The 139,572-nt window shown below is 53.2% G+C and overlaps 4 protein-coding genes and 3 long non-coding RNA genes across 9 annotated transcripts in view; 2 read left to right on the forward strand and 5 right to left on the reverse strand.

Annotated features, from left to right (window-relative positions):
- The window catches only part of LOC101004625, a 4,384-nt gene extending 3,014 nt beyond the window's left edge, over positions 1 to 1,370 (reverse strand). The window contains exons 1-2 of the long non-coding RNA XR_004178037.1: positions 1,163 to 1,370; positions 945 to 1,017 (exon numbers count right to left, since the gene is read on the reverse strand). This is a non-coding gene — a long non-coding RNA (uncharacterized LOC101004625). The remainder of the gene's footprint in view (positions 1 to 944; positions 1,018 to 1,162) is intronic.
- A 4,141-nt stretch (positions 1,371 to 5,511) lies between these two features.
- LOC108582251 lies at positions 5,512 to 6,697 on the reverse strand. The gene is made up of 2 exons (XR_001895493.3): positions 6,380 to 6,697; positions 5,512 to 5,695 (listed from the first exon to the last, which is right to left on the reverse strand). It is a non-coding gene; the product is annotated as an uncharacterized LOC108582251 (long non-coding RNA).
- Positions 6,698 to 9,601: 2,904 nt separating this feature from the next.
- Positions 9,602 to 14,839, reverse strand: LCN1 (lipocalin 1). The gene is made up of 7 exons (XM_021927072.2): positions 14,602 to 14,839; positions 14,007 to 14,137; positions 12,543 to 12,613; positions 11,869 to 11,979; positions 10,916 to 11,017; positions 10,687 to 10,713; positions 9,602 to 9,788 (listed from the first exon to the last, which is right to left on the reverse strand). Exons 1-6 carry the CDS (start codon positions 14,689 to 14,691, stop codon positions 10,688 to 10,690), a joined length of 531 nt encoding a protein of 176 aa, XP_021782764.2. The 5' UTR covers positions 14,692 to 14,839; the 3' UTR covers positions 9,602 to 9,788; position 10,687.
- Positions 14,840 to 32,559: 17,720 nt separating this feature from the next.
- Positions 32,560 to 36,303, reverse strand: MRPS2 (mitochondrial ribosomal protein S2). The gene is made up of 4 exons (XM_031654690.1): positions 36,181 to 36,303; positions 35,816 to 35,968; positions 35,231 to 35,360; positions 32,560 to 33,670 (listed from the first exon to the last, which is right to left on the reverse strand). Exons 1-4 carry the CDS (start codon positions 36,221 to 36,223, stop codon positions 33,079 to 33,081), a joined length of 918 nt encoding a protein of 305 aa, XP_031510550.1. The 5' UTR covers positions 36,224 to 36,303; the 3' UTR covers positions 32,560 to 33,078.
- A 101-nt stretch (positions 36,304 to 36,404) lies between these two features.
- C13H9orf116 (chromosome 13 C9orf116 homolog) lies at positions 36,405 to 42,386 on the forward strand. 2 transcript variants are annotated; one of them, XM_003911105.5, is made up of 3 exons: positions 36,405 to 37,222; positions 38,575 to 38,653; positions 41,949 to 42,386. In XM_003911105.5, exons 1-3 carry the CDS (start codon positions 37,080 to 37,082, stop codon positions 42,135 to 42,137), a joined length of 411 nt encoding a protein of 136 aa, XP_003911154.1. In that variant the 5' UTR covers positions 36,405 to 37,079; the 3' UTR covers positions 42,138 to 42,386. The 2 variants fall into 2 exon arrangements, with proteins under 2 accessions (XP_003911154.1, XP_003911156.1); XM_003911107.5 differs by having other exon boundaries at positions 41,995 to 42,386.
- Positions 42,387 to 49,305: 6,919 nt separating this feature from the next.
- On the reverse strand, positions 49,306 to 58,413 carry PPP1R26 (protein phosphatase 1 regulatory subunit 26). Of its 2 annotated transcripts, none has more exons than XM_031654691.1 (4): positions 58,315 to 58,413; positions 55,386 to 55,527; positions 54,139 to 54,271; positions 49,306 to 53,761 (listed from the first exon to the last, which is right to left on the reverse strand). In XM_031654691.1, the coding sequence occupies exon 4, from the start codon at positions 53,697 to 53,699 to the stop codon at positions 50,067 to 50,069; it is 3,633 nt and encodes a 1,210-aa protein (XP_031510551.1). In that variant the 5' UTR covers positions 53,700 to 53,761; positions 54,139 to 54,271; positions 55,386 to 55,527; positions 58,315 to 58,413; the 3' UTR covers positions 49,306 to 50,066. The 2 variants fall into 2 exon arrangements, with proteins under 2 accessions (XP_031510551.1, XP_003911158.2); XM_003911109.5 differs by lacking the exon at positions 58,315 to 58,413 and adding an exon at positions 58,042 to 58,088.
- Positions 57,198 to 105,931, forward strand: LOC103878068. Its single transcript, XR_638050.4, has 4 exons — positions 57,198 to 57,385; positions 83,248 to 83,328; positions 99,504 to 100,068; positions 105,237 to 105,931. It is a non-coding gene; the product is annotated as an uncharacterized LOC103878068 (long non-coding RNA).
- Positions 105,932 to 139,572: the final 33,641 nt, after the last annotated feature.

Here is a 139,572-nt window from a genome sequence, read left to right on the forward strand (position 1 = left end):
TGTTACAACATGGAAGAACCTTGAAAACATGCTAAGTGAAAGGAGCCAGTCACAAACAGTCACACGTTGTATGATTGTGTTGATAGGAAATGTCCAGAACAGGTAAATCCTTAGGGAAAGACAGTGGGGGGCGAATGCTGCTGGAGACGAGGCTTCCTTTGGGGGCGACGGGAATGTTTTGGAACTATGAAGAGGTCATGGATATGCACTGGGGTGTGTGGACTCATTGCTACACAATTGTACACTTCAAAACGGTTATTTTACACTCTGTGAATTTCACCTCGGTGAAGTTTTAAGAAATTAAAAGGGAATAAAGAACCAGATGGAAATCCTAGACATGGAAAGCAAGGAATTTGACGTGATGAGTATACTGGTGGGTTCACTGCAGATGGACCAAAGGAAGCAGGGCGGGCTTGGGGCCCAGCAGCAGAGCGACCCACAATGAAGCCACAAGAAAAAGTCCGAAGGGGACGAAAGGGATGGGGGTCAGGGACCACGGGACAACCTCAAGGGGTCTGACCTACACAGGGCCCCAGCAGGGAAGAGAGAATGGGCTCTCTTTTTCTCCGATGGCCCCTCTCTCCACTCTCAGGCTGGCCTGGTGCCCTTCCTTTGCCAGATTTCCCACCCAGCTGTGAGCTTAAGCTTGAGACCCTCTGTTCCCCTGGAGCGCCCTGGCAAGGTGGTGTCTCAGGTCTCCAAATTCTTCCACTGCTGAAGCCCCTCCTGCCTGGATCTGCCCTTGACCCAGCCTGGTCCACTTCCTGACTGTGCAACCGCGAGCAAAATCCTTAATCCCAGGGCTCTGTTTCTGCATAGAAATGAGAACAGTGCCCACGCCACTGGGTTCTTCCAGCAGTAAGCGACATAGGCATGAAAAACTGGTGTCACAGTGCCCGGAGCAGAGCTCAGTCGATGGCAGCAGCTTGCACGCTTGGACTCACCTTGATCTCCCTGTTGGGATCAGGACCCTCAGGAGTGAGGTTGCCTGGGAGAGGCCCGGAAGCTGCCATGTTGCTGAAATAACATTGGAAGAGGTCATTTTCAGCACGAGTGACGGAGGCTGAGCTCAGGGACCAGATGGGAGAGAGTGTTGGGGTGGAAAAGAGCTGGGAAGGGAGCTGGGCTGGGGGCGCAAGCTGAGGAGCATCCGGAACGCCACCTTGTTGAGATGGTTTGTGACAAACGTGAACGGAGGCAGCGGGCGGGTCCACGTCTCTGCAGGGATGGGCTTTTCCTGCCCAACGCTTTATGTGCGAGTTTCCTAAAAGCTGGTGGATCTATGAGCAGGGCTGAGGGGCTCCGGGGTGGGCCAGGAAAAGAAGGACTGAGCCAGGAAGCAGCAAGGGAGGCAGCGGCGTGGGGGCGGGGCCGGGAGGCGGAGCGGGAGGCAGCGGCGTGGGGGCGGGGCCGGGAGGCAGCGGCGTGGGGGCGGGGCCGGGAGGCGGAGTGGGAGGCAGCGGCGTGGGGGCGGGGCCGGGAGGCAGAGGCGTGGGGGCGGGGCCAGGAGGCGGAGTGGGAGGTGGAGGCGTGGGGGCGGGGCCGGGAGGCAGAGTGGGAGGTAGAGGAGTGGCGTGGGCGTAGTGACAGTGTCTGGTTTGGTGAGGCCCAAAGGACCAGGTCAAGCCTTTATGTTGGGGGGTTGAGATAGGAGGTTGGCCGGGCCGGAGTGGACAGAGCTCAGGCGCTGACCCGTCAAGGTCGGGGACATGCCCTTGCACCGAGTGCTGCTTCTGATGACCACAGTCCTGGATACTGGGGGGTGACCAGCCCGCAGGTGACCAGCACTGCCCCTTCCCAAGACATTTAAGAGGTCCTGAACACAAACAGACCAGCCCCAGCCTCTGGGCCAGCTCCCACCTCGTTCCTGGCCCCTCAAGGATCCACACAACTTGACCTCATTCATCTCCTGTGTCCAGGATTGGGGGGCCCAGGGCCTCAGGGCTGTGAGTACCACCTGGGACTGGCGGGCCCCAGAGCCTTTGTGTGGGGGAAGCGGGAGGATGCCGACCAGGGGTTGGTGAGGAAAGGGCAGAGGGGAGCTCTGTCTTCAGGCCTAGGTGGACCAGAGCACGACCAGCCCTGACGGGGGAAAGGCGGACGTGGGGTCACAGTGGGTGGGGAGGGGGCAGGTGCCCTGGAGCAGGATGGAACAGCTTGGGAGCTGGATACGTCACTACAGGGAGCCAGGAGTACCTGGACCACCAGCCTCGACCTTGGGCACATATTTGGGGCCAGGTCATTTTCGCTTCTGGGATGAGGACGCAAAGCTAAGGGAAGCCTCAGCCGGGCCCCTTTAATTGTTGGTTCCGGGCCCGGACCTGACCCTTCCCAGGGCTTTACATTTCGTCAAAAAGTAAACCATGAGCTTTTGAAAGTCTGACGTTACTGGCAAACACGTGATTTTAATGTGGCCTTTCATTGCAAAGTGAAAAATTCCGAGTGGAATTCTATCTGATGCACGGGAGAAGCCTGAAGGAGATCAGCCTCTTGAAACCCACAGGCTGGCAGGTGAGGGAAGGTGTCTCGGGCAGGGACACTCCACCCACCTCCCTAAGCTGCCCAGGCACCCCCCGTGAGGAGTGGCACCCCCTCCTCTGCTGGACGGAAGTCACCAAAGACATGAGAGGTGGGCTGTGGCCGAGGTCCCCTGGGGGCTCCCAACAGCACTGAGACTCGAAGCCCGTCCAGGTGCCCAACCTGGGAAATGTGCGTCCCTCCAGAACTCTCAGGAGGCTGAGGCAGGAGGATTGCTTGAGGCCAGGAAGTCGAGGCTGTAGTGACCCGAGATCCACTGCTGCATTCCAGCCTCCTGGGTGTCCCGATGACCCTGTCTCAAGTAAAAGTAACAATTAAGTAAAAAGACGTTGCGCGTCCCCCATGTTGGGGGCTCTCTCCTCGCCATCCACCATCCAACATTCATCTATCCATTCATCCATCCAACCATCCCCCCATCTGTCACCCATCCATATAACCATCCATCCACCATCTATCACCCATTATCCATCCACCATCCAATATTCATCTATCCATTCATCCATCCATTCATGCATCCACCCATCCACCCATCCGCCATCCATTCATCTACCCATCTATCAACCATCCATCATCATCAATCTACCATCTAACATTAATCTATCTATCCATCCATCCATCCATCTATTCATCTGCCCGTCCGCCATCCACCATCCATTCATTAACCCGTCTATCCTCCACTCATTCATTCATCCATTTATTAGATTGAGTAACATGAGATAGAAACCATTATGATTGTGTGGCTGAACCCGTGTTTTCCCTGACACCATTGATAGCACCAGGTCCTGTAACCACTGCTATTACCAAATGCTTTCCCTGATAACAAGTGAAGCTTCCTCCTAAGGACATGTATACATGACAGTGTATTGCAATCCCTGGGGCTTGGAACTGACCAAACACCAGGATCTGGCTTTCCAGCAACAGCTTCTGCCTCATCTCTTGGCCCCCTGGGATTCACTCTCTCTGACCTCAGGGTCTCCCATGCCAAAGATGAAGAACCCCTGGGCCCAGAGCCTGAGGATGACTCTCAGAATTGAATGGGCCTTGTCCCTTCACGGGTAGGGAAGAGAGAGAACCTAGATAGGGGTGTTTTTCAGGGAAAAGGCAAAGAGAGGGAGCCCAGGTCCTCTGGCCTTGTGGATGCTGGTATGGCTGGAAGGTGATCAACACTCAGAGATGGAAAGGAGGGTGTGGAGGTACAGGAGGGTGTGATGGCCCCTGGGAGGTTAGCGGCCAGGGACTGGGTGTCATTGAGGCATTTGCAGATGTTAATCATAGTTCCAAGAGTACCGTGGATTTTCAAAGTTTATAAGGTGTTTAGAAATAATGTGTTTGATTTTTAATATTGGCTCTAATGTGGTAATCTTGCAAAATACAAATATATTATAGCGATACCTGACCTCACGTTTTTAGAGGGGCTTAAGATAGGCGAAGTTTTTTCCAAACAATGACTTTGACCTCTGAGGGAACTAAGGTTTGAGAAAGGCAGCACGATTGGCCCACCGTTTCGCCATGAGTCAGGGATTGGGGGATGCTGGGAGGGACCCGTGGTCACTAGGTTCAGGGATTTGCTCTGGAGTGCTGAGTGTCCTGGGTGAGATGGAGGAGGCGGCTGCACCAACTGCCCCTGAACTGCTCACTTTAAAACATTGATCTTATGTGAATTTTCATTCAATAAATGATTAAGAAAGAAATTCATCTGGTAAGATTTGAGAGGTGAAAGAACTATTTGCCGATGAACTGATGGAGAATTTTCCAGCAGGGAAAAAAGACATCAGCCTTCAGGGGAAGCCTAAGGAATGCTGCCACTGCTGCTGAGGGCAGGTCAGGTTGCTGGACCAGCTCCCTGAGGACAATCAGAAGCATCTGGGGGCAGAGAAGGCGGGAGGACGCACTGAGCTGGGATGCAGGCAGGGCGGAGGCGGGAGGAGCTGACCTCTAAGAGAGGCTCGGTCATTGCTCTGGTGACTCCGGCCTCCCTCTCTGCCTGACCTCAGGCCTTCCAGCATCTTCCCGCTGTCACCCTGTCACGTGCAGGCACAGTGAGAGGCACAGACGCCAGAGGCTGGACTTAGTGGTTGGCTCAAAAGGGCGCCCTGTTGACCTGAGCCCCAACTGTTCTCTGAGCCAGGGGTTCTTGGGTTCTTTCCTGGGACTGGGGGAGCTCCTGAGCTTGAAGCATCTGTCCTATGACCCAGAGCTGACCCCAGCAGGAGGTCAGGGCTGCAGGTGATGCCAGGCTCACAATGGCACCCTTGTGTTTCCCAGGCCCGGGCACCGCCTTCCCCGCCCACTCCCAATTGCCCCGGGTGGCGGCACCATAGGTGTCAGCCCAACCCAGTCATTTCCTGCAGGGAGGGCTGCTGGGTGGTGTCCTGCCGTCCCCAGGGTGGAGAGAGGCAGGGCCACTGCCCTTTCGGGCCAGAGACAAATGGGCAGGTCCCAGCCCCCAGGGGCCACAGAGAAAGGCTCTGGTGTTCCCTAACCCTGCTGACCTTCTGCCAGTGACAGGCAGGATTCCCGCCCACTACCAGATCTCAGAGAGGGAAAGGTGTTCCTCCAGGCCCTTTGACCATCCGGCCCCTGAATGAGACTCCATGGCTGGCCGCTTCTCAGCAGGAGCCTGGACACTCAGGGACACCTGCGGGGCCCGAGAGGCAGTGTCTGTCCACAGCCCAGCAGGCTCTGTGGGAGGAAACGTGCGGATGGAGGCTGGCAGGCCAGGAAGGGGATGCGGGCAGCAGCCACACGGGCTGCTAAGAAATCGTTTTCTCCACATGTGTGTGTATAGGGGTGTGAGCATGTGTGTTGGAAAGGGCTGTACACACACGCGATGGAACAGGATAGAACATTCAGAAACAGCCACACGGGCTGCTAAGAAATCGTTTTCTCTGCATGTGTGTATAGGGGGTGTGAGCATGTGTGTTGGAAAGGGCTGTACACACACACGATGGAACGGGATAGAACATTCAGAAATAGCCACACAGACAGGGCTCATGTATTAATGGAACCCGTGGCTCAGTTCTATTGAGAAAGGACGATCTTTTCACCCACTGGGTTTGGAACAGCTGCTGGTCCACAGGCAGATCGATGGTCCTTGACATGAGCGACAGGCCTGCCTCACACAAAGCCAGCTCCCAGGTCTCCATGTAACGCAAGTCTACAACACATTCAGAAGAAAACAAAGGAGAGACCGTCACGACCTGGGGTTAGGCAGAGAATTCTCAGCTACAGCACCAGAAGGGTGACTCATTCAAGGAGAAGGAATGGGTTGGACGTCATCAACATTAAAGAGAAACACATTTCCGTTTATTATAAGCCACCCAGATGATGGCATTTGGTTATAGCAGCCTAAATGGAGCGAGTCTCCAAAGTAACATTTAAATAGGCCCTTATCTCCTTCAGCCAGAAAGTAGGCAGAGCGGAAAACCAGGAACCAATTGAAGAAGCGGCAGAATTTCGGAGAAGGCTAAATTTGTAGCCTGAGCACATCTCCTATGCCAGTTAGAACCCCGAGCTGGGAGGAGTGAGGCCCTGCGGCTGGGGACTGGGGTATCCAGGTAGATGCTTTTGAGAACCTTGGAGCCACATCCCCCGGAACTCCCAGGGAAGGGGCCCCCACACCTGTTAGAATAGAACACCCCCACCACCCTTGAAGACCACACAGAGGTCAAAGCTTGGCGGGAAGATGCTTGCCCAAGTTAAGGTCACTGTGCCAATGGCCGACTGTGACCAGCCTGTGGTGCTCCATCTGGGGGTACGCTGTCCCGTGCAGAGGGGCTCCCCTGAAGCAGCTGCAGGATGGGGCTGACACACACTACAGGACCCAGGAGCACACACCAACCTAATAAAAGCCATTCTTCAGGCTGAGGGATGCGATCAGCAGGGAAACAGGACACTCAGGATCAAACAGCATTCAGCGAGGAAGGTCTGCGGGTAAAGAGAAAACACCCTCTCCGTTCCTTTATCACACGTGGGACGGCTTCAGGCAAGCTCTGCAGTGCTGCGTCACGGTGTCTCCAGCATATGTAGATGCGTTGCGCATCAGCAATGACATGAGGGAAAGCACCTGTGCCGTCACAGGGTCTATGACACGAGGCAGAGTGGGGAGGATGCGCCTGTGCGGTCATAGGGTCTATGACATGAGGCAGACCAGGGAGGACACACCTGTGCGGTCACAGGGTCTATGACATGAGGCAGACTGGGGAAGATGCACCTGTGCCGTCACAAGGTCTGTGACATGAGGCAGAGCAGGGAAGATGCACTTGTGCCATCACAAGGTCTATGACATGAGGGAGAGTGGGGAGGACGCACCTGTGATGTCACAAGGTCTGTGACATGAGGCAGACCGGGGAGGACACACCTGTGCCAGGTCTATGACATGAGGGAGAGCGGGGAGGACTCACCTGTGAGGTTACAATATCTGTGACATGAGGCAGAGCGGGGAGGACGTACCTGTGGGGTCACAAGGTCTTCATGTTTTAAGTAAAGGACACAGTGCTCGCTCCAAGTCCACTGTGAATTAAGAATGTCATTGTCGCCCCTAGAGCAGACACTTTTAAAATAATGCAGAGGGATAATGAAAAAGCTGACACATGAATTGGGGTGAAATTGGGAAGAACGGAGCCGTTAGGGCTGATGGGACACCCTCTGACCTTCCATAACATCTTCCAAGGGGCCCTCGGTCCTCTTTCTTCACCACTTTCTTCACAGCTCGCTTTCTTCCCCACCAGTCCTCCAGGGACATCTCCTCTCCCGATGGCCCCTCCGCACCAGACCCTGCGCCTCCCTAAGAGGTGGATTCCAGTCCAGCGCCTTCCAAACTCCCTTTCCAGCTCTCACGCAGTCATGCTCTGGTCCACATGAGAGTTCTCCTTATCGCCACACGTAGCGAAGGGTTCTCTCTTCTGGGGTGCACCCAGGTTGGGTGCCTGTCTTCTGTCACTGCTGCCCCATCATCCTCTCCTCTCTGCACAGTTGTCCAGACTGTCCCTGGGCCTGGGCTCTGGCACTGGCCCTGCGGGAGAGGGGGGTTCTGGCTTCCCCGTGGAGGTCGTGTGGGGCACGGGGCACTTTCTGAGCTACAGGTGCTCGCACGGGCTCCTTGCACTCATCTGCGTGGTGTCTGAAGACTGGTGCAGAGACTTACACACCTGAGATGGGTGTGCCGGCCAGCGTGGCCACGTCCGCCTGCTGCAGGTGACACCCGCTGCAGCCACGTCACCCCTGGAGCCTGGCAGATGGGAGATGGAGCTGGGCATGGGTGGCATCTGCTGTGGGTGAGAACCTCAGATGCCTCGTAAGAACCGAGATTCATCTTGAGATGCAGAAAGTGGAGTCCAAGTGGAATCGGGTTTCTTTTATTTTTTATCTTATTTTTTGAGACAGGGTCTTGCTCTGTCACCCAGCCTGGAATGCAGTGACATGATCATAGCTCATTGCAGCCTCGACCTCCTGGGCTCAAGCAATTCTCCCACCTCAGCCTCCCGAGTAGGGGGACTACAGGTGTGCACCACCAAGCCTGGCTAATTTTTTTTTCTTTTGGTAGAGATGGGATCTCACTATGTTGCCCAGGCTGGTCTCCAACTCCTGGCTTCAAGTGATTCTCTCACCTCGGCCTCCCAAAGTGCTGGGAACACAGGCATGAACCACCATGCCTGGCCAGAATCGAGTTTTTAAAATTCAGTCTTGCCGGGCGCGGTGGCTCACGCCTGTAATCCCAGCACTTTGGGAGGCCGAGACGGGCGGATCACGAGGTCAGGAGATCGAGACCATCTGGCTAACTTGATGAAACCCGTCTCTATTAAGAAATAAAAAACTAGCGAGGCTGAGTGTAGCGGCGCCTAATAGTCCAACTGAAGGAGGCTGAAATGGCGTGAACCAGGCCGGAGCTTTACAGTGAGTTGAGATCCGGCCACTGCACTCCAGCCAGACGAAGCCGAGACTCCGTCTCAAAAATAAATAAATAAATAAATAAATAAATAAATAAATAAATAAATAAAATAAAATAAAATAAAAATAAAATTCGATCTTGACCTATCACGGAGGCCCTGGTTAGGGGCCGGCCCCTTCCTGAGCAGCTGATTGGTCCACACAGCCACCCTGCCCTATTCAGATGGCCTCACTCGGGGGCCACTCCCCACCAGCCCTCATTGCCCCAAGGCCAGGTACCAGACAATCAGGGACAGCCCCTATGCCCTGCAGCCGAGAAATGACTCATGTTAGCTGGCCACAGGCAGCCGGGTCACCCGCTACCCTTTCCGCTCCCTCCCCTGAGCTCCGCGGGCTGTTGTCCTGTCCCGGGCGCAAGCCACCCCGTGTGGTGCTGCCCGGCAGCCGCCCTCTCCTGGGGAGAAGCAGGTCACTAAGAGTCTGCCTCTCCTCGCTCCCAGCGCCACTGCGAGGTTGCGCCATCGAAAGAAACTTTAAATTCTACAAACTGCCAGGGTCAGGAAAGGCGCCTGCGCGAGGTGGGACCTCCGGTGGCTGCCCCCAAGCTGGGAACTTCCTGTCCCAAACCTACCCAGGCACAGAGAGGGACAGCGTGGAGCCAGGCCCTGGCGGCAGTGCTGGTGTGGTTTCCCGGAGGACAGGACTGGCTTCCCCGGTGAGCTCAAGCCTGAGCCACACCCTGCCTTGAGCTGCTGTCCCCTCTCCCCACGTCCAGCCTCACGGACTCAGCGTCACTGCTGAGGGCCCTGGTGGCCCTGCCCAGTCCCCCTCTGGGGTGGCAGCTACGCTTGGTCCCAGGCCTTCTGGTCTTACTTGTGCAGGATCGAGGAGCAGAGCCCTGCCCCCACCCACCCCTAGAGCCTGAGCTCCGTGGGCAGCTGACCTGCAGGAAGCAGCCCCCCCGAACCTTCAGGCCGAGTCGCCAGCACACACCCCCCTGCCAGACCCCTCCAGGCCCCTCGCACTGTTGGCCTGTGGCACCCACCATGGAGAACTGGGCCTAGGCTGGTCCCCTGTCCTTCCTCCCGCTTCCCACCCCCTCCCTGCACCCAAAGGAGCACCCAGCCAGCACCCCCCACCCCGAGGAACCCCACAGACAGGCGGAGTCACCGGGAACTGCTGAAGCTCTTTATGGAGAACCAGGAGAGGAGGCGCAGGGCGGGGGGAAGGTGGGGGGTGGTAGGAAGGGGTGCGGCTGGCCGGGTTCTGCAGGGGTGGGGAGATTTTCTGTGTCCCTGTGAACGACGGAGGTGCTGGGTGGTGCTGCCCTTGGGCTGCTGAGGAGCCAAGGTGCCCCTGCCCTAGAAACAAGGGGGAGGGTGAGTGAGGCCACGACAGGGAGAGGGTGGGACGGGGATGTGATGTGGGGGCACATGTGGGCTCTTGGGTGCTGCAGTGTGGGGGCACATGTGGGCACTCAGGGGCATGGTGTGGGGGCACATGTGGGCTCTCGGGGACTACGCTGGGGGCACACACTGGGCTCTTGAGGGCTATGGTGGAAGGCACATGCAGGCTCTCGGGGGCGATGGTGTGGGGGGCACGTGCTGGATCTCAGGGGCACACACGGGCTCTTGGGGGCTGCAGGTGGGGGCTCCAGCCTCCAGATTGCAGCAGATGGAGCAGGGACCACCCCCGCAGGCTGCTGACAGAACTCCCTGCTGAGTGCAGAGGCATCAGGGTGACTGCAGGCCAAGGGGAGGGTGTGGGAAGGACAGTGATGCTGTCTGGAATTCTGGCTCTGCCCACACCTTGGGCGAGTCTCCGAACTCTGGTCCCCTCGTGCAGCCAGCAAGGGGTCAACCTGACACAGCGAGCACAGGCACGCCTGCCGCTTTGCTGAATCTTTGAGCAACTCATCAGGTAAGCGAGGTCACAAGGACGGCTGAGGAGGAACCTGAATCTCCTGCCTGCTCCCGCCCACAGGGTCGGGGGGTAGACACCGTCTCCACCAGCAGCCAGCAAAGGCGGGCTCAGTGCTGTGGGCTTCTCAGCTTCCCGGGAGTCACTCCCAGGGCAAGAGCGGAGGCTGGTGCCCGAGTGCGGGCAGCTCAGGAGAAGATCTCCCACCTGCCTGGCCTAGGTGGGGCGTCTCCCACCCAGGTAGGAGTGTGGTAGGTGGGAGAGACCCCAGGGCCTCTCGAAGTGCCACTGAGCCCAAGGCTGGATTTTCTCAAATGTCCTCTAAAGCTGTTCACTCACCCTAATCGCTCCCTGGAGAGCAGGTTTCTGCAGGAAAAGGAAGCACAGGCGAGTCAGGAGACCCCAGGAATGCAGTCAGGACCGGGGCCCCTCCTCAGCCACCAGCTCCACCACCCCAGGAAGGACAAAGCCAGAATTAGACGCAGCACAGTTACACGCCCATGCAACGCGGCTCTGCTGACGTCCCCACGCGGGGACACGGGGGGCTCTGCAGGGCCGTGCCTCCTACCGCTCTGCCTGGGGATGAGGATACTCTCCGTGCTGAGTCCGCGGGCTCCTGTGGCCTTCTCAAAGTCCTCCAAGGCTTCCAGGTTGTTCTCGGGGTCTCTGCCTGTGGGTGCCAGGGCGAGATGTGGGTGGTTGAGGCAGAACTGGGCAGTCGCCGGCACCCCGTCCTGGCCTGGAGGCCTCAGCTGGGCTGGGGAGGGGGACCTTGCCCACCACAGGGGCACTTGAACCCAGAGGCCCTCGGGCTGGCAAAGCGGGACCAGGGTGTCGTACACGGCTGAGAAGGCTCCCGCGGCAGCAGAACTGGGAGAACAGGAAGGGCTCTCCGTCCATCCCCAGGCATCTCCCAGAGTGAGGATGGACGGCAGGACAGGCCCGCCCTGGAGGAAGCGCCTCTCCCCTCGGGGGCACCAGGGCACTGCCTGTCCCATTCCTCTGTCATTCGCACACCCCTGCATCCAGGGAGGACTCAGGAGCCTTCACGGGCCTCGTCCTCAGACAGGGATGGCACTGACACGTCACTGTCTGTGGGAGCCATCGCATCCGGAATTCAACCCTGGGAGCTGGAACATCCTTTCCACACAGACTCCTGCTCGCATCCCGGTTCCTCCCCCCTGCTGGACACCCTGCAGGAATGCGCTCAAGGATGACGCTGCAGGGAGCTGCCCCGGGGGAGGGCCTGGCCTGCCGTGGGACACGTGCGACCTCTGAGCCCCTGTGCCGACAGCCGCGGCTCCTTCCTGCCTTCACTGCAGAGACCTAGGCCGGGGCATCCGAAATCCTGAACTCCAGGGGTGGGAATTGGGGCCTTTATCAGGAAAACTCATCCTAAGGAAACTGCAGTGGGTTCCTGGGTCCCAGTGGCTTCTCCCATGGGGAAGAGGGTGCAGGAGGCCGTGGGAGGAGGGAGGGCGGGTGGATTCTTGGGTTGCAGGGTGGGGGTGTGGGACCCACCCACGAGCTTCACCCCTCGGATCGGCTTCCCGTGCAGCTCGCCCTCACAGTAGAAGATGTAGTGGTCCTTCACGTGTGACCTGATGATGTATGTCACGTGCTTGCCGCCGTCTGCAGAAGGACAGCAGCACAGTCCTGAATTAGCCACCAGGGCCTTCAGAGAGGATCCTGGGACAGCGTGTGGCACCCGGCCCAGCAAGCCCCACAGCTCCTGCACCCTCCCAGCCTCCCAGAGCTCTCCGACCCAGGGTCCCCACCAGGCCTGAGCCCCAGGCCATGGGACCCCCACTTCCCAGGAACCTGATGCACCCGAGAGGCGGCCACATCCCAAACCAGTGAGTCACCAGGGGTTCCTCGGGGTATGAGGTCTGCAGAGGTGGGAGTTGGGGTGCAGCACCCCGCAGCCAGATACGACTCTGCTCCTGGCCCTGCCAGAGCCACAGCCGGGCTACAGGGAAAGCCCTGAGGGTCCGCCCCGGAATAAACCCGTCACACCTGGTGTTTGGGGTCAGGTGTTCAAGTCTCTAACGCAAATTGACCAGTGGGAGAGGAGAGTGGGCTTTTAGTGGAGTCAGGGGCAGCAGGCCAAAAGGCCACCCCAAAAAGGCACTGGCTGCCCCCCCAATTCCAGCGTGTGTTCGAGTTCGGGCTCTGGCTCAGGCTGCAGGACTCACTGGCCGTGTATTTTCCCGGCTCGTCAGTTTTCTCCAGGATGACCTTCACCTCCTGGCACTGGCCGCTTATCCTGGAAAACAGAAGCTCCCTGGCAAAGTGGCCCTGGCCTGTGCCTCCCCTGGCCCTGGAGCAGCCACACTGCAATGCCCTGCAAAGGTGGCCCCGAGTCTGCCACAGGCCCATAGAGGAGGGTGCTTCTCTGCATCTCAGACCCAAGCACCAGCGGCCCCTCCGGGTCACACATCACAGTTCCCGGGGTCTCCTGAGGTGGCCAGGAGCTCTGCACCACTCCTCCTGGTGGCTGCCTTCCCAACCCCTCCACCCCCAACACATTTCCTGCCAGAGGGACCCGGGCTGCCTGGTTTGCAGGCAGTGTCTGCGGCGTGGGCCTGAGCCTCATCCCGCCAGCTGCATTCTCCCTTTTGGAGACATTCAGGGACAAGCCCCACATCCATCATCATCTGGCCCAGAGAGGGAAAGGTTCAGTTAGGGGCTTTTGGAAAAAAAAATCAGGGTCATTGCCAGGGTTAATGACTTCCTAAGGGTTAGCCCCCAGGACCGGAGCACAGGCACTGCATGCCACTCAGGAGGGAGGCACTCAGGAGGGAGCCACTCAGGAGGGAACCACTGAGGAGGGAGCCATGCAGGAGGGAGCCACGCGGGAGGGAGCCACATGGGAGGGAGCCACTCAGGAGGGAGCCACTCAGGAGGGAGCCACGCAGGAGGGAGCCACGCAGGAGGGAGCCACGCAGGAGGGAGCCACACAGGAGGGAGCTACGCAGGAGGGAGACACTCAGGAGGGAGACACTCAGGAGGGAGCCACAGGGGTTAAACCACACAGTTGTGCAGGTGGGAGCCACGTGGGTGAATCACACAGGTGGAAAGTCAAAGATGTGAGCCATGTGGGTGGAAGCAGCACAGGTGAGAGCTGCACAGGTGAGCTCTATGCAGGGACTTCAAGGGAGTCTTCTCCGTGGCGTCCTTTGCCCCCTCTTGGTCATTCTGCAAGCCCCATCCCTGCCTTCATCTCTGGGGTCTGAGTCCACGGCTGCCTGACAGGTTGCTTGCTGGGGCTGGGAGAGGCTGTGCCACTCCTCCCACAGAAATGTACTGCCAGGACTGTGAGGCTAGTCTGCGGGCCCTGCCTGCTGTCTCTGACTCTGGTTGGGGGTAAACACCTTTTCCCAAAGAGACCTGCACATCACCAGACATTCCCTAGTCGGAGGAGGAGGTGGGTGGTACCACTGGTAGCCCACAAGGTCTGATCCGGGGCCTCTGTCCCCTCAGGCCCCCTCCAGCCAAGGTACCTCAGTGGCACAGTTTGCCCTCAAACATTGCAGGAGGGGCTGAGAGAGGCCTCCCAGCAGGTCTGCCCACCTCCTCAGCACCAGAGCTCTCCTGGGTGGGGAAGGGGAAGGCCCCAGACCAGGTTGCAGGCTGCCCGGCGGCTGGCAGACACTCACAGCATGGTGGCCTTGGCTTCCAGGTTGCCCCCTTCCAGGATCGTGAGAGTCATGGGTGTCACCGATTCCAGATTCATCTCAGGGAGCTCCCTGTCCACTGTCATGGCCTTCAGGTACCACGTCCCTGACACCTGGAGAAAGTTCCTCTCTATCAGGCTCAGGCCGACCGCTCCAGAGCCTCCCCTACTCTTCCCTGGCCTGCAGCCTCCAGACTCTACCGCACCCCGAGGGCTGGAGACAGAGAGCATTCCCCAGTCTAACCCACCCAGGAAACACCCAGCACCCTTGCCAGGCCCACCTGAAGGTGGCTCCAGCCCCTACAAGTTGACCAGGACCACAGGAGCCCTCACCCCCCAGGGGAGAAGTGAAGTCAGCCAGACCCCCACCCTCCCAGTCCTGCCCCCTCTGTGCCCCTGCACTCCCTCCCCCACCAGCCCAGACCCCTGCTGCCCCATCTCATCATTCCCTCGGGGCAGGACTTTAACGCCCAACCCAAAAATGAGGGTCTCCTTGGATGGGGGAGGTAGGGGGTCTCCATCCAGTCTCAACCTCGCCCCATGCCCCCTCCAGCCCACCCTTCCCATCCGGGCCTCACATCCTGAATCTCGTCGTCTGAGGCCAGGAGGTGGTGGGCCTGCAGGGCAGCAATGAGGCTGAGGCTGACGGCCAGGAGCAGGGCCTTCATCTCTGGGGTCTGAGTCCACGGCTGCCTGACAGGTCGTTTGCTGGGGCTGAGAGAGGCTGTGTCACTCCTCCCACAGCCGCCCTTTATACTGCTGGGCTCAGGGTCCCCCAGGGACCTGGCACAGGTGACTGACCAATCCCTTCCTGGATGCAAACCACGGCCAGTTCTGCAATGGAGCAGATAACGTGCCATTGTTGTTGGAGGCTGTTGAATAACAGCTTATTAATCCCAGAGGATCATCCGGACACAGAACCAGGAGCAGGTCCAGAGGAGCGGGTTTGCAGATTTCACCTGGAAGGAAACTGAAGGGAGTGAAGGGCGTGCAGGCCTCCTGGGGGGGACGTGTGCGGCAGTAACAGGCATCCTCCAGCCATCCCACACGTGCTGACGTGCACATTGCTAAAGGGATTGCGGATTGGAGTCTGAGGGCCATGGGCTTGGGTCTCGGCTGAAATTCCTGCATCTCTAGGCAGGTTACTTGGCCTCAGATTCATCATGGAAAAAGTGGGACCCTCCTGTGTGAACACAGTACCGTGTGCATTTAAAGAGAGTGTCCACACTCCTGAGCACGATGTGCAATAAGGAACCGCTCTGCCCCACACACAGAGCAGCAATAGGTCAGACAGAAGACCAAGACAGGTGTGTGTGTGTGTATGCATGTGTGCACATATATACATGCACACACACACATACACTCACTCACATAAAACCAGGAATGGAGGAGAAGCACAGTCTGGTGATGGGGCAGAGGCAGGGGCCTGTCAGCCCCAAGTCTCAAGGCAGGCAGAAAGGGCCTGGGTCCAGCTCCTGGGAGTGATGGGAGCAGCTTCCCTGACTCCAGAAAGGAGGCTGAGAAACCCTTCCTGACACATCCCAGGGCTGTTACTTCTTATAACTTAGTGGAGCACTGTGGGCATAGGAAGGCAAGAGGACATCGACACAGCCTTGAGAGAAGCTGAGACAAGCCATCGTTGGAAGGGGTGACTTTATCTGTGACATCCTCCGCATCACTGCAGGGCAGAAGCCTGGGACCCAGGGCAGAGGCTACGAAACACTGTTAGACAGAGGACAATGACAACGAGATAGTGGAGAAAGGCAGAAATGCAGAGACACAATATCCTCACCTTGAAATGAGCAAGGCCAGGTTCCAAATTACCCAAGAAAACCCACACTAAGAAAGGCAGGCTAAAAATGAGCAATTGGTACAGGAACTTACACCAGCCAAGGAAACTCTGACACACACTTTAAAACTGCAAGAGTATGATCAAGATGCCTAGCAATTAAAAAATATGTAAAGTAAAAGATGCCTAGCAATTAAAAAATATGTAAAGTATAAAATTAGAACTGGCCAGAATATAAAAAAGAAGGAGATGAAATAGAAATAATTACAAATCTTGAAGATGAATAATAAAGTGAATAAAAAACTCAATAGACAGGTTAAATTCCAGACTTGACGTAATAGAAAAGAGACTTAGTGTCATGGAAGATAGTACTAACAATATCAACGAAGACAGAAACATTTGAAGGAGACATTGAGGTGTTACAGATAGATTCAGTCTCCAGTCTGGAGCTAGGAATCAAATGAGTGGAGGAAACCAATCAGAGTGCAGCAGCTCTGAAAACACAACACACACAGACACACACACACACAGACACACACACATATACACACACACACATGCATACACACATACATGTACACACACACGTACACACACACATATGCATGCACATGCACTCCCACACATGCACACACATATATGTGCGCACATACAAATGCACACCCACACCCACACATATGCACACATACATGCACACACGTGCAGGCATAAACATGTGCACACACACCATGCATACATACATGCACACATGCACACGTACACACATACACACATGACCACACATGCACAAAGTTAACACACATGGAGAATAGATCAAGAGGCTTCAATATAAACAGAATAGGAGTTCTGAAAGAAAAACATTTTCTGAAATGGCAACAAAGCAATGTAATAGATCAGATTTCTTCAGAATTGAAAAGACATGAGATCCCAGATCTAAATTACAAACCAAGAGAAATCCACTCCTAGAATATTACAGTGAAGTGCAGATCATCCAGGAGAGGAGAAAAAAGTCCAAATGACCAGAAAGAAGAGCCACAGTACCTACCAAAAATGCAGATGTCAGCTGACAGCAGACTTCTCAGCAGCAACGCTACCTTCCAGAAGACAGTGGAGTAACGTGTTTAACAGACCCAGGGGAAATCACATTTACCTTTGAATATTATTCTCAGCACAACTTTCATAAAATATTGAAGGCAAAATAAGGACATCTTGGACATTAAAAAGCAACTGAGGCCCAGCGAGGTGGCTCATGCCTGTAATACCAACACTTTGGGAGGCCAAGGTGAGGTCAGGAGTTCGAGACCAGGCTGACCAACATGGTAAAACTCCATTTTGACTAAAAATACAAAATTAGCCGGGCATGGTGGCATGCACCCGTAATCCCAGCTACTCAGGAGGCTAAGGCAGGAGAATCACTTGACCCCGGGAGGCGGAGGTTGCAGTGAGCTGAGATCATGCCATTGTGCTCCAGCCTGGGCAACAGAGCAAGACTCCATCTTGAAAAAAATAATAATAAAAATTAAACAACAACAACAACAGCAACTGAGAGCGTCTACCACTCACTGGCTTCTATCAAAGAAATTTTGAAAGGGAGAATTTTAGCAAGTCTATAGCAGACCAAGGTCAGGGGGTTAAATGATGTCAGCAAAGCAAACTAGCTGCTGGCTGTACAAACACGAATGGTGCAGACTTTGATGCGGGGAGGAAGGTTCTGTTTTACTGGATATTTAAAGCGAGCTAAATGCACACAAAACACACTTGTGCCCACATGCATGGGTTCATACGAACCAAAAGATGCATGTTAAGCACAGGAGAATAGTGATGTATGGAGAGAGGGAAGTGGAAAGGGGTGGGCAGGGATAATAAATGTTCAAAATACATAAAGAAGCTTGTTAGACAAAAGCATGATTTATTTTTTCTCAGTATAGATGAAAAGGGGGCCAACATGAAAACAAAAGCACAATCACAAGAAGATGACTATTCATGAATTTGAAGGCATACTGCATCAAAACGCAAGAAGCCAAAACAGACTGAAGAACAAAGGGGTCAAATCCAGTTGGAACGGGAGACGCCAGCACTTCTCCATTAGAAACAGAGGCCGAGGGTTTTAAAAAGTTCACACCAATGTCGAAGATTTGGAACCAAAATTGGAAAGTATACAAAGACACTGCCTCAACAGCTAAGCAATTATATTGTTATAATTGTTACAGTGAACAATTCTTAATTGTTAATTCTTCTTAAGGACACATAGAATAGTTTTGTTTTGTTTTGTTTTGTTTTGTTTGTTTTTGTTTTTGTTTTTTTGAGACGGAGTCTCTCTCTGTCGCCCGGGCTGGAGTGCATTGGCTGGATCTCGGCACACTGCAAGCTCCACCTCCTGGGTTTACGCCATTCTCCTGCCTCAGCCTCCGGAGTAGCTGGGACTACAGGCACCCGCCACCTCGCCCGGCTAGCTTTTTTTTTTTTGTATTTTTTAGAGACGGGGTTTCACCGTGTTAGCCAGGATGGTCTCGATCTCCTGACCTCATGATCCACCCGTCTCGGCCTCCCAAAGTGCTGGGATTACAGGCTTGAGCCACCGAGAATAGTTTTAAAGTAGGCCACATACCAGGCAACTTGGGGAATTTCACAGAACCAACACAGTAGAGCCTGCCCTTTGTAGCTACAAGGCAATAAACTAGAATCAACAATGAACAGAGTGTTACATAAAGAGAAATATAAACTTCAAGTCTACAGCCTTAAACGCATCTATTATACAATAAAGACGTCAGGACAGAATTCCTCTCTGCGTGAAAAGTTCTCAGTCAGGAACACGCACGAATGCCCCAGCCAGCTCTGTGCTCCTTTGGTGGCCACCTCGCAAAGGAGAATTATCAGAGCCGCTGCTTACGGGGCAGAGGCCCGTGGCAGCATCACCACACACACATCCATGACGGTGGCCACGTGTGTCATGCAGCCCCCAACCAATGATGAGAAACGAATCTGAACCTCACATCAAAGGGAAGGCTGAGTTATCTTTCTATTCTATTTATAGGAGAACTTTTTTTTTTTTTTTTTTTTTTTTTTTTTGAGTCTGAGTCTCACTCTGTCGCCCAGGCTGGAGTGCAGTGGCGTGATCTCGGCTCACTGCAAGCTCTGCCTCCCAGGTTCATGCCATTGTCCTGCCTCAACCTCCTGAGTAGCTGGGACTACAGGCGCCCGCCACCATGCCCGGCTAATTTTTTTGTATTTTTAGTAGAGACAGGGTTGCACCGTGTTAGCCAGGATGGTCTCGATCTCCTGACCTCGTGATCCACCCGTCTCGGCCTCCCAAAGTGCTGGGATTACAGGCGTGAGCCACCGCACCCGGCCAGGAAATCATTTTCATAGGAAGCAATAATCAAGGGGTAGCAGCCAAGAGATACAGAAAAAGTAAGTTTGATAGAGGGATGCCAGGGAGTCACTAATCAAATCTTGTTTGTTTCTTCCATTTGATGATGTTTATTGCACCTATCAGCTTTTTCATGTGTGAGCTTTGTGATTTTTTATCACTTCAAATAAATATTTTATTTTCCTATCTAATTTGGATTCATATTGCTGTTATTATTTAAAGTAATCCCTAAATTTTACATATATTTTAAGCCCCACAAAATCTATCTACTCCTGGCTATATCTGTGAGTTTAATTTCCTTTTAAAATAATCTGAATATGGCTGGGTGCGGTGGCTCAAGCCTGTAATCCCAGCACTTTGGGAGGCCGAGACGGGTGGATCATGAGGTCAGGAGATCGAGACCACCCTGGCTAACACGGTGAAACCCCATCTCTACTAAAAATAATAATAATAATAATAATAATAATAATAATAATAATCTGAATATATACCAAGGAGATTTTCTAATGCCGGGCATGGGCGATGGGTGTTTTTATTCTCGGCTTGTTTCTGGGCGCTGAAATAGTCAGGATTAGGACAGCGCACCACGGAGAAAGTGCCCGGGTGTGCTGGTACCTGCAAATCATGAGAAAGGGAGGCAGCGTGAATTGTGTGTTCTTTTATCTGGATTCTTGCTACTCCCACGTTACTGTCAATATTTTTTTCCTGGAGTTTGAAAAGCAAATGCCCCAAGGCAAGCACACAGGGTGCAGGGGTTGTGGTGTCCCGAGGGTGGGGCTGTGGGCAGGGCCTGGACCCCCAGCACTGCGGCTCCTCCTCTGTCCCTGGGCTCCGTCCTCCTCAGTGGCCTGCAGGGCCTCTGTCCACTGCTGGGCCACTGACTAGGCTACAGAGAGACGGTGACGGTCAGGCTGATCGGATCCCCTGGGCTAGAGGAACACGGGAGCCTTTCAGCCACCCCGTTGACCACCCATGAGACAAAGGCAGAGCAGCCGCCTGGTCACGGAGGATGAGCAGCCGCTTGCCCCGTCTCCTGGAGGCTGGCGCTCAAACCAGTAAAACCAGGGAATCCTGGGATTCTTCCTGCCCAGACACAACGCCCTCGTGGGGTCGCTTCCTGACACACGTTTAAAGGACGCACACATGTTATAAATCTTAGAAAGCTGGAAGAGGGGAGAAAATCACTTCCAATCCCACCTCCCCAGTGACTCACTCGCGAGTTGGAACCGTTTCCTTCCTGTCTTTTATCTAACAGTGTCTTGCGTGGATGCGGTGACAGATGTGTCACCTGTAGCAGGACGAGCCGCAGACAAAACTCCTCAGACACCGGATTAAAGAAGGAAGAGGCTTTTTATTCGGCTGGGAGCATTGGCAGACTCGCGTCTAAAGAGCAGAGCTCCCCGAAAAAGAAATTCTTGGCCTTTTTAAAGGCTTACAACTTTAAGGGGTCCACGTGAAAGGGTCGTGATAATTCGAGCAAGCGTGGGAAATGTGACTGGGGGCTACATGCATCAGCTAAGAGAACAAAAAGTTTTACATACATGCATTTTTTCATACAGTGTCTGGAATTTACAGATGACACAAGTAGTTTAGGTTAGGGGTTGATGTTGTTGTTATTACTTTTTTTAACTCCTGGGGCCAGGTGGTGGTGCCAAGGTTGTCTGGCTATTTATCTTACTTTTGTTTCTTTCTCTCTTTCCTCCTGTCTTGTGAACTAGGCAAGGGAGGGCAGCAGGAGTAGTAGTGGTCTCCTTCCTTACACCCACCTGGGACCGAAGGAAGCCACAGGAAGGACACCCAAGGGCCTTGTGGCATCTCTCCTGCACCCTGCACTTCCCCAGGACCAAAACCAAGGGCAAGGCCAGCCGTGATGGGCAGCAGCCCCTTTGCTGGACATGCCACCTCCTGCCCCAAGCCTGGGGCTCCAAACTCTGCCCCCCACTGAGCATCCGATTTCCTGAGTCTCCCTCCAAGGGCTCCGGGACTTGACCTCGAAGTTCCTGCCTGCCTGAGTCTGTGTGTTTTAGGCCTGCGTGGCCTTCCCTGTCCGTGCCCTGCATCCACCTGGCCGCTGCCATCCTTCAAAACCCAGCCCAGTCCCACCTCCTCCGGGAAGAAGGGGCCCTGCCCGCCTGGCCTCCAGGGTGTCTTGGGCCAAGGCAGCCGCAGCGGTCCCTGCACATCCTCGTCCCAGGTGGGTGCCTGTCCTGAAGGAGCCCAGTCATCCCGAGAGGCCTCAGCCCTCTCTGGCCACCCGGGCTCCCTCGCCCTTCCGGGCTGGGCTCAGCAGAGGCTCTTGGGACTCAGCAGAGGCTCTTGGGGCTCAACTGGGCTGAGCAGAGTCGCGGGTGGTGGAAGAGAGGGGCACTTGGCCATGGGGGCCCAGGACGTGGCAGGGGGCCCAGGACGCATTCGTGGAGGGGCTCCTTCCCGGGAAAGGTCGCGCTGTGTTTGTGTTCCGGCTCTTTCTTCTGCCTGAGTTCCTCCGAGGCCCTGGCTTATCTGAACACAGGACCCTGTGTGCCACAGCATGCACCATGTCACGGTGAATGTCACACAAACAAGAACGTGCCTGGAGGCCACCTGGACCTGTCCTCCTGCCCGTCAGCTGCCAAGGTGATGCTGTGGACACGGCCGTCCCCACCTGCTTCCCCACTCCTCACGGGCTCAACATCCCCCTTCCAGAAGGCTGGTCCCTGGAGGGGAGTGGCAGGCATTGCGGCCAGCATGGGGTCCATGAGCCGGGGGTGGAAGAGGCCCCGTGACACGGGGAACACACTAAGCTCCTAGCCCAGCTCTTCTCCTGGAGGACCGGACGCCCTCACTGCATCTGGGGAAGGGGTACACAGAGGGCTTGAGGCTAGTGCAGGAACTGCCCCCTCAAATCTTACTCCGGGATCAGCACTTTCCTGGAAGACCCCAGGAGTAAGGAGAAGGAAGAGCAGTGGGGAGGGAGGGAGCGAGTCCCCAGCCAGGTGCCATAGAGAGGGGGCGGCGTTACTCTGTCCAAGTCATTTCCTGGGAAACTGAGGCCCAGCCAGGCAGAATCAGGTCTCCTGGCCCCAGATACCACCTGCCACTCAGGCAGCTGCCACCTGGGAGGCTGGAGATGTCTGAGGTGGGGCCTTCAGATCACGAGCCACGTGGAGGGAGGCCACGTTCCCCGTCCTCCCACCTGCACACACACCCTCCCCCAGGTGAGCTCCAGGAAGCCCTCTCTGGGGTGGGGGTGGATGCTAATGTTCTGTGCAGCTCTTTGGTTCAGTGAGTCCTTTTTGGTGAAAGGGCTCAGAGATGCAGCTAAAGCCTGTACCAGCCTTGCACTTCCACGAGGCAGGTGTTACCCTCGTGCCCCTTTCGCAGGAGAGGAAGGTGAGGCTGGAAATGGTGAGTAAGGGGCCGAGCTCGCTCAGAGGCTGCACGACCCCGGCTCACACCCGCCAGCAATGTTAAGAGGCACTGGGAGGTGAGAAGGGCTGAGGGCGCCACGCCGGGGATGGACCGGGTCCGACCTGCCCCCTCCTCTGAGGCTCTCTCCTTCCTTCCTGTGTTGGCCTTTGGAGCCCATGGTTTAAGCATCTGTCACGGACCCCACCGCATACCCAAGCGCTGCTGAGGACTTTAACTCCGGCTTTTGAATTTTCAGTGCTTTCTGATTATTTGTAGTCTCAACATCAGAAGAGGCTATTTGCCCTAAACAGAACACGGTATATTTGCATTTCAGATAATTATACATTTGTAAGAAAAAATGCAATTTGTCTACAGTGACCCCCCTCCATAAAAAGAAAAGAAACCTCCCTAGAGATTGTGACTGGGCTGCCATCAGGTGTGTAACTGATTTGGGGATAATTCCTCCATCCCTTTGCTTTCCACTACTCTGTGGCTCCTGCGTCCTTCAGGGCAGGTGGCCTTTGCCTTGTGAGCATCATATATTTTGGGGGCGTTTCCTGGGCATCTGGTAGACCCATAGGTAAGAATGGCCCCAGTGGTCCTGGGCAGATGTGTGCACTGGGACGATGTTCGTGCAGGAAGTCAGGGCTCCGTCGGGCCTGTTGGTGGCCCACCCAGTATCCATTCCCCTCCCTGCATTCCCTCAACACGCCGCCATCCTCATGGATGGTGACCACGCTCCCCGCTCCAGGGCGCATCTGATGGATCTAACGGGGCCCAGTCCCTCTGGTCTGTGATTGCTCTGAAATAGGCCAGGGAGCCCAGAGAAGAAACACGCTAAGGGCATCTGAGAACCACAGCAGGCGCCCCAGTTGGGATGAGCCAGCCCTGGGGACCTTGAGGAGAGAGGCAGGAAGCGCCCAGTCCTTGACACCATCACGGAAGCCTGCCCCACGCCTGTACCCCAGCCACGTGGGCCATGCAGGGCCAGGCGGGCTCAGCAGTGTGAGGCGAAGCATGGTGCCTGGCGTGGATGCCACGTGTGTTGAGCTAGCTGTGCTGTGGACAGGGCACTGTGGACAGGGCATAGCGGACAGGCAGGGGATGTGGGCACCGGGAGGGGGAGTGATGACTGGTGTGAGCGCCTCTGGAGAGGGGGGTGATGGACAGCGAGAGGTCAGGGAGGCGTGGGGGCTTGGGACGGCCACCGGCCACGTCAGAGCAGCATGGCTGCTGATTCCCAGCAACACGGAACGAGGCCTCTTGGCAAAGCAACAGTACGTATCTTTGAAACGGCAGCAGCTGACCTTTAAAACAGTGGCAAGTCATGCCTATCTCAAAACGTTTAAATCCTCGCCTCAAACCATTATGCGGCTCATTGCACCCGTGGAAAGCCAACATCAATACCAGCGTGCATGCTGGTCTCCCTGGCTTGGCTGTTTTATGGGGAAATGGGTCTCAGTCATGCAGCTCACTGCACCCCTGCAAAGCCAATGTCAATACCTGCATGCACACTGGCCTCCCTGGCGTGGCCGTTCTTTGAGGTCACTGGCTCGAAGTCCCCAGCACTGCCGGACGGGGAACCTGGCAAACCCAGGGACTCCAAGGCTCAGCTCAACAGCCACACCCTTCCGTAGGCCAAAGGAAGCAAGAGCTTTCTCTCTTTCTCACTGTTCTCAGGGATTCATTGTCTTTGTTTCTGTTTTTTTGTTTTGTTCTGTGTTTTGGGAAGGGGGCCATGTCACAGGTTACTATAGAAACAAGCCCCGAACTAGACAGGTGACGAAGCTGTTACTTCTCCCGGAGGCTCTTCGGTCAACTTGAACCAATTGTGGAGCCGTTCTTTAGAAAACAGGCGTTTTTGCTCTGGGAACACTTTTAAGTTCTTTCTTCTTCCTTTGTCTCAGTTGGAGGCAGCATCGCTTCTGGATCACCTCTGATCACTTCCTTTTAACAGCTTTGTTGACATATAGTGTACACGTCGTAATGCTCATCCACTGTACGATTCAACCACTCTTAGTACATCTACAGGCCTGAGCAGCCACCAACACCATCTGGCTTTAGAATGTTCCCACTACCCCAGAAAGGTCTCCCATGCCCCTGAGAAATCAATTTCCAGTCCCTTCTCCAGACCCTGGACACACGAATCCACTTGCTATCTCTAGAGGCTTCTCTATTCTGAACATTTCACGTAAGTGGGATCATACATATGTGACCTTTTGTGTCTGTTTTTTTTTTTCTTTCCCTGAGTATACTGTCTTTTTTTTGTTTGTTAGTCTGAGACAGAGTGTCACTTTGTTGCCTAGGCTGGAGTGCAATGGCACCATCTCAGCTTACTGCAACCTCCACCTCCCAGTGCAAGTGATTTTCCTGCCCCAGCCTCCCAAGTAGCTGGGACTACAGGCATGCACCACCACATCTGGCTAATTTTTGTATTTTTCGTAGAGACAGGGTTTTGCCATGTTGGCTGGGTTGGTCTCGAACTCCTGACCTCAGGTGATGCCCCCGGCCTTGGCCTCTCAAAGTGCTGGGATTACAGACATGAGCCATCGTGCCAGGCTGAGTATACTGTCTTCAGGTTCATCCGTGTTGCAGCGTGTGTCAGACCTTCATTCCTTTTCATGGGTGAACAGTGTTCCATTGTATGGATGCAACACATTTTGTTTATCCATTCACCAGTTGATAGATATTTTGGCTTTTTCTACTTTTTGGTTGTTATGAGGAATGCTGCTGTGAGCATTCAGATACAGGACATATGTTCTCCATTATCTTGGGTATATGACTAGTCGTTGAACTGGGGGTCATCAGCCACACTATGCTTAACCATTTAGAGAAATGCTGGATTGTTTTCCACGATGGCCGCACCATTTCACACTCCCACCAGCAATGTGTGAGGGTGTCAGTTTCTCCATATGGATGACAATACTTGTTATTGTCCTTTTTTTTGGACTAATGCCATTCTACGCGGTGTGAAGTGGTGTCTCATTGTGGTTTTGATCTGCGTTTCCTGAATGACTCATGATGCTGAGTGGCTTCATGTGCTTACTGGTCACTCATCCTTCTTCCTAAGTGAAAAGCAAATTCAGGGTGAATATGCTTCTTGGGTGAAAAGCATATTCAATTACATTTTACTTTTTTTTTTTTTAGTTTGAGTTGTTCGTCTTCCTGTTATTAGTTGTGAGAGTTCTATCAGACATATAATTTACAAATATTTTCTTCCAGTCTATGCCTTCTCTTTCATAATGGGTATTTCTTGAATCACAAAAGTTTTAAACTTTGATGAAATACATTTTTTTATGGATTATGATTTTGATGATATATCTAAAAATTCTGGCTGAAGTCCTGAAGATGTTCTATGTTTTCTTCTAGATGTTTTATACTTTTGGCTCTAGCATCTAGATTTATGATCCATTTTGAGTTAATTTTTTAGTATGAGGTACAGGCCTAAATAAATCTCTTTCATGAGGATATCCAATTATCCCAGCATCATTTGTTGAAATTCTACTGTTTCCCTATAGAACTGCCTTGGCACCTTTTCAAAATCAACAAACCATAAATGTCAGCGTTTATTACTGGACTCCAACTTTAGTCCATTGATCTTTGTGCCCATCTTTATGCCAGGATGACACTGTTCTGATTGACGTCACTCTAGGAAGCTTTGAAGAGAGAAATGTAAGTCCTCTAACTTTATTCTTCTTTTGAAATAATGTTTTGGTGTCTCATATACATTTTAAGATCAACTTGTCAATGTTTGGAAACAAGCAAATCCAACTGGGATTTTCTTAGTGATCAAGTTGAATCTATACATCAGTTTGGGGATATCTGCCACCTTGACAATACCAAGTCTTCTAATACCATAGAGTATCTCTCCATTCATTTACAATATCCTTAATTTCTCTCAGCAGTGTTTTATATTCTATAGTTTTCAGTATGCAAGTCTTCTTCTTTTGCTAAATTTGTTCTTCCTTAAAAAAAAGTATGTTGTTCTTTTCAGGGATATTGTGATTGGAATTGTTTTCTTGGTTTAATTTATGGATTGCTTACTACTAGGATAGAGAAACACAGTTGATATTTGCATATTGATCTGGAATCTTGTGATCCTGCAGTACTCATTTATTACAGTTCATTGGTGATTCCTTAGGATGTTTGACACACGGGATTGTTTTCTGTTAATAAAGGTCATTGTACTTCTTCTTTTCTAATTTTGAACTTTAATCTCTTCTTTAATTCTTTTTTTGTTTGTTTGTTTCTGGTTTTGGTGCTGTTGCTTGTTTGTTTTTGTTTTTTTGCCATATCATACTGGCTATAATTTTCATATACTCAGAGGGCTGTGCTGTTAAATACATAGACATTTATAATTATTTTATCTTCCTGAATAGGTCTCTTCATTATGAAATTCCCCTCTTTATCTCTAGCTAACACTTTGTCTTAAAGTCTATTTTGTCTGATATTAATATAACTCCTCCTGGCCGGGCCTGGTGGCTCATGCCTGTAATTCCAGCACTTTAGGAGGCTGAGGCAGGCGGATCACCTGAGGTCAGGAATTTGAGACCAGCCTGGTCAACATGGTGAAATGTTGTCTCTACTAAAAAAAATACAAAAATTAGCTGGGCCTGGTGGCACACGCCTGTAATCCCAGCTACTCAGGAGGCTGAGGCAGGAGAATCACTTGAACCTGGGAGGCGGAGGTTGCAGTGAGCCAAGATTGTGACATTGCACCCCAGCCTGGGCAACACAAGTGAAACTCTGTCTCAAAACAAAACAAACAAAAAATATTGATATATGTATAAAACAACTCCAGATCTCGTGGTTATGTTTTGCATGGTGTTTGTTTTCCCAACATTTTGCTTTCAACCTTTTTTGTGTTATGAATATGAAATGTTTCTTCTCTAGGCTCTAGATAGCATAAAGTTGGATCTTGTTTCTCATCCACAGTGTCAATGTCTGCCTTTTGATTGAAGTGTTTAATTCATTTACATTTAATTTGATTACCGCTATGGTTGGATTTATCTCTGCCATTTGGCTATCTGCTTCCGGTATGTCTCATGTCTTTTCTCCTTTCCTGCTTCCTTTTGTATCAAGTAGATACTTCTTTGAATAATTTTTCTGTCCCTTCTCTTTCTCCTCTCCTTGAACTCTGATTATGTGAATATTAATATGTTGATTGTTTCCCACAGGTTCAAGGCACTGTTCATTTCTCTTCCTTTATTATTAACTTTTGCTGTTAGTCTTCAAACTGGATCATTTTTACTGATCTACCTTCAGAGTTCCCTGATTCTTTCCTCAGATCTGCTGTCAATCCCTTCTAGTGAATTTTCATTTCGATTGTTAAACTTTTCAGCTCCAGAATATCTATTCAGTTTTTTAATTAATGAGTATCTCCTTATGTATTTTCTCTAATGAGTCATTTTCATCATACTTTAATTCTTAACATGGCTTACTTTAATACTTTTTATTTTGAATTCTGGCTTCCTAAGTGTTTGTTGTTCCTGGGTCACCATATCTTAGTGATCAGCTATTACCTGGTCAGAGGTGGTGCCAAAATGCCTTGAGCCAGTGGGTCTGTGTGTGGGGTGGGGAATGCATTTGAGGTTCTAGCAGTTTACCAGTCTGCCCTGGATATTCTTTTCTTCTAAGCCTTCTCCTGTCTCCTCTGCACATGTGTAAGTCCTCATATTTAGTCAAGAATGAATAGATAGCTAGGACCCTCTCTGGTCTTTCCTGAGTGGACAAAGCCCTGCACATGCGCAGAATCTTCTAGACCACAAGAGGCATGTGGCAGCTTATCAAGGCCCTCTCTGGTCTTTCATGAGTGGAAACAGCCCTGCACATGAGCAGAATCTTCTAGATCACCAGAGGCATGTGGCAGCTGATCAAGGTTCATGTGTCTGTCTTGTTGTTTCCTGATTCTCACTCAAGATTCTGGCTGGTATGCCTTGGATCTGGGAGACCTGGGGTGGCTGTGCTGCTGCTGACCCACCCATGTCTCCTCAGCCCACCCAGGTCCACCTGCAGCTGGGGGAGCTGGTCTCCAGCAGGCCATGGCATCCCCTGAAACACCTGCATGTGTCCTTCCTGAGGACTCTCTCAAGCACCATGGGGGCTTCCTCTCCTACACACTGCACCAGCCAACAGAACAAAGGCATTAATATTCCAGGGATAACCTTCCACCCATGGGGACACAGCCCATCCAGGTGGGACCTGGACTTCCTGTAAGGCTGAGTGGGGTCCCCACTGTAGGATTTGCTCAAGGTCACTCGCCAGCTTCTCACCTCCAGGTCCACCTTCCCAGGTGATCCCTCAGGCTTCCTGGGATCATCTGCAGCAAACAACGTGTCCCCAAATCACTGTCTGCTTTCAGAGACCCAAACTCTGCCAAGGTTCCACACTGGCTGTGACCAGAGCAGGTGTCTCCACCTTCTGGACACGAGTGTCCTCATCTGTAAGATTTTTCGTTGTGCTAAATCATGGAAATAGTCAAGAAAATCATGGCTTTAAACACCTTCGATAGAACAAAAGCCATCCTGAACATTTGCCTCTGTGCCTCTCCACATTCTGTTCCTTATTTCCACACTGTTAAATCGGTGCGTACACACAGTCATGGGTTCACGGAGGTCCAGGAGGGCAGCTTCATGTTTGTTGAATGAATGAGGCCCAACCAGCTCCTTCTCAGGTACCTGAATGGCCCTTGGGCTCTTCAGCCCTCCCCAGAGGGTCCTGCTTTGCTATACCCAGGATGGGAACCTCCCACATGGAACCTGGAATGTTCTCTACAGGTGGGAAAACTGCTTTGCACTTACAAGTGAGGCCTGGGGCAGAGAGTTTCCTCATGGAGGGGAGAGGAAAATCATAAATAAGAACATCACAGCCCGGGTAGCCTGTTCCCCAGAGCCAGGCGTGAGCAGAGTGCTTTCCATGGCCCGTCCCACCCAGGCTTGACAGCAGCCTCACCAGGTCCTCTTAGCTCCCAATTCTCACACAGACCAACCGAGGCTCATAGGGGCGAATTGGCATGGCCAAGACCCACAGTCGGTGGGTATGCGAGCAAGGAGCCCCTGTGCAGTGGAGTGGGACATGCTCGCCTGTGGAACAGCAGGTCCAGCGTCTGTGGGGTGGGGGCAAACCTTCCACACCTGCCCAGGAAAGCAGGAACGAGGAACGGTTGCTGCTCTGCCCCCAGGTGACGCTCTAGCTTCTCCGTGGAGCTTGTGTGGGGACTCCCACCCTGCAGGTCTCATCCAGGAACAGGGCTGACTCATTTTCATTCTGGAGTGGGCCAAAGGGAGGATGGCCCAACGTGAACAGGAACAAAACGCAGTTGCTCATCGCCATAATATGAATTGGAGAAGTCTAGGAAGACTTTCTTGGCTATTCCTATAGAAATATGAAAAGTCACTTTGCACCTGGCCAAGTCGGGGCCAGATGGTGGTGAGGTGAGGGCAGGAGGAGGCCTAGGGTGCTGGGATTGGGACTGTGGGCCGCTGGAGAGGCAGAGTCCTGGGAGAACCCTGGGAGCCACCTGGGGGCATCTGGGCAGGAGGCCTTCCCAGCCACTCAGGGGCCCAGGCTGTGGAGACCTCCTCAGGACACTTGCACCCCCAGCCAGCGCTGGCCCTTGTTGGTGTCAAGGAGCCCCTGTCCCTCACTTGGGGAGAGAGTGGGGGTCCCCCCTTGGCCAGTGTTCTGTGTGGAGCTATGCAGAGACAGCGACCTAGGAACATCAGAGCCGGGCCCTGCCCTTGTCACTTCTGCCCACCTGACCTTCCACTCCCCGAATCAGCCACAGAGCCGTGTCCGCGCAGACCTCCAGCCAGGATGACGTGAGATCCATCTCAAGGGCTGGGGCCCACATCAGCAGAGGGCATTGGCTGGCCCAATTGGCCTCGATCCTCATGGGCCCCTAGGCTCCTGCCCCAGAACCCTGCTCTTGCCCAGGGCAGGCCCTCCCCTCCTATCCCCTCCCCCCACACACCCAGGGAGGGGTGCAGAGGATCACAGTGGAAGCCTGGCCTGTGCTGATGGAGGGGGCTGCCCTGAGCTCCTCCAGGCAAATGGGGATCCTCCGGGCCTCAGGGGTGGGAGTGGCCCAGCCTCGGCAGGGATGGAAAGGCTCCTTGGCCCTACCCACCCCACCCTGCCCTGAGCCGGCTCTGCCAGGCCTGTCCTCTGGTGGCTGCCTCTGGTCTTCCCCACCGTCTGGAACACCAGCTGGTCCAGGCACAGTCCTGCCACAGTCCAGAGAAGGCCACCTCTAATGAGGTCTGCAGGCATCGTGGCCAAGGGAGGAAATGGCTGGGGGGCCCCTCTCCCCAGTACTGAGGCAACTCCCTTGCCCTTCCCCAGCCTCAGGCACTCTCACCGTCTCCTTTGGCCTCTTCTGAGGGCTCTTGGGGTTCATCTCCAGGGTGGAAAACTTGGAGGGCCCCTCCGGGCAGAGTCAAGGATGGGGTCAGCGAGACCACATCCCCTTAGCCCTCAACCCTTGTTTCACCCAGAGTCCCTCAGAATCCTGGGAAGTGGCTCTTTCCACTTCCGGAAGGGGCCCTTAGGCCCACCCTGGTTGTCCCAGCATGGCCCCCACGGCCTCTGCGCTGCACCCTTCCCGTCCCTCCCTGCTCCTCATGGTCACCGGTGCCTGCTTATCCACTGGGTCATCCCTTCGGCCAGGGCCCCTCCCGCCCTGGAAGCCCAGCAAGCGCCCACTCGTGGCTCTTTAGTGGGTCCTCGCCAGCCTGTGCCGGGTGCAGGGGCCAGTGGGAGGAGGACAGCAGGAGCCAGGAGCCAGGCAGGTCATCAGCACAAGGTAAGGGGGACCGGTCGGGACCCAGGGAGCCTGCCCGGGGCCTGCCAGCCCCCATCATTCTTACAAGGTTTCTTGGGTTAGCCACAGCACTGCCTGGGCTGCTCCCCTCCACCTGGCCTCAAAATTAATGGCCAGAAGAGACCGCCCCATCCCTCCTGTGTTTGCACCCCACTGTGTCTCCTGCCGTCCCAACCCTGGGGCTGCCTGCAATGCCCTCCCCCGCCGCCAGTGGCTTAGCAGGGAAGGGCCTGGCCTGGACCCAAGCTACAAAGGACTCTTCCGGGGGAGGCCCAGTCGCAGCTAGAGGGGCACCTCCTGGAAGCCCCCAATCAGTGCCCAGTGTTTGATACTGCTGCCTCATCGCCGGGGTCCTGGCTCCCCACAGCTGGCCTCCCCAGCACGGTGGGACAGGAGACCCAGCTCAGGGTATCTCACCTGCACACCCTGAGAGGGATTCTGGGGGGAAGCCCTGGAGGGGCCCTCACTTCACCTGCCTTTATACACCTGCATCTTCAGACTTCGACTTTGCAAATGAAAGCCATGCTGGCCAGAGACCAACGTGAAGCTCAGCTCCCTGTCCTGCCCACATCACAAACCCGTGACACCCCCGGGGACCCCTACCATGAACCCCTCGCCAGCCTAACCCTGAAGGGACAGGGATGGACGCTGGACTCCGGCCTCCCATCACCCTGTGCTGCTCTTGCAGGGCAGACCTTGCCCTACCCGGGGCACCAGGCTCCATACAGCCTTGCTGCCCAGACTCTGCCGAGATGGCTCCTTGGGTGGTCAGGTGCATGGGGGAGGGGGGCCTAGGTCCTAAGCAGCTCGGGATGGGGCAGAGAGGAGGTTGCAGCTTGTCCCAGGAACACGGCTGTGTTCCCACAGGTGAGGGGTGTTAAGCGTCCCTGTCAGCACGTGCCCATCTTTCCTGAAACTGGGAACACACCGAGCCTGTTCTGATGAATGAGGCTGGCCGGGCTGTGGGCTTGTCAGGAGCTCCACTGCTGAAGACGGTGCCCTCTAGTGGCAGCTGGCACCTCTGCTGACCTCATTCATGCCCCTCACACACACAGTGCCTGTCCCATCTCCCATCACTGGGGCCCCAGTGCGTGCCTGAGAAAAAAAAAAAGCCACACCACATGGACGAAAGCAAATGCACTCGAGGCAGAACCCCAAACTCCAAGTCTCATTTTGCCCAAATCTGAGTTTTATTTTTGCTGGAATCACCAACCCGGCTGGCAGTCTCCGAGCAGCTTGCCTGCAGCATCTCATTACAAAACAGCCCCCTGGAACCAGGCAGCCAAGGAAGCAGCCCACCTGAAAGGCATTTAGATTGAGAAGAAAAACTGTACCTTCCTGACAAAGGTCAGGGGTCAGGGTGAAGGGAGGGCTGCTCGGATCACAGGGACAGCGGCGTCTTCCAGCAGCTCGGCCACACCAGCCATTGAGGTCCTAACTGCAGCCAAGGGGCCGTTCTGCGCACATCACTCACCCTCTGTGCTCTGTTTCCCACAGCGCAAATGCAGAGGCAACGTCGGTCTGCTCAGCCACTGGTTCTGAGGCGGAACAGCGGATATCTGCACTGTGACGTCAGCTAAGTAAGTAACAAGGACTGAGGATGCTGCTGACCCAGGGCTGGGGAAGGGGACTCCCAGCTCAGACAGGCTTGGCTGTGCTTTGCTTTGGGAAGAGTTGAGTGAACATCACAGGGAACGGCTCATGTCGGCCCCAGGAGGGTGGGCTGGCCCCTGGGCCCCAGGGTCCTTCTGGGCCTGCAGGCGATACAGAGCCTCAACCTGCCGCCGCTTCTCCTTGGCCCGGGTGATGGTCGTCTGGAAGAGCCTGCAGTAGAGGTGCACGGCCGGCGGGGAGTCGTCGTTGCCGGGTATGGGGTAGGTGATGAGGCAGGGGTTGCAGTTGGTGTCCACGATACCCACCGTGGGGATGTTCATCTTGGCTGCGTCTCTCACGGCCACGTGCGGCTCAAAGATGGTGTTGAGCGTGTGCAGGAAGATGATGAGGTCCGGCAGGCGGACTGTGGGGCCAAAGAGGAGGGGTGCGTTGGTCAGCAGGCCGCCCTTGAAGTAGCGAGTGTGGGCGTACTCGCCACAGTGGCGGGCCGTGTTCTCAATCAGGTACGAGAACTGCCGGTTGCGGCTTATAAACAAGATGATGCCCTTGCGGTAGGCCACATGGGCGGTGAAGTTCAAGGCCAGCTGGAGGTGCGCGGCTGTCTGTTCCAGGTCGATGATGTCCTGGTCCAGGCGGTTCCCAAAGATGTATGGCTCCATAAACCTGCCAGAGACCCCACCAGGGCAAGGGGGATGAGAGTTCACCGGGCCAACTCCACTGGCCCCTTGCAGGACACAGACGCCCACCAGGGACTCCCAAACTCCTCTTCAAGGGTACTATGGGCTAGGAAGCACAGTTTGCAACGCTCCCCGTGTGGACAGACAGCAGTGCAGACCTGTCCAGGCCACCCCTCTGCACGCCTCGTCTCATGGCTTAACCCCTGCGACCCTCTACCTCTTCCCGAGGGAATCCTAGTAGAACTGACCCCATATGGACGTGTGGACATCCAACATGACACCAGAAGGACATTCAGCCCTGTGCGGCTCACGGGGCAGCCCCCTCCATCACTCTCCTCTTCCCGAGGCTTTGAGGACAAGGTCCCGCTGGGGTTGGACTTAGGGGGTGCTCTGGGCCAAAAGCATTAAGGAATCAGGGCAGGAGTGGCCAAGCCTGGGAGGAGAACCCTGATCCAGGGCACTGGACTGCTGCCAGCCTGGGCTGAGGAAGAGCGGCGCATGGGAGACACCCCGCCTCTCGATGCATGGCAGGCAAGTCATCCACGTTTGCGGTTCCCAGGTCCTCACCTCCAGTCTACTCCCACTGGGTACTGTCCCTTCCTCTCAAGCAACCCTGCCCATCAAGACACTGGCGACCTCCATCTTGCCAAGGTCACACCCTTGAATTCACTTCTCAGCAGCATCAACAGACAACCACATCCCTCCACCCCCGGCCGTCCCTCTTCACTGACTCCAAACACTGGAGTGCCCAGGGCTCCACCTCCGACCTCCTTTTCCGATGCTCTGGAAACACAAGTCCCCGATGCTGATGGCTCCCTGGGAGCCCATCCCTCCTGGTACCCGTGTGACCTCTCCACTGGGGCAGCTAAGAGTTCACACCTCATAGGAACCAAGCTTGTGATGGCCCCCAGGTCCCCCCTGGTTTTCACCATCAGTAACCAGCACCAGGCTCCAGGCAAGGAGCAGGTGTTTGATCCCTTTGGCCCCAGCCACCTCCGACCCCAGCCCAAGGCCCACTGGCTCTACCCTGCTGCCTCATGTCCACCTGCTGCTCTAGCTCTTCTGCTACTGCGATTTAAGCCCCACCACCCTCGCCCTGGACACCCACACCAACTTCCTCCCTGGCCTCCCACCTGCCCCTCCCATCCCCTCTCCCTGCAACAGTCAAAATAACCATATGAGAATACAGGACCAGTCACTCCTTCTCCCCACAGCCCAGAAAGCCCCGCCCAATCCAGGGGGGGCCAGACTCACAGGCTCTGCCCTCAGCCTTTCCATTTCTGAACCCGTGAAGTTCTGCATCCCCCAGCAGGCCTGCCCTACTAAGGGCTGTGAGCACCACCCCAAGGCACACAAGAGCCCCCGCCAAGCTGGGGAGTGAACTGCTGCTTCTGTGTGGGGCTCCGTGTTCCCATGTGGAGGAGGAAGAGCTGTAATCACCTAAAACTGACAGGGGCCAGTTCAAAAGTGGCCCTAGAACCAGGGCAGGTCCCAGGTCCCAAGCACTCCTGGGAACCGCTACAGCTCAGATGGGGGTGTCACCTACCTGTGCCGACAGCCAGCTTTGTGTCCCAGATGCACTCGGGCATCAAAGAGGCTTCTCACGGAAAACAGTTCCTTGACATTGAAGAAGTCAGAGTGCTTGAGGGGCTCATTCAGAATCTTGTCGTTGAAATCTACGGCAGGGAGGAGAAGCGACGCTGTGTCTCCCATCGGTGGCAGCAGAGACAGGCAGAGCGCAGTTCCCGCCCACCCCTGCTCCCAAGTGCCTTCTGTGACACCGCGGTGGGCAGCCGGGAGCCCCCCAGCCCCAGGAAAGACCTGGAAGCACAGGGACCTTTTCAGGAAACAGAGAGCTGGAGCCAGGTTCTGATCCCGACCTTGCTCCTGTGTGAGCCTGGTCGAACCTGGTCAACCCCGTCCCTTGGTCTTACTTGGAAAACAGAAGAGAAAAAGAGAGGGGCCCAGCGGGTTTCTCAGGTCTTTCTGGCACCTCCCCACCTTGTGGTCTCAGGTGGCCAGTAGGGGAGTGGGAGGAGCCCGGCCGGGCGCGCAGTTTCGACCACGTGCAGCGCCCAGGCCCCTGCAGGGTTCGCATCTCCCGCGGCTGCCGGCCTCTCCTCGTTCCTACCTGACTCGGCTGCGCGCCCAGTGTCACCGGTGCCGTCCTCGGACTCGCGGATCACAGGGGTCGCAGCGCTTCCAAGCGTCCTGCGGCTCGACCGAGCAGGTCCGGAGGTCGCCTTCCCGAGGAACCTCAGCCAGCGCGACGGGGCCCGGGCACCTGGGGGGAAGCAGACAGAGGTCCTGGCGCCGCGTCCCGGATGCACCACGCCCGCCCCCACCGCAGCCCCAACGGATCCCCTCTGCGTCCCCGCGCCCTCCTCGAGTCCCCTCCGCGCTCGCCCCGGGTCCCCTCCGCGTCCCCGCCGCTCCCTCGGGTCCCCGCGCCCCCTCTGCATCCTCCTCCCCAGGGACCCGCAAGCGCGCGCTCACCCGCGCCGAGCATTCGGGGCAGCGCGGCCGCGGCGGTCGCCATGGCCGGGACGCGGGGCGGAGCGAGGCCTCCCTCCGAGCCGGGCCGAGCGGCCTCCCCTCCCGCCGCCGTCCGCGCGGGGCCGCAGTGCCACCTACAGGCCCGGAGGAGCCACAGCGCCGTCCCCGGGCGGCTGGGACCTCCCTGCGGGGGCGGGGCAGACCAGGGGGCAGGGCCCGGGGTCCCGGGCTTGAGAGTCTCGGGCCGGGAGTGGGGCCACCGTCCTCGCCTTGCAGCTCGCCCCGCCTCGCTAATGGGCCCCACCAGCCCGGGAGGCCCCTGACCTTTGGGGGAGCCCGCTGGACGATGGGGACCCTCGCCTCCCGCCACGTGAGCTGTGAACCACGTCCCGCGCAGCCTCTCGCGCTCCAAAACTGTTTTTAATATTTAAACGATATTTGACTTAGGAGAATTTCATAAAGTTAGCAAGATCTCGGGTCTCAATTTAGACTCGGGGTGCTGAGGGGCATATCATCCCTGGAGTACACTGGACAGCAAGCGTCCAATCGTTGTCTGCCGAGTGGACCTGCAGTGCTTAAACCCCATCACCCGGCTGGCGGGGTCCCAGGCCCTGGGGTTCCTTTCGCCCGGGAGTCCACGCCCCCATGCTGGGGTGACCCGGTCCCCTCGCGGGTGGCTGGGGGCCAGGGGCTGCCCCATACGACGGTCCCAGCAGGGAATCTCTCGCCGTCCCGACCTTCCCGGTCCTTGGGGACTCGCTCGGCAGGTTCCCGACCAGCCCGCGGAGGAACACCGCCAACGCGCGGCGCCTTTAAGGCCCCTCCGCTCCGCCCCCAGTCACGTGACCTGACCGTCGCTTGGCAACAGGACGCCACCGAGTCCCGCTTTTCGAGGCGCAATGGCGGAGGAAAGCCCCAGAGCGTGCGCGGAGCCTGTGGAGCCCAACGCCACGGCCCCGCCTGAGAGGACCAGCGACTACTACCGCGTAAGCGCGGACCTGCCGGGCAGGTTCAACAACCCAGGGTGGTTCCGGGGCTACAGGTGAGGAAGCTGGGGCGCGCCTGGTCCTGGCGTCCAGTGCTCGATAGCCCCGTGTGTGAGAGACCCCGCAAGACCCCCAAGGTCCTAGCTGCAGAAATCAAGAGGATCGAGTGGTCATCCGGGGCCCGCGCTGTCATCGCCCACTAGTGAGCAACGAAAGTGCTCCCCAAGGCCGGGCGCGGTGGCTCAAGCCTGTAATCCCAGCACTTTGGGAGGCCGAGGCGGGCGGATCACGAGGTCAGGAGATCGAGACCATCCTGGCTAACATGGTGAAACCCCGTCTCTACTAAAAATACAAAAAAACTAGCCGGGCGTGGTGGCGGGCGCCTGTAGTCCCAGCTACTCGGAGGCTGAGGCAGGAGAATGGCCTGAACCTGGGAGGCGGAGCTTGCAGTGAGCCGAGATCGCGCCACTGCACTCCAGCCTGGGTGACACAGCACGAGACTCCGTCTCAAAAAAAAAAAAAAAAAAAAAAAAAAAGAAAGTGCTCCCCAGAGCCTCATACAAGGAAGTGGGAATAGGGTCAGTGAGGGGCAGGCCCGTAGTGGGGAGAAAACCCAGTTGTGGTCTCAGCTCCACTGTTTTGTGTCGGGTGAGTCTCCTCTCTACCCTGAAACCCCGCTGCGGGGCGTGAGCACAGCAGCACCTGCAGCAAGTCTACTCAGCCAGCTGTGAGCTGCCACAGGGCATTGCAGGCTAAGAAGCAGTAAGAAAATTCCTGTAGGCAGGTGCAAGCATCTTGCTGTGCTCACACATTTGGTCCCTCAACAGTCCTCTAGGGCAGGGTCTGTTAGTATCCTCGTTCTCCCATTGAGACGACTGGAATGTAGAAAGAACAACTTGGCCAAGATCTGGGAGTATAAAGTAGAGCTAAGGTGTGGGCCTGCAGCCTCTCAGTAGCCTGTCCTACTGACAGGTAGGGGCAGTGGTACGGAGAGAAGCATCACCTCAGCGAGGGTGGGGGCTAAAGGCAGAGGGACCCTCTGGGTGGCAGGGTCTGGAGGCCAAGCCTCCACTCCTGACAGGCTAAGTTACCCAGAAATTGCAGCATGTGCCAAGGTCCTTCTAGGGCTGGGGGTCAGCACTTGCTGGCTGCCTGCTCTTTAGGGCTTTGGCCTGCCTCGGAAGAGCAGGGACAGTGGTGAGCAGAGGGGGCAGGGGAGGCCGGGCCATTCAGAACGGTCATCAGCCAGGTACTCCCAGAGGCTGCCTTTGAGGCTGCATCACCAGCCCAGGCACATTGCTCTTTCTTTGGGGGCATTTCCAGTGGAGTGCTGTCAACCAAATACAAGGCTGTGGCTTGTGCAGAATTAGATTAAATGAACGAAAAGAGAGTGTTTCTCATCTACCAGGACCCAGAAGGCTATCTCGGTGTACACGACCAGTAACCAGGCTTACGGGAGCAGAGCCCCCACCGTGCATGAGATGCCCGTAAGTGGGATGCAAGACCGGGCATGGGAAGGGGCAGGGGGTGGGCAGCCTCAAAGAAGAGGCTAAAAACCTGGGGTTCTCAATAAGTCAACAATGAGACGGGGAGGGGTGCACCCAGAGAAGAGGCCAAAGTTCCAACATCACAAATGGGGAGGAGGGAGGTTCCCCAAATCGTTTTGGGAGAGGGTAGGATGGAACTAAATGAGTGAATGAATTTGGGAGCGGAGCGTTTTAAAAGAGGAGGATATAGACTTGCTGGCATCACCCTGTCCCCACACCCCCAAGCACACGCACAGCAGTCACACACACACACACACACACAACCATCTCCTGCAACTTACAGTGCTCAGTTCTGAGGCAGATAAATGAAGGGCTACTTTTTTTCTGGAATTACACTTTATGAGATGTTAACGTGTGACCTTAAGAGGGCAGTACTGGCTGACAGCACAGCTTGTGGGTGGGCAAGGTGTATTGTGGGCACAGGAGCCTGTGGGCCACTGGGGAAGCCAAACCCTTTTTGAAGTTGACCTCGGACTCCAGGATAGCCCTCCTAGAACCTCCTCACACCAAACCCCATGAAGGTCCAGGTGAATGGACAGAGGGGCTAGTGCGGTGTCTCCTGCACACCTGGGACACTGGGCCAGCCATTTTGGGGTGAGAATATTGTGGGCGTTTTTTCTTTGTCAAAGCATTCATCATTGAAAAGGTCTGCTGAGTGCTTATTTAGTTGTGTTGTGTGAGTGACTGAGCTCTGGTGAGAAGATTACTTACCTGAAAATGCTGGAGCACTCTCCCATAATCAAACGACCCTGAGTTTTCCCTGGGGATCAGGTATTTCTATGACAACGACCAGACACAGCTGGGCGCGGTGGCTCACGCCTGTAATCCCAGCACTTTGGGAGGCTGAGGTGAGAGGATCACTTGAGGCTAGGAGTTCAAAACTAGCTAGGGCAACGTAGTAAGACCCCATCCCTACAAAAATAAAATAAAATAATTAGCTGGGTGTGGTGGCATGCACCTGTAGTCCCAGCTATTCAGGAGGCTGAGGTAGGAGGATTGCTTGAACCCAGGAGGTTGAGGCAGCAGTGAGCCATGATCGTGCCATTGCACTCCACCCTGGGTGACAGAGCCAGACCCTGTCACCAAAACAAACAAACAAAAAACCCAGCAAACTCACTAACATGGGTCCAGATGTTTTAGGTTTTATAAAAGGCCATGAAAAAACGCTCCTATTGTAAATGGTAGGAGCCTTCAGGTCACTGATGTGAGCAGGCAGTGGGATCGGGGGCATGAGGTACTCTTGACAAGTTTCCAAGGAGGTTTTCCTGCTTCTTATCCACCTGCTCCATCTGGAGTCTCTTTTCCAGTTTCGTGACCAAGGGTGGATGCCGGAGAAGCTGTTTACCTCCCATGTGAGAACAGGAGATAAATGCTTTGCATTAAAAAGTGCACTGGGCCGGGCGCGGTGGCTCAAGCCTGTAATCCCAGCACTTTGGGAGGCCGAGACAGGTGGATCACAAGGTCAGGAGATCGAGACCGTCCTGGCTAACACGGTGAAACCCCGTCTCTACTAAAAAATGCAAAAAAACTAGCCGGGCGGGTTGGCGGGCGCCTGTAGTCCCAGCTACTCGGGAGGCTGAGGTAGGAGAATGGCGTAAACCTGGGAGGCGGAGCTTGCAGTGAGCTGAGATCCGGCCACTGCACCCCAGCCTGGGCGACAGAGCAAGACTCCGTCTCAAAAAAAAAAAAAAAAGTGCACTGAAGGGCTGGGCGTGGCGGCTCACACCTGTAATCCCAGCACTTTGGGAGGCCGAGGCCGGCAGATCACCTGAGGTCAGGAGTTTGAGACCAGCCTGGCCAACATGGCAAAACCCCGTCTCTACTAAAAATACAAAAATTAGCCGGGCTTAGTTGTGGGCGCCTATAATTCCAGCTATTCGGGAGGCTGAGACAGGAGAATGGCTTGAACCCAGAGGCGGAGGTTGCAGTGAGCTGAGATGGCGCCATTGCACTCCAGCTTGGGCGACAAGAGCAAAAACTCCATCTCAAAAAAAAAAAAAAAAAAGTGCTCTGAAGGGAATTCCTCTCCATGATACTGCAAGGGTGGGTCCCTGTCATGATACATTTGTCCCACCTGTAGAATGTGGACTTTAGTTACTAATAAAGTATCAACACTGGCTTCACTGTAACAAATGGGCCACACCAGTGCAACATGCTGAGGACAGGGGACACTGTGTGTTGAGGGAGGTAATTTGGGAACTCTCTGTACTTTCTATTCAATTTTTCTATAGATCTAAAACTTCTCAAAAACAAAAAGAAGTTTTCTCTTTGCACTTGTTTCTTGCCAAGGAGATGACACATGACACAGGATCCTCTACGGACGACAGGTCACCCGCATAGGGCAAAATATTTGGCAGAGGTCCAGGCCACTAGCTTCAGGCTTCAGGAATGTCACAGTCACCTAATGATGCTGTCTTGCTAGAATAACTCCTACCGCTGGGTGCCCGCCCACACGAGTGGCCTCAGTACACCCCTTCTCAACCTCCATAGGGCAGCCCCTGCCCAGACCACTGGGCTGGTGAGGTGTGGGCATTGGTGTCGTTAAAGCTTTACAGATGATTCAGATGATTCAAATTTCCAGTGAAGGTTATCATCTTTTTTTTTTTTTTTTTTTTTTTGAGATGGAGTTTTGCTCTCGTTGTCCAGGCAGGAGTGCAATGGCACGATCTCGGCTCACTGCAGCCTCTGCCTCCCGGGTTCAAGTAATTCTCCTGCCTCGGCCTTCTGAGTAGCTGGGATTACAGGTGTCTGCCACCACGCCTGGCTAATATTTTTGTATTTTTAGTAGAGATAGAGTTTCACTATGTTGGCCAGGCTGGTCTCAAACTCCTGACCTCGTGATCCACCTGCCTCGGCCTCCCAGAGTGCTGCGATTACAGGCGTGAGCCACCATGCCCGGCCCCAGTTAAGATTGAAACCCACTGATGTGAATATAATTTCTATTCCATAGAAGAGAAAATGAAGTTCAGAGAGGGCTGGCAGCTTTCCCAGAGTAGCACAGTGAGGAAAAGCAGACTTGGGGGTGACTCCAGGCCTGACTCCCAAGGCGATGCTCACAGCCACATCCCGAGGTAGAGATGGCACACAGGTGGCCCCGCAGCCCACCCTTCTATCCCTCGAACAGTGCAAGGGGCAGTGTTAACAGCAAGTGCCAGGCATCGGGCATGGGTTAGGATGGTCTGGGGTGAGCCCATTCATCCATGTTCATTCATCCATGTTCCTTCATCTCTTCTAGAAAGTATTTTATCCAAATTCGAATAAATTTTCCCAACAACTTGCAGCGGGCGGAATGTTCCGGAACAACACTCTCAATGTTTACCTGGAGAAAAGCGTCGTGACTGGCCCTGATAACTACATCACCTCCTGTGACCGGCTCAACTTCCACCCCAGTTACAACATCAACAGGCCATCCATCTGTGATTGAGGGGCTGGAAACCCCCTCTAGGAGTCCTCTGACCCCAGGGGCCTCCTGGGAAATCATTGTCCCTCATCCCCCACAGTCGCCCGATAGCGACGGCACACACTGTGCCCCCTTCCCTGAAAATATTATACCGTCTGCGGAGTAGGAAAATGTGCAAACAGGGCTGTGAAGTCCTGCTATTTAACGTCTAATAAGTACATGGGAAAGATGCTCATGGTTGACTTTGCATTAAAAAACGTTGTCACATCCTGAGCTTCCATCTCGTCTGACATTTGTCATGGTGCAGTGGGGCTGTGGCTCCCGGGGCCCAAGTCCTGGCCTGAGCATCAGGAGTGCTGGCGGCTAACTCTGCTCGTGTCTTTATTTGGGAGCCATGTTACCCACAAGACCAGTTAGGGAGCAGATCTCCCGTCCTAAAAGCACCCAGCACCCTGGTTGAGATCTGCACCAACCCTGCAGGGTTCCCACAAGGGCATGGGATGCCCCACTGGGGTGTGGGCGAGGGCCAGGAGGAGGAGCAGATGCCGCGTCAGCCAAGTCGAGGCTGAACAGGCAGGAGGGTCATTACTACCTGAGATTACTCGAGGAGCACGGGTTGCAGGTGAACCTCCTCTGCCGTGTTTGTGTGCTTCATGCTCCAGCAAGGGGCAGGGGCAGAGACAAGACTGGTGACTGCCCTTCATTGTGGAAGGGGGTGATGCAGACATGGGCATTCTCTATGTTTATTTTAAAATTTCCATAAAAAGTAAAAAAAGCAGGCACGGGATTACTTGTATTTTGCTAAGGTGGGGTAATAACTACATTAAGTGGATTTTCATCTCTGTGTAGTCATAAATCCATGTTTACTATGAGTTACAGGATCTTCAATTAAAAAAAAATTCTATCTATGACATGGATTTTTTTCCCTCTATGAGAGCACGATGTGTTCATTATAGGAAATTTAGAAAGTGCTGAAACTGGAAAAAATAAACTCCTCTTATATACCATCAATAATATCTTGTGTATAGATTCTTATCTGCAGGGATTCTACTCACGAATCAGGGAAGAAGTTAAACATCACGATGGGTTATTTCTTCATATATACTATTATTAATACACAAAAGTAAACATTTTGGCAACAGTCTTAATGTCCAATTTGGGATGGAAATGCTTCCCGGAGAAAATTAATACATTTAAGGAAATTAAAAGAAATAAGGCCCGGGGCCACGGTGGCTCCAAAAGCCTGTAATCCCAAGCACTTTTGGGAGGCCGAGGCAGGGGCCCGGGGATCCACGAGGAGTCAGGGAGATGGAGACCATCTGGCTAGCGGGTGAAACCCGTCTCTACTAAAAATACAAAAAACTAGCGGGGTGAGGTGGTGGTAGCCTGTAGTCCCAGCCTGCAGGGAGGCTGAGGCAGGAGAATGGTAAACCCGGGAGGCGGGCTTGCAGTGAGCTGGGGTCCGGCCACTGCACTCCAGCCGAGGCGACAGAAATGAACTCCGTCTCAACAACAACAAAAACAAACAAAGCAAAAATAAAATTGTTATCAAGCCAGGATCTATGTAATACCTTTCTTCTGAGAGCTATAAAGTAGCAAGAACTCCAGGCATCAAATTGAAAATGTTTTTGCAGTCATTCCTTAAAAATACCAGAATACCAGTAATCCCTCTGTGTTTAGCGTCTATTGAAATAAAAAAAAATAATAATAACATGCTTTATCAATCAGGTTTCTCAACATGCTGAAAAGAATGCATTCCTGGCCGAGCGTGGTGGGTGGTTCACGCCTGTAATCTCAGCACTTTGGGAGGCTGAGGCAGGCAGATCACTTGAGGTCAGGAGTTCGAGACCATCCTGACCAACATGGCAAAACCCCGTTTCTACTAAAAATACAAAAATTAGCCAGGGGTGTTGTGGTGCGTGCCTGTAATTCCAGCTATTCGGGAGGCTGAGGCAGGATAATTGCTTGAACCTGGGAGACGGAGGTTGCAGTGAGCCGAGATCACGCCACTGCACTCCAGCTTAGGCGACAGAGCAAGATTCTGTCTCAAAAAAAAAAAAAAAAGCATTCCTTCCTCCACAGATGATTTTGAAAAGCAGGTTAGCAACCCCAGGGTAAGATGAAGCCATCAGGCCAAATGACTGGGGTTCTTTCCCCATCAGCCTAGAACTGTTGAACACCTGCACTGCTGCAGCATACCGCTTCATGCAGGCAAAACCTGCAGGCAAAGTCACACCTGCGGGCAAAGTCACACCTGCAGGCAAAGTCACACCTGATGAAACCACTTTACTTGGATAACACCCCCAATTCTAGCTGAGGCGCTATAGTGGCCCAGGCTGGGAGTATCAACCAACAGCAACAGGTGCCTCCCTCCCACGGGCTTCACGGGCTCGATTCCGGCATCTCAGTTGGGCACCGAGTGCTTTAGTGGGTTGTGTCTAATAAAACGTTATTTCTGTACAGCCGCTAATGAGCTGATGGAAAGTTGGACTCCATTTGTTTATTCTAAATAGAGTAAGCATCTGGAAAGATGAAAAACTCCAATACCTCTGAATTGTGAGCGTGCCCGTCTCCCATGCCCGGGCCCGGGCGTGTGCCCGCCAATCCGTTTCTCGGCATTTCGTAGTATTGTAAGGGCTTTGGCATTGTCACCTGGCCCGAGCCTCACACCTAGGGCAGGTCTCATCACTGTGCCTCCCTCTCAGATGAGAAAGAGCCTCAAGGAAGTGCTGTGAGCAGGCCTCGCCGGAGCCCGCCTTGGGGACGTCCTGGAGGCGCGAGGCCATCGGCACCAGATCTGCAGATTCAGTCCTAACCTACTATGCATTTGCGAGTCATACGGAACTCCAGGGATCACAAATGTGGAGACGGAACTCCAGGGCTCACAAATGTGGACCTTCATCTTTGGAACAGATTTCCAAACTGAAATCTTGACATGCTGAGAAAAATCAAGTCCACTGATCTAAGTGAATGCTAAACGGGTGTGTTTTCTGTTTGGGATTAAAGTGTTCAGAACGGAGGGTTGCAAAATGAAAAGAAAATAGCACCCATCTGTATTGTGTTCTTTCAAAATCTTAGAATTACAGGAAAGGCGACGGAAACACAGGGTAACGTCAGTTTGCAGAGATATTTGAAGGAAAAAAAAAAGGACACAGTCATTTCTGAAACCCTCTCTATTCACTCCACAGAGCAGTCTTCACTTTGTTTAGCCTTTTTATTCCACTCAGAAATTAAAAGCTAAGGCTGGTGATGGCTTATGCCCATAATCCCAGCACTTTTGGAGGCTGAGGTGGGCGGATCACCTGAGGTCAGAAGTTTGAGACCAGTCTGGCCAACATGGTGAAACCCTGTGTCTACTAAAAATACAAAAATTAGCCAGGAATGGTGGTGCACACCTGTAATCCCAGCTACTTGGGAGGTTGAGGCAGGAGAATTGCTTGAACCCAGGAGGCGGAGGCTGCAGTGAGCCAAGATTGCACCACTGCACTCCAGCCTGGGTGACAGAGTGAGACCCTGCCTCCAAAAAATAAATAAATAAATAAAAGAAAAATAAGTTTCATGTCGCTTACTAATCACTGAATTTTGCTGCTGAGTTGGTTTAAAACCAGCCACTCCCTTTTTTTTTTTTTTGGTGAGACTGAGATTTACTCTTGTTGCCCAGGCTGGAGTGCAATGGCACAATCTTGGCTCACCACATCCTCTGCCTCCCAGGTTCAGAAAAGTTCTGCCTCAGCCTTCCAAGTAGCTGGGATTACAGGCATGTGCCACCATGCCCACTAATTTTGTATTTTAGTAGAAGCGGGGTTTTCACCCGTGTTGCCCAGGCTGATCTGGAACTCCTGACCTCCAGGTGATCCATTTCGCCTCAGCATCCCAAAGTGCTGGGATTACAGGTGTCGCGCCATGCCAGCGATAAAACCAGCCACTTCTTCAACGTACATTTTCATTTATATTTCTGTATTTTTCATCAGTAACCTTTATCTTTTCATTATAGTCAATATTAGAATGGTTTCCACTACATAGTAAAATATCTTGACATTGAAAAAAAAAAATCTCTTACATTTAGTACACAAAATACCAGAAGCCTCAAAGATTTTGCAAATAATGTGATCTGTCCCCCACCATCCCCAACAGCCACGCCTGGGAATAAACCTGGTTGTGATTTGCAGATGTGGACTGTGGGTTTTGTGTTGTTCCCCACACCCCTTTAAACAGTTCCTTTCATTCATTTTGAGAGAGGGGGGATCCAGAGGACAATGTGTTTTCATGTTTATATGAGCAGACAAGGTGCTAATAATTAAATGTACTGCTTGATTTTCCAAAGCAAATGTATCTCAAGCTGGGAGAACCTGCTGTCTGACCCTTCAGATTTTGAGCGACAGATAAAATAAGGGGGACTCTTCCCTAAAGGAAGCTTCTCCCCCTATATGGGGACGTGCGTGGAGAATATCAGACAAGATCCACCAGAACTATTTCCCTTTCCCATCGCCGTTCCCCGACATCAGGCTGACCCATCCCAGAGGACCTGACGTCTCCCGATTCTTCGTATTGGATGAAATGGACGCTGGCTCTACTCCCTGGGAAGAGAGAGGGGCTCTTGGGACGTGACTCACATCTAGGTCTTAATAATTACAGACTTGCAAAGAGCTTGACTTACTGACACCCCGTCCACCGGAGACTCCTACAGGGCGGGCACACATCTACTTATTCCCAAAGCGGCTCCGGGCCTGTATTTATGGGATGAGGCCGCGTTGTCACACCCGAATCTGCGGAGGTGCTGGGAGACAGACTGCCAACACAGGGGCGGGCATCCCTCCTGGACAGCTCCTGGCTGTCCCGACTGCAGCCCCCTCCCATACAGGAAAACCCACTGGCAGGTACGGAGGAACCTTGGATCTTGGCCTCTTCTCTAAAACACACAGGGCAGTGTAGGGGTGAAGCAGCAACACTTTCAGGTCACATGGCCCACGGACAATACCAGGGAATTCCAGTTTGTGAAAAGAAAGTAGACACCAACGGACTCATCTCCAGCTGAGTCTTAAGGCACCAGTGACTCCTGAAAGCAGGACAAGAGGAGCTCCAAAGACAGCCATGATCAGCAGAACAAAGATCGGAGGAAGCCCCAGGGAAGACTCCCATGAATCGCCTGTTTTAACCCCATCAGGCGGGCCGTTTGGTCGGTGCTTGAGCAAGCCACTGTTTGTCACAGCAAAGCCTGACCCCAAGGCCCTCGGTAAGGAGCTCTGAACTGGGGACATCTTGTGCAGTTTTGAGTCCACCCCACCGGGGTGACCCCAGCGATGACACAGCACCTCTTTACAAAAACTGAAAATGGACCAAAATGTTCCATAAAGAAATGCAGGTTCCCGGAACATTCTTAGTGTGTAATTAACCCACGGTGACTGTCAGCCAAGTGGTAGCTGCTCCGCATGTGGATAGCGGATGCCGTACCCACAAGGACGGGCAGAACACGCTAACTAGGGCCGGTGACCGTGTGCTACAAACGCCATGTCCCTGAACCTTGGGAGGTCTTCTCTCTGGGGCAGCGGTAGCTCTGACCTGCACTGCTGTGTGGAGCGTTGGCAGAGGACATGAGAACGTCATGGAAGGTGTAAAGGGTCCGGGGTTTGGGGAAGACATAAGACAAGCAACCCTGGGGTGGGCATGGGGGCAGGAGTGGGAGAGGCTCAGCGCTATGTGCACTGTGGTTGGCAACGCCTCCCCTAGCAGGCCCAGGACGGTTTCCAGCCAACACCCCCACAGGCATTATCTAGAAATATAAATAAGGCAGGGCGGGGTGTCTCAGACCTGTCATCCCAGCACTTTGGGAGGCCAAGGCAGGCGGATCACCTGAGGTCAGGAGTTTGAGACCAGCCTGGCCAACATGGTTAAACTCATCTCTACTAAAAATCCAAAACTTAGCTGGGTGACAAACGCCTGTAGTCCCAGCTACTTGGGAGGCTGAGGCACGAGAATTGCTTGAACCTGGGAAGCAGAGGTTGCATGAGCCAAGACTGTGCCCCCATTGCACTCTAGCCTGGGCAACAGAGTGAGACACTGTCTCGGGGGGGGGGGGGGGGGGGAAGCAATATAAATAGAAGAGCACGGATTACATGAAACTGTTTCTCCTGAAAGCACTTAAGTGAAGCAATATGCCACAATGAAGATATCAAACACAAAAGACAGGGCTGGACAGGAACAGCAACCACAGGGACCCTCGTCCCAGCTTCTGACCCAGCAGATGTTATAACTGTGGATGGCAGGCGGCACATGCCTGCATCTGGATACAAGAGTGAATTCTTGCTAAAACCCAGGGGTGCACAGTGTGTAGACAAGTCACTCGCATGTTAGAATACCAACAAGATTCAGCTCCAAAGTAAACCCTGCGTGGCAGCTGAGCCACGAGGCTGACCTGGGAGCCTCCAGTGACTCATGAAAGTCTGCTGAACAATTACAATGTACATGTCATGGCCCATCAGTGCCCAGCACTGCTTCCGTCTCTGCAGTAGCCACAGGCACTGCGGCAGCCTCAGAGCGGAAGGCACAGAATACCAGAGCAGCATCACAGGGCGCCAACACCGAGGACCTGAGGCTGCTGCCTTTAACCGCAGTGAAGAGGGTCCTGTGCATCCTGCCCTGGGAGGCACCCACAGAAAACCACCCAAAGGGCTGGCCGTGGTGTTCGGGCACACCTCTGATGGGGCTCCTGTTTCTGGAGGGCAGGTATGGAGAACGCTTATCCCCAGGACTGGGCTTTGCACATCGTCTCTGCCCTAGGTGTCTGGGGAAGAAAGTTCTAAGCAGTGATTATTGGTGTGGGCAAGAAAAGAATTCGTTTTTTGAGATAAGAGTTTCACTCTCGTCACCCAGGCTGGAGTGCAATGGCACGATCTCAGCTCACTGCCACCTCCGCCTCCTGGGTTCAAGCGATTCTCTTGCCTTAGCCTCCCGAGTAGCTGGGATTACAGGCATCCGCCACCACGCCTGGCTAATTTTTGTATTTTTGGTAGAGATGGGGTTTCACCACGTCGGCCAGGTTGGTCTCGAACTCCTGACCTCAGGTGATGCACCCGCCTCAGCCTCCCAAAGTGCTGGGATTACAGGCGTGAGCCACCACGCCCAGCCAAGGAAAAGGAAATTTTAAATGCACGTGTGTTATCTTTAAGAACCATGATTAAAAAAGAACAGTAACTCCATATAAAAAGAGGTTTATTTCGATGTTAGAATCATCTAGTGATTGAACAAGATTGGACATGAACCCACCCAGGCCCAGGGCTGGGCTGCACAGCAGCTGCTGCTGACATCTGTGTGGATTTGACATGCAACAGGGAGCAGTCACGTGCTCGCTGGCCATTGTGCTTCGAAAGGTTTCTCCAACGGACGGCGGTAATTGCAGTTTTCAGGTGTGCTCTGGCCTCCAAGGACTGTGGGGCCGAGGGGGTGTCCTCTGTATAAAAAGTGCTGTCCTGGGAGCTTCCCAACGGACATCTCGGGGGCATCTGAGTGATTCCCAGGGAGGGCAGCTCGGCCTTCCTCAGGCTACCACTGCAGTCACCGCCGGCATTCTCACCAATAACCAACTAAAAAGCATCAGAGTCTCTGTGAACCTGGCTGCGATGATAAGAACCAAATGTTTTCTAATCGAAGACTTGTATGCATAACACAGAGACTGCAGTTAGGAACACCCTACAAAATCGAACAACAGTATTTTCCAAAAATAGTTTTTACATCACTTTAAATAATTTACAAAAAGCTACAAAAATCATATTTACCAGGACACGTCTGTTAAATAAAAGTTTCATGTTGGTGTACATATATACAGGGTTATGTATAACAGACCGTTTCCCCTCCCTGCAACCACAGAACCATCACACGCACGCACGGCTACACACACGGCTACGCCGCTTTCCACGAATGCACGGAACCCGGGACACGAACCCATAGCTCGAGGGTTTAGACCTTCACTACTGAGCTGCCGCCACTGTCCTCCGCGGAGGTGTCGCTGAAGTCACTGGCGTCACTGCCCAAGGCGTCCTGGTCCTGGTCATCTCTGTTGATGACCCTTCGTCGATACCTCAGGTCTAAAATGCTTTCCTCCGACCCCGAGCTCCTCCTGTCGTGCAAACTCAGCCCTGTCTGTGCCTTCCTGCTTGGCCAGGGGCTGCCGTCCTTCTTTGCCAGCAAGTGTGGGCTTCCAAAGACAGGGCTGGGTCCGGCCTGGGCCTCCCTGAAGGCCGAGAAGGAGGGGCCCTGCAGAGGCAGCCCCAGGTGGGGGCTGAAGAGGCCGGCCTGCCTGCCCCCCCAGGAGACACCCTTTCCGAAGTGGAAGAGCTGGGTGGACAGCAGCGGGGAGAAACCCGCAAGGGGCAGGCTGGGCAGGCCCCGGCCGGGTCCCTCAGACCCCTTGTCTCTCTCACTCCCGATGCCCCCTCTCCATGCCGCATCTCTGCCTTCGGAGCGCAGCACCCACGGGCTGGGCAGCCGACTCTGGTGGGCGAAGTCACTCCAGGGCAGGGCACGGTCGGCCTGGGCTCCAGTGTCCCTCTCAGCTCCCGGGCTGGGGGTCAGGAAGCTCGGGCTCCCGCAGCCCATGTGAAAGGTTCCTCTGGCACCTCCTGCCTCGGTGCCCACGGTGGCACAGCTGGGCAGCTGACCAAAAGCACTTTTGGCAGCAGGCTCGGCCCCTCGTGGGCTCTGGTCTTTGTGAACGTAAACGTTTCTCCTGCTCACGGAGAGCCCCTTGGCGGAGACACTGCCACTGGTGCTCCTGGGTGGCACCGGATCCCCTCGGGCCGGAGCAGCAGGGAGCCCCTTCCCGCCCTGGCTGAACAGACCAGCTGCGCCCTGTGCTCCCGCGCTCTCTGTGCCTCGAAGCCCGTCGGCCAGATGTGGGACCCCCCTGGCCCTCTGGCTCCGTGTGCACACGCCAGGCAGTGGGGCCGGCTCCCTTCTGCACAGCACCTCTGGCCTGGCTGGGCCCCCTGTCCCGAGAGCAGTGGGGCCCTCTGCCTGAACTTCTGAACTGCTCACTGACTCTTTGGCCTTTTCCGCCAAAAACTTTCTAATCTCCAGTTCGATGCTATCGTCGCTGTCCACTGAACTGCTATCATCAGACAGGGAGCTGGGGCTGGGAGCTGGGTCCTGGGACTCCCTGGGGAATGGAATCCCTTCGGAGGCGGACGTGGAGGCAGAGGCGGAGGCAGAGGCGGGTCTCCTGACCTGGAAGGCCAGGGCCGTGTCCTGGCTCCCGGGGCCCTCCTGCTTTGTCCTCTCTGCCGTGCTGCCAAAGACGCTGGGGGGTTTCTTCCAGGGGCCCTCGCCACTGTCTCTCTTGGACTTGGAGAGGCAGCTCTTCAGCACCGGCGGGCCCCTGTCTTTCCAGTCTCTCCGGAGCCCGCCCAGCTGCTCCAGGAAGTGCGTCTGGGCGGTGCTGAACCTGACCTTCTTCCTGCACGCAGCCCTGGGCTCCCTGCACCTCTTCTTGAGCTTTCGCTTGGACCTTAACAAGTCCTTGATGGCTGTGTCCAGGTCCTCGTCACTGTCCAGGGAGCTGCTTTTGTCTTCGGAGCTTTCCTTCTCTTCTAGGCGCCTCACCTCGTCTGTCTTACCCTGGCCCTGTGACACGCGAGTGTCGCCGGGTCCCCTGGCGGCGCCCTCCCCTCCCGGGGCCTCGCTGGCTTTGCCCTGGACAGGCAGGTCCCGCCCCTCATGGCCAGGCTCGGCTCTCCCCTGGCTATGGTTGGCATCCTGGCCACTGTCTTTCACCACCTCCCGCGTTTTCTTGGGCGTGGATGGCCTCACATGGCCACCGCCTCTACGCTTCCTTTTGCAGCCCAGCAGTGGGTCTCGTGTTTTAGAAAGAGGGGCCTTGGGGCCACTGGTCTGGCTGCTGAGGCCAGGCGGCAAAGGTGGAACCTGGGCAGCCTGAGGGCAGCTCTCACCACTGGCCAGCAAACTCCCCGACTGCGCCTTGAGGGCCAAAAACGTCCGGATTTCCTGCTCAATGCTGTCATCACTGTCCACAGAGCTACTGTCGCCGTCAGAGCGGGAAGGCACGTTCGGGGAGTAGAAGACGGGGCTTGCAGACAGGGACCGGTCACTGCCCTCCACAGGGGCCGGCAGGATGGTCTTGGAAATGTCCAGGATTGCTTCTGCGCACATCAGCTCAGCAGATGTGTCTGCCCGGCATGAGGACCGTTCCACAAACTCGCTCCTGGAGGCCGGGCTCGCTGGAGGTGGAGCTTTGGTTTCCTTCAGGAGCTTGGGGGAATGGTCAGCGTCCCCCGGACCAGGGTCCGTGGTCTTGGCGGCCACTGGCTTCTTCTTGCTGAGTGTTTTCCTGTGGGTCTCGGGCAAGGCACTTTTTGGGGCGCTGCTTGTGTTGTGTGTGGAAGGATCAGGTGCTCTCTCCTCTCGGAGCTGGGCCGTCTGGGGCAGGTCCCCTTCGGTCTCCTTGCGTGTTTTCTGCAGCTGGTACAGCTGGATGGCCTCCTCGATGCCGTCGTCGCTGCTAGAGTCAGACGCCTCGGGTGCCTGTGCCAGGCTCGTGACTCGCTTTCCCCTCCTTGCTGCGCTGGTGCCCCTTTTGGTCCCACTTTTATTCTGTGCTGCTTCTGAAGGGCGGCAGGAGGTTGCTGGCTTCGTGCTGCCCTCGTTCTCCTGCGTGGTCGTGACCTTGGACCTGAGGCTTCTGGGCTGCACGTTCGTCTTCACTAACCGGGGAGGTTTGCGGAAGGCGAACTCCTTCTGGACGCCCATCGGGCCCTGCCGAGGCACCGCCTTTGTAGCCGGCTCTTGGTGGGATTTCGAGAGTGACTTGGCCGAATGTTCATTTGTGTCTGGTTTCTTCTCCACGGACCCATCGCATTTCTGGGTCTCATGCTGTCTCTTTTCATTCAGAAACTGTTCTATTTCCGCCCTGATGCTCTGCTCAAAGGAATCATCGCTGCTTACACTGACCGGGGAGGCGGAGCCCTGGTCCTCGCTGGATCCCACCTGGCTGCCGGGGCCACCACCTGATCCAGGTACAAGTTTTGGTGGACACAGGGCAGTCGGGGCCGGTTCCGGCTTACATCTACTGCCTCCGCCTGCGGCCCTGGAAGGCTGGGCTGTGCCTGGCTGAGCCCCACCGGCCCCGGGCTGTGTGGCTCCACTCTTTGCCTTCAGGTACTCCTGGATGGCCTCCTCAATGTCCCGGTCCACGGAATCGTCACTGTCTGAATCTAGCACCAACGGGCCAAAGTCTGCAGTTTCCTCCTCCCCCATGGGGTCAAAGTCAGCAACGAGACCACAGGCAGCCAGCGTGGGCGGCTCCTTGTGCACGGTGGGCTTGGCGGCCGGCCTGGCGTCGTGGCATCCCTCCGCCCTGTGACCCCTCTGCGCAGCACGCTCATCGCTGGTGCCCCGAGCAGCCCCGTCACGCTGCAGCGTGCTGATGAGCATCTGCACCCGGGCGCTCACCGACGCGCTCTCCACGCCCTCGTCAGCCTCCGAGAAGCACCCGGGGAACCTACAGCTCCCTGGCGGGCCAAAGGCCTCCCATTTGGACTGGAGAGCAACCACTGGAGGAGCGTTCATGAGAAACATTCTAGCAGACGGGGAGGGACGCGCAGAGGGGCAGCGCTTTATTTCTCTGCCGGCTTCACATCCTGGGCGGAAAGAAAGCACACGGGCGTGATGTAGCTAAGAACAGCGATAGCAGCCAGTACCAAGTGAGGCCCCAGAGGAACAGCATGTCGGGCTCACAGAGTTGAGAGAGTCGGGTGGAGCCCGATGTCCACCCGACGTCCAGCTGGCTGGGTGTCCTTGTGTGACTTACTCATGCTCCTGGGGCCTCGGATTCCTCGGCTGGGAAAGGAACAGTTTATCTGCTCCAGCCCAGGGCCGCTGGGAAGATTCAGTAAGAAAATGTTTCCAGCCACCCTCCACGGTGCCACACGGGGCACGCACGCACATCACCTCCCCACTCTTCCCTTCTCACTCCGGGCTTCCACCTTCTCTGTAAGAGGGGAGAGGTTTTATTTACCTCCAAAGGTTGGCAAGCGGTACCCATGAGACAACGTCTTCAAATGCTTCTTTGCAGGTTAAAAAGGACGACTATAAACCCAGGATCAGCACGACGTCATGCGTAGGTTTATCTTGACCCAACCAACAAGCTCCTGGAATGGAAAGTTGTATGATGTGAGCCACTCAAAAATTATTTCCCCAAACATCTTGAAGGGCTGCTTTTACTAAACCCTCTCTGTGTTAAATGTCAAATGTAAATTTGCCAGGTGGTCTCATGGGACTAACTGTTATTCTTAGCTAACTAGCACATAAGTCACCCTGAACACAGTGATGTCCCCCTTCTCATCCTGTGCTTCCAGATTTCAGACCAAAGGTGGCTGCCTCAGCACAAGTGCTGGGCTGAGCTTGGGACACTTTGAAGACCTGCTCATGAAAGGCCTGGGGATTGCCACTGTAGGGAGGAAGCCCAGATGGACGGCAGTCACTTAGAACAATACCAGGGATACTGCACAGCTATTCATTCTTAACATGTTGCTCTGATCCCCGCCTGCCTACACCAGAATTGGAGGGCAAAGCGGTTCCTATGCAAGCAAGCCCCCAAGGCTTATGGACACTGAACTCCCCTTGACTCAGAGGCCGTGGCTGCCCTCAGGACCTCAGCAGTGGGTGAAAACCGGCCCGTATGTTTTGCCTCTGTTGTGGATTCTTCTCTACCACGAGCTTTCTCTGTTTAACCAAGCACTTTCTTCCTGGCAAGCACATAATCGGGTATTTACATGCCACCATCTTTTCTCAAAAACATGAGGCTGCGGCCAGATGCGGTGGCTCACCCCCGCAATCCAGCACTTTGGAAGGCCAAGGCGGGTGGATCACCTGAGGTCAGGAGTTCGAGATCACCCTGACCAATATAGTGAAACTCCACCTCTACTAAAAAAATACAAAAATTAGCCGGGCGTGGTGGTGCATGCCTGTCATCCTAGCCACTTGGGAGGCTGAGGCAGGAGAACTGCTTGAACCCGGGAGGCAGAGTTTGCAGTGAGCTGAGATAGCGCCACTGCACTCCAGCCTGGGCGACAGAGTGAGACTCCATTTCAAAAAGAAAAAACGAAAAGAGAAAGAAAAAAAAAGGTGAGGCTGGCCACCTACACACAGGTGAGCCCAAAAGGGGTAACTAGCCATTAACCAGGGGGTGAGACAGATTCAGAAGTAAGTCATTTGCTAGTACCAATTTGTGCTCTAAAAGGGAAACTAAAATACAAGAATTACTTGAAATTCCTTGAAATTCTCTGAGTCCAGGTTGACTGTGATCCAACGGCAACCAGTGTTCCCAAACGGCCCGGGATCAGGTCCTCATCACTCCCCTTACACGCCGAGGCATCCTCTCCCTGCTTTTTCAATAGACGTTTGACTACCAGAATCAAAGACAATCAGAGGCATCTAGTTACAGGCTGAAGCTACAGTTCATCAGTTTTTTTTTTTTTTGGAAAGAAATACCATTAACTTAAGGGCTCAAAATTAACTTTTGAAGGAACTTACTCTAAGATATTTAACCACAAGTACAAAGACATTTAACTTAACGTATTAAGACAAATACATTTAACCACAAGTCATGTCTAGCTATCCTGGACAACAGATCTGATGCTAGCTGAAGTGACGGTGATGGGGCACATATGTGACATTATCCACTAGTTCTCAAATTCTGGCCACCCACTGTGGCCCATGACATCTCCCGTAAAGTCCCCTTCTGGAGAGATTCCCCACTGACACAGAGCACTGAGGACCAACAATGCGGTAGGGGCTCTCTCATTGGCTAGCGGACCCATGCCTGCCTTACTGTAGGTGTTATTCAAATTGCCTCTGCAAAATGACATCAATGATAAAACATTTGCATTAGCCTTGGGCTGAGGAGAGTCTAAATTAAGACTATTAGCTCCTTAAACAGTACTACTACCTTCAGAAAACGGGCCCAAGTCAGTGTCTTTCCACTAGATGACAAGGTGGGGGAGGGGAGTTTTCCTGGAGAAATATTCTGTTCTCCACCAGCCACGTTTACAGCTTCTGACTGATTGCAGAGAGGGCCTGGACACCTAGTGAATAGTTTTCTAAGCTGTCAAATCACCTAGTCCAAGAATGGTATTAAAAAATCTGGCCAGGTGCAGTGGCTGACGCCTGTAATCCCAGCCCTTTGGGAGGCTGAGGCAGGTGGATCAGCTGAGGTCAGGAGTTTGAGACCGGCCTGGCCAATATGGTGAAACCCTTCCTCTGCTAAAAATACAAAAATTAGCTGGGCGTGGTGGTGTGTGCCTCCCAACTACTGGGGAGGCTGAGACAGGAGAATTGCTTGAACCCGGGAGGCAGAGGTTGCAGTGAGCTGAGATGGCGCCACTGCACTCCAGCCTGGGAGACAGAAGGAGACTCCATCTCAAAACAAACGAAAACAAAAACAAAATCGAGGGGGGGCATCTCCCCGGGACAGCTTGAGGCTTTAAAATATTATGCAAGATGAATCATTCTTGAAAAGCCCCCTGGTTGGGGGATGGTGACTCACGCCTGTAATCCCAGCACTTTGGGAGGTGGAGGTGGGTGGATCACTTGAGGCCAGGAGTTCGAGACCAGCCTGGCTAACAGGGCGAAACCCCATCTCTACTAAAAATACATAAATTAGCTGGGTGTGGTAGCCCACCATCTGTAGTTCCAGCTACTCCGGGGGCTGAGGCATGAGAATCGCTTGAACCTGGGAGGCCGAGGTTGCAGTGGGGCAGGCTTTGTCAAACTGCTGCCCCAGGATACGGTCTTGAGGGTGGCTGTGGGGATACCCAGCACCTGCACCCCAAAGCCACACGGTGTCAGATTTTAGGAAGCGGTGGAGAACACTCGGTCCCTTCTCGGTCCAGACATCAATATTCCGGAGAGAACCAAAGCACCCACACTGGGCCCTCGCCATCCTAACAGTCTGCCCACCTGTGAGAAACGCCCCCAAATACTCTACATGTCTTGGTTGGCCGAAAAGCAGCTCAGCGAGCAGTCTTACCTCCCAGGTGGGGTTTTCCCCCAGGGTAAGGAGGCCAGGGTCTGCAGGCCAGGGAGAGGAGCCCCGGTGCAGGAGCGGGCGGGGCAGCAGGAGGGCCCGCTCCAGCCACCCAGAAGTGGGCGTGGGCTAGAATTCCGCTCCCAGCCTTCCAGAAGCTGCAATTTTACAACCTCACAACAAGCGTCCCCTAGCAAAGCTGCACCGCCATTTCCTGTGCTTGGGAACTAGAGGCAAGGTGAGCCCCTCCCGGCTGCCCCCGCCCGACCTCCCCCGACTCCCGAGCTCGGGCTCGGGCTACTCACGGCCTGCGGGCTGGGCAGTGTCCCCCACGGGAGCTCCCCTCCCCGAGGGCGCGCTCACCCCAGCCGCTTGGATCGGCGACCTAGTCCTTGGCCCGGGGGGGGGCGAACGCCTCCCAGGGAAGAGGCCGGGCCTCCAAGCAGGTCTGCACCCCCGGAGTTATGTTTCTGGGATCCGAGGACTCGCGAGCTTGGGGCCCGGGAGAGCGGCCACCCTCCCGGAAGCTCCGCCTGGAGCAGGGCGTGAACCTCAGTCTCCAGGCCGGCCGGGCCGCGGCCATTCTCGGAGGGCAGCGGGCGCCCCGGGCCGGGCCAAGGCTCCCCACCGCGGGCCCTCACCTGCGCCTCACCTGGGGCTCCAGGAGCGCGGGGCGCGCGGACCGACAGTCGCACGGAGGCCAGAGCCAGGACCCCGGCCCGGGGTACGGAGCAGCCCCGGCGCCGATCCCCGTCTGCCTGCCCCGGGGAGCCCCCGCCGCCCGCCCGCCGCGGCCTGCACGGCGCGCCGGCCCCGGCCTGGCCGGCCCTCCTGTCCCCGGCCCCCCAGCTTCCCAGCCCCCGAAACCCCCGGCCCGGCGCTGCACCCGCTCACCTCGGCCAGTTCCCCGCCGCCCGCCGCGCGGACCCCGCGCCTGCGCCACGTCCCGTCCGGGGAGGCGGCGGGCCGAGGCAGGCCGGAGGCTGCGGGGCCAGCGCTCGCCCTCGGCCGGGCGGGAGGGCGCAGGGGGCGTCCGGCCGAGCCCCGCCTCCCCCGCCTCGCGCGCCGCCACCCGCCGCCCGCGCCGGGCCGCGCCGTGGGGAGGCGCGGGAGGGAGGGGCAGAGGCGGGGCGGGCGACCCCAGGCCGCCCCCTCCCCGCGACCTACCGGGCGGTGGCGGCGGCGGCCAGCGTCCCGGAAGCCGTGCCCGTGGCTGGGCATCATGGGAATGGCACGGCCGAGTTCCGGGGGAGGCGCGCGGCCCGGCCGGACCCCCGCCCGCGAGAGCGCGCCCACCTGCCGCAGCGCCGGCGCCCCGGGGACACCCCCGCCCCGCCCTGCCGGGTTCGGACGCGGCCCCTCCACTTGGGGGTGCAGGCGAAACCGCTTAGGTCAGACCGAGCTCATGCTGCCCGGCTCCGTGCGGCCGCCTCGAGGCGCGCAGGGGCGCAGATCGCCGGGAAGTTCTGGGCGCGGGGGGCGTGGCCGTGGGAAAGCGCTCGGTGCCGCGGGGAGGGAGCGTGCGGGGCCCCGGCCGCCAGCTGAGTTCCTCCCCGAAGTTCACGGGCGTGCTCCGGGCGGAGCCGGGCCTGCCCGCCCCTCTAGCCCCACGGCCTTGGTCTGGGGTCGGGGGCGGCCCCCGCGTGTCCCCGTGGCTGCCCCACCCGAGCTTGCGGCGGGGAGTGGGTGCACGGCCTGCCCGGGGCGGCGGCTCCTGGAGCACACCTGCCGCCAGGTTCGGGGGAGGGAACAGTTTCTAGGAACTGCCCTGGACCTTGAGGCCGCTGCTGTTTCTGCTTCTGCTGCGCACTGACCATGTGACCTTGAGTCGTTCCCGTTTTGTTTTATAAAAGGTCCAGGGTGTGTGCCCGAGGATGGCGGTGGCCGGTGGTCCGGGTGTGCTCAGCATCCCCGGGCGGCGGGGAACGGGCAGACCCGACTGGATCCTCCCTCAGCGCCCACTCGTGGAAGGGGCAGATGGTGCGCAGGGCACCGCGCTGCTTCTCTAAGCCCCCTGGGCCCTGATCCACACGTGTCTGGGAGATGAATTTGTGGGTTCGGTTCCTGTCTAGAAAGTGTCAGAAATTTGATAGGATCAAAATCAGAGACTTGCCTTGGAGAGGTGCTTCCAGTCATTCCAGCCTGGGAAGCTGGAGGGCCAATTTTGGGGTCAGGAAACCCATTAAAGCATTGTTTTAATGCTTTCGTGAATTTTTTCAAAAAACCATTTTTTTTTCTCATAAAATAATACTCTTTCAATACCCAACTTTGGGGGAGATGATCTAATGAATAAGATGACTTTCCAGAGACAGGGACTGTTAAGGTTTTGGCGTGCTGCTTCACAGGTTTTAAAACAGTGCTGTGGTGAACAGCTTTCATGATGCGTCCTTAGAGCAGCTCTAAGCGTTTCCTGCGGGCAAATCCCTAGAAGAGGCTGGCGGACCAAAGACTGTGCTGCATTTTGCCAAAATGCCCTCCAGAAACGCGGGACCAGCCTGCCGTCCACTCACTGGTGAGCGGGCATGCCCGCTTGCCTGTCCTTTTGCCAGCCCTGAGATGCTGTCATTGCATTATGTCTTTGGCAGTCTGGTAGGCGAAACAGCCCTTTTCATCACTGGAATCCTAATTTCTTTGACTGCTGGTGATGTTGAACATCTTTTCATTTTATTATTGGCCATTTGGAAAATTGCCTGTCTATGTTCTTTGCCCATTTTTTGTTTTTCTGTTGGGCTATGTGTCTTTTTCTTAGGGATTCTAAGAGCTTGTTACTGTAAGGAATTTAGCCCTTCTCTGTGCCATATGCTACTCTGTACAAGAGTGTAAATGCAATGTGTGGACGGGCGCGGTGGCTCACGCCTGTAATCCCAGCACTTTGGGAGGCCAAGGTGGGCAGATCACCTGAAGTCAGGAGTTTGAGACCAGCCTGGCTAACATGATGAAACCTCGTCTCTACTAAAAATACAAAAATTAACTGGGTGTGGTGGCGGGTGCCTGTAACCCCAGATACTCAGGAGGCTGAGGCAGGAGAATTGCTTGAACCCAGGAGGTGGAGGTTTCAGTGAGCCGACACCGTGCCACTACAGTCCAGCCTGGGCGACAGAGCGAGACTCTGTCTCAAACAACAACAACAACAACAAAAAACTGTATTGTACAACAGTACAATAACACAGAGTATTGTACAGTAGTACAGTATACTCTTGTACATTGCAGTTAGTTTTCTGTCATTTTTCTTTTGACTTTGGATTTTGTTTTTTTAACTTTTTTTTTTTTTTTTGAGACAGGGCTTACTCTGTGTACACTCAGGCTGGAGTGTACTGGCGTGATCACAGCTCACTGCAGCCTCAACCTCCCCAGGCTCAGGTGATCCTCCCACCTCAGCCTCCCCAGTAGCTGGGACTACAGGTGCACGCCACCACGCCTGGCTAGTTTTTGTTTTTGTTTTTGTAGAAATGGGGTTTTGCCATGTTCCCCAGGCTGGCCTTGAACTCCTGGGCTTGAGTGATCCACCCTCCTTGGCTTCCCAAAGTGCTGGGATTACAGATGTGGACTACTGTGTCTGGCCTTTTTATTTTTTTACTACGTAGAGGTTTAAAGTTCTTCTGTAGCTAAATCTATCAAGTTTTCTTTTGTGGTTTCTGGCTTTGGGGTAAGGCCTGGGATAGCTTTTACCACTCTAAGATTTCATAATCATTCACCAATTTAATCCCTGAATTCCAAAGTAAGAGAGCAGCGTAGGGCATGGAGGAGTGTGACCTAGGGCTTTCGGGAGATTCCTGGGCCAGAGTGTATGGCACGTAATAAACAGTTTCTCAAAACAGCAAGCACTTGTACTCCTTTTTGAAGCTACCGACGTTCAGAGATTGGTTGTTTGGTGCTTTTTATTTTTTTATCAAATTCTTAGGAGGCCTCAACAGTGCCTTGTGAGGCCTTCATTGGAGGAACAAGGAGGGGGCGTCTGTCATTGTCAGACTCTCCTGTTGTGAGAGGCGCTGGCCTTGGCCTTGGGACCCCCTAGTCAGGCTCCTCGCTGTGCAGTCGGTGCCTCCGGGGGTCAGCACACAGGGTTACCTTCATCATCCGCCATGGAGGAAGTGAGGACTCCTGGCATCTTTCCACCTAGCCCAGGGCTCTGCTGTCCACAGTGGATGGGCGGTGGCAGCAGGGACAGGTGAAGAGGGCTTCACGTCTCACCTGAGGAGCTCTGGTGGGCTCTTGGGCCCCTGTGTGGCTGTTGCTCCCCTCTGGGCCTCCGCTTGGCCTTCTGTGAAGGGCACAAAGAGTCCAGTGGGGCCACGTCAAGGTCACTCTCCATGTGGAGTGGAGAGACCACCTGGGAGAGATGGCTGAGGGCCTGCTGGGGACCAAAATATGAGCTCATGAGAAAAGCCAGCAGTCAGTCCCTCTGTGGCTATTTTCCTTTACAGAATTAGTGACATTGTCATAATTAAAGAAAACTCAGGGGCTGGGCTCGGTGGCTCACGCCTCTAAACCCAGCACTTTGGGAGGCCGAGGAGGGCGGATCGCCTGATACCAGGAGTTGGAGACCAGCCTGGCCAGGAAGCCGAGTCCCTGTTTCTTTTAAAAAAAAAAAAAAAAATTAGCTGGGTCTGGTGGTGCACGCCTGTAATCCCAGCTCTCAGGAGGCTGAGGCAGGAGAATCGCTTGAACCTGGGATGGGAGACTCCATCTCAAAACAAAAACAAAGAAACTCAAATGAAAGAAGGCAGCATTTCCCCACCACACAAGGAAGCTCCACAGTCCCCTGGGAGGACTCAAGGATGAAGGCACCCCAGACCCTGCTGGCACGAGGACACAGTGTCTGTTGGGAGGTCATCCTGCTGTGTCTGTTAACTATAAAGTGCAGGTCACATTTGAGTGTTGCTTAGCCCTTCGTCCTAAAGTTACGTGCACACAGTTTGTCCAGGCACGCACTGACAAGGACTGCTCCAACCTTGTCTAAGCGGAGCCCCCTAAGTGACCAGATGGGGACAGCGAAATGAACCCTGGTACCTCCTGTACCGCTGGGCCTCTGCTGGAAGGGAGGTGGGTCCATGTGCCCCAGTGTGGAAGGAGTCCAGGGAGCATAAGAAAATGGAAAAAGCTTGCAGCAGAATGATGTGAAGTGTCACCCCAATACGCTTTCAGAAGCAGAGTGGGCTGGCGCGCCACCCGGCAGAACACGCACGAAGATGTCGGGACCCAGGTGAGCGGCCTGAGTGGAAGGCCAGCAAGGGGGAGGGGACGTTTTGGTGTTGTCTTTTGGTGTTGTCTTCTTTTATACCATTTAAAATTTCAAAACAGTGAGCATACCGGTCTCACGCCTGTAATTCCAGCACTTCGGGAGGTGGAGGTGGGTGGATCACTTGAGGTCAGGAGTTTGAGACTAGCCTGGCCAACGTGGTGAAAACCCGTTTCTACTAAAAATATATATAAAAAAAAAAGTTAGCCAGACGTGGTGGTGGGTGCCTGTAATCCCAGCTACTTTGGAGGCTGAGGCAGGAGAATTGCTTGAGCCCCGTAGGTGGAGGTTGCAGTGAGCCGAGGTTGCACCATTGCACTCCAGCCTGGGTAGCAAGAGCAAAACTCCGTCTCAAAATAAATAAATAATAAATAAAATAAAAAATAGAACGGTGAGCTCTCCTCTCCTTTGTACATAAACCGACTCATATAGGCTGTTTAACAGAAGGACATGAATATTCATGACCATGAGCACAGCCCTGCAAACGTTTACCTGTCCATGGAGACCTGCCACCAGGTGAGGCAGCTGACGCTCTCCATCCCGGCCCAAGTCACATGAAGGGGGGCCCAGTCCTTCCCACCCGGGTCCAAGGAGCCCACTTGATTCAGTCTTTAGAAATTCTATTTCTGGCGAGGCAGCAGTGGCTCAAGCCTGTAATCCCAGCACTTTGGGAGGCAGGCAGGCGGATCACAGGAGTCAGGAGATGAGACCATCCTGGCTAACCCAGTGAAAACCCCGTCTCTACTAAAAATACAAAACTAGCCGGGCGAGGTGGCAGAGCGCCTGTAGTCCCAGCTACTCGGGAGACTGAGGCAGGAGAATGAGGCGTGAACCGGGGAGGCGGAGCTTGCAGTGAGCTGAGATCCGGCCACTGCACTCCAGCCTGAAGGCGACAGGCGGAACTCCGTCTAAAAAGAAATTCTATTTCTGCAGCGAAGAATTTTAAACGTTTACCCAGAAATGACTCTGAATGGCTTTATGTGGATTCATTTCTTGATCGTTATGTTCTTAGAATTTTCCTGGCGTGAATTTTACCCAGTTTATTACTTATAAGGTCAGGAGACAACGTGATTTGATGATGATCTGTTTATGAGGGAGCATTTTAAACTGGAAGCCGACCAAGCCCCAAGACAGGAGAATTATTCAGGAGGCCCCGCGTGCATCGTCATTGGGAAACGAGGACACGTCACCTTGGATTTATTCAAGAGCAGGATGCCTCCAATTCAGGATCTGGGAGAAAAATGACTTTCTTGCTCTGATTCTGTAGAAATACGTCTAGGCGAGGCCCTTATTCTTCTGAACACTCTGTGTTTGCTCCTCTCCTCAAACAGGAGGGCCTGGAGGGGCCAGCAGGAGTGTGGTGGGACAGGTGGCCCCCTCCTCAAAGGCAGGAAAACCTTGCAGAGAAAAGGCAAAGGTGACGAAGGCCAGAGGAAGTGAGCATCTCTGACCCAGACCACCTCTTGGACAGGAGCCTGCCCAGGGCAGGGGAGCTGCATGGACTTGAGAAGGTCATGTGTGAGGGTTTGACCGGGGCACCCCCCAGGAGCCCAGAGGATGGGGCAGGAGGTGGCGAGGAAGTCCACATGGCCCACAATGGAGGCTTCAGCCCCAGTTCTCAGGGAGTTCTGGGCGTGGCAACCCCTCAGATGGCCCCTGTTGAGGAAACTGGCCGGGCCTTTACGCCTCTAAACCCCCTGCGTGGCCACTGGACGTGGGCTGCCCCTGGGGACCTCAGCCTGGGAGTGTCATTTGGGCTGGGCAGCCGGGGACCATGGAGTGCTCCTGCCCTGAAGGGGGCCGAGGCAGCTGCCCTGTGTCACCCCAACTTCCCCAGGACCCTCCTTCCTTGGGAAGCAGCCATTGGAATCTCTTACTTCAGAAACTCTGCTAGGAGCTTACGTTCTCCATCTCTTAGGCAAAGAGGTAGTTCACTTGTTAAGTCTCTCTAAGAAATGTTATCTCAACCATGTTCATTGGAGAGGCTGGTGAAGCTGTATCAGGAATGATAAGCTGATAAGACTTAGCTTTACAACTCTGAAATAGGATGTTAGCAGTCAAGGTTAAAGTGATGGCCAACGTAATGAGGGAAGCAGATTCTTCCTCTCACGAGGAAGTTTCCACACTCTTGTTATATGAAGGTGGTGCAGAGTAAAAACGAGAAAGGTCACAGTTTTCTTGCGTCTCAAAAATTTCCCCTAGATCCATGGAAATGATTCTATTTCAGTTTCCCTTTGGCAGAAAGAAGAGGGACTCTACTGCACGTTCTCGTAGTTTTGGAAAGGCAATACAGAACATTTGATGTTTTTGTATAAAAACCTACTCATGATGTCCTGAATCACTTTATTCTGAGGTAGAGGAGGGTAAGGAGCCTCTGCAAGTCTTGATACAGATTTGTAGTTTCTGGCCGGGCACAGTGGCTCACGCGTGTCATCTCAGCACTTTGGAAGGCTGAGGCAGGCGGATCGCTTGAGCCCAGAAGTTTGAGACCAGCCTGGGCAACATAGCAAGACTCTGTCTCTAAAATAAAAGAAAAAAATATGTATATATATATTTATACCTACATCTGTGGACCCAGCTACTCAGGAGGCTGAGGTGGGAGGATCGCTTGAGCCCAGGAAATTGAGGCTGCAGTGAGCTCTGATCGTGCCACTGCACTGCAGCCTGGGCAACAGAGCAAGACCCTCTCTGAAATATGTATCTATAGATTTTTTTTTTTTGTATGTAGCAGTTAGTTTGGCGCTGTAGAGAAAAGTAGGGCTGCATGGAAGCTGTACCTTGCACCAGCCCAGGACCATCCAAGGCCAGAAGGCATTGAGGGCTGAGCATCGGGAAGAGGCAGGTGTCCCAAGCCTCTCTATGCCCCAGAAGACACTGCCTAGCTTCAACCTAAGGTAACCTTCAAAGCCACTCCTGCAGCAGTATTTCCCGGGGAGAAACATCTGCCCACTTTTCTCTCAGCCTGGTAGTCATGAAGGGAAATGGTGAGGTCTACTTTGATGGATCATGACACCCCGAGCTCATGTTAGAAAGGGAAGCGAGATGGCATGAATCTACTTGTGGCCGCACACAAAGCTGGACCTTAGGGTGGGCTCCCTTTGCCACCTGTGGGCTTCAGAAGGTCCCATCTGTGATGGTGGGTTCAGTGAGGAGGGAGACCCCTTTCCAAGGGTCTTCCTTGCAGAGATGGCTGGGAACCAAGGGTGCGCACAAATTGGGGCCGGCAGATCCTGAGGAGGGCAGCTGCTTTCGTTTTTTTTCGTCCCTTGAATCAGAAGTTCAGATGTAGCATTTCCCTGGGAGTCTGGACTTTTGATTTTTCTCTTTTCCTTTTTGAGTTTTTGATCAGCAGTGTTTTGTTTCACTGCCCCAAGTGGGGCCGATGAGTGGGGTGCTACTGTGTGGTTGCCCCCACATCTGACTCACCTCAGTGCCCAGGATGGGAGCAAAGTACAGGTGAGCTGCCCCGCCAGGCCCCTGCGGAGGTGGTGCATGCATGGAGACAGCTGTGGGTGCGGAGGTGAAGCGCTCCCATTCCAAGCCCATTGCCCAGAGGGGAGAGGTGGAGGACAGAGGCGAAAGCACTCCCAGACCAAGCCTGTTGCCCGGAGACCCCTTCTTGTTTCTGTGGCAGCAGCTGCGGACCTTTCCACCTGCGTTCTGAAACCAGCGTCTCCGGTTACAGTCTAAGAGGTTCCTCAGTCACACTCCTGAAAGGCAAAAGGAGGTTCGCCAGTAAGAAAGATGTAAACCCTAGACATAGTTCTTAGCGTGGAAGTCGCTGGAGAACTTCCAGTGTGGTCCACGGGGATCGCCGAGGCTTTTATGCAGGTAGCTGAGCTGGGTGACCAGCTGCCTGGTTAACAGTTGGGCAGAGGCGAGCTATTGTTGTGCTCTGTGCCGTCTACCTACAGCTTGTGCACATCAACACAGTATGAACTGTGACGTTTTGCTCGGAATCAAGCGAAGGCGTTCAGGAGTAAGTTTCACAGCAGAAGATGGGCTCAGAAGCAGACCATCTGAGTCGGGGGAGAGAGGTGACAACTAGTCAGGCTCCCTCGAATCCCAGGCTGTGATTATCTGCAGCCTCTGTCACCCAGGATGAAAGGGGATGGAAAAGCCGTGCATACCCTTGGTGAAAACGCCACTCCTGCTCTTAAAGGATGGAGCAGGACATCTGACATAACCCCAGGTCTCCACGGAGGCAGGGGCATGGCCGGCAGCTGTAGACCACAGCCTCTGGGCTCTGGTGTGGAGGAAGAGAAGGAAACCAGCACAGAATTATTATTATTATTATTATTTGAGATGGAGTCTTGCTCTGTCCCCAGGCTGGAGTGCAGTGGTGCGATCTCGGCTCACTGCAACCCCTACCTCCAGGATTCAAGCGATTCTCCTATGTCAGCCTCCCGAGTAGCTGGGATTACAGGTGCTGGCCACCACGCCAAGCTAATTTTTGTATTTTTAGTAGAGGCGGGGTTTCCCCGTGTTGGCCAGGCTGGTCTCCTGACCTCAGACGATCCTCCCGCCTCGGCCTCCCAAAGTGCTGGGATTACAGGCGTGAGCCACCGCGCCCGGCCCAGCTTTGTGAAAATTCTGAAGAATCAAGAGCAGACTGGGAAAGTGGGTCCTTGGTCTTTAAGGCTCAGCTTAGGGAGGTGACAGCTGTCTGCAGCCGTGTCCAGGAAGCCGAGTAGCTGGGACTACAGGCGCGTGCCACCATGCCTGGCTAATTTCTGCAGCCGTGCCCAGGAAGTGGTCCATGGTCAAGGGAGAACCCTGGAATCTGAGCGTGGAGGAAGGTATTGTACGGTCCCCAGACACCCCGAAACATTTCTTCAGAGCCATCTGAGAAGCAGCGCTGTCTGGGTCATTGCGATAGAGGACACAGCGTGGGGTGCAGAGGACCCAGCCTGGCCCTGAGGCTGAACCGGCTGAACAGATCCTGAAGACTATGGAGGCGGAGCTCTGCTGCCCCAAAACCCCGGAATAGACACAGGAAGATGAGCCTGTGCTTTGTACACCAAAGAAAATGGCTGAGGAGCTTCCGTCAATTGAGAGGTTTATTTTGCCGGGGTTGAGGATGTGCCCAGGAGAAAGTGTCGGTAAACCGGATCCCCAACTTCAGGAAAAGGACGGGCTCCGCGGGCTGGGTGGGTCCGAAGGGGCACAGGAGGAGCTGTGGCCTGCACGATTTCCAAAGGTGTGAATACTTCAGTATTCAAAGAGAAAAGAGCAGGCAGTAGGGAAAAATGGAAAGAAAAAAATGGGAGGATAGATAAAAGAGGCCAGCAGTTGCATTCTTTTGAGGTGTTGATGAGCCTTCCCTGAATCCCTGTTTTACATGTGAAAGGGGGAAGAGGAACAGTAAACTGTGCATTCATCCTGTGCTCTGCGAACCTGCATCTTTACCTAGGAAGAACAGTAGAGGAGGGAGTCAAAGATGAGTTTGTCTCCAGTGAGCGGAGGGAAGACTTCTAGTCCGGTCTTTGTCCCTTACCTGTGCAGATAAGCTGTTAATTTACATTGTCAGAGTGAAATTCAATAGAACTCTGTTTTAGGACAAAGTTCTAGGAAAAGAAAAAAAAAAAAAAAAAGTGTGGCCTGTAATCCCAGCACTGTGGGAGGCCGAGGCAGGCAGATCACCTGAGGTCAGGAGTTTGAGACCAGCGTGGCCAACATGGTGAAACCCCATCTCTACTAGAAATACAAAAATTAGCCAGGCATGGTGGCGCACGTCTGTAGTCCCAGCTACTTGGGAGGCTGAGGCAGGAGAATCACTTGAACCCAGGAGTTGGAGGCTGCAGTGAGCCCAGACCATGCCACTGCACTCCGGCCTGGGCAACAAGAGCAAAACTTCATCTCAAAAAAAAAAAAAAAAAAGATCTTGGGGAGCACAAGGTATTTCCTTGTGAGCAAACAGTGGGGGAGGCCCCCTGGGGAGGGGAGTGGCCTTCTGTCTTTGCATCTGTCTATTTAGGAAGAAACTGGGAGGTAGTTTTGGGTGACCCAGTTCCCGCTCTTAACTCTTCTTTTTGGCATAGTGAGTTTGGGGTCCTGAGATTTTTATTTTCCTTTTACTTCTTTAAGGTGGAGGAGAAGGAAACTTCTCAGGGATTATCCCAGCATATTATCTTGTCTTCCTGGGCTTGAGGTAAGACAGAACTGCCTTTTGGGCTGCCTGTGTCCCTGGGAGTCCAGAGACCCTGGGTCATATGGCTGGACCGATGGCAAATAAAGCTCCATTCAGAATGTCCTGCTCCAAACCCAGGACTCTTATCCTGTCTTAGTCAAACTTGTAAAAATGTGATGAATACATTACAACCTCTGTAACCGCCCAAGGAGTTCACCTTGCCTGCTGTGTAGACAGAGCCGTTTGATCAAGACAGAGGAATTCAGTGGAGAAAGAATAATTCATGCAGAGCCGGCTGTGCAGGAGACCAGAGTCTTATCATTACTCAAATCAGTTTCCCGGAGCTTTCAGGGATGAGAGTTTTTAAGGACAACGTTGGTGGGTGGGGGAAGCCAGCGAGCCGGGAGTGCTGACTGGTCGGAAATGAAATGGGGAGTCGGAGCTGTCTTTTTCCACTGAGTCAGTTCCTGGGTGGGGCCCACAAGATCAGATGAGCCAGTTTGTCGATCTGGGTGGTGCCAGCTGATCCATCGACTGCAGGGTCTGCAAAATACCTCAAGCACTGGTCTTAGGTTTTACAGTCGTGATTTTATCTCCAGGAGCAGTTTGGGGAGAGTCAGAATCTTGCAGCCTCCCGCTATGCCTAAACCATAATTTCTAATCTTGTGGCTAATTTGTTAGTCCTACAAAGGCAGTCTAGTCCCCAGGCAAGAAGGGGGTTTGTTTTGGGAAAGGGCTGTTACTCTCTTTATATCAAACTATAAACTATTAATATAAACTAAATTCCTCCCAAAGTGAGTTCAGCCTTACACCCAGGAATGAACAAGGACAGCTTGGAGCTTAGAAGCAAGTGGAGTTGGTTCGTCTCTTTCACTGGCTCATAATTTTGCAATGGCGGTTTCATCTCTACCCTGACAATGCCTTCTAGTTTTCTTACCCACTGGTGTCAAGACTTAATTAAAAACCTCAGACGGGGCCGGGCGCGGTGGCTCAAGCCTGTAATCCCAGCACTTTGGGAGGCCGAGACGGGCGGATCACGAGGTCAGGAGATCGAGACCATCCTGGCTAACACGGTGAAACCCCGTCTCTACTAAAAATACAAAAAACTAGCCGGGCGAGGTGGCGGGCGCTTGTAGTCCCAGCTACTCGGGAGGCTGAGGCGGGAGAATGGCACAAACCCGGGAGGCGGAGCTTGCAGTGAGCTGAGATCCGGCCACTGCACTCCAGCCCGGGCTACAGAGCAAAGACTCCGTCTCAAAAAAAAAAAAAAAACCTCAGACGGATAGGGTAACATGGAACCTGAGACCCTGATTTGCGGGGACAGGTTTTTTTTGTTTGTTTGTTTGTTTGTTTGTTTTTTTTTTTTTTTTTGAGACGGAGTCTTGCTCTGTCTCCCAGGCTGGAGTGCAGTGGCCAGATCTCAGCTCATTGCAAGCTCCACCTCCCGGGTTGATCTCAGCTCATTGCAAGCTCCGCCTCCCGGGTTCACGCCATTCTCCTGCCTCAGCCTCCCGAGTAGCTGGGACTACAGGCGCCGCCACCTCGCCCGGCTAGTTTTTTGTATTTTTTAGTAGAGACGGGGTTTCACCGTGTTAGCCAGGATGGTCTCGATCTCCTGACCTCGTGATCCGCCCGCCTCGGCCTCCCAAAGTGCTGGGATTACAGGCTTGAGCCACCGCGCCCGGCCTTGGGGACAGGTTTAAAGTGTATTCTGGAGCTGGTGCTCCCACCCCAGGGGCCGACTCAGAGGCCTCACCTTCCAGCCTAACTGCGGGGGAACCAGAGGCTGCCGACCTGGATCTCACCTTCACGGAGGTCCTGTCATCTTCCTCCCTGGCTGGAGAGACGGACTGTGGATGCTCTCCTGCTGGCCATCCAAAAACAAACAAACGGACAAACAAATATGAGTGAGGAAAACTTGAAGAGGCCCCACGTGTCAGAGATGGGACAGCTTGAGATTTGGTGAGGATAATTGCAGTGACTCAAAACCCATCAAGAAGTTTAAGTCCATGAGTTCACTGTAGTCTTTAAAAAAATAATAAAAAAAAAGAGAGAAAGAAAACAAATTGATCATCTTTGGAGGCTAACAATCAATTCATTATCTTAGAGACAGGTGAGTAAAAATTTAGCATTCTTCCTGCCCATATCGGGGAGTTTTTTTTTTTTAAGCAGTCCGACTGATAAATGAAAAAGGATTGGGGGGCCAAGGCGGGCGGATCACGAGGTCAGGAGTTCGAGACCAGCCTGACCAACACGGTGAAGCCCCATCTCTACTAAAAATACAAAAGTTAGCTGGGCGTGGTGGCACATGCCTGTAATCCCAGGTACTCGGGAGGCTGAGGCAGGAGAATTGCTCGAACCCGGGAGGTGGAGGTTGCAGTGAGCCAAGACTGTGCCACTGCACTCCAGCCTGGGTGACAGAGCGAGACTCTGTCTCAAAAAAAGAGAATAGAATGAATGAGTGTAGGTAATGCAGGCACTGACCCCGCGAAAAGGGGGAGCATCAGGCTTCTGTGTCCCGATAAAGAGCCACAGGGCCTGAGTGCGATGGAGCCCCTGGCCCCAGCCACTGGCTCCAGCTGCCTCCTTACAGGAAACCCACTGGACAAGGGAGGGGGTGTTGATCTGTGAGCTGGAGGGGGGCGGTGGGCAGCCAACAACACTGTCACTGTGGGGAACTTGGCAGGGGGTGGCCCCAGGGCTTCCCCAGATCAGCTGTAAGGAAAAGAAAGGGATGGCGTGGAACCTGTAGGGGAAAAGAGATTTAAAAGACACATCAGATACAAAAGTGGCCCTGACTAACCTGTCATTTTTTTTTTTTTTTTTTGAGACAGAATCTCGCTCTGTCGCCCCGGCTGGAGTGCAGTGGCTGGATCTCAGCTCACTGCAAGCTCCGCCTCCTGGGTTTACGCCATTCTCCTGCCTCAGCCTCCCGAGTAGCTGGGACTACAGGCGCCCACCACCTCGCCCGGCTAGTTTTTTGTATTTTTTTAGTAGAGACTGGGTTTCACCGTGTTAGCCAGGATGGTCTCGATCTCCTGACCTCGTGATCCGCCCGTCTCGGCCTCCCAAAGTGCTGGGATTACAGGCGTGAGCCAACGCGCCTGGCCTAACCTGTCATGTTTAAAGATGGAGATATTAAATAATTTGACCTAAATGAAAGTGTAGAGAAGCACAAGGGAGACAAGATCCTGTCAGGACGGTGGTGACGTTGGGGGCTGGGAGAGGGCTGTGGCCATGGGGGTGCCATGGAGGGGGTCTGGAGTGGCTGGCAAAGCTCTTGGTTTTCGTGGTGGTGATAAAAAGTGTGCCCTATCGAAGTCCATGAAGCTTGGCCGGGCACAGTGGCTCATGTCATGCGCGTCCGTGTGAAGAGACCACCAAACAGGCTTTGTGTGAGCACTAAAGCTTTTTAATCACCTGGGTGCAGGTGGGCTGAGTCCGAAAAGAGAGTCAGCGAAGGGAGATGGGGGTGGGGCCGTTTTAAAGGATTTGGGTAGCTAAAGGAAAATTACAGTCAAAGGGGATTATTCTCTGGTGGGCAGGAGTGGGGGTCACAAGGTGCTCAGTGGGGGAGTTTTTTGAGCCATGATGAGCCAGGAGAAGGAATTTCACAAGGTAATATCGCTTAAGGCAAGGACTGGCCATTTTCACTTCTTTTGTGGTGGAATGTCATCAGTTAAGGCAGGGGCAGGGCATTTTCACTTCTTTTGTGATTCTTCAGTTACTTCAGGACATCTGGGCCTATACGTGCAAGTCACAGGGGATGCGATGGTTGGCTTGGGCTCACAGCTCATGCCTGTAATACCAGGCTTTGGGAGGCCAAGGTGGGAGCATTGCTTGAGCCCAGGAGTTTGAGACCAGCCTGAGCAACATGGTGAGACCTCATCTCTACAAAAGATTTAAAAATCAGCAGGGCATGGTGATGTGCACCTGTAGCCTCAGCTACTCTGGAGGCTGAGACAGGAGGATCGCTTGAGCCCAGGAGGTCAAGGCTGCCGTGAGCTGTGATTGTTCCACTGCACTCCCCTACTGTCTTTAAAAAAATAAAATAAAAAAAATAAAAGGCCGGGTGCAGCGGCTCATGCCTGTAATCTCAGCACTTAGGGAGACTGAGGCGGGCAGATCATGAGGCCAGGAGATCGAGACCATCCTGGCCAGCATGGTGAAACCCTGTCTCTACTAAAAATACAAAAATTAGCTGGGTGTGGTGGTGCATGCCTGTAATCCCAGCTACTTGGGAGGCTGAGGCAGGAGAATCGCTTGAACTATGGAGGCAGAGGTTGCAGTGAACGGAGATGGCGCCACTGCACTCTAGCTTGGCGATAAAGTAAGACTCTGTCTCAAAAAAAAAAAAAAAAAAAAAGAATTCATTAAGCTAAAAAAAAAAAGTCTCTGATGATTTCCTAGTATGGTTTGAATAATGGAGCCAGAAACCCCCATAGCCCACCCACCTACCTTCAAGAGTTCATCCCTCATGTTCTCCCTCTTCTGCCTCCCCGGGGGTTGGGTGCATCCACTGCTTTCCCCACTGCAGGCGCTTTGCACAGATTCGACCTTCTAAAGGAAGCGTTACAACCACATTTGCAGGAGACCCGCCTCCATCTCCTTTCTCCCAGAGAGAACCAGTCATATTCCCTGCCGTGGGTTATTTAGCACTTACTGCTGGGACCCCCCAGACCCTGAGATGAGGACCTGGGGACCAGAGACCCCAGGAGGCCCAGTGAGGGAAGGGTGACACTGGGGGAGGAAAGCCAGTGGAAGGGTGACGGCCATGGGCAGCTGGGCTCAGGCTCCTGGAGGCCACGGGGAACGTGCCTCGGAACGTCCCTCTGAGGGCTGAGAGAGCTGGGATCACCCACTGACTCCCATTCCTCAGTAGCTGCGCTCCGCCCCTGGGCTGTGAGCTCCTGCCAAGTCTGGCAGCTCCAGCAGCAGGTGAATGTCCTCCTGCGGAAGACACGGCGGAAGACACGGGAAGCTGGGGGTAGAGACAGAACTGTCTGAGGTCACCTCTGGGGGACGGCAGCATCTTTCTTTCCCTCCTGCCCCGCGCGGAGTCCATCCTGTCCTGTCGCTGCTTCTTCAAGTGACGATTTCTGGGAGGGCTGATGGCACAGATGCCAGTTCCCACCACCACCGTGGCCTCAGCGCCACGGCTGACGCTCATTCTAGAGCCCCTCACCCCACGCTCCTACTGGTCTGGGTCATTTGCTGGCTGGGGTGTCCAATGTCCTGGCTGAGGCTTCGACCCCAGTGACCTTCCCCCGGCCAGACAGTGGTCGCTGCAGTGACCTGTTTCCTGTTTGCTTTGGGCGAAGCACCGAGGGTAGTGGAAAAGATGGATAAAACGAATGAGAAGATGGAGGCTTTGACAGAGCAATGGAGCCCTTGGGAAAGGAGCGGCTGGACAGGCCGCATGGGAATCGCGGATTCACTGGGGTGCACTTCACATAAAAGCTCCTAGATACAGCCAAGGAAAGGCTCAGGGGATGCTGAGATTGGCCAAGAGAAATGATTCAAATGGAAGCACAGAGGAGAAAGAGGTAAACCAGTTAAACCAACCTGGAGCTGGAAACGTGTGGGGTGAGGCCCACGGGCCACAGAGACCTGTAGAGTGCGAGGCAGTGAAGAGATGTGGGAGAGGAGCCCGCTGCCCCCACAAGGCCCTCTTGTCCCTCCCCTGAGTGGGTTCCCCAGTTTCTCACCCCCCTGCCTTCCCATTTCTTGGTTTACATTTTTCTTTTTTTTTAGACAGAGGCCCACTCTGTTGCCCAGGCTGGAGTGAAGTGGCACGACCACAGCTCACTGCATCGTCCGCCTCCCGGGTTCAAGTGATTCTCGTGCCTCAGCCTACTGAGTAGCTAGGATTACAGGTGTGCGCCACCACGCCTGGCTAATTTTTGTATTTTTAGTAGAGATGAGGTTTTACCATGTTGGTCAAGTTGGTCTCGAACTCCTGACCTTGAGATCTGCCCGCCTTGGCCTCCCAAAGTGCTGGAATTACAGGCATGAGCCATCGCGCTTGACCACATTTCCCTTCGGGTGTGCGTCCTCCTTTAGCTGCCTGCAGAGGGATCAGGGGAGGTAGAGATGTCTTGTAACCGACTCAAGTTTGGCTGCTCGCTGCAGGAGAAGCGAGGTGTGGTGAAAGGAAAGCAGAAAGCAACTTTTATTCACATGCTAGCAGGTGGGAGAATGGCCGGACTCAAGCCTCAAAGGAACCATCTCAGCTTTCCAGGCTGAGTGAAGGGCTTTAGGAAGGAGAACTCGGTGTGGGAGACATGTGGGAGTGGGGTAGTGGTGCAGGTGTCTTAAGTAATTGCCCATCTGGAGGTACGGTTGGCATCACCTTGACCTTGGTCCAGTGGTGGTGGACGCATTGTTCGTAATGCCCCTAGACAGGAGGATTCCACAGCTGGGTCCTATGCCTGGTTTATTTAAAAACGAGCCCCTGGCATTTCTAAGCAGGCACAGAAGTGAGCACTGTGGCTGGCGGAAAGGGAGGGAAACGGGTTTAAAGTATGTTTCAAGGCTTCATTCTGAGACTAGGAGGGAAAGGAAGAAGAATTTTAAAATCCTTCTCAAGGCTGAGATACTTGACTACAGTCTCGTGCCCAAAATGTTTCTATTCTATGCTGAGACCTGATGGATAATTTGGCTGCATACATGGAGTCCAGTGTATGCACCTGCCCGTCCCATCCCAGACTCGCAGCCAGTGGAAAAGTGTGCAAAAGGAAGCCAGCTGGGAGTGCCCACCAGAGTCAGTTTGGGGCAGGCTGGTGGACTCAAGAGGAGTCTTAAATATTGGAAATGTCATCACAACCATCTGGGAAGCCCCCTCCTCTTCAAAAGGACATAAAGTCAAAGTGAACAGCTGTGCTCACTCCAAGCCTATACCCACAACCATGGTGCCCTTGACATTCAGAGTCATGGCCACCAGCCACAAAATTGTGACTTACAGTTAACAAAATTGGGACATATTTACATGTTGACTAAGTTGGGAAATAATTGGGTTTTCTTTAAAAGTAGTAAAAGTAAAGAAGAAAAAGTCAAAAAGGTCTGACATCTGAGAGGGTGAAATTTCCTTACTTTAGATCAGCAGCAATCCAGCTGATCCCGCCTGAGCCTTGAGCTCCCCGGAACCCAACGGCAGCTGTGCATTGGCACGTGGTGCCCTGCGTCTGATCAGCTGACTCTTCAGGCAAAATCTGCACCATTTTCACGTGAATTGCAGATGTCCTCAGTGTCCTTACAAAGTTCCTAAGTCATGACCATTCTGTCCTCTGGATCCAGGCTGGAGTTGCCAAGACCAGCTCAGTCGGGGAGACCCTAACCCAGCGGCGCTGGAGGAGTTAAAGACACACACACAGAAATACAGAGGTGTGAAGTGGGGAATCAGGGGTCTCACAGCCTTCAGAGCTGACAGCCCCAAACAGAGATTTACCCACATATTTATTAACAGCAAACCAGTCATCAGCATGGTTTCTATAGATATTAAATTAACTAAAAGTATCCCTTATGGGAAACGAAGGGACGGGCGGAATTAAATGAATAGGTTGGGCTAGTTAACAGCAACAGGAACACACCCTTAAAACACAGATCGCTCATGCTATTGTTTGTGGCTTAAGAATGCCTTTAAGCGGTTTTCTGTCCTGGGCAGGCCAGGTGTTCCTTGCCCTCATTCCTGTGAACCCACAACCTTCCAGCTTGGGTGTTAGGGCCATTATGGACATATTGCAGTGCTGCAGAGATTTTGTTTATGGCCAGATTTTGGGGGGCTTGCTCCCAACATGGAGTACTCCCATTTCTTTAAGCTGTCCTGTCCCCTGCAGGTGCTTCCGAGGTTGAGCTGATGAGCAATAGTTATGAGTCATTGGAGGAGACATCCAGAAGCACCAGCTCCCCCCTGCCCTCAACTGAAATTAAGACCTGATGCTCTGGGTGGGGCCCCTGGGAGGGGAAGCTCAGAGGGGACCCTCTCCACCTCCACCCAGGAGACCCCAGAGGGACCATGGCAGAGCAGGAGCCCTCTTTTAAAAGCCAAATAAAAATAAGCAAAAGAAGCCAGTCATCTCTGTGAAATGTCCAGAACGGGGAACTTTGTAGAGACAGGAGATTACTGGCTGCTGGAGGCTGGGAATGGGAAGGTGAGGGGCCTGGGGAGGTGATGGTTAAAAGATTTTTCTTTGTGGTGATGAAATTGTCTTAAAATGGACTGTGGTAATAGTTGTGCAACTCGGTGGATATATAAAAGTGATTGAATTGTACACTTTAAATGGGTGAATGGTATGGTGTGTGAAAGCTGTTATTTAAACAATAGATAAGGAAATAAGTGAAGTCCCTGGGCTGGAGCCAGGGGGATGCAGTTGTTCACTCTACCTGCACCTGCTGTGAGGCCCTGGGCAAGACCTTTCTGCACCCTGGCCCTCAGTTTCTCCAATCTGGAACACGTGGGGTCAGCCAAGGTCTCCACAGGCCTTCTCTAGCAGTCTGTGACAGTGTGGAGTACCTGCAGAGAAGGCACCTGGGTCTCTGAGGAGCAGAGAAGGGGGCTGGGGCTGCAGAAATATGGCTTCACTGTGGGCTTGGGTATCTGCGAGGTCCTGTCTGGGAGAAGCCTTCTCCAACCCGCCAGTCTCCACCTGGCTGGGACTCTTCCTTCGTGGCTCGTGTGGAAATGACAGCCATAGAACTCTGCGTGCTCACCTGATGTTCACCTGAGTGGAGGCTCCTGAGCGTGGGGTTGGCCCAGCACCTGGTAGAGACTTAGAGTCAGACCACAGCAGATGCCAACAGAAAGCAAAGGTGAACCCTGGAAACGGTTTGGGGCCTTCTAGGTGCCAGCCTTTTGAATGCAGACAAAGTGAGGGCTCAGCCCTGCCCTCCCTGAGCTGCAGGTGAACAGGGAATCAGTGCGGTGGGAATATGCCGCTGCAGCACGGGCAGGTTCTCCAGTCAGGCGAGGCAGGGCTGGGGGATTTTACAAACCCGTTATTTCAAAATAATTTCAGGCACACAGAAAAGGTGCAAACAGCCGGGCGTGGTGGCTCAAGCCTGTAATCCCAGCACTTTGGGAGGCCGAAACGGGCGGATCATGAGGTCAGGAAATTACAGGGCCATCACAGCTATACGGTGAAACCCCATCTCTACTAGAAATACAAAAACTAGCCAGAGGCGGAGTGGCGGGTGCCTATTCCCAGCTACTCCGGGAGGCTGGGGAGCAGGAAGAGTGGCGTGAACCCGGGAGGCGGAGCTTACAGTGAGGCAGAGATCCCAGCCACTGCACTCAGCCCGGGCCACAAACAGATCACGTCTCAAAACAAAATAGAAAAAGGTGCAAACATAGTACAAATATTTCCCTTCTCTCCTTAACCCAGATTACCCAAATGTTCACATTCAATCACATTTATATCTGTTATTTTCATTCTCTCTCTTTTTTTTTTTTTTTTGAGATGGAGTCTCGCTCTGTCGCCCAGGCTGGAGTGCAGTGGCCAGATCTCAGCTCACTGCAGCTCCGCCTCCCGGGTTTACGCCATTCTCCCGCCTCAGCCTCCCGAGTAGCTGTGTTTACAGGCGCCTGCCACCTCGCCTGGCTAATTTTGCATTTTTAGTAGAGACAGGGTTTCTCCGTCCGTGTTGGTCATGCTGGTATCTAACTCCCGACCTCAGGTGATCCACCCACCTCAGCCTTCCAAAGTGCTGGGATTGATTATAGGCATGAGCCACTGCACCTGGCCAACCCTTCTTACGTGTGTGTGTGTATGTCAGTGTAGACTCGTGGACTATTATTTGTGGATTATAATTTACTTACTATCATTCTTTAGTGTGTTGTTCAGATTGTCCCTGATGTGGGAGAGTTTGCAGACAGGAGTGTCACAGATTTAGGTGTTGAGAGGATCCTCGTAAACCACAGTGAGTGCCACTACTCACGTACCAGAGTCATTGAAATTGAAAACGTCGGCCATGCTGAGTGTCGAGGAAGATGTGGAGCCGTGGCAACGCTCGTACGCTGCTGGTGGAGATGGACAATATTGGGGCAGCCAATCCCGAGAACAGTGTAGCAGTTTCTTATAAAGTTAAATATACACTCATCATGTGACCCAGGGATTCTACTCCTACATATTTACCTGAGAGCAGTTAAAATAACACATCGTCACAAAAGCTTCCACACTGATACATAGATGGGATTTATTCATTATAGCCCCAGACAGAAAACAGCCCCAATGTCTATAAACTGCAGAATGGGTCCAAAAAATGATAATATTTCCATTCAATGAAACAGCCTCAACCCTGAAGAGGAATTAACTGCAGACACACACAGCATGGGAGAATCTCAGAAACATGACCCTCGTTGAAAGGAGCAGAGAATGGACTGTGTGATTCTATTTATACAAAATCCTATAACTTGCAAAAACTCTAAGAACAGAAAGCAGATCAGTGGGTGTTCGGAACTGGGGCTGGGAGGGTAAGGAGGAGATTGATTAAAAAGCAGCAGGTTGAAAGTTTTGAGGTGACGCAAATGCTCTAATCACGACTGTGGGGTGGCCACACACAGCGCATAACGCACAGTGCGTGGAGCTTTACTTCGGAACTGGTCGGTGGTACTCCGTGTGTAATTAGACCTTCCTAACCTGACTCGAAGAAAGCATAAGCCATTTCTCGGGTTCTTGTGGGGATCGCAGACCACAGGGCAGAGCGGAAACAGGTCGACAGCGTGGGGTCAGAGTTGGGATTTATTTCGGTGGAGAGTTGACCAGACTTGTTGAGTGGTTCGATGCGGGGTGGGAAAAGAAGGGTGAAGGGGACCCCTGGGGTCTGGATCTGGCTCAGGGTAGGTGGTGGTCCCACTAGTGGAGAAGGAGGTGGGCTCTTTATTTTTTTTATTTTTTATTTTTTTTGAGATGGAGTCTGGCTCTGTCGCCCAGGCTGGAGTGCAGTGGCCGGATCTCAGCTCACTGCAAGCTCCGCCTCCCGGGTTCACGCCATTCTCCTGCCTCAGCCTCCGGAGTAGCTGGGACTACAGGCGCCCGCCACCTTGCCCGGCTAGTTTTTTTGTATTTTTTAGTAGAGACGGGGTTTCACCGTGTTCGCCAGGATGGTCTCGATCTCCTGACCTTGTGATCCGCCCACCTCGGCCTCCCAAAGTGCTGGGATTACAGGCTTGAGCCACCGCGCCCGGCCAGGTGGGCTCTTTATTGCCACATCCAGGGGGGTGCTGGGGACATCACCCCACCTGTCTCCCTGCACCTGGACCACACCTGGAAGTGGCAGGCAGTGAGTGTCCTAAGCTGATTGCCAGGGAGGTCTTCAAGGCTCCCTGTCCCAGGGGTAGCACCAAGCCTTCCGCCCTTGGTGCTGGGGCAGGCCTAGGGGTCTCATTTGGGCGTGGAGCCTTGAATGGACCCCTGGGGAAAGATGTTGGGGTCCCTCCTTCTCAGGAGCTCCTTTGGAGCGGGGAGGTCCTGCATTTTGGCCTCTAAAGAGAGAGGGGAAGACACCCAGGACAGAGCTTGGTCTGTGCAAGGATATTCCTGGGACTGGCCTGGGCTTCCCAGCCAGCCAGGTCTGAGTTCGAATCCTGACCATGCTGCATACCTACAACTATCTGATCTTTGACAAAGCTAACAAAAGCAAGCAATGGGAGACATTGCTTGTTTTTATGCTTGTTGGCTGGCATACATGCATCCGTACATCTATGTCTTAAGACATTCAGTCAACAAGCATATGAAAAAGAGTTCAACATCATTGATCATTAAAGAAATGCCAGTCAGCCGGGCATGGTGGTTTATGCCTGTAATTCTAGCACTTTGGGAGGCCGAGGCGGGCGAATCACCTGAGGTCGGGAGTTCAAGACCAGCCTGACCAACATGGAGAAACCCCGTCTCTACTGAAAATACAAAATTAGCCAGGCGTGGTGTTGCATGCCTATAGTCCCAGCTACTCGGGAGGCTGAGGCAGGAGAATCGCTTGAACCTGGGAGGCAAAGGTTGCGGTGAGCTGAGATCATGCCATTGTACTCCAGCCTGAGCAATAGGAGCAAAACTCCATCTCAAAAAAAAAAAAAAAAAAAGAAAGAAAGAAAAAAAGAAATGCCAGTCAAAACCATAATGAGATGCCATTTCACACCAGTCAGAATGGCTCTTATTACAAAAATCAGAAAATGGGTTGGGCACGGTGGCTCACACCTGTAATCCCAGCACTCTGGGCAGTTGAGACCGGCAGACTACTGGAGGTCAGGAGTTTAAGACCAGCCTGGCCAGCATGGCGAAACCACGTCTCTGCTAACGATACAAAAATTAGCTGGGTGTGGTTGCATGCACATGTAGTCCCAGCTACTCAAGAGGCTGAGGCAGGAGAATGGCGTAAACCCGGGAGGCGGAGCTTGCAGTGAGCTGAGATCCGGCCACTGCACTCCAGCCTGGGTGACAGAGTGAGACTCCGTCTCCAAAAAAAAAAGAGAAAAAGGGACACTTATACAGTGTCTGTGGGAGTGTAAATTAGTTTAACCATTGTGGAAGACAGTGTGGTGATTCCTCAAAGACCTAAAGACAGAAATACCATTGAACCCAGCAATCCCATTACTGGCTATCTCCCCGAAGGAACAGAAATTGTTGTAACATGAAGACACATGCACGTGAATGTTCATTGCAGCACTATTCACAATAGCAAAGACATGGAATCAACCTAAATGCCCATCAGTGACAGACTGGATAAAGAAAATGTGGTACATATACACCATGGAATACTATGCAGCCATAAAAAATAATGAGACCGTGTCCTTTGCAGGAACATGACTGGAGCTGGAGGACATTATCCTTAGCAAACTAATGCAGGAACAGAAACCAAATACTGCATGTTCTCACTTGTAAGTGGAACCTGAATGATGAGAACACATGGACGCATAGAAAGGAAGATACACACACTGGGGCCCATCAGAGGGTAGAGGGTGGGAGGAAGGAGAGGATCAGGAAAAATAACAAATGGGTACTAGGCTTAATACCTGCGTGATGAAATAATCTACAACCAATCCCCCATGACACAAGTTTACCTGTGTAATAAACCTGCACGTGTACCCCAAACTTAAAAGTAATGTTTAAAAAAAAAACCCTGGTTGGCCGGACGCGGTGGCCTGTAATCCCAGCATTTTGGGAGGCTGAGGTGGGTGGATCACAAGGTCAGGAGTTCGAGACCATCCTGGCTAACATGGTGAAACCCCGTCTCTACTAAAAATACAAAAAATTAGCTGGGCACGGTGGCGGGCACCTGTAATCCCAGCTACTCGGGAGGCTGAGGCAGGAGAATGGCGTGAACCCGGGAGGCGGAGCTTGCAGTGAGCTGAGATCGCGCCACTGCACTCCAGCCTGGGTGACAGAGCGAGACTCCGTCTCAAAAAAAAAAAAGAAGAAAAGTCCTGGCCATGCCTTACAGTGGCTGAGGAACCCTCAGAACTTGCCTAAGCTTCCCCACAGGCACAGCAGAGGCCATGTCCCCACCACCGAGGTTATGGGGACCTCATGGACAGTAGACCTTCTATCAGTGGCATCCTTCGCACTCCACTCTTCCCAGTCTTAGTGGTGCTCGTATGGCTCTTGCTGCAGCAGGGCCCGCTGTCAGAGGGCTGGCTCTCCCGGAGCCTCTGCACCCCTCTGGGCCTCTGCTGAGCTTCTTCCCTCCCCAACTGCTTCTTTGCCTCCTCTTCCTTGAGCCCCATGGTCCCCAAAGTTGTGACTGGGCACCTCCTGTCCTGCCTGCCAGGGCCCCGGCTCCTCTCCCGGCCACCCACCCTTCATCCCTAGTCACCAAACCCATCAGAAGAACCTTCCCCATAGCTTCTTCCTTTCCTTGCCCCCAGTGTACCTCCCCCTACCCCCAGCCCAGGTTGCCTCAAACAGGACCTCTGAGACCCTTCTCCAAGAAGCCTGGTAGACCAGCCCACCTGGAGGGACGTTCCTTTTTGTTCTTTTGTGGTCCTTACCCACTGTAAACACTGACTTTCCAGGGCCGCTGCAATCCCTTGGATTGGGCCCTTCTTGTCCTGCTGGGACGCGGGCGGAGAACCATCCAGGAATACCAGGTCCAGGTACCTGTGCTCTTGGATGTGTTTTCAGAGAGTAGCAGCCCTGGAATGGATGGTGGGAGGGGCCTGGGCCCTGCCAGCCATCCCACTGTACAGATGGAGAAACAGAGGCACAGGGGGAAGAGATCCAGCCAGGTCCCCACGCCCAGCAGCTGTTTTTGTCTGCAGGGCATCAGGGTTTCCATCCTACAGCTTCCTTCACAGCACCTGCCATGCCAGGCAGGCCCTGCCCACGTCGAGGAGGGTGGGTCAGCAAGACCAGCGCTGCCACTGAAGTTCGCTGTCCCATGAGGGGCTGAACAAAGAAGCAAGAAGAGCTCCAGGAAAAAGACAGAGCCCAGCAGGGCAGGCGACTTCTTGGCCCCAAACCAGAGGAGACTCCTCCTCGCCAGCCTATAAACTAATTAATTGTTTTTTTTTTTTTTTTTGGTAAAGCACAGTGAGCAACCAGGACTCCAGGAGACACACAGCACTAAAAAGGCCTTTTCAGACCAGTCGCTTTCATTGCTAGGCCAGACAATACCCAGTGACCATCAGATATGACTGCACTAGCTTTTCAGCTTCAGCTGACAGACCGTTTTCTTTAAACTGCTCTGAAAACCCCAAACCATGACCTTCTCTCCACCCATTTCTCTCCCACCACCATTACAGGAGAAGCCCACAGGAGAGGTGCCGTGGGAGCAGCACAGCGGGTGACCGCGTCCTCTCTTCTCTGGTAGACATGGTGGAGTGGTAAGTGCACCGCCATTTCTCACATCCTGGAGGAAGCTGTGAACATTCTGAGGACTACTGCAGGCTTCAATACCCCTGTTGGGATTTTCATGGATGATCCTGGGGAGGGTGGCTTGGCCATTCTGAAACACCTTCTCCTGGTAGAGGTGGCCCAATCCCCCACCCCGAAACTCTGCTCTACCTCCTCTCACCCTCCATCCCTTGTCAACCTCCATCCTCCCCTCAGCTCCCCATCCATCCGTTCCATTTCCACCTCCCCATCCATCCATCCACCTCCATCCATCCATCCCTCCATCCATCCTTCCATCCACCACTGTCCTCCACCTCCATCCATTCCCTCCATCCTTCACTGTCAGATCCTCCACCCTTCCATCCCTTCCTTCTATCCACCCTCCACCTCCATCCTTCCCCTCCATCCTCCTGTCCACTCCATCCCCCACTTCCATCCCGTCCTTCATCCAGATCCACTCCATTCCGTCCATCCACATCCATTCCCCTCTCCTCCCTCCATCCTCCCCTCACCTCCATCCCCTCCATCCCTCCCCTCCCTCCATCCCACCCATACCTTCATCCTTCCCCTCACCTCCATCCTTCCCATCTCCTCCATCCCTGCTTTTACCTCTGTCTCCATCCTGCAGCCAGTTGGCCATCTGCACAGCCAGGCCTCTTGGTCCCACCTTCTTGGTCTCATTCTCCCAGCCCCGAGGCCCCGGGGTTCCAGTAACAGATAAGTAGATCTGAAGTCATCTTGGCGATGTGGGGAGGAGGAGGACGGAGGACAAAGATACATAAGAAGTGTTTTCCCCACATCACATTTTTATGCCTTACATTTGATTTCCTCAGAATCGCATTTTTATTCCTAAAAAAACTCCACTTTTATTCCTTTGATACAAAATAACAGCTAATAACAGCTTTAAATTCTCAGGCGTGTGTTTATAAGTTGGTTTAATGAGGGACAATTTACCAAGCAATGGGGTCGAGTTGAGAATGGGAGCTGGAAGCATCTCCTCTGAGGGGCGAGGGGAGGGAATGTGCGCCAGGCCCTGCAGGGATGGGGAGGAACCACCAGCTTCCTCCTTCCCACCCTCTGATCTCCTGCCAGGGACCCCATGGATCGCAACTAGAGGTCAGAGGCTTGGGAGCTGGGAGGATGCAGAGTGGGGGAGGAGGGACGTGGACTCCCGGTCCAAGCCAGGACTTCCAGCAGGAGAGGAGCTGCTTCAGAGGGCAGTGACTGGGGAGTATTTTGGTTGGGAGCAACATGTTCTTGTTTGTGTCTAGAAAGGCCAGCTGGCTGCTGTGGACTTTAAGTTTGTGGTGACGGGAACAACTACAAGACAGTTGGGAGGCTGGGGAATATGGTCATTTGGGAGACGTGGGGGTGTCCCAGTTGGGCACGGAGAGGGTGGGCAGGCAGGAGAGAGAAGGAAGAAGTGGACCAGGGGTGCTCGCTGGTCTGGGAGCATGAAGGAGAAGCCATCCACCCAGACTGAAATGACGAGGAGTTTGCTGCTTGAGGGAACCCGGGGGCTGGCCGTGCAGCACAAGGAGCAGAGGCTGGCAGCAGCTTTTATCCTAAGGTGGATCTTTCTGCCTCTCTGGGCAGCCTCCCAAGTCTCTGCTCCAGGTGACCAGCTTCTCTCGAGGGCCCACGGCCAGCATGACAGGACACAGCTACCAGCCTTTGCTGCACCCCAGATGCTTGACTCTAGGGACCTCCACAACAGCAGCTCTGTGTCTAATGCTCGAGCTCAGTTCCAAGGAGTCTGGTTGGGGTCACCTTTCTGAGCTGGGCTCCCAAGTCACAGCTGACACACCAACTTGTGGGTTTGTGTCCTTGGTTCAGGTATCTGCTGTAATCGGCTATGCTCAGGGGTGTGGGATGGGTTGAGAATGACAAACCTCCAGGATGGCAGTGAGCTGTCCTAGTAGAGGTCCTCACCTTGATCACCCAGCCGCTAGCTAACTCGCCAACCGACCAAAGATGCAGGAGAGCAGCTGAGACCAGCAGAAGAATGGCCCAGCTGAGCACAGCCAGAGCTCTTGACCAAGAGAATGATGACAAATGCAATGGCTGTTGCTTTAAGCCACTAGTTTTGGGGATGTTTGTTATGCAGCAAAAGCTGACTGAAACAGAAACTGGAATCCAGAACTGGGGTGCTGTTGTACAAAAACCTAAACCATGTGCCATAGGTTTGGGACCCAACAGTGGGCAGAAAATGGAAAAGTGGCAAGGAAACTATTAGCAAGGGCTGAGAAAGTGGAAAACTGTTCGTGGAGTCTGGAAAGGTATAAAAAAATGCTGTAGCTTCTGGAAAAATGGTGTTACATGGTAGCCCAACATCTGGAAAATGTTATCTGCTGTAACCTGTAAGACAGAAAGTGCACCTGACACACTTGAGGGATCTGGTCAAGAAGATTTCTCAGTAGAATGTTGAAACTGACAGGTAGTTTCATTTCACTGTGTGAGATCCAGAGAGAAAGAGAGAGAGAGGTGAGCTGAAATGAGAACCACCCAGTTTGCAAGAGGAATCTAGAGGAAGCAGAGAGGAGGCTGGGTTGCTGGACTGGAATAAAACTGTTTTCAAGAAGTGGTCACGGGGTAAAGATCAAATCAAATGTGTAGCTTAAGTCCTTTGTTAAAACCTCAGAAAGACTTCAGGCAGTGGCCAGAAGAGCCTCCCAGGGAAATAAACAAACTTCTAAGAATCTTAAGGGTGTTGTCCCATAGCACCCTCATATCGTGCCCAAGTCAAAGAGAGGACTGTCTAGAAAAGATCTGTGGGCATGACGCTGTTGGGTGAAGAGGACTTGCCTCATATTCATAAGTAATTCACAGAGTTTTAAAGGGAATTGTACTGGTGAAAGCCCCACAGTGCAAACTGAGACAGTTCAAGTTGCACACCGGCTTCTGGGTGCCTAAATTTCATTGTGGAAGAACCAGAGTGAGAAAAGCGAATCAGTTGCCCACGGCGGCCCTTCCTTATGGAAATAAAGGACTCCTGTGAGAGCAGAGCTCAGAGAACAGTGGACTGCAGCCCTGTCCTACTTATAAATCACGTGTCTTGTTTTTCCCATTCCCTTGTCTCCCTTTCTCCATTCTCTCACTTGTGCTTCCTGGGATCATCCTCAAATACATTTCTCCCATTCCAGGCCTCATCTTAGGGTCTAATTTTGGAAAAACCAACCTATGACTCTAGGCAACCCATTTTGTCTCTGACTATTTATTATTTATTTGAGACAGAGTCTTGCTCTGTTGCCCAGACTGGAGTGCAGTGGCATGATCTCCGCTCACTGCAACCTCCGCCTCCTGGGTTCAAGCAATTTCCATCTAATTTTTGTATTGTTAGTAGAAACAGGGTTTCACAGTATTGGCCAGGCTCGTCTCAAACTCCTGACCTTAAGTGATCCGTCCGCCTTGGCCTCCCAAAGCGCTAGGATTACAATTGTCCCTGCCTTTAGTGGAAAATTATCTAGTGTTTTCCATTAAGCATGATGCGGGAGTTTGGACAGAGATAGACACAAAGTATCCAACTCTTCTTTTTATCCAGGTTCTTGTTTTGTTCTGCTTTGAAGGATTGGTTGTTGAATTTTGTCAAATCCCATCTTCTGAACATCACAACTTGTCTGTTCTTGATTGACAATTATCAATAAGGCAGCTGTGAACATTCTCATGCCTGTCTCCCAGTAAACATGTGCACACATGTCTTTTGGGTATATACACAGGAGTATATATAGGAGTAGAATTATGGGGTCATAGAGTGGGCATTTCTTCACTGTTGTTAGAAGACACTTCCTGTTTTCCAGAGATTGTGCCATTCACGCTCCTCCAGCTGGGCATGGGAGTCCAAGCTGTCCTATGTTGTTGCCAAGGCTTATTATTGTCAGTCTTTTTATTTTCAGCTGGTCTGATGGATGTGAGGTGTTATTTCATTATAGCTTTAATTTTCACTTCTGCGATTACCAAAGAATTTAAGCATTTTTTAATGTGGTTGTTTCTCCTTTAAATATACTCTTAAAAAAACAAACGAACAACGACAACTAATAAAGCAGAGAACGCGGTATGCTTTATTGAACTTACAAAAAGCAGCTGCGGCAAGGCACAGCAGAGGTAACATGCATTGCACTCAGGGTTAATTGCTGCACGCGAATATATGGCTGCACTACGGCCGGGCCCCAGTGGCTCCGCCTGTAATCTCCAGCACTTTGGGAGGGCCGGGAGGCAGGCAGATCCGCAAGGTCAGGAGTTCGAGACCAGCCTGACCAGCAGCAGGTGAAACCCTGTCTGTACTAAAACAAAACTTAGCTGGGCGTGGCGGCGATGTGCCAAATCCCAGCTCAGGAGGCTGAGAGGCAGGGGTGCTTGGGCCAGAGGTGAAGGTTGCAGTGAGCGAGATGCGCTTTCCTGCATTCCAGCCTGGGTAACCAGACCTCTCCTGTAATGTGTGTGTGTATATGTGTGTGTATATGTGTGTGTGTATATATGTATATATATGTGTGTATGTGTGTATATATATGTGTGTGTGTATGTGTGTATATGTGTGTGTGTGTATATATGTATGTGTGTGTATTAATCAATATATATATGTGTGTGTGTATGTATATGTATATATAATAATATATATATATATGTATACTATATAATGTATATATATATGTGTATATATGTGTGCTTAATAATGTGTGTGTGTATATATATGTAATGTGTATATATATGTGTGTATACTCTCTGTAATGTATATATATATATGTGTGTGTGTATGTATATGTGTGTGTGCCTTAGATATGTGTGTATATATATATGTGTGTGTATATGTGTGTGTGTATATATATGCTGTCTCTGCATGTGTGTGCTCTGTATGTGTGTATATATGTGTGTGTGTATATATGTGTATATATGTATATGTGTGTGTGTGTATGTATATGTGTGTGTGTATGTGTGTGTATATATGTGTGTGTGTATATATGTATATATATGTATATAGTATATGTCCACCTATAATAATGCTCTCTATATAATATATATATATATAATAATAATATATAATAATAATGTACTCTGTAATACTCTCATAATACTCTATATATATATGTATTAATATATATAATAATATATAATATATATATATATATGTATATATATATAACTATATATATATATGTGTGTATATATATATATATGTGTCAATATTGTATATGTGTGTATACTCTCTATGTGTGTGTACCATATATGTATTAATATCTTATATATGTGTGCCATATATAATAAATAATGCTCTCTGTAATATACTCTCATAATAATAATAATATATGCCTTTCTGTCATGCCTGTAATGTAATATACTCTATGTGTGTGTATATATGTGTATATAATATATATATATATGTATGTATGTATATATTATTAATAATATGTGTGTGTATATATTAATACTCTCTCTGCATGTGTGTATATAATATATATTATTGTGTGTATGTATATATGTGTATATATTAATATATATGTGTGTGTGTATATATATATATATATGTATGCCATACTTTCATGTGTGTGTATATATATGCCGTACCTGTGTATATAGCATAATATTGTGTGTGTATGTATATATGTAGTAAATGTATATATATGTGTGTGTGTATATATGTGTATATAGATCTTTTTTCTTCCTAGCCTTGAGTAATACATGGGGTGTAAAATAACATTTTGCAGAAGCACAGAAGGAAACCAGGGAAAAAAGCCAGTCTACTGAAATGGCACAGGCATTGCTCAAAAGATACAGGGCGGATGGAGCTCTTTAGTTTTAAAATGTCTAGGATAAGAACTGGCGTTAGTTCAGATTCTTTTTTTGAGGCCCGAGGTCTCATCTAATCCAGTCTCTCAAGCTGGGTACGTGGCGCGTCCTCACTCACGCCTTAAGCTCATTAAGCCCTCCCAGGTTCCGCCCATTCTCCTGCCTCAGCCTCCCGAGTAGCTGGGACTGGTATGCATACCTACGCCTGGCTGAGGTTTTTTATGCATTTTTTTTTAGTGGAGACAGGGTTTCACTGTCGGTTCACCAGGATGAAAATCTCGATCTCCTGACCTCGTGATCCACCAGCACGCCCAAAGTGCTTTCAGGATTACAGGCGTGACCACCTAACCAATGGTTCAGATTCTAAGAAGTAGACACTAGAACCTGATGTAAGTTCCAAAAGAGCCCACTGAAATAGTATTACATAGTATCCCAAGTGACAAAAAGTTGCTAAATAAAGTCCTATTACATAGTATCCCAAGTGACAGAAAGTTGCTAAGTCACTTACAGATACAATGGTTGTACAGCACCTTTTAAATTTGCAGTTTAGGTTTCAGATTTTCCATTAAGGATGAACTGCCCTGAAATTCTATACATTATACTTAAGCAGTTCAGCTATGAGAGTTTACAACAAAGAGGTAACTACTGTTATCCAACCTATTAATTACAGTTTAACCATAAACTCAACATCAGCAACCATTGCAATTATTATTGTCTGACTTGATGGGGCATCTTCTAGACTCATGTTCTTCATGGTTCATGAAGAACCGTGGTTCATGGGCATAGGGAAAGATCCAACTTTCAAGAAACAATGATTAGACTGCACATAAACTTTAAAAAATTACATTCCAGACTATATTGCAGAGGCCGGGCACAGTGGCTCATGCTTGTAATCCCAGCACTTTGGGAGGCTGAGTCACGTGAGGTCAGGGGTTCGAGACCCCCTGGCCTTATGAGTGAAACCATTTCTGCAAGGACAAGGCTAGCCAGTGGCGGTGGCTTGTACCATCCAATCCAGCTGCTTGGGAGGCTGAGGCGAAGAGTTACTTGAACCTGGAAGGTGAAGGTTGCGTGAGCACAGATCATGCTACTGCTGCACTTCAGCCTGGGTGACAGGGGCGAGTTCCATCTCAAAAAAAAGAAAAAAGAAAGAAAGAAAGGGCATATGGCAAAACAGTCCACGCGCACATTTAAGTTTAAAACATTAAATCATTAAAAATATTAATACCTAGGGCCTTTGGTGAAATTCTACCACCTAACTTTCTTTTTTTTGAGAGACAGAGTCGGCTGTCGCCCAGGCTGGAGATGCTGTGGCGGTCTTATCGCAGCTCGCCTACTCCGGGTTCCGCCATTCTCCTGCCTCAGCTGGCCTTACGGCTCGCTGGGACTTCTGGCGCCCGCCAGCCGACTAATTTTTGTATTTTAGTAGAGGCGAGGTTTCACCGTGTTAGCTGAGATGGTCTCGATCTCCTGACCGCTCCGATCTGGCCTCCAAAGTGCTGGGATTACAGTAGGCAGAGGCCACAGCCGGCCACTACCACTGCTTTCTAAGTCTGAAATTTTAAGAATGACTATTTAGAAAACCTGGTTTACCTAACAGTACCTTTTGGAGAAGAGAAAAAGAATCTGACTATAAAATACATCAACACTTAAGTGAACTGCACTATGCCCTTGTGGCCAGAAAATTGCATTTCTTTTCCTAAAAGGAAGGCAATCTTTCTTTTTTTTTGACTTCTAAAGCTTGACTTAGAGTAACTTCAAACATCACTACTTTTGGAAGATGATAGAAAACCTCTTCGAAAAAATAATTTTAGACATTAGTCACATGGTTGCAATACTCATCCAATATTAATTATTTGTTCTTCAGTAAGACATTGAATTCTTCAGAGCAGATGCGCCTGAGCTGCCTCACTCAATGACTACAGCCATTACAAACCAAACTGTTAGCTACATTGGCCACATGTTTTTGTCGGCTTACTGAACACCTGGAGTGGTGCCTCCTGTTGCTCCACCAGGCACCAGGTTCATCTGGATAAATAACAGCAGGTCGCATCTAACAGATACCAGCACTAAGGTTGAAGATGGCACGAAAAAACCGAGCAGTGATGTGTATGCTTGCTCTGGGACACTGTCTGATGCACACAAAAGCGAACTGAGTTAACATGCTTTTGGGACAGGAGAGTTTGCTTTGCCCTGACTGGTTCTCTTTCTAATTAGCAAATCCCGACTTTTTGTTTATAATGATACCCTTTTTTTTTTCTTTTTTCTCAAGATAGAGTCTTGCTCTGTGCTCTGTGACCCAGGCTGGAGTGCAGTGGTGCGATCTCAGCTCACTGCAACATCTGCCTCCAAGGTTCAAGCAATTCTCCTGCCTCAGCCTCCTGAGTAGCTGGGATTACAGGTGCGTGCCACCACGCCCAGCTAATTTTCTGTATTTTTAGTAGAGGGGGGTGGGTTTCACCATGTTAGTCAGACGGGTCTCGAACTCCTGACCACGTGGTCTGCCCGCCGTGGCCTCCCAAAGTGCTGGGATTACAGGCGTGAGCCACCGCACCTGCCCTATAATGATAGTCCTTTAAAAAATTCTGCCACGTTGATGGTGAAGGGAGCCCATCGATTGCATCATAGGCAGTGCACCTGCAGACTCCTGCAGGCAGATGCCGCAGGCTGAAAGGAAGGGTCCTATTTTGAGATACAGTAAGCAGTGGTTCAAAAAACATGAATGAAGCTGAACGCGGTTGCTCACACCTGTCATCCCAGCACTTTGAGAGGCTAAGGCGGGCGGATCGCCTGAGATCAGGAGCTCGAGACTAGCCTGGACAACATGATGAAACCCGTTTCTACTGAAAAAAATAAAAATAAAAATAACTGGGCGTGATAGCACACGCCTGTAGTCCCAGCTAGGCGGGAGGCTGAGGCAGGAGAATCGCTTGAACCTGGGAGGTGGAGGTTGCAGTGAGCAGAGATCACGCTATTGCACTCCAGCCTGAGTAACAGAGTCTCACTCTGTCACAAACGAACAAACAAATACAAACATGCAGGAACCGGGATTTTGATCATGTTCTAAACGATCTGTTACAGGAGGCTGAGGTTGCCGTGAACCAAGATCGCGCCACCACACTCCAGCCTAGGTGACAGAGGGAGACTCCCTCTCAAAAACAAAAACAATAGCAAAAAGAAACAACAACAACAAAAATAAATAAAAATAAAAATAAAAGACCTGTTACAGCGGAGGAGGGAAATACACATGGGCCATGGCCATCAAGACACAAGCTGCGATTCCACTGCTCAATCTGCGCATTCCAGAGCCGCTGCAGTGGCGGTTAGGATTTTTGTGTTAGTGTTGCTGTTATTGTATGTTAAATTTAGTCCTTCTTTTCTTTACAGGATATGTACTACTAGGAAACCGTGAGCAATGATAAAATTAGCATATTTGCTCTTCCTCTCCTTTAACATCTAATTTTAGTTCCTTTTTTCTCCTGTGTCCTGATAGACCAGTGACTGTTTTCAACCTTTTCAAGTAACTTTCTTAGGTGTAGTTCTCATGTACAGCAGAGTCAGATTTTGCTTTTTGATATAATCTGAAAATCAGTTTCTTTTAATAGACGGGTTAAGCACATATTACAGTTTTTAGCTTTCTTTTTTATTTTAAAATATGTAATTGACAAAAATGTATCTATTTAAGGTGTACAACATGATTTGACATGTGTGTAATGATTATCATAATGAAGTGAATTAATACTTCCATCACCACCCAAGCTCTAATTAGATTCCCCAGAATGTGTTCCTCTTATATCTGAAAGTTTGGACCCCTTCATGAATACTTCCCTAGTTCCTCCAACCCCCGCAGGTCCCACAATCACTGTTCTACTGTCAGTTTCTATGAGTTTGACTTTCTGAGATTTCAGGCACAAGCGGCAATCACACAGTATTTACCTTTCTGTGTCTGACTTATCTCACTTAGCATAATGTTTTTCAGGAAGCTCATTTACATTTAGAGATATGACAGATATGTTTTCTAGGTTCTTTCATATTCTTTTATATTTTGTTTTCTCTTAGTTGTTTAAAAATGTCTTCCACAGGCCAGGTGCAATGCCTCATACCTGTAATCCCAGCACTTTGGGAGGCCGAGGCGGGCGGATCACCTGAGGTCAGGAGTTCAAGACCAGCCTCAACATGGAGAAACCCTGTCACTACTAAAAATACAAAATTAGCTGGGTGTGGTGGTGCACGCCTGTAATCCCAGCTACTCGAGAGGCTGAGGCAGGAGAATCACTTGAACCCGGGAGGCGGAGGTTGCAGTGAGCCGAGATCATACCATTGCACTCCAGACGGGGCGACAAGAATGAAACTCCATCTCAAAAAAACCCCAAAAAAACAAAAAAAAGTCTTCCACAGTGTGATGCCTTTGTTTTTGCCTTTTTTAAAAAAAAAACTGTTCAATTCTTCTCAAGTTTAGGAGGGTTTATGATTTTGTACTAGGGTTCAACTTTATTAATACAACCTAACATAATACCTTTGTTAGAATAAAATATAAAAAATTTAAATAAACCTATATTTTTATGCCTTCTATTTATTGAGACAGTATTAGTAGCTTACCGGGATCAAGAATAAATTTAGCATATTTCCTTCTCTTTTCTTTTTTTTGAGACAGAGTCTCACTCTGTCGCCCAGGCTGGAGTGCAGTGGTGCGATCTCGGCTCACTGCAAGCTCTGCCTCCTGGGTTCACGCCATTCTCCTGCCTCAGCCTCCCACGCAGCTGGGATTACAGGCACCCGCCACCACGCCTGGCTAATTTTTTGTATTTTTGGTAGAGACGGGGACGGGGTTTCACCGTGTTAGCCAGGATGGCCTCGATCTCCTGATCTCGTGATCTGCCCTCCTTGTCCCCCAAAGTGCAGGGATTACAGGCGTGAGCCACTGCATCCGGCCTCCTTTTTTCTTTTGCCACCGACTTTAGTCAACAACATCAACTTTCTTAGTATTTCAACTGTTAAATTGTCTTATACTGTTATTATCAGATATTTTGGAAGAACATGCATTGATTCCAAGTTTCTATGATGAGACAGCAACTTACTCTACCTCCCCCTACTTTTCCCTGTTTTCCTCCAGATTTCCACACTCTCATGGCCTATAACACTTACTTCATTTTTGCCAGTGAGTTCTGCAATTAATATATTCAATGCTCATCATCAATATTTTTTCAAGTTTCCCAGGCATCTCTTGGTAGGTTGCAATTTATCTTTCAGTTGTTTCTTCAAGAAGGGCCCATGGAAGCCACATTCCTGGAGTTCTCAAAACTATTTTGTCTCTAAATTCACGCTCAAAACTGTTTATTTCCAGCTTTTAGAGTTTAAGAAAGTGGACTGCATGTGCATCACAGAGCCACAGTTCTCTCCTGAGGCTGCTTCTCTCTGTTGGTAGCTGTGCAGGAATCTAAGGGTAGCCTATTTTTTCTTTTTTATATTAAGAGACTTGGGCCGGGCATGGTGGCTCATGCCTGTAATGCCGGCACTTTGGGAGGCTGAGGTGGGTGGATCACCTGAGGTCAGGAGTTTGAGACCAGCCTGGCCAACATGGTGAAACCCTGTCTCTGCTAAAAATACAAAAATTAGCCTGGCATGGTGGCACACACCTGTAATCCCAGCTACTCAGGAGGCTGAGGCAGGAGAATTGCTTGAATCTGGGAGGCGGAGGTTGTAGTGAGCTGAGACTTAATTAAAAAAAAAAAAAAAAAACGGACTCCATAATTTTGCCTGATTGTCTCCAAAGATTCTTTTTTCAAATCGTTCTTTAATCAGATCTTTAAAATGTGTCTGCTCCATTGTCTTGTTTTTCTTTCTTACAGACTTCTGTAATGCATGCATTGGACCTTCTTTGTCTCACATGTCTGTATCTTACTTTTTTTATCCTTTTAGTAGCTATCATTAATCTTATTTAATTTTTTCCCTAATTTATGTCCTCACATAAGCCTGTCTGTATTTTCTTCAGGATTCTGTCTCTTGTTTTTCATTTTTATTTCTGTGATGTTCAGTTTTTTTTCAATTTTTCCCTGAATTTTGCCAGCTCACATTTTCTCTCTTCTTGCCATCTTTCCCCTGAGGTTTTGCATTTCTGTTTTATGGTCTTTATCATAGAGTTAAATGCTTTTTCTACACTTTAAAAATGATTTTTCACACTTTTAAAAAATTTTTTATTTTTTTGAGATGTAGTCTCACTGTGTCACCTAAGCTGGTGGGCAGTGGCATGATCTCGGCTCACTGCAACCTCTGCCTCCCAGGTTCAAGTGATTCTCCTGCCTCAGCCTCCCGAGTAGCTGGGACTACAGGTGCCCGCTACCACGCCCAGCTAGATTTTCACACTTTAAAATATCAGGTCATGGCCAGGCACGGTGGTTTACACCTGTAATCCCAGCACTTTGGGAGGCTAAAGCGGGCGGATCACGAGGTCAGAAGATCGAGACCATCCTGGCTAACATGGTGAAACCCTGTCTCTATTAAAAATTAAAAAATTAGCCGGGCGTGGTGGCGGGCACCTGTAGTTCCAGCTACTTGGGAGGCTGAAGCAGGAGAATGGCATGAACTCAGGAGGCGGAGCTTGCAGTGATCCCAAGATTGTGCCACTGCACTTCAGTCTGGGCGCCAGAGCGAGACTCTGTCTCAAACAAAAAAAAAAAAAAAAAAAAAAATTTCTCCATCCTGTGCTAAACAAGGGGTGGATTATTCAGAAGTTTTCTGGAAAGGGGTGGCCAATTCCTGGAACTGAGGGTTCCTCCCCATTTTAGACCACATAGAGTAACTTCCTAATGTTGCCATGGCGTTTGTAAACTGTCGTGGTGTGGGTGGGCATTTCTTTCAGCATGCTAATGCATTATAATTAGCATATAATGAGTAATGAGGATGAACAGAGGCCACTCTTGTCGCCATCTTGGTTTTGGTGGGTTTTGGCCGGCTTCTTTACAGCACCCCATTTTATCAGTAAGGTGTTTGTGACCTGTATCTTGTGCTGACCTCCTATCCCATCCTGTGACTAAGAACACCTGACCTTCTGGGAATGCAGCCCAGTAGGTCTCAGCTCTGTTTTACCCAGCCACTATTCAAGATGGAGTTGCTCAGGTTCAAACACCTCTGACACGTATCCACAATAAGTAGAGTTAAAATTTTCCCTTTATTGTTTTATTAATATCTGATTTCTAGGTGATACAAATTCTGATTTACAGAGCCATGTTCAAGAAGGACCACACTCATGCTTTTCTGGTAAATATTAAAGGTTTTTTAAAAACACAATGATCCCTTAGGTGATCATTCAGGTTTCTTTTGAGATGGAGTCTCGCTCTTGTCGCCCAGGTTGGAGTGCAATGGTGTGATCTCAGCTCACTGCAACCTTCGCCTCCGGGATTCAAGTGATTCTCCTGCCTCAGCCTCCTGAGTAGCTGGGATCACAGGTGCCCGCCACCACACCCGGCGAATTTTTGTATTTTTAGTAGAGACAGGATTTCTCCATGTTGGCCAGGCTGGTCTCGAACTACTGACCTCAAGTGATCTTCCCACCTCGGCCTCCCAAAGTACTGGGATTACCCGACCCAGATTTATTTTTTTATTTTTATTTTTCAGCTAAAACCAACAGTCATTTCTCCTGAAAGAAATTTTAGGGGTCATCTTGGTTTTAGGATTGTCTGTTGCTGCATTTTAACTTTGTAAAAAAGTACATATTTTGCGTGGGAGAAGTGGGGAGATGTTGGCCAAAGGTACCAAGTTTCAGTTCTAAGATGAGCACGTGCCAGGGAGCTAACCGATGGGGCCGCGGTTACTGGCACTGTGCTGTATACTTGTGTGAACCCAAGAGTATCTGGGACAGATGTCAATCAATTTAGAACATGCGTTTCGCCAAGGTTAAGGGACACACTTGTGACCCAGCCTCAGGAGGTCCTGAAGACAAGTGCTCAAGGTGGTGGGGGAACCAGCCAGCTTTCATACACTTTAGGGGTCAATACATGGAAGATTTACCTTGGTTTCATCCAGAAGGGTGGGACAACTTGAAGTGGGAGGCCGGGGGGCGGGGGATGGGGGGCGGGCGATGGCTTCCAGGTCATAGGAAGATTTAAAAATGTTCCGATTGGCAATAGAAAATGAAAATGTCCGGGTTATGATAAAGGGTTGTAGAGAACAAGGTTTTATTATGCAGATGAAGCCTCCAAGTAGCTTCAGAGAGAATAGATTGTAAGTGCTTCTTATCAGACTTAAGGTCTGTGCTGACATTGATGCTGGAGGGTAGCAGGGGGTGTGTTCGACCCTTCCATCATGGCTGGAGCGAGTTTTTCAGGTTGGCTCTGGAATGCCCTTGGCACAGCGGAGGAATTCATTCAGATGGTTGGGGTTAGGGTGGGAATTTTATTTTTGGTTTACACTTGAAATGTGCTAAGAGAGTAGTTCTTAAATACCCTCAACCCTCCTAATTCCCCCCGCCCCTCCACATACACGAATGCTAACTAGGTGTAGTGATGGATGTATTCATTTGATTGTGGTCATCATTTCACAGTGTATACTGGATCAAATCATCACACTGCACACCTTGAATATGTACTCTTTGGTTTTTTTTTTTTTGAGACAGAGTCTCGCTCTGTTGCCCAGGCTGGAATGCAATGGTGCGATCTCGGCTCACTGCAACCTCCGTCTCCTAGGTTCAAGTGATTCTCCTGTCTCAGCCTCCCGAGTAACTGGGATTACAGACTCCCACCACCACACCCGGCTAATTTTTGTGTTTTTAGTAGAGACGGGGTTTTACCATGTTGGCCAAGCTGGTTGCAAACTCCTGACCTCAGGTGATCAGCTCACTTCGGCCTCCCAAAGTGCTAGGATTACAGGCTTAAGTCATGATGCCCAGCCAAATATATACATGTTTTACTTGTCAACTGTCCCTCAATAAAGCTGGAGGGAAAAACAAGTGCATATAATGATGATTTATTAAGTTCAAATAATTTAAACAAGTTCTTTGGTGGAATAGACTGAGTGTAATCACTCAACAGGTTCATTTTGCCTGCTGCCCAGATAGAGCGGATTTATCACAATAGGGGGATTGCAATAGAGAAAGAGTTTAGTGCATGTAGAGCCAGCCAAATGGGAGACCGGAGTTTTTTTATTACTCAAATCAGCCTCCCTGAAAATTTGGAGGCTAGCGTTTTGTGCTGAGTTCACTTCCGGGTGAGGGGACACAGGACCGGCTGAGTGAAGAGTTGGGACTCTTGACTCAAAGTCAGAGATGGGAAAGCATGAAAAGACATCTCGAAAGGCCAGTCTTAAGTTCCCCAGGAATGATGTTACCTGCAGGAGTCATTGGGGAAGTCGCAAATCTTATGAGCTCCGGGACGGTGGCTGATAATCATTTATGTCTACACCTTAGCAGAATTCAGACCCCTCTCATCCTCCAACCTGGTGGTCTTTCATTAGCTTTACAACGGCGGTTGAGTTTGCGGGAGGGGCTATTATCATTTACACTGTAAGTTAAATGTCTCCCAAAGTTAGCATGACCAAGCCCAGGAATGACTAAGGGCAGTTTGGAGGTTATACTCTTACAATTTTTGCAAAGGTGTGTGGGGTTTTTTTTGAGACAGAGTCTGGCTCTTTCACCCAGGCTGGAGTGCAGTAGTGTGATCTCGGCTCACTGCAACTTCCGCTTCCCCAGTTCAAGGGATTCTCGTGCCTCAGCCTCCCACGTAGCTGGGACTACAGGTGTGTGCCATCATGCCCAGCTTATTTTTTTGTATTTTTATTTTTTTTATTTATTTTTATTTATTTATTTTTTTGAGGCGGAGTCTTCACTCTGTCGCCCAGGTTGGAGTGCAGTGGCACCATCTCAGCTCACTGCAAGCTCCGCCTCCCGGGTTCGCGCCATTCTCCTGCCTCAGCCTCCCGAGTAGCTGGGACTACAGGCGCCCGCCACCTCGCCCGGCTAGTTTTTTTGTATTTTTTAGTAGAGACGGGGTTTCATTGTGTTAGCCAGGATGGTCTCGATCTCCTGACCTCGTGATCCGCCCGTCTCGGCCTCCCAAAGTGCTGGGATTACAGGCTTGAGCCACCGCGCCCGGCCCGGCCCTTGTATTTTTAATAGAGATGGGATTTCGCCATGTTGGTTAGGCTGGTCTTGAACTCCTGACCTCAAGTGATCCACCCGCCTCGGCCTCCCAAAGTGCTGGGATGACAGGTCTTAAGTCACTGTGCCCGGCCTGCAAAGGTGGTTTTAATAAGATGAATTTCACCAGATTTTCCTTTGAAAGAAAAAAAAACGGGCACTTTACTCTTTCATTGTCTGCGGCTTGGTGTGATACTTATCTGTATAAAAGCCTTGCATGGAAAATAATCATTTTTCCCTTCTGTTTCTTCACAGGAGGACAGGCTGCGAGGGTCATTTACTGTGTGAGAAGCCTGGGTCCTGGCTGTGGCCTGGGTGGGTGTGAGCCGACTCCTCCAGGCCAGAACTGGGCACCAGCCCTTAGGGACACGAAGAACTCACAGCAATAAGAAATGCCAAGCCGGGCAGCGTTTCAGAGAGGAAGCCCCGCTCCCAGGCAGCCTCCAGGGCCTTCTCTTTTTGAATCAATTAGGGAAGCTGTTTGTCATTTCTGTGACTCTCTGCGGTGGGAACGTCCCTTCCCTGTGAGATCCCAGATGAAAGGCTCCCTTATAATTTCCCTCAGAAAATTCACTCCAACCATGTTTAGTGGAAGAGGCTGCTGAGAACGTGTCAGGAATGACAAAGCCTAGTCCAAGACAGAAAGCTGCAATAGCATTTCTAATAACTGTGGAGAGCGCGAGGCATGAATGGGGAGGGAGGAAGACTGTCAAGATTTACCATCAGAAAATTTCCTGGTAAAGCTGTCCTCTTCCACGGGGCTTTTCCCTGAAGAAAATAGTCCTGGTCAAGGGATTTGCAAAGACCTCTCCCACAGCCTGTACGTGAGACCCTTTTTTTCTCTAAGCAGGCTCAGGAGACAGCCAAACTCTAGGAAAATGAGTCCCTCTAAATCAGTGGCTCTCGACTGGAGGTGACCTTGCCCCCAGGGCACAGGTGGCAATGGCTGGGGACATCTGTGGTTGTCGCCCTGAGGGGCTGTTGGCATCTGGTGGGTGGGTGCCAGCGATGTGGATAAATGTCTTATTACTGGAAAGAGGTCCTGATCCAGACCCCGAGAAAGGGTTCTTGGACCTCATACAAGAAAGAATTCGGGGAGAGTCCACAGAGTAAAGTGAAAGCAAGTTTATTAAGAAAGTAAAGGAATAGGCTGGGCGCGGTGGCTCACGCCTGTAATCCCAGCACTTTGGGAGGCTGAGGCGGGTGGATCACCTGAGGTCAGGAGTTCGAGACCAGCCTGGCCAACATGGTGAAACCCTGTCTCTATTAAAAATGCAAAGTTAGCTGGGCATAGTGGTGCACACCTGTAATCCCAGCTACTTGGGAGGCTGAGACAGGAGAATCACTTGAACCCAGGAGTTGGAGGTTGCAGTGAGCTGAGATCACACCACTCTATTTGAGCCTGGGTGACAGAGCGAGACTCCGTAAAAAAAAAAAAAAAAAAAAAAAAAAAAAAAAGAAAGTAAAGGAATAAAAGAAAGGCCACTCCATAGCGGGACAGTGGCTATTTTATGGTATTTCTTGGTTATAAGCTAATATGAGGGTGGATTATTCATGAGTTTTCTAGGAAAGGGGTGGAGATTTCCCTGAACTGAGGGTTACTCCCCTTATCAGAGCATGTAGGGTAACTTCCTGACATTACTGTGGCATTTGTAAACTGTCAAGGCCTGGGTGGGAGTGTCTTCTATCATGCTAATGTATTATAATTAGTGTATAATGAGCAGTGAGGACGACCAGAGGGCACTTGCATCACCATCTTGGTTTTAGTAGGTGTTGGCCGGCTTCTTTACCGCATCCTGTTTTATCAGCAGGGCCTTTCTGACCTGTACCTTGTGCCGATCCCCTATCTCATCCCGTGACTAAGAATGCCTAGCCACTTTGGGCTGGGCGCGGTGGCTCACGCCTGTAATTCCAGCACTTTGGGAGGCTGAGGTGGGCAGATCATGAGGTCAGGAGCTTGAGACTATCCTGGCTAACACAGTGAAACCCCGTCTCTACTAAAAGTACAAAAAAAAAAAATTAGCCGGGCGTGGTGGCAGGTGCCTGTAGTCCCAGCTACTCAGGAGGCTGAGGCAGGAGAATGGTGTGAACCCGGGAGGCAGAGGTTGCAGTGAACCGAGATTGTGTCACTGCACTCCAGCCTGGGCGACAGAGCAAGACTCCATCTCCAAAAAGAAAAGAAAAGAAAAGAAAAGAATGCCTAGCCTCTTGGGAGTGCAGCCCAGCAGGTCTCAGCCTTATTTTACCCACCCTGTGTTCAAGATGGAGTCACTGTGGTTCAAACACCTCTGACAGTTCTGCAGGGCCCAGACAACCTCCACCACGAATTACCCAGCACCAACGTCAGCAGTGCTGCCGGTGGGTGACCCTGCTTCAAATTAATCTTTCAGGCCCAGGGAAATGGGAATCTGAGTTTTGGGAGGGGGGAAAAAAAAGAGGTTTTGTATGTTATGTAAAAATATGTTTATTATCAAGGGAAGACCTCCCGCTGAGACCCACTGAGATTAGTACAGCCTGTAACTGAGGCCTTTTCTGTGGTGATTGATTTAAGACAGCCAGAGAATTAATTGGTTTAAACGTTCCGACCTGAAGGTGAGTCTCAGTTGGTGGATGTGTGTGTCTGGCACATAGAAGATGCTCAATAAACGTTTGTGGAATAAATACGGGAAGGAACGCTGGCTTCGGGGAGAGAGTGGAGAGCTTAGCAGCAGTGTCCCAGCTGAGTTACGGCATCTTTTTCTTTTCCCAGCTGGAGACGACTTGGCGCTTGAGGGTTTATGTTGTTTTCAGCCAGGGTGCCCCAGAAAGCCTGAGGATCAGCCTGGGGGATCCAGCCAGAGCAAGCCGAGGATGAGGGGGTGCCCCATAACCGCGCCAAGAAATAAAGGAAACGAATCTTCCAAATTTCACATCCTCCCGAGACACTTCGCAGCTTCAAAGCAATAATTACAAATGCTCTTTGGAGTAGCAGTTTTTACATTTCACTGCAAATATTTTCCCTTATTCGACATCTTTTTAAGAAACCAACCTGCTAGCCAGGCGCGGTGGCTCACGCCTGTCATCCCAGCACTGTGGGAGGCCAAGGCAGGTGGATCACGAGGCCAAGAGATCGAGACCATCCTGGCCAACATGGTGAAACCCTGTCTCTACTAAAAATACAAAAAATTAACCAGGCATGGTGGCGGGCAAGTGTAGTCCCAGCTACTCGGGAGGCTGAGGCAGGAGAATCACTTGAACCCAGGAGGCGGAAGTTGCAGTGAGCAGAGATCGCGCCACTGCGCTCCAGCCTGGTGACAGAGGGAGACTCCATCTCAAAAAAACAAACAAACAAACAAACAAAAAACAAACAAAACAAACAAACAAAAAAACCAAGCAAACGAAAAAGAAAGCCGCCTGCCTTCCTCACAGAAAGTGTCTTAGAAGGCGACGGAGAAGTTGTCAGCCTGTCTGCCTGGGTTGTCAAACTTCTTGATGGCCAGCAGGGAGCCAGGGCTGAGGTGGGGAGAGGAGAGAGGAAGGCAGCCGGGCAGGTAGTGTGAAAGGTCACAAGCCACGTGTGTGTGGGGTGTGCATGTGTGTGCGTGTGGGCGTGTGCCTGTGTGTGCACTGGTGTGTGTCTCTGTGCACCAGGGAAGTCTCCTCTGGAAGCATGTTCTTGCCCTGGACAGCCCCTCCTCGTCTGAGTTAGATTCGAGTTGTGCTCCCTGCTGGGGAAAGGAGGGAAGGAGAGCGTGGCTCCTCCCCAGGCTGGGTTTGGTCTTGCTACGCTGTGCAGTGGAGGGTGGTGAGGGCTGGGGGGTTCTGTAACCTGCTCCTCAACACCTTGGCTTGGAGTGACCCTGAGGGCACCCGAGTCTCCACGAGGGCGTGATGAGCTCAGAAGGAGGGAGAGGGCAGTGGTGGGTGGTCCTTGCCATGTTTTCAGCCCATACCCCACGGTGGTGGTGTGTGACCCCTCCCAAGAGTGGCTGGCTAGGACCAGGCCCCTCGTGGGGAGCAGCTCTGAAGGCTCGTTCATCTTAGGGAGGAAGGAACGGAAGGTGTGGTGCCCCCGGCTGTCTGATGATCTTGCTTCGCCAGCAATCTGATGCCCTGTCTGGGCGATGGATTTTCTTTCTTTCTTTTTCTTTTCTTTTCTTTTTTTTTTTTTTTTGAGATGGAGTTTTGCTCCTGTCACCCAGGCTGGAGTGCAATGGCCCAGTCTCGGCTCACTGCAATCTCTGCCTCCTGGGTTCAAGAGATTCTCCTGCTCCAGCCTCCCGAGTAGCTGGGACTACAGGCTCGCACCACCACATCTGGCTAATTTTTTTATGTTGGCCAGGCTGGTCTCAAACCCCTGACCTCCAGTGATTCGCCCCCCTCAGCCTCCCAAAATGCTGGCATTACAAACGTGAGCCGCCACGTCCCGCCGGCAATGGATTTTTCGTCCTACCTCACAAATTATTATTTTCCAGCTGACATTTGGAAACTAAAAGTCTCCCTGTGGTCCTTGTGGAATATTCCATGCATTTCTGTGCTCTGGATCAAAAGGAGGTTGCTTCATACACAGGGAAATGCAATCAGAGACGAGGTCAGGACAGGTAGCATCTTGACGTCATGTTTAGAAGCCTCGCCGCCACGGAAGTTTCCAGAAACAAACACTTTGGGGACCCTGTATCCACTGGCAGCCATTTCTCTTGAGAGAGGCCGGCAGTGCTGGTTGAGGAAGGAGGGAACGTGTGTGTCTTGCTTGCTGGGGTGTTCAAGTTATGGTGAGCCCTCTAAGAAATAGGGCTGAATTAGGCGGGAGGCAGGAGCAGCCTTGGGGGCCTCCCTGAATAGCAGGGCCTGACCCCGTTCCCAGAAGCCAGGTCTCAGCCAAGGCTCATGGTCTGGCTGAGGTGGGTGATGCCACGGAGAGCTGCTGGGTTCTAGTGGGTCCGGGGCCACCACGGCCTTCACCTGCCTCAGCTCTTCCCCTCAGCCGCGAAGCAGGAGAGCACCAGGCAGCCCTTCAAGTCCAAGCCAAGAGAGCTCGTTTCTTTCCTTTACTTTCCTCAGTACCCCCCACCCCCCAACACACCCACAATCAACCTGAAACTCCAGGCTTAGGCGGCTGCTCTTCAGAAATCTGAGAGCCACCTCCCTTCCATTCCATTCTGGAGAGAGCGGGAGACACCTCAGAGAGGCTCAGACTACAGCCCAGGTAGGAGCCTTTCCAATAGTGTACTTCCCAACACGGCTGGTCCAGGTGGCCCCTAAGAAGGTCTGTGGTGGACTGTGTGCATTTGTGCATTGAAGGGGTGGCCTGCCCCTCCACACCTGTGGGTGTTTCTCGTTAGGTGGAACGAGAGACTTGTGAAAAGAAATGAGACACAGAGGCAAAGTATAGAGAAAGAAAAAGTGGGCCCAGGGGACCGGTGCTCAGCTTACAGAGGACCCAGCCGGCACCGGTCTCTGAGTTCCCTTAGTATTTATTGATCATTATCTTTACCATCTTAAAGATAAGGGAGTGGCTGGACAATAGGATCATTGTAGGGAGGAAATCAGCAGTAAGACATATGAACAAAAATCTCTGTGACATGAATAAGTTGAAAGGAAAATGCTGTGCCTTGAGATGCATATGCAAACATCCCCATAAACCTGTTAGCAGCATTGTTTCAGATTATCACATTGGGAGAAACCTTGGACAATACCTAGCTTTCCTAGGCAGAGGTCCCTGTGACCTTTGGCTGTGTATGTGTCCCTGGGTAGTTGAAATTAAGAGAATGTGATGACTTTTAACCAGCAAGCTGCCTTCAGGCACTTGTTTAACAAAGACACATCCTGCACAGCCCAAAATCCATTAAACCTTGAGTCACCACAGCACATGTCTCTTGCAAGGACAAGGTTGGGGGTAGGGTCACAGATGAACAGCATCTCAAATACAGAACAAAATGGAGTCTCTTATGTCTACTTCTTTCTATATAGACACAGTAACAGGCTGATCTCTCCTTCTTTTCCCCACAGTGCGTCCTGTAGCCCCACAGGGGTTATGCATTCGAATCATCGACATTCAGTTTGCAGTTCTTTCTGGAGGCACATGCCGAGACCCCATTGCTGGGCTTGGTCAGAGACGAGCTTTGGCCAATGTCGAGGGGATGCCAGGACGAAAGCCCGTCTGAGCAGAGGCCACCAGAGGCCAGTGTTAAAGAAAAAAGACATCATGACACTTGTTAAAGCTTGGTAAGGAAGACTTCGACACCAGGATGTCTCTAGTAGGGACTGGAATGGTCCAGGAATTCCTGCTGCTCCAGGAATGAGCAGGCGAGTGGCTGATCCACAGCCCACCTGAGATGCCAGCATTGGGGCACGTTCTGGGCATGTTTGTTACTGCAACAAAGCTGATTGATGCAGCCTCTGCTGTTGCTTACCTTGGTCGTGCAGGGAGAGAAACTGAGTTCGTCCAGCACGTTGATTATAAGATGTGTGCTTCTGGGTGGAAAGGGGCTGTGGAGAAACACTGAATTTAAATAGAGTCCCTGCTGCATGGAAGACGGTCACCTGGCCTGCCCTTCCTGAGCACCTAAAAGCTCATCTTTGTGTTGGTGAACATAAAAACGACAAAAGCACTGAAGGTGTCAACTAATTTTCAAAACAAAACCTCTAAGTACAGTTCAGTGATAGAGTGAGAGGCGTTGGATTTGATGTTTTTTTGGTTTTTTTTTTTTGAGACGGAGTCTCGCTCTGTCGCCCAGGCTGGAGTGCAGTGGCCGGATCTCAGCTCACTGCAAGCTCCGCCTCCCGGGTTCCCGCTATTCTCCTGCCTCAGCCTCCCGAGTAGCTGGGACCACAGGCGCCGCCACCTCGCCCGGCTAATTTTTTGTGTTTTTAGTAGAGACGGGGTTTCGCCGTGTTAGCCAGGATGGTCTCGATCTCCTGACCTCGTGATCCGCCCGTCTCGGCCTCCCAAAGTGCTGGGATTACAGGCTTGAGCCACCGCGCCCGGCCGGATTTGATGTTGTTTAAGCATGCTGTGGCCTGCCAGGTGGGGAGATGGGCAGGGAATTCTTACCATTGCAGCTCATGAGGAAATAAAATGATCACCACAAGCTTCACTATATAGAGTGCTTCGTGTGTGTGTGTGTGCATGTGTGTGCGTGCATGTGTGTGTGCATGTATGTGTGTGCCTGCATGTGTGTGCATGTCTGTGCATGCATGTATGTGTGCACGTGTGTGCATGTGTGCACATGTATGACACACACTGAAGAGAGGAACAGGTTCCATGGCGGGGGGGTTGTTGACCTGAGGGGCTGTTAGCCTGGTGCTCAGTAGTTTGCAAAATATGAGTTTTTAGGCAGAAAACAGCATGCATATCAGGCTGTTCAAATTGTAAGCTTTTGGACAGCCATCAGTCAAATAAAGAAATCTGTCGATCTGGTTATTGGCTTCTGTGTAAAAAACCGCCCCAAGCTGAATTGGGTAAGATGAAGCAGCTACTATTTTATTGTGCTCGTGGAGCTGGAGGTCAGGAATTCACGCAGAACGCAATGGAGTGGCTTTGATTCTGTTCCATGTTGTCTGGGGTCAAATGGGACGGGGCCAACACTAAGGGGACTTGAAGCCAGACCATCACATATGTGGACTGAACCGGGCCCAGTAGTGATTGTTGACTAAAGCACGAGCTCTTGGCCTCCCGTGTGGCTTGGGTTTATCCCAGCATGATGACCAGGCTCCAAGAGGGAGCTTCTCGAGTTGGAGTGTTCAGGGAATGGTGTTCTAGGACTGTCAGGTGAGGCCACTGGCCTGTGCTCTCCAGCCTCCAAACACACCTGGCCTCACTGCCATTGCCCGCCATTGGAAGCAGTTGCAGCTGGTCCAATGGCAGTGGGGGTAGGGGGTAGAGACCTCACGTCTCGATGGGAAGAGGGGCAGTGGGGGTAGGGGGTAGAGACCCCACCTCTCGATGGGAAGAGGGGCAGTGGGGGTAGGGACTTGTGGCCATGTAGTTGTTTTTAAAGAGATGAGGTCTCGCTATGTTGTCCAGAGGCTGAATTTGTTTTTGTTTGTTTGTTTTGAGACGGAGTCTCACTCTGTCGCCCAGGCTGGAGTGCAGTGGCGTGATGTCAGCTCACTGCAACATCTGCCTCCCGGGTTCAAGCCATTCTCCTGCCTCAGCCTCCCGAGTACCTGAGATTACAGGTGCGTGCCACTACACCCAGCTTTTTATTTTTTTTATTTTTTTTATTTTTATTTTTAGTAGAGATGGGGTTTCGCCATGTTGGCCAGGCTAGTCTCAAACTCCTGACCTCAGGTGATCCACCTGCCTCGGCTTCTTCCCACAGTGCTAGGATTACAGGAGTGAGCCACTGCACCGGCCTTCCCAGGCTGAATTTGAATGCCTGGGCTCAAGCGATCCTCCTGCCTCAGCCTCCTGAGTAGTCAGGATTACGGGCATGAGCCACCACACCCGGCTTCGCACACCTCTTTCCTTTGTGTCTGGGGAGCGAGAGGGACCAGCTGTGGACACTAGGATGGGTGTCGGGATTCAAAGACCCCCAAGTAACCTGGAGCTCCCCTAAAAGCCACCACAAGCTTCACAGCAGGGTCCTTGCTAGACAGTCCTGCAAGGGATGGAAGCACTATTTTAAAACATTGGGGTAAAGTTCACATAACATAAAATTAACCGTTTTTACAAACTGCTTTACTGAGGTAGAATAGATGTCTAAGAACCGCACGTATTTAATGTGGATGATTGGATGAATCATTGTCAGATGCACAGCTTGGGGGCGTTTAGACATTCACAACGTTGCGTAACCACCACCTCCATCTAGTTTCAGGACGTTTTCAGCCTCCAGGTGGAATCCCGGTCCCTGGGAGGCAGTGGCTCCCCGCTCCTCGCCCCCACAGCCCTGGGAAGCTCTGCTCACTCTGTCTTCGTGGATTTGTTCACTCCCGACATGTTACGGAAAAGGAATCACACCACACGTGTCCTCTTGTAACCAGCCTCTTCCGCTTAACGTACTGTTCTCATGGCCCAGAATTTCCTTTCCTTTATGGCTGGGTAATATCCCACTGTATGGATAGACCACACGTTGTGACCACATTGCTCTGTGGATGGACACTGGGGGGTTGCCACGTCTTGGCACTGTGAACGATGCTGCTGTGAACGTGTGTGTGCAGGTTTTTGTTGGAATGCCTGTTTTCAGTTCTTTGGGGAAAGCGCTTTTTATTTTTTAATGAGAAATCACTGGTCAGGGTAGGGGATGGCTATGAAGGGGGACGTCTCTGCCTTGTTTAAAAGAGAAAGAGAAACAGAATCCTCCCCACACCCCCCAGTGCACCTTTTTGAGGAAAGGAGACGAGAACCTTTTGCAAAATCTCCACAGGAATCAGTTCTGTTTGGCTGGAGGTGCCAGGAGGAACCAATGATTCCCGTCCGTCTTCCAACCCATGCGGCAGGGCCTCAGCCAGGTGTGGTCAGAGGCTGCCCATGCCTCATGGTGACCCCTGGGTGACCACAGGCCCCTCCATGGAGAGCTGTGGGGTTGAAGCATCCGTGAGCTTAAAGCCCCTGCAAGGACCCTTCTTCTGGAAGCAGAAGATCCTCTGTGGGGAGGGGTCACTGTCATCCCCGAATCCGGCTGGACCCTATGGGCTGGAGGTGGCCACGCTGGGTGGCCCGTGGCCTGTCCCCTAAGAGAGGCAGCGAACCCTGGTGTGTGCCGCGGGGGCCTCTCAGATCACGCAGGCAGTCCCAGTGCAGTGTGGGAGCGGGCCGCAGACCTCCCGACCTGTGCAGCGTTGGAGGCTGCTGGGCAGCTCTTGGGCGGGCTCTGGGGAACCAGCCGCCTCTCCAGCGACCGCACCACCAGGTCTGCACCAGTGGCTTCACGTATTTAGGTCCCTGTGCTGTGGAGTGAATTGTGTCCCCAGGTTCAGACGTTGGCTCTCAGCGCCCCGTGTAGCTATTTGGAGACAGGGCCTCTGGAGGTGACACAGGTCCGTGAGGCCGTAAGGGTGGGCCCCGATCTGACAGCATTAATGACCTTCTCAGAAGAGGAGGGGAGGCCAGAGCTCTCCCCCTGCGCAGCCCGGGAAAGGCTGCAGGAGGATGCAGCGGGGCGGCCGTGGGTCTGCAATTCTGGGTCTCACCAGACCTGGAACCAACCGGCCCCTTCCTCTTGGACCTCCCGGCCTCCAGAACGGTGAGAACTGAATGTTTAAGGCCCTGGTCTGTAGCGTTTTGTTGTGGCAGCCTGCGCTGACTGAGAAAGAATCTTCCAGAGAGAACCTCGAGCAGCTGAGAGATTTGGCCAAATTACCTCAGTTTCCCCACGGCCGAGAAGGACCCCACCCCACCATACAGACCTGCTTTTAGCATCTGACATTTTGTCCCCCGTGGATATTTCTGCATTACTTCGGATCTGAATGCTAGCTGTATTACGCGTTCTCATCTTGGTGCCTGGGTTTTCCGGCGTCCACCTGGCTCCTTCTTGCAGAAATGCCAGCTCTGCCCGCTGGGTGCCAGGGTCCCTCCACCGAACGGGCTGGGCGCAGGGCTGCGAACGTCCAGCAGGGGGCGAGCGCGCGCTTCCCGGAGCGGCGCGGAGCCAGAGGGTCAGGCCGAGACGCGCTGAGAATCAGCCGCAAACCCCTCGCCCGGGGAGGCCGCGCTGGGCTCTCGACGGCCTGGAAGCTTCCCCTGTCACGTCCATTCCCTGCGCTGACCTACGGCTTCTCTTTTGAAAAAAGTGCATTCAGAGGCCAGGCGCGGTGCCTCACGCCTCTAATCCCAGCACTTTGGGAGGCCGAGGCGTGTGGATCACTTGAGGTCAGGAGTTCGAGACCAGCCTGGCCAACATGGTGAAACCCCATCTCTACTAAAAATACAAAAATTACTCGGGCGTGGTGGCGCATGCCTGTAATCCCACCTACTCGAGAGGCTGAGGCAGGAGAATCGCCTGAACCCCGGAGGCAGAGGTTGCAGTGAGCTGAGATTGTGCCATTGCACTCTAGCCTACTCCATCTCAAAAAAAAAAAAACAAAAGAAATAAACGTTATTTCAGGCCAGGCGTGGTTGCTCACGCCTGTAATCCCAGCTACTTGGGAGGCTGAGGAGGGAGGGTTGCTTGCGTCCAGGAGTTTGAGACCAGCCTGGGCAACATAGTGAGACCCCATCTCTATAAATCAATCAATTAATCAGTCAGCCGGGCATGATGGCGAAGACCTGCAGTCCCAGCTACTTGGGAGGCTGAGGTGGGAAGATCGCCCGAGCCTGGGAAGTGGAGGCTGCGGTGAGCCGTGATGGTGCCTCTGCACCCCAGCCTGGGTGACAGAATGAGACCCTGTCTCAAAAAAAAAAAAAAGTGCTTTCACAGTTTTCTTATTTGTATCGATCTGCCGTGTGTGGGAGGGGTATTGCCACCCGTGAGCCCTGGAAATGGGGTTGGTCTGCACTGGGATGTGCTATTCTAGTGTAAAGTCCAGGTCCTATTTTGAAGACTTAGTAAAAAAAAAAAAAAAATGCAAAAAAAATCTCATTAATAACATTCTTTATATTTGGGTATATTTGGTTTTTAAAAAATATATTACCAGGATGAATTTCCCCTGCTGTTTTTCTTTTTTTTTTTTTCTCCTTAAATGTCGCTGAGCTGTGTTTCCGTTGGACAGCCCCAGGCCCCGGAACACAGATTTGCAGAGCTGGTGTTTCATTGCCTGGTGGAGCTGGGAGGGTTTCCTGGATGGTGCCGGGAGCGCTCAGCACTCCTTGGCGTTTCTTGTTGGTGCTCCCAGGGCTCAGCTGGCTTGGGGTCCCACAATGTTTCCCTGATTCCCTGACTACCACCCTGACCTCCCACATGGGTGCCTCAGGGAAGGAAGGAACGCACCAACCCCTGGTGACCAGTAGCTGATGCCGGAACCGCTCCTCGAACTCGGAGCCCCGGGCGGCCCCAGAGGTGGACTCCGGAACTGCTCCTTGAACTCAGCGCCCTGGGCAGCCCCTCCTCCAGGTTTGAGTCTGTTTTGCAGGTGGGGGTCACGAGGGCCATCTGTCCGCAGAGGCCACAGATGGCAGCAGGCGGGGCCTGCTGGAGCTGCAGCTCAGGCTGTGGTGCACCCAGTGAGCCTGGCTCTGGACAGACCAGCACTGGGCTCTGGACTTACAAGGTGCCCAAGGCTCAGCCCTGGCCTGGATAGGCTTTCAGTCTAACAGAAGACCCAGGTGAGGAACAGAGAGATATTAATAATGAGAATAATAGAATCATTTTAGCTAGACTCTATTGCCCACTTAAGATGCGCCAGACCTGGGCTCAACCTTCACCACATCATCCCTTTCAGTCCTCTGTCACCTCAGACGCTGGATTTCGGGACCCTGGGAACCTGCTGCTCTCCAGGGAAGGGAAGGGAGACACGGGGCTCTGAAGGGCCTGCCTCTTCCTGGATCCACAGGGCTTTTCCAGAGCTGTTGCAGCGAGGAGGGCAATGCCTGGGACTTTGTGGGTGCCACTTGGGGAACCCGGGTTTCTTAGGGAACAGCTGGAGTTGGGGCCGAACTGGGAGGTGTGAGTTAGCTTGGGCAGCTGCGCCAAAATACCCCAGGCTGGGGTTCAAACAACACACATTTATTCTTGCAGTCCTAGAGGCTGGAAGTCCCGAATCGAGGTGCTGGTGGGCAGGACTGGCTTCGCTGGAGGCTCCTCTCCTTGGCTTGCAGAGGCCGTCCTCCCCCTGTGTCCTCACGAGATCATTCCTCTGAGTGTCTGTGTCTTCATCGCCTCTTGTTATGAGGACCCCAGTCCTGTGGGATTAGGGCCCACCCGATCACCTTATTGTACCTTAATGCCCTCTGTAAAAATCTTGTCTCCAAATGCAGCCACATTCTGAGCTGCTGGGGGACAGGCTGCCAACCCAGATTCAGCCCGGAACCAGAAGTGTGGTCCCAGGAGAGTGAGAGTGAGGGGGGAGGGAGTGAAGCAGCGGGGCGGGGAGGCCCATGTGTGTGGGGCATAGAGGTGATGGCTCAGCAGGCGTCCCCACACGGCCTGGAGCCCCTGGAACCATCCATCCCAGAGAGGTGGGGCAGTCTGCCCTCTGCTCGGTCCTGTGTCCTGGGGGTCAGAACTCACCCCATCGGAATTGACTGCCTGCTTTGGCAGCTCCCCGGGAAACCAGGCCTCGTGCCTTGCAGTGTGGGACTCGGTCGGTCAGTCCGGAAGGGGCAGAGACTTCCTTGTGGGTGGTGGACCTCGGGGTGGCCACTCAACCTACACAGCTAGGGCAGGACTGGACGGCCGTGGGGTCTAAGGGTGGGTGTCTGTGCTTGGCTCAGTCCTGGGCCTCCTGCCTTGCTCAGAACCATGCGACTCTGGCTCTGTCAGCCCTGGCCTGTGCCAGCACACCCTGCTCCCACCATACGTGGGAGACACAGACTGTCGGCACCCCTCTGTCAGGGCCCTTCCTGCCACAGGTGGGGAAGTGGGCCCGGGAGGGAGGCAGGGCCGGACGCCTGCCCCCCGGGCTCAGTGGTGAGGAGCTCACACACTCCAAACTCTGCGAAGCCCTTCCCAGGTGTCTCCACGAACCCGCCCGTTCCACCTGCAGCCCCAGGAGCAATGGCCATGGCAGCTGGAATCCCCGTGGGGGCACGAGAGCCCTCGGCAGGCACTAGGCCCCATGCAGGGAGCAGGTGTGGACATCAAGGGGGCAAGGGAGGCCCTTTCCTTTCCCTGTGGATGGTCCAGACTCTCAAGCCGCCATGTCCATGGATGATGGAAAATGTCATCTCGCCCATTCATGATGATTCAGTCACTTTAGGACGTTTCTTGGCCCACTTTTGGGAGACACGGATTCTTCCCCTGTCTCCCTTCCCCCTTCTCCTAAAGTGGGCAGATCCTGGGGGCTTCTGATGACTTCAGGTCTTGACAGAGGGGCAGGTCAGTCCTCAGTCCTCAGGGCCTCTGCTGAGATGTTACTTATCCATCGCCCCATATGCTGGAGAAGGCGGAGGGCCCCGGGGCAGCAGCCCCACTCAGGTCACTTTGTGTCTCCATCTTCCTCCCAGCCCAGGGCCCCTTCCCACCTGCTGGCCCACCCCCAGCTTCCTTTGCACCTTTCCCAGGATGCTTTTCTGGCTGGTTTAGGGGGCATAGCACAATGGCTGGGGCTGCAGAACTGGGTCTTCAATATCAGTTCTACGACTTATCAGCTGTGTGACTTTGACTAAGTTGCTCAACCTCTCTGGGCCACAGTTTCCTCAGATGGGGAATGGTGAAATGAATGAACACGTGTAAAAGTGCAGGTGCCTGTGAACTATTATCCTTCCTCTTCCCTGTGTTGCCCAGGACGTATGGGACTCAGCAGTGGTGGTGGAGGAAGCCACCAGACCCAGGCATTCACTCAGCTCAGCTTCTGGTGGCAGACATGGGTGGCACCTACACTCAGTCACCACCGCCCCTCTTCCTTGGTAACAAACATGGGTGTGAGTGGATCTTCATTCCCAGGGTTAGTGGCCCCCAACAGGGTGAATCCAGCACACCTTGGAATCTTACGTTCCCAGCCTGGAGACTGCCCTTCTTTTGCTGGGCATTGCTGGGTCTGGGTGGGATTCCTGGGGCTGTGGTAGTTGTTTTGTAGCCTCGAGGAGCATCAGCCTGAACCCCAGAATGGCCAGGAGGACAGAGGTGGAAGTGGCCAGGCAGCTGATTGCACCGACTGGGGCCTTTCGTGATTCTCAGAAGCAAAGGATTCTTTTGCTTTCAGTGGGTTTTTTTTGCAATGAGTGGGGGTTTTCACAATGCATAGGAAGAGCCTTTCCCTGACACTGTTCTCCTGCTGGGGCGTTGGACACCTTGCTCTATGTGAACTTCTCCTGAGCCACCTGCTCTTAGCCCAGAGGACGAGGTGCAAGCTGCCTCTGTGCTCAGCGCCCTCTCTTGACTCTGGAGCATCTCAGGATCTCCCCAGCCCACTCCCTGCTACAGACCATGAGCATCCGGGCAGGTGGGGCCTGGCACTGGCTTTGAGGCTGCCACGTTGGAGAGCCCTGTGGTCTGGGGCTCCTGGAGCTTGGACAGACACACCTGGCGTTTGGCCAAGCGTGGAATTGGATTTGTTTCTGCCTTTATCAGTCAGCAAGGCAGTTGGACATGGAGTGGGAGCTCCCTGGGGGCTGCATGGAGCAGCTGGAGCTGACAGCTGGACGTGGTTTTTCTGGCTACCAGGGAACTGGAACCTGGACATTGGCCCATCCTGGGCAAACGCCCACCTTGGCTACCTGTGTAAATCCTGGCAAGGGCTGGTGGCCTCTGGGCTTCTGGGTCAGACCCTGGAACCCATCCAGCTGCCCATGGGTCAGGACACAGCCCAGCAGCCTCTGGGATGGTGGCCTTTGGAGGTGGCAGGACTTGTGGTCAGGAGTAGCCTGTGGCCTGAGCCCAGGGCAGAGTCAGACGCCTCTGGGGGAACAGCGAGATTTCCTTATCGCGTGCGTCAGGCTCCCCAGACAGATACAACCAGAAGGATGTGGACACACAGAGACAGAGGCTTCTGAGAGGGAGCTGGCTCCTGCGATGACGGCGGCTGGCCAGTCCTAATGTTTGCAGGCGGCAGGCAGGAGGCCCAGGAGAGCTGATGTGTATTTTCAGCCTGAATCTGAAGGCCAGCAGGCTCGAGATCCAGGAGGAGCCAACATTTTGGTTTAAGTACGAAGGTGGGAAAAGACGGAGGTGCAGGGGGTGGAACAGCGGCAGGTACACCAGCCACAGGAGGAGACAGGAAAGGCGTGGCCCTGCCATGGACAGCACTTGACAGGCTGTAGATGTGGCCCGAGGCCCCCTGGGTAGACCCGAAGGGAGGACACACGGCCTCTTCAGGGTCTAACATTCTGGGAGGACCCCTGGGTGGACACACGGCCTCTCCAGGATCTAACCTCCTCTGTTTTCTTGACTGTGCGGCTCCCTCTTCCAGAATTCACTGTATTCTCCCATCCCCAGCCCGCGTGCTGGGGTCAGCCTCCAGTACCTGTTTCCAGAGGCACTGAAGTTGACAGATGGACTGATCAATGGCTCATTTATTCAACCCCGTTCTAGGCTCTGGGGACCGTGGAGAACATGACAGACATGAGCCCTGCCACACAGTTTACCGTCTGTCTAACTGCAGCCAGGGTGGGCAAAGGGAACTTACGGCAACCCCGAGAAGATATCAGGCAGAGTATTCCAGGAGGGCAGGGGGAGCAGGCCATGCCAGCTGGGCACATGTCCCCCGGGAGGGCACTGTCATGGCCACAGGGATCAGCTATGTGAAGATCTGAGCCCAGCGGCCCAGGCCGAGGCCATGGCAGTGCAAAGGTCCTGGGGTGAGACCAGGCGGGGGAGGGGTAAGGCGGATCATGGTTAGGGGTCGTCGGAGGGGGCTTTGCACCCTTGGGCTCAGTGTGGAGCAGTTGCAACATTTTATAAGATGGGGTTTTACTCTTGTTACCCAGGCTGGAGGGCAGGGGCACCATCTCGGCTCACTGCAGCCTCCGCCTTCCGGGTTCAAGCAATTCTCCTGCCTCAGCCTCCTGAGTAGCTGGGATTGCCTCAGGCGCTGCCCTGCAGCAGGCAGGGTTTTGAATTTTCAGTAGAGACAGGGTTTCACCATGTTGGCCAGGCTGGTCTTGAACTCCTGACCTCAGATGAGCCGTCTGCCTCGGTCTCCCAAAGTGCTGGGATTACAGGTGTGAGCCACCGCACCTGGCCTCATCACTTTTATTAATGGACCCTCTCAAGTTGCTGTCTGGGGTCTTCTCCTTCCTCTGGCCAAGACCAGGTGGACACCCAAGTGGAGTGCGATGGCTCAGGGTGTGAACCCTGGGACCGAACTCTCTGGGTTCAAATCCTGGCCCTGCCACTTACAGGCTGTGCGACCTGGGACGAATTTCTCCACTCTCTGTTTCCTTGTCTGTAGAATGGGGTAGCAGCAGTTTCCCACTCCACAGGGTCATCACAAGGGATGAAGCACATTGGCACTGGAAGAGCTTAGTGTGGCCAGACCCCGGGATCAGTGTGGCATCAGTGTCGGTTACAAAGCCACGCCAAAACATCTTATTGTCCAAGGGCAGCTGAGCCACTCTCTGCTGCTGCCGCCCTGGGCTGCACAGCTGCTATATATATCTTTTCCCGACCCACAGCCGAAGTCCGCACTCTTTGCGCAGAGGGACATTTCTTCTGGAACCTGTGTCTCAGCCGTGACTCACCCCTTTCCAGTTTCCATCCCTCAGTGAGTCAAAAGTGACCCTGTGATCCTCTGATGCACAGAAAGGCAGGGTAATGTCTCTCCTTGCACCAGCGGAAAATAAGGAGTGGGTCGGGTCTTGATCGAAGCTCACACCTGTCATCCCAGCACTTTGGGAGCCGGCGGGAGGATCACTTGAGTCAGGGTTTGGGACCAGCCTGGCCAGCACCTTAAATGAGAGCCCATCTCTACTAAAGAAATACAAAATTGGCGGAAGCGTGGTGAAACTCAAGCCTGTAGTCCCAGCACTTTGGGAGCCGAGGCGGGTGGATCCGAGGAGTCAGGTGGGACCATCCCTGGCTATACGGTGAAACCCGTCTCTACTAAAAATACAAGAACTAGCAGGCGAGAATGGCGGGCGCCTGTAGTCCCAGCTACTGGGAGGCTGAGGCAGAGGAAGGGAATGGCTGGCGTGGGCACGGGCCCGAGGAGCTTACAGTGAGCTGAAGTCTGGCCCATTTACTCCAGCCTGAACTGAAGCGAGACTCCATCTCAAAAAAAAAAAAAAATACAAAATTAGCCAGAGGTGAGGTGGTGGTGCCTGTAGTCCCAGCTACTGGGGAGAGGCACAGAGGCAGGAGAATTGCTTGAACCTGGGAGATGGAGGTTGCGGTGAGCCGAGACTCACTGCTCAGCCTGGGAGACAGAAAAACTCTGTCTCAAAAACAAGGAAATGAGACAGTGAGATCCCGTAGCGGAGCCATGCCACCACTGCATTGGCATCAGCTGGCTGATCCCACTTCAGTAAGCACTGTGATCAGACCCACATCCGCATCCTCAGTCTTCCCTGGGCCTGCCTCAGTTGCTGCTGGAGCAGTTGGGTCTTTTCTTAACATTTCTCAGCAAAACTGCTTCCCCTTGCACTCACAAGGCAGGCGTCTGTGGGCTGCCTGTTCATCTGTGGGCTGCCTCTCGCCAAGCAGGATTCACAGCAGTATTTTTTTTTTTTTTTTTGAGACGGAGTCTCGCTCTGTCGCCCAGGCTGGAGTGCAGTGACCAGATCTTGGCTCACTGCAGGCTTTGCCTTCCGGGTTTACGCCATTCTCCTGCCTCAGCCTCCCGAGTAGCTGGGACTACAGGTGCCCGCCACCTCGCCTGGCTAGTTTTTTGTATTTTTTTTTTTTTTTAGTAGAGACGGGGTTTCACCATGTTAACAAGGATGGTCTCGATCTCCTGACCTCGTGATCCGCCCGTCTCAGCCTCCCAAAGTGCTAGGATTACAGGCTTGAGCCACCGCGCCCGGCCCACAGCAGTATTTTTATGAGAAAGCTTATCTATCCACTGCCCCGCCCCGGACCTCATGAGAGGCACTTTCTGTAATTCATTCTTTCCTTCCAGAAGTGCCTGTCCAGTGTCGGGTGGCAGGTCCAGGCAGGCAGCAGAGGACGTGAGAGAAAGAGTTCCCACCCCTCGGAGGCTTCGTTCACGTCCACACTGGGAGAGAACGACAAATGCGGGAAGGGCAGGAGCAGGATTGGGAGGGAAACTGAGGCCGGCTGGGGCTGGCGTGCCAGGCTGGGGTGGGGGCTGTTATCATTTTACACGGTGACGGAGCCTCTCTGCTGGGTGACGTTCCTGCAGGAAGGAGGGAATGAGCCAGGGGGCTGTGGGGAGGAGGCTCTTCTGGACTCAGGGGAGCATCCTGAGGCGTCACCATGAAAGTGGGAGTCGTGAGTGGGTGGATGGGTGGACGAGGGGAGGCTGGAGGACGGGGGCCTGGGGAGCTGGCATTGAGGGCTCTTTCCTGGGGGTCTTTCTCCTGCACCAGCTCGATGCCCTGGGGGAGCTGAGCTTGTCTCATCCCGCCCTCTCTTCCATCCCTGTCTTCAGGCACCTGGGGCCTCCTCCTCCCTCTCAGACCCCACCCACCCCATCCTGTTCCCTTCCTCAGCTGCTCAACCTCCTGCTCTGTCACATCCAGGCAATGACTGGGAAGACCCCACCCCTCCTCTGAACCCCCCACCATTCCCTCCCTGGGCTTCCAGAGTGCCCCATTCCCAGCCCACAGGGGCACAGGCCATCCTTGCTTTGGGGCCCCAGCCTGCTGGCTGCCAGTCCTTCCAGCCCCATTGTCTGGATCCAGCTCTGGCAAGGCCCCCACTGGCCATATGCTCCTGAGCAGGCCAGTGTGCCCAGCTCTGTGCCAGAGCCCAGCTCTATGCTATTGGGGACGAAGACACACATTGTGCCTGCATAGACCTGTGCCCTGCTCCTAGTGGCTTCCTGGTCTGTGGGGGGGACATGCCCGTACCGTCCCCTCTACCCCGCTCACATGGCCATGTGCTATCTATGCCTCCTGCTGCACCTTGGGGCCCCCCTCAGGGTGCCCTGGACACCTGCACACCAAGCCTGGACACATGCACTGCTAGCATTCGCTGCATGGCTGAGCTGGGGCGCTGGGCAAGGCATGGGGCCCACACAGGCCCAAGGCCAACCTCAGTTCCCCCTGGCCATCGCCTTGGGCTTCAGGTGCTGGCTCTTCGAGGCTGTGCAGGCCCCTCCTTGTCTCCCATGGGTCTGCCAGGCCCACTGTTCTCCCAGACCCACCCTCAGACCCCAGCATCTTGCCCTGCCCCTGCAGAGCCAACCTAGTGGCTTCCACACACATCAGGGCCGAAACTCAACTCCCATCTTCCCCTGGAAATCTCTCCTCCCAGAGCCCCTACCCTGGTGCCCCTCACATCCACAGCTGGTGGCCTGGCTGCTCCCTCTATATGCTCCACCTCCTCTTCCCACCCTCATTGCTCAATGTTGCCCTCAACTCTAGCCTGGACCCTGGAATGGCCCCCTTCTGGCTCCCTCAGGCAGCAGGTCCTCTCCCTAACTCCTCACTCTTACAACATCTGTCTCCACCAGAGCCCACAGCTCCCTGGGCCCGGGTGCCCCAGTGTGGTCCCTGCTCACCTGGCCTGGCTGGCTCCTGCATCCCCAGAGCTGCCCAGTGTGGCTTCCCTTCCCAGCCCCACCCTATGGCCTTGGTGTGGGCAGGACTCACCCTTCCTCGGGGTTCTCTAAGATCCCCATGCATTCCTCTCTCACAGGTGGCAGCGGGCTCCTGACATTGCTGCTGCAGCTCCTTCCTGCCTGGTGGGATGGCTGGCACAAGGTTGGCCTCTGTGAAATGTGAGCTGAGTAAGTTCGTAAAGACGACCCTGGGTGCCCCTGGTCCTAAGCTGTGAGAGTCATAGCTGCCGTAGACGGGAGCCTTTGGGTCTGTCCCTCCGTGCAGGCGCCTCCCACCTCCAGCTCCTCCCCCGGCCTGCAGCTGCACTTGGCCTCTGTGGACTTCCCTTCTCTCGACGTCCACTCTCCTGCCTTTGAGGACTGGCTCCAGGACCCCATCCTCTGGGGGAGCACTATCCATGATGGAGTGTGATGGGACAGCCTGGCCTGTCCAGAATGGGGGGCAGGGATCTTGTCTTTGACCCTGGCTTGTCTGCTTTGCCAGCGCCTGGGATTTCCCCCTGTGGCCCCACTGTAGTCATGGAGCTATTTGTACACACCCTGAGTTGCCCGTCCCCCCAACGCAGCCTGGTCCCAGGGGACCATCTGCCTTGTCCAACCGACTACAGCCCCTAGCCCAGGACACGGTTTGTAGCAGGTGCACAAAAATATTTGTTGAACAAATGAATGAAAATGCCTCTACAGCTCCTGGTGTGGTCTGCTGCGCCACGCCTCAGTATCCCCATCTGAATGTGGATGATAGTGTATTTGCTGTGAGAATCACATGAGATAATCCAGGTGAAGAGTGTAACCCAGTGTCTGGCCTGCAGCATTCAACAGGCGGGTGTGGGCCTGGTTTTGTTATTCCACCACAACCACAACCACAAGGTGCGTCACGGGTCACCACTCACATTGCCAACTGTGCCGGGTCCTCGCTGGGTTGTGGCCTCCACCAGGCCCAGAGGAGGCTCCCAGGTGAGGCACCCTGAGGGAACAGGGAGCTTCTTTCATGCAGGGGCATCATTGCCGTGGACTGAGTGAGGACGATCCTCCCTGGGAGGGGCTGGGACCAGGGATCTGGCTCAGGGCAGAGGCTTGGGATGGGCATGGCCTCCACCCTGTGCATCTGCCCTGTCCCTGCGCCAGCAGTGTGCTACTTCCTGCAGACTGCCTTGGCACCAGGCGCACTGGGAGAGGTCGTGCCGCGCTTCCCTGCTGGGCTGTACTCCTGAAAGGAAGACAAATGAATTTTAATTTGTTCCAACTTGTCACAGAAATCCCCCTGGAGAAACTGGGTCACCAAGCACAGAAATCATCAGCTGGCTGCACCTCTCAGTCCTTTCCCATCAACAGGCCCTGGTTCTTCCTGACCTCACCGGGACCCTGGGGGAGGTCCCTGTGGACCCCAGGCCGATGCTCAGAGTTCCAGAAGTGGACGGGCCTTGGGGAGATACAGGGCAGCCCAGGAACAGAATTCTGCACCCTTGGAGCTCTAAGGGGCCCTGGGGAGGCTGATCTCCACTCCACCTGCTTTGAGAAGGTGAGGGTGTGGTCCAGAGAGGGGAAGGGACTTGCCTAGGGTCACACAGTGCGTCCAAGCTGAGACAGGTGTGAAGCCCCTCGGACTCCTAGTGCGGTGAGCATTGGAAGGGGTGGCTCGTGCCCCAGCCTCAGTCCTGCGGACACTGTCTCTGTCTCACTCTCTGCCAGCTGCTGACACGTCTCTGGTGGCAGCCTTCCTGTAAAATGTGATGATCACACCTACTTTCCAGGTGTGTGCCTGTTAAGGCGGCTGCCCCCAACCTTTATGGCACCAGGGACGGGTTTCGTGGAAGACAATTTTCCCATGGAGAGGGTGAGGGTGGTTTCGGGATGAACCTGTTTCACCTCAGATCATCAGGCATGAGATTCTCATCAGGAGCGTGCAACCTAGATCCCTCGTATGTGCAGTTCACAATAGGGTTCTTGCTCCTACAAGAATCTAATGCCGCCACTGATCTGACAGGAGGTGGAGCTCAGGCAGTCACGCTTGTTCGGCCACCGCTCACCTCCTGCTGTGTGGCCCGGTTCCTAACAGGCTGTGGAGCAGTACCTGTCTGTGGCCTGGAGTTTGGGGACCCCTGTGTTAGGGGAGTCCATGTGTCCCAGGTGTTCACAGGCTTCTGGGGGTGGGCTCAGAGTGCTGGCAGGTCCTTAATGTTCTCTCCCACCTCCCAGATTCTCTCCCACCTCCCAGATTCTCTCCCACCTCCCAGATCCCAGGTGCACTCAGGGTTCAAGACTGGGAATGTCCAGTTGCAACAGGTGGACACTCAAGTCCCCCCAGGTCAGCGTGTCAAGCCTCCGCAGGTAACCCCAAGGTCACTGCATTTGTGAAAGGGACCTTGCCCAGCTGCCTGCAGCAGGCCCGAGTCTGGGGTCGGCTCAGCCACTCTGGGCCGTGCACTCTTGGCCAAGGCGGTTTCCTTTATCTCATTGAGCCTCAGTTTCTGCATCCATTTAACTGAGGAGATGGAGGCCTAACAAACAGCCCTGTGTGGGGCTCAGTGAGCGGGGTTTGTGGGGGCACGTGAAGCGTCCTGGAACCTGCCAACTTCAGGAGGCTATGGTGATGGCCAAGCCTGCCAAGGGCGGCTCTGAGCAGCCCTGAGATGGACATTTTTGGAATTAATGGCATTTGGGTCCTTGAATTTTACTTGGTGAAGGGAGAGGACAAGTGGAGGCCTCAGAGAGTCAAGTGAGTCACCCCAGGCAGGGATACCACCCTGCTCTGGGCTCAGGGTTTTTTTCAACCCTGGAGATTTTCTGCAGGCAGGGTTGCCCCAGGGCTCTGGCCAAATTAGGAGACACTCTATGGGAAAGGTGACAGGGCCAGGGCTGGAAGCAGCCCAAGCCAGAATTTCTATCTCTGATGAGATTTCCCTGGTCAGCACCTTAATGAACACAGGGCTGCTGGGGCTCCAGGGCTGTGCACGCAGGCTTAATTACTCCTGGCTCTTGGCTCTGCTTGGCACATGTCTTGCTTGTCTGGGCTCATTGTCCTTAGGTCTTCCGTCTTGGCTCCAGGCCCAGGTCTTGCCTCTGTGTACCTCCTGCTCCTCTGCATAGTACACAGTCCCTCTGCTTATGTGCTGAGAAACCATCCACCTGTCCATTCACTCTTTCTCCATGCCATCCATCCATCCATCCATCCATGCATGCATGCCTCCATCCATCCACACACCCGTCCTTGCATCCATCCATTCACTTGTGCATGCGTACACGCATCCACCCACCTTTCTATCCACCCTTCCATCCACCCATCCATCCACCCATCTACCCACTCATCCATCCACCCTTCCATCCACCCATCTACCACTCATCTACCCACTCATCCATCCACCCTTCCATCCATCCATCCATCCATCCACCCTTCCATCCATCCATCCATCCACCCACCCATCCACACTTGCATCCCCTCATTCTACAAGTTTTCCTTGAATAACTCAAACACACCAGTCTAGAGCTGGGGGTTGGGAGGAAAAGACTCAAGGGAAAGAGCCAGGTCCAGTCTCTGCCCTCACAGAGCCACAGTCTGCTGGGGTGACAGACAAGCAAAGTGGCTGCACCCGTCCAGGTGGAGAAGGGTTGGCTGCCAGCAGCACTGAGTGCTAAGAGGGTCAGGGAGGTTGTGTCATGTGGAGGGGTGGGGCTTCCTGGAGAACAAAGCCAAGATACCGGAGGCCTCGTCTCCTGGGCAAAACTAGCTCTGCCTATGGTGTCTCTTGATATGATGAGGAGGAGACAGCACAAGTGTCCGTGTTGACCGCCCACATGGGGGTGGTGCTGCCAACCTGCCCACGAGCCATCTGCCTGGTTCCTTCGCTTCCCTGAGCACGCTGGAGCCTGTGGGCTGCCTTGCTCCCTGCATAGTGGGCAGATGCACATGTGGGCCTTGGGCTCCTGCCCCACAAGGTGCCCAGCGGGCTGGTATCCTTATGAAGGGGCGGCCTGGTGAGGTCAGTGGGACCTGGGACGCTCCTCCTGGGGGCACAGCATACCGATTCGGAGAATATGTTTTGTTCAGTTCCTGTGACCGTCCATCCTGGGAGGAGCAAGGCAGGGCCCCTTTGTTGCCTCCTAGAAGTGAAGACTGGGGCCAGGTGTCGGTGACGTGCGGCAAACACAGGGGGCAGGGCTGGGATGGGCGGGGATCTGCGCTGGCCCGAGGGCGCAGGGGTGGTGCAGGAGGGCAGAGAACGAGGGCGGTGGTGGGAGAACGTGAGGCAGGGAGACGGTGGGGAGGAGGGGCAAGCGGGGAACAGGGGCCAGTCTGAAGTGAGGCAAGGGAGACGGTCCTGAGTCGAGGAGGAACTGAGAAGCAGGGGGCCGGTGCAGTGGGAGGAACACAGGCAGGAGGCAGGGGCGGTGCAGTGGGAGGGCACAGGCGGGGGAGCAGGGACGGTGCAGTGGGAGGGCACAGGCGGGGGAGGCAAGGGGCGGTGCAGTGGGGAGGAGCTGAAGCGAGAGGCAGGGACGGTGCAGTGGGAGGGCACAGGGCTCCAGAGTTGAAAGCACTGGTGTCCCATGGGTGTGGTTTTCACCCACACTGGGCCAGGTTAAGCATGGAGTGTGGGCATGGGCAGAATGGTGGAGGGCAGTGCCCTGGACGCAGCGATGGTGCCTCCTGCCAGGCTGTTTACTTTGGCAAATAGTGCTCGTGTGTGTGTGTGTGTGTGTGTGTGTGTGTGTGTGTGTGTGTGGTGTTCTTAAAATACATGTCATCCCTCCTGGCCTTGGGAAGGCATTGAGCCGAGCACCTGCTAATGAGCTGGAGGCTCAGTTGGTCGCTGTACACACCCTTGAGCTCCCACTGCGGGCCGGGCCCTGTGCCTGTGGGGAGTCAGTCTCGGGTCTGTCCTTGGAGGCACTCTTGCCCTTTGGGGCTGGGCCATCCTTGGTTGTGAGGGGCCGGCCTGTGCGTTGTTGGGGGTTGAGCAGCTTCCTCAGCCTCTGCCCACTCGATGCAGCAGCTCCCCGTCCGCTGTGGCAACCCAAGTGTCCCAGGCATTGGGGGCTGTAGAGGGGCTCCTCTATAGCCATGAACACAGCAGACCCTCTGCTGCCCTCCTGGTGCTCACAGCGGGTGGGGGACAGAGAAGAAATGGGACAGTTGCACTCCTGGGTGATCCCTTCAAAGACGGGGGAGCCCTGGAGGCTGTGGGGTACCCTTGGGGTACAGGCGAGTCATGGGGGGAGGCAGCTTCTCAGCTGAAATCAGAGGCTCCACAGGAGACATTCAGATGAAGAGACAGGGGAGCAGGCATCCCAAGGCCTAGAGGCAGGCGAGGTGAGCACCAGCCGGGGGCCGGGTTGGGTGTGGGGGCCGGGAGGGGGCCCAGCCATTCCCAGAGCAGTGGGCAGGAGGGGCCATGGGAGGCCCCTTTGTGGTCTGGCCCCTGTTCTGGCTGATGAGGGACTGGGTGGGAAGGGGGGCCAGGAGACAGGGTCTCGGGCATGTGGGAGGAGAAGGGTCCTTTGCCGAGCTGGGGAGCTACGGTGTCTGGCAAGGCAGGCCATGCCCAGGGCACCTGGTGACCCCTGACTCAGCTATCTCACTTTTTTTCCTCACTTCCCCTGACTGCTTGAGGTCTGTGCTCTTGGAAGCCCCTGCTCTGGCCTCTGGCAGGACGAGAGCAGAGCAGTCGGGAGCTTCTGTGGAGGGCAGCCTGACCTGGCAGATCCCTGTAGGCGATAATTAGAGGCTCAGGCTCACAGCTGCATTAGAAAAGCTAGGAAGCCCAAAGGGCCTCAGCAGGGAAGGCCATTAGTCACCGGCCTGACTGCCCTGGCCGGGTCTGGTTGACCTGGGCAAGGACCTGGCTGTGTCATCTGGCTCCAACTTGTGGATGCTGCCTCTGTGGGTGGGCAGTGGGGCAGGCTCACCCCACTGGGGCTGGGGCAGTGGGGCCAGCCAGGGCTCACCAACACATTGACGCTTCCCTCCTTCCTACTGAAGAGCTCGTGGGATGAAGGCAGCGTCCTGCTCTCCCCTTCCTTGTGGAGGGACATGGAGGGAAGCTGGGTTGGCCACAGGTCCTCCCTGAGGGACACTTCCTGGCCCCTCCGCTTTCTCCTGTTGGTCCCAGTCTGGAACTCCTGGCCCGTGCGGTCCTGCTGTTCCAGGATGGAATCGTCCCATTTCTAGGGGCTGCCTGAGAGGAGATAGGGCAGGGTCAGAGAACTGGCCATTAACAGTGGGACCCTGGGGGACAACAGAAAATCAACACCCTCCAGTGTGTTGGAGACAAGATTTCCTAACACAAGCACAGACAGCCTTCTCTCCCAGGATGGCCCATGGGCTCTGCCCTCTGTGGGGAGTTTGGGGCTTGGCAGTCTGGCTCCTGGTGGGTGAGGGGGTGTGGGGAGAGGGCAGGAGAGGTGGGGAGGAGGCAGGAGGCCAGAGGCTGGTGTGGGGCTGGTCTCCCGGACTCCTGGTGTCACAAAGCACCTGGGTGTGGGCACAGAGGCCATAAAACCACACAAGGCTGAACTCCCAAGGGGCTGAGAGAGCAGGCGGCGGGACTCAGGTTCGAGGAGGGAGATTTTGGGGGCTTCAGAGGGCAGGGGGCTCTGGAACATATGTGGGGTGTGAGAGAAGAAACAGAAAATCCAAGAACTTTATGGAGTCTCTGTGCTCCGTGAATCAAGTGGATTCAATCTTTTCAAAGAAGCCTAAATAAAGACCAGAATTTTTTTATTAGTGCATTTCAGTGGTTGGACTGTGGGTCTTTGAACTGGACCTTGGCAGACCCTGGGATAGATTCAGGTTGCATAAAGAAGTCTTGGGGGAAAGGAGAGCACGGGCATCCCACGATCTGCCCCGGCGCCCCGAGGCAGGAGTGCCTGCTCTGGGAAGCCTCGGTGCAGCCGCCCGGAGGAGAGGAGCTGGCGCAGGTGTCCGTGGCGATGCTCTTCGTGGTGTGGAGTGGGCGTCTCGTGGATGTCTGTCTCTTGGGGTGCGATGTTGTGTACAGCGCCCGTGGCACATACAGAAGTGGGGCTCAGACACCCACAAGGCTTGAGGCTTCCTGGGAGCTCAGAATTGAGGTTGAGCCACTTTGACAGGGTTCTTTGAGGGGCAGGGGTCCCCTTACCTCTGGATCACACCACACTGGGCAGAGCGCTTCATGGCATCCAGGAGGAAGTTACCTGTTCACGCTACAGTGCTGGAGAGTGGGCGAGTCCGATGGGCCTCCGGGGCTGCCACCTTCTCCCTCACCCTCTGCATGAGATCCTCACACCCTGCAGGACCCCTGGCTCTATCCCCACATTCCCGCCCTCCTGACTGCCTCACTGAAGCCCCTAGCATCCTGCCTTCATCCTCTCCAGGCTAAAGCTGCCGATGGTGGCCACAAAGCTGGAACATTCCCCATGGCTCAGGCTGGTATTTGAGACCCTGGGCTTTTGGTCTTGCCTCTTGGGACCCCCAACCCTCCAAGACACCTGCTCCAGCTACACCATCCATGGAGCACGCTGCGTGTGGCCTCCTCTGGCCATGCTGTGCCCTAGTGCCCTCACTTGCCTTCCTTTAGGGCACAGCCGGGGTCCACCTGCCTGGAGAACCCCCACCCTGCCCCCATGGCTGCCCCCTCCTTTGGCTCCTGTCCACATCCCCTGCACCCAGCACCACATCTGGTGCACACTAGCTTAGTTAGGGGCATCTGCATGCCGTCCTCTGGTCCCTACCACTGAGCTCAGTCCCAGAGGCCCTAGTGCTATCTGGGTTGGTCAGAGCCTCTGCAGAGAGCAGGCAGGCCGCCTGAGCAGGCCTGGGACCATCCCCAAAGCAGGGGGCAGTCCTGGGAGACCCCTGCCCTCTGGGCTAGGGACGTGACTCCAGTCCCAGTCTGGAGGTTGAGCTGTCCAGGGTAGAAGCTGGGAGGACCTTAGGGGTCCCAGGGGTGCGAGCGGAGAGGACCCCCTGCAGAAGCTGTGGTCTGGACCCATCTTCTGTATCTCCTGCCCCCCAGACTGGTGGCTCCCCCTCCTTCCCTAGAGCAAGGCACTGCCTCATTTCTCCCCCACCGAGTCCCTCCATAGGCCACCACCTCTCTGCCCACCTCCTCCCTCATTTCTTGTCCTGCCTTTGTGGTGAGAATAGGATGCAAAAAGCCTTCCACGAGACACCTTGTTGGGTGTGGGGTGGGCCCGTTATCCAAAGGCTAAGAACTTCAGGAAGGTGACAGCAGGCCGTGTGGCTGCCAGGGCTGGAGGCAGCAGCCAGGACACTAGCCCTGCCTGGGAGCCATGATTCCAGGGGACGGCTGTCTGTAGCTTACCTCTGGGGCTTCTTCCTGGAGAAGGGGGTCAGCGTCAGACCGACTGTGTGCTCTGCTTTTCTAGAAACCCAGGGGCCACGAATTTGGACCGACGGAGGTGACAGTGTTTGGCTGAACCCACTGAGGGAGGATGAGACCACTGCCCTGGAGACCTCCAGGGTTGAGCGGGGAGCAGGGCTGGGAGTCACACAGGCTCAGGCCTATCTCCACCACCCTGTGGGACCTCGGACACATCACTGCAGCTCTCAGGGCCTCAGTGTTTTTATTTGGACATTGAAGACGTGAACAGACCTGTCTGTCAGTAGTGGGACACGGTTATGACCAGCTGTGGGGGAGAAGAGGCACCCCAGGGGCCTTTCCGCCCTTCAAGATTGCATGGGCTATGGGGAGAGTCTGCAAATGGCACAGGGAGGGCCGTGCTCCCAGCAGCCCCTTCAGCTCTTCCCCCCTCCTTCTTCGTATGAGCTCTTTCTTTGACAGAACTCCTTGCTCCTCACAACCCTCTCTGGTCATATTTATTTTATTCTATGACTTTGATCTGTAAAATGCCTGGAAAATCCTTTCTCAGAAGGTGCTGGCTTCTGCCTCACTCGTTAGTAGTAAAACGCGGTGTTAAACATTTCATGGACTCTTGGTACCTTTTTTATTACAGAGGCCCATTGGCGTGGATCGGTGGCTTGGTTTGTCTCTCCTGGGTCTCAGGGAAGCCTAGGAGACAAGACAGGGTCAGAACTGGGGAGAGGCTGCCAGGCCCCTTGTCCAGAAATGGCACCATGGTGCCAGTGCCACGGGCCTAGCAGGAAGGTAGAGCCAGCTGGGACCCGGGGAGAGTCCAGGCTGGGCCTAATCCTTCCAGGTCTCCAGTCCCTGTCTGCACACAGTCATGACAGTGAGAAGGAAGTAGGTCAAACTGCAAAGCCCTGGGGCCTGGGGAGACTTTCTCCTTCCTTCTTTCTGGGGCTTCCACACCTGCCTCCTGGCCCCTGATTGGCAGGGCGGCTGGAGCTCAGGAGGTGCTTCCAGCTCCCCTGTGGGGCTCCATCCTTCTGATGGGTCCGGAACCCCCAAGCTCTGGGCTTGCCTGGCCACTGCTCCTTCCCCAGCTCACAAAGAGCCTCTTCAGGCCTGCAGCACCACACTCTGAGGAGCACCAGGAGGCGAGGACCAGCTCGTCCTGTGGTGAGCAACAAGACCGAGGCTGAAAGGCGAGACCCGGTGGGTGTGAGACATGAGACGCATCCTGTTTTCATGTTGTCCTCATCTCCCCTTAGAATGGAGATGGGGATGCTGCTGGGGTGACGTGGGCTTGGGCCAACTCTGGTGGCTATGTGTTCCCATACGTTGAACTCAGAGCCATGATGGTCTCGGTGGGAACCTGCCCCAAAGTCTCCGTGACCCCCTCATCTCCCAAATCCAGACTCAATATGTGAGACACAGCTCTTAAAGACACCGACATTGGGCCATAGAGGACGGGGACTCCTGAGGGCTGCTTCGGGGGAGTTTCCAGGCAGTGGCACAGAGAGGGGAAACCGAGGAAGGGCCTGCAGATGTCCTGAGTTGAGGATGTCAACCGAAAATGAAATGCGAAGGCGTCTCCCGAGCATCTGCATGGACTTCCTCCTCGGCCAGGGTGCTCTATAGCTTAACCCGAAAGACTGGCTCAGGCCATGATGGGAAGCGGGGATCCGACACGCCTCATTCCACATCATTACATTAACGCAGACCTCTAGTCTGATAAGAAGCATTTACAATCTATTCTCTCCCAAGCCTGCTGCCTGGAGGCCTGGTCTCCACAGCCACGTATCGCAACCCAGACATTCCTTTCTATTGATACGTCTTTCAACCAATTGCCAATTAGAAAAATTTGAAATCTACCTGTAACCTGAAAGCACCCCCCGACCCCCCATGTTCCCCCTTTGAGTTGTCCCACCTTTCTGGACCCAACCAATGTATATCTTTTTTTTTTTTTTTGAGACGGAGTCTTGCTCTGTCGCCCGGGCTGGAGTGCAGTGGCTGGATCTCAGCTCACTGCAAGCTCCGCCTCCCAGGTTTACGCCATTCTCCTGCCTCAGCCTCCCGAGTAGCTGGGACTACAGGCGCCCGCCACCTCGCCCGGCTAGTTTTTTTTTATTTTTTAGTAGAGACGGGGTTTCACCGGGTTAGCCAGGATGGTCTCGATCTCCTGACCTCGTGATCCGCCCGTCTCGGCCTCCCAAAGTGCTGGGATTACAGGCTTGAGCCACTGCGCCCGGCCTGTATATCTTAAATGTATTTGATTGACGTCTTGTGCCTCCCTAAAATGTATGAAAGCAAATGCTGTGCCCCGACCACCTTGGGCATACCTTCTCAGGACCTCCTGAGGGCTATGTCATGAGCCATGGCCACTCCTATTTGGCTCAGAATCAATCTCTTAAAATATCTTACAAAGTTTGACTCTTTTCGTCAACAAGGAAGTGGACCTGAGGTCTGGGGAGGTCAGGACATCAGCAGTTCATAAGGCAGAGTGCTGGAGGGGAGAGAGCTGCAGGCAAGAGGAGACATCCACACGGGGGAGGCTTAGGGAGGGAGGAAGGGATGGACCCTCTGAGGGTGGTAGGTGAAGCTGTGCTCACGTGCTCAGGGCTGACCAAGATGGGAGCAGTGCTTGTTCCCTCTGACCAGATGGGAAAACCCCATGACTCATGAATCTCTGGGTAGAGTTCTCAGGAGGATCTTGCCTCAGTGCCAAGGAGTTGTGAAACCTAGATTAAACATGATTCTGGTCCCTTGTGATAAAGCTTAAAAGCAAGACCTGAGAGGATTAAACTCTTTCAAGATAAACTCATCTCTGATCTCAAGTGTATTTACATGAATACAAACATATTCAGCACTCGTGGACTTTACAGTGTTGGGCATTTGATTAAAAAATTCAACAAAAAGCCAGGAAAATGTAACACACAAGGAGAAGAGAAATCAACCAATTCAGAACTAACACAGACGTTAAAATCAGCAAAGATATTGAAACAGTTGTTAGAACTGTATTCTGTCTGTCTGGAGAGCTGGAGGAAGGGCCAAACACATTAAGTAGAGAGGTATGGAAAGTATAAAAGACACCAAAATCAAACTTCTAGAGATGAGAACTACAGTGTCTGAGATGAGAACTACAGTGTCTGAGATGAGAACTACAGCGTCTGAGATGAGAACTACAGTGTCTGAGATGAGAATTACAGTGTCAGAGATGAAAAACACAATGGGTGGTATTAAATGTTGCAGAAGAAAAGATGAGTGAACGTGAAGATAGCAAAAAGTGATAATGACAGGAGGCAGCTAATTGCCCAGGCAGATGGGGCGGGTCCTGGTGAAGCCCCACCTCCAAGTCAAAGACAGTTTAGAGCCTGAAAGCCAAGCTATGTACGAAATTAAACCCTTGGACTGGATTAAGAGCTTGTTTTCCCATTTGATGTGCTTTCTTCTGATTGGTCCCCACCCTTCTCCTATTTTACATATACTTACTCTTTCCCAATTGGTTTTCTACGCTATTGTGCCCACCTTTGAGTGGTGTCTTTGCTTTAACCCTTTTTGCATACTCACAAACAAATCTGCATGCACTTCCCATTCTGAATCCATAAACGGCCCTGGACCCAGACACAGGGAGGACTTTCCCGCCTTCAGGTAGGGAGACCACCTCTGCATCCCCTGTCTGCTGAAAGCTGTTTCATCTCTCAGTGAAACTCCCTGCCTTGCTCACCCTTGGACTGTCAGTGCATCCTCATTCTTCTTGGGTGTGGGACAAGAACCTGGGGACTGGCACTCAAGCCAAACCTGGCCCGGGTGGGCTGAGTGGGTGGGCTACCTCCTATAGCAGGTAGTGTGGCTGAGTGACACCTGGGTGGGGCATCACCAACCGGAGGTCCCCAGCTTGCAAAGTGACCGAGAAAAAAATCCCTGTGTCAAAAAGATACCTGAAATGTGTTGATGAATAGAGTCAAACTCTAAAAAATATTTGAAGATATTTATTCTGAGCCAAATGTGAGTGACCATGTCCCGTGACACAGGCCTCAGGAGGTCCTGAGGTAACACATTGGTTCGGTCCAGAAAGGTGGGACAACTCAGAGGGCGGTGCTTACAAGTGATAGGTAGATTAAAACATTTTCTGACTGGCAATTGGCTGGAAGAGTTATTATCTATAGAGAGGAATATCTGGGCTATCTGGGCTATGATAAGAGGTTGCAGAGACCAAAGTTTGATCTTGCAGATGAGGCCTCCAGGCAGCAGGCTTCAGAGGGAATAGATCCTAAAAAAGAAAGGCTTTTTTTTTTTGAGATTGAGTTTCACTCTTGTTGCCCAGGCTGGAGTGCAATGGTGCGATCTTGGCTCACTGCAACCTCCGCCTCCTGCGTTCAAGTGATTCTCCTGCCTCAGCCTCCCAAGCAGCTGGGATTACAGGGGCACACCACCATGCCCAGCTAATTTTTGTATTTTTTTTTAGTAGAGATGGGGTTTCACCATGTTGACCAGGCTGGACTTGAACTCCTGACCTCAGATGATCCACACGCCTCAGCCTCCCAAAGTGCTGGGATAACAGGTGTGAGCCACCTCACCTGGCCTCCTAAATGCTTTTTATCAGACTGAACGTCTGTGTTGATTGTGCTGGAAGTTGTAATGAGGCAAGCCCGACCACTACTTCCCGTCCAGGGTCAAGGCCTGAACTAGTCTTTCAGGTTAAATTTTAGAGTGTCCTGGCCAAGGAGGCAGTCCATTCAGACGGTTGGGGGGCCTTATAATTTTATTTTTGGCTTACAAATGAAACGTGGAGAGAAAAGAAACCCTCAAACATTTGAATGGTGCATCAGAGTTGGAGCAGCTGAAGATCTGCTCCACTGCGTTCCCTGCGAGGGAAGAGAGGAGCACATAAAACATCTGCAGAAACAATGGCTGATGAATTTCCAGTTTGATAAAAACCCAGATGCAGGGATCTGGGAAGCTCAGCGAACCCCAAGCACAAGAAGCATGAAAAAAATCTGCAAAAAGACGTGATCATCAAATTGCCAAAACCAATGATACAGAGAAAGCTTTAAGAAGAGTCAGAGAAAAAGGACACATGACATTCCGAGGAACAAGGACAGCAGCAGTTTCCCAGCCAAGACAAGCGAGGGGACCGAGGGACAAGATCTTCAACACACAGAAAGAAACACAAAACAGAACTGCCAATCTAGAGTCTGTACCCCATCAAGACGCCTTTCTTTTTAAAATAATAATAATAATTATTATTGTTTGAGGTGGAGTCTCGCTCTGTTGCCCAGGCTGGAGTGCAGAGGCCCGATCTTGACTCTCTGCAACCTCTGCCTCTCGTGTTCAAGCGATTCTCCTGTCTCATCCTCCCGAGCAGCTGGGATTACAGGTGTGCACCACCACTCCCAGCTAATTTTTGTATTTTTAGTAGAGATGGGGTTTCACCATGTTGGCCAGGCTGGTCTAGAACTCCTGACCTCAGGTGATTCACCTGCCTTGGCCTCCCAAAAAGCTGGCATTACAGGCGTGAGCCACTGCACCTGGCCCCAAACACCTCCTTTCAAAACTGAAGGGGAAACAGACTTCTCAGGCATTCGAAGCTGAAACTATTAATTGCCAGCCACACGAATGGCAAGAAATATTAAATGATGTTGTTCAAGAAGGTGGAAAATATTCTTGTATTCTTATATTTAAGCCCTATTCTTGGCTGAGTGCAGTGGCCTCACACCTGTTATTCCGTCTTTCTGTCTTTCTTTCTTTCTTTCTTTCTTTCTTTCTTTCTTTCTTTCTTTCTTTCTTTCCTTCCTTCCTTCCCTCCTTCCTTCCTTCCTTCCTTCCTTCCTTCCTTCCTTCCTTCCTTCCTTCTTTCCTTCTTTCTTTCTCTTCCTCTCTCTTCCTCCCTCCCTCCCTCCCCTCCCTCCCTCCCTCCCTCTCTCTCTCTCTCTCTCTCTCTCTTTTCTTTCTTTCTTTCTTTCTTTCTTTTTCTTTCTTTCTTTCTTTCTTTCTTTCTTTCTTTCTTTCTTTCTTTCTTTCTTTCTTTCTTTCTTTCTTTCTTTCTTTCCTTTTTTTGAGATGGAGTCTTGCTCTATCACCCAGACTGGAGTGCGGTGGCATGATCTCGGCTCACTGCAAGCTTTGCCTCCCGGGTTCACACCATTCTCCTGCCTCAGCCTCCTGAGTAGCTGGGACTACAGGCGCCCACCACCACACCTGGCTAATTTTTTGTATTTTTAGTAGAGACGGGGTTTCACCGTGTTGGCCAGGATGGTCTCAATCTCCTGACCCCATGATCTGCCCGCCTCAGCCCCCCAAAGTGCTGGGATTACAGGCATGAACCACCGTGTCCAGCCTTAATCACTTTCCATTTTCAAAAAGCCCATTGGGACAGGTACAATTCTCTGTCCATTTTATAGATGAAGAAACTGAGACTTGGAGGGGGTCACAGGACACGGACAATGGAACCCATGTACGAGGTCAAAGCCCAGAGTGGAATTTGGCCACCTTCAGTCCCCAAACTGTGCTGGCAGCCACTCTTCTTGTCCCAAACCAGCTCTCTCTTCCCACCAAACCCTGGTCTCACATGGGCCATGTGGGCCCCACACTCAGAGCCCTGTGGGTCTTGCCACCGTGGAGTGGGGAGGCTGAGGCCCCTTCCTTTTCAGCCTGGTTTTCTGCCGAGTTGCTAGAGCTTGCCAGGAGATGAAATATGGGCCGGGGCTGTTGCTGTGGCAACCGCTCATCATTTATGAATGGCCTGGGAGCCCACTGGCTCAACCAATCAGGAGTGATTTGCTGGTTCTGCTGCACCGAACTGCTGCTCAGCCCACAGGCACAGGGTGGGCATGGTGAGGGTGGAGGGCCACACGCAGAGCTTGGGACTCTGCCTGTTCATTGCCCCTTGCCATCCTCTCTGACCCCAGTAATCATCTTTTCGGCTTCTTCTCCAAGTGCTTAGTCACACACCGGGTCGCACATGGTAGACTTGACCCCAGCCTGATGCTGACCTGTGGGCCAGAGTGGGGTCAGCCCCCACCCCGCTCCCAATGTCCAGCTCTGAGTCCATCGAGCCATCCGGTCACCTGTACCCCTTCCCGTTCCATGGGACGCCCTGGCCAACGTGCCTCTGTTGGTTTATAACGCCGGTGGCTCCAGTTCATGTGGAAACCGTGGGAGCAAACAAATGGAACGAGGGTGCACGGTGGCCAGCGCTGGCATGTGCAGAGGAACACTGCTCTCGCTGACTGTACACTCTGCAGAGAAGTTTTGATAAAAATAAACACGTTACTGTGGCAAAAGGCACAACGTAATTCAGCATCCTAACCATTTCTTTTTTTTTTTTTTGAGGCAAGGTCTCGCTCTGCCCCCCAGGCTGGAGTGCAGTGGCAGGATCTCGGCTCACTGCGGCCTTGACCTCCTGATCCCCCTGCCTTGGCCTCCTGAGCAGCTGGGACCACAGGCACATCTAACCATTTCTAAGTGCACAGCTCAGAAGCACATTCACATGGCTGTGCAGCCACGACCGCCCTCCTTCTCCAGAACTTCTCCACCTTCCCAAACTGATGCTTTGTCCCCATTCAACACACACTCCCTGTCCTCCTCCCAGCCCTGGGGCCACCTGCACATACTCGCCCAGGTCAAGTCCTGCCTTTCCGCAGGAGGCCCCTTCAGGTGAAGAGGGGCTGGTGGGCCTGGTCAGCTTGTTCTCCAGTCCCCCTCACCATGTCCACCCTGCCCCCACCCCAGTAGATTCAGGGAGAGGCAGGGGCAGAAGGGGCCCCGGGGAGGGAGCCTAGGCACCTGTGCGGGTGCTGCTGGGCATGGCCGGCTCCTGGGCGGGTTGCTATGCCCAAGTGTGTCCCCCTACATCTGTGTGCTGGAAACATCATCCCCAGGGCAAGTGTGCAGAGGGATAGCACCCTCCCTGCATGCCGAGCCTCCTGGTGGCTGGACTTTGGCCTCCCAGCCCCCAGAACTGGGAGAAACACGCCTTTGCTTTGTAAATTACCCGGCCTCGGCCATTGTGTTAGAGCCGCACAGAAGGACTGAGGCAGGGTCCTCATGCAGGTGTGGGAGACCCTGCCTCTGAGGCTCTCTCACCCTGTGGCTTCCTGGATGGGGGGAAGCCTCCTGGCTGATCCCTTCTCATGGATCACCTGGTCACTCCAAGTGGACCTCATGGGAGGCATCTCTTTCAAGATGACCAGAGCCCAGTCCCCCTCTGGAGGAGCTGGCTTGTGTCCCTGTCCTAAACCTTCCCGCCTCAGCCCCTTGCCTTGGGTTGCCCTCTCTCTGGTGGGAGCCCCCAGCCCTGGGGTCCCCTCACTTGGCCTGCAGTGGCAGGAGGTGCACTGCTTCCTTGCTCTTGGCGGTGGGGGCGACTTTTTCTTCAGGGAAAACTCATGCTGCTTTCCCAAACTCCCAGCAGACTCTACAAGTCCTCTGCCAAGGTGTGGAGGTGCAGGGGGCAAGTGTGGGCAGGGCCAGTATCCCTGCCCCAGGCAGCCTGCACAGGTGGGCCATCGGGTGGGCTATCCTGGCTCTAGATGTGCAGGTCACGTGGAAAGTACCCTTGGTGGGTCTCAGAGGAAACGCTGAAATGGAGATTCCCATCTCCAGGGGCACATGGAGCCACCGGCCTCAAAGAGGTCACGTCTGGTGCAGATGAAGGACATGGGCCCGGGCACGATGGTTTATGCCTGCAATCCCAGCACTTTGGGAGGCTGAGGCAAGCAGATGACTTGAGGTCAAGAGTTGGAGACCAGCCTGGCCAATATGGTGAAACCCTGTCTCTACTAAAAATACAAAAATTAGCTGGGTGTGGTGGCGGGCACCTGTTATCCCAGCTACTCGGGAGGCTGAGGCTGGAGAATTGCTTGAAATTGGGAGGCAGAGGTTGCAGTGAGCCAAGATGGCGCCACTGCACTCCAGCCTGGGCGACAGAGTGAGACTGTCTCAAAAAAAAAAAAAAAAAAGAAAGGGACATGGGACCAAAGAATGGGCAGCTCTCCTGGGGGTCAGGAGACCGCCAAGTTTAGGAGACAGTGAGGGCCGGAGAGCAATCTCCCAGAAGAGGAAGGTGAACCATGGTGAACATTTCAGGGACAGCAAAGGCCCGACCTCTCCAGGGTCCAAAATCACCTGAGGCTGTGGCCACGAGGACCCTGCCTGGGGCTCTGCATGTGGTGTCAGTAGCCTATTTTTTAAAGTTGTCGGACAGCGGGGGGCACTCAAGAGTGGGAGGGGCTTGGGACTTTCTGCTGCCAGCCCTGATCAAGAAGTGGGCTCGGCACCCCCCTCACCCCCCCATGCTGTGCTTAGCAGGGGGTGACGGCTGGATCTGCAGAGGGAAGTTAGGAGTCTTCAGGGAACCTGGCAGATTTTGTGCAAGGAAAGAGCCATCAATCAGAGACATAGTTTAGGGCTGTTAGTGCGTAACTTGCTGTGCTAGTAGACATGTGGGTGCTGAGAGCTGAGGCCGGGCCATGGCGCTGCTGATGCCAGCAGGAATGTGTGTAGCCCTGAGCACAAGCCTTAAAGGAAAGAAGGAACTCCGCACAGTTCCTGCAGAGTGGCTGGGGGCCCTCCTGCCTCTGCATGAAGCTCAGACCCAGAGATGTCCACAGAGCCACACTCTGACCCAACCTGAGACCCCCCACACAGACTGACTGCTCTTTAGACCCCTGAGGCACCCAGCCATGCGTAGACACTGATGAACCTGCAGGAAGAGAGGGCCACATGTCCAGGCAGCCAGGGTGGAGAGGGGCTCAGCCTGGAGGCCCACCGGCCCGGCTGCCTCTTGTGATTGGGGAGAGGTTTCCTAATTCAGCAATGACCTGGACAGATGCACTGACCCTGGCCTGGCTGTGCTACCTGCGGTCATCTAGTGAGGGCTGCACATTCTCTGTCTTTCCATGGAGAGGTGGACTCAGCCCCACCTGCCTTCCTCGGCTTCACACTCATGGCTTCCCTGCCATGAGCATATGAGTACAATATGGTGGAAGTGTGGCTACCTGGCTTCCGAGGCCAGGTCTGCTGGAACCCGATGCTTCTGCCTGGGCCTCTTGGAATTCTTGCTCTCGAAGTCCTGCAAGAAGCCTAACTGCACTGCTGTAGGGACCAGGGAGAGGGGCCCCTGTGGCAGATGGAGGAGGACAGGTGCCCAGCAGAGCCTGCACGCCAGCACCCCCAGCTGAGGCACTCTCAGATACACGTTCACTTCCACAGGAGCAGACAACAGTATAGATTTACATTTTCTCCTAGGGCTATGTTAACTCTCCTGCCCTCTGACATAATACACATCCCACAGAGTGTCGTATTGATCCAGAACACGGCTGACATCATGTCAATTGGGTCAGACGAGCAGGAGGCAGCATGCGTGGTGGAGGCCCTGGTGTGACATATGGGCTCCCAAGGGTGGAGGACGCCCCTTTGCAGGTCAGGAACCTGCCACAACTAGACAATGTTTAGGGGTCTGGTTGCACCCCCAAGGGTGGGAGATGCCCCTTTGTAGAAAGGGGAACGTGCCACCTCTAGAAAATGTTTAGGGGTCTGGTGGTCAAATGTGTGCTGGGATTTGTCCTCCAAAGTCACGGATAAATGATTGCATCGGCACCTCCTGCTGCAAAAGAAGCACAGTGTGTGCTGGGCATTTTCAAGTTCTGGAAGCAGCAAATTCAACGGGCAGGGACGGAGCTTCCTTCCACGGAGGGGACGACACAGACGCTGTCAGATTTGCACGGGGCAGGAAATGGCTCTGTGTTAGTCCGTTCTCATGTTGCTAATAAAGACATTCCCAAGACTGGGTAATTTATAAGGGAAAGAGGTTTAAGGGACTCACAGTTCCACATGGCTGGGGAGACCTCACAATCATAGCAGAAGGCAAGGAGAAGCAAAGTCACATCTTCCACGGTGGCAGGCAAGAGAGAGCGTGTGCAGGGGAACTCCCCATTATCAAACCATCAGATCTCATGAGATTTATTCACTATCACGAGAACAGCATGGGAAAGATCCGCCCCCATGATTCAGTTACCTCCCACCGGGTCCCTCCCACGACATGTGGGAACTATGGGGGCTATAATTTGAGATGAGATTTGTGTAATTCGAGATGAGATTTGGGTGGGGACATGGCCAAACCATGTCAAACTCTGTAGTGCCAGGAGCGCTGCTGCTCAGACCCTGGGATCACTCGGACACTGTGGAGTTGGAGGTGTCAGCAGTGGGAAAGGATGCAGGGTGGAGTTTACAGCCAGGCCTGGGGGGAGAACATGTGGGTTCTCATCCTACAACTGTAGGGAAATAAATGCCTCTGAAAACAACTCCTACTATGCCAGCAGGCTCTAGGAGAGACAGACACTTTGGAAGACAGCACAGAGGGCAAAAGCTCAGTGGGGAGAGGCCAGGGCCTGGGGGCTGCGGGGGCTTTGGGGCTTGGCTCCCCAGCCTCCAGGACTATCAGTGACAATTGTTTGTTTTCTAGAAGCCACCCAGTTTGTGGTATTTTTGTCATAGCGTTCCAAACAGAAGAAGACACCTCCCCAACGTGGGTGGCCTCACCGAGACCATGGAGAGCTGGAATAGAACAAAAGGCAGCACCAGGGAGGGCCGGGGCCTGACGCCTTCCAGCTGGGACTCTGGTCTTCTCCTGCCTTTGGACTCTGACTCTGATGGGAGCCCACACCATCCACTTCCCTGGTTCTTGACCTTTGCACTGGGGCTGGGACTGCACCGTGGGCTCTTCCAGGCCTCCAGTTTGCCGATGGCTGATGGCTGCGCTTCTCAGTCTCCATAATCGTGTGAGCCAATTCCTCGTAATAAATCTCTCTCTGTCTATACTG

The sequence above is a fragment of the Papio anubis genome, chromosome 13 (assembly GCF_008728515.1).
Source record: "Papio anubis isolate 15944 chromosome 13, Panubis1.0, whole genome shotgun sequence".
NCBI lineage: Eukaryota > Metazoa > Chordata > Mammalia > Primates > Cercopithecidae > Papio > Papio anubis.

What these genes read in the sequence shown, in the direction of transcription:
- PPP1R26 (XM_031654691.1), bottom strand. Translation starts at nt 53,699, where the DNA reads ATGTTTCTCATGAACGCTCCTCCAGTGGTTGCTCTCCAGTCCAAATGG.
- MRPS2 (XM_031654690.1), bottom strand. Translation starts at nt 36,223, where the DNA reads ATGGCGACCGCCGCGGCCGCGCTGCCCCGAATGCTCGGCGCGG. An exon ending in GCCCCGAATGCTCGGCGCGG is followed by an intron (nt 35,969 to 36,180) that starts GTGAGCGCGCGC and finishes GCTTCCCCCCAG; the next exon opens with GTGCCCGGGCCCCGTCGCGC. An exon ending in TGGGCGCGCAGCCGAGTCAG is followed by an intron (nt 35,361 to 35,815) that starts GTAGGAACGAGG and finishes TCCCTGCCGTAG; the next exon opens with ATTTCAACGACAAGATTCTG.
- LCN1 (XM_021927072.2), bottom strand. Translation starts at nt 14,691, where the DNA reads ATGAAGGCCCTGCTCCTGGCCGTCAGCCTCAGCCTCATTGCTGCCCTG. An exon ending in CCGAGGGGTGAAGCTCGTGG is followed by an intron (nt 11,018 to 11,868) that starts GTGGGTCCCACA and finishes TGGCACCCACAG; the next exon opens with GCAGAGACCCCGAGAACAAC. An exon ending in CCTCATCCCCAGGCAGAGCG is followed by an intron (nt 10,714 to 10,915) that starts GTAGGAGGCACG and finishes CTTTTCCTGCAG; the next exon opens with AAACCTGCTCTCCAGGGAGC.
- C13H9orf116 (XM_003911105.5), top strand. Translation starts at nt 37,080, where the DNA reads ATGGCGGAGGAAAGCCCCAGAGCGTGCGCGGAGCCTGTGGAGCCCAAC. An exon ending in GGGTGGTTCCGGGGCTACAG is followed by an intron (nt 37,223 to 38,574) that starts GTGAGGAAGCTG and finishes CTCATCTACCAG; the next exon opens with GACCCAGAAGGCTATCTCGG. An exon ending in CCACCGTGCATGAGATGCCC is followed by an intron (nt 38,654 to 41,948) that starts GTAAGTGGGATG and finishes CATCTCTTCTAG; the next exon opens with AAAGTATTTTATCCAAATTC.